General features: G+C 38.8%; 6 protein-coding genes and 1 pseudogene across 10 annotated transcripts in view; 5 read left to right on the top strand and 2 right to left on the bottom strand.

Moving 5' to 3' along the window:
• Positions 1-22770: 22770 nt before the first annotated feature.
• Positions 22771-25025, top strand: LOC125470895 (vacuolar iron transporter 1-like). The gene is made up of 2 exons (XM_048570651.1): positions 22771-22841; positions 24728-25025. Exons 1-2 carry the CDS (start codon positions 22771-22773, stop codon positions 25023-25025), a joined length of 369 nt encoding a protein of 122 aa, XP_048426608.1.
• A 32854-nt stretch (positions 25026-57879) lies between these two features.
• On the top strand, positions 57880-61539 carry LOC103958372. Its single transcript, XM_048570649.1, has 5 exons — positions 57880-58468; positions 58569-60147; positions 60233-60541; positions 60630-60735; positions 60838-61539. The coding sequence occupies exons 1-5, from the start codon at positions 57880-57882 to the stop codon at positions 61537-61539; spliced, it is 3285 nt and encodes a 1094-aa protein (XP_048426606.1).
• Positions 61540-71538: 9999 nt separating this feature from the next.
• On the top strand, positions 71539-72554 carry LOC103942046 (putative glycine-rich cell wall structural protein 1). The gene has a single exon (XM_009352238.3). It carries the CDS (start codon positions 71752-71754, stop codon positions 72274-72276), a length of 525 nt encoding a protein of 174 aa, XP_009350513.1. The 5' UTR covers positions 71539-71751; the 3' UTR covers positions 72277-72554.
• A 10890-nt stretch (positions 72555-83444) lies between these two features.
• On the bottom strand, positions 83445-89916 carry LOC125470894 (annotated as a pseudogene).
• A 14308-nt stretch (positions 89917-104224) lies between these two features.
• LOC103964531 (5'-nucleotidase domain-containing protein DDB_G0275467) lies at positions 104225-113283 on the top strand. 4 transcript variants are annotated; one of them, XM_048570667.1, is made up of 14 exons: positions 104225-104519; positions 104630-104669; positions 104878-105057; positions 105144-105280; positions 105381-105530; positions 106020-106121; positions 107130-107294; positions 107431-107541; positions 107950-108047; positions 108305-108428; positions 108568-108657; positions 111489-111533; positions 111655-111676; positions 111774-111906. In XM_048570667.1, the coding sequence occupies exons 1-14, from the start codon at positions 104463-104465 to the stop codon at positions 111806-111808; spliced, it is 1356 nt and encodes a 451-aa protein (XP_048426624.1). In that variant the 5' UTR covers positions 104225-104462; the 3' UTR covers positions 111809-111906. The 4 variants fall into 4 exon arrangements, with proteins under 4 accessions (XP_048426624.1, XP_048426623.1, XP_048426622.1 ...); XM_048570666.1 differs by lacking the exon at positions 111655-111676 and adding an exon at positions 112853-113283 and having other exon boundaries at positions 104228-104475; positions 111774-112094; XM_048570665.1 differs by lacking the exon at positions 111655-111676 and adding an exon at positions 112853-113283 and having other exon boundaries at positions 104228-104507; positions 111774-112094.
• Positions 113284-132133: 18850 nt separating this feature from the next.
• On the top strand, positions 132134-135402 carry LOC103950502 (tetratricopeptide repeat protein 1). The gene is made up of 6 exons (XM_048570704.1): positions 132134-132295; positions 132492-132802; positions 133053-133232; positions 133750-133876; positions 133984-134097; positions 134989-135402. Exons 2-6 carry the CDS (start codon positions 132578-132580, stop codon positions 135102-135104), a joined length of 762 nt encoding a protein of 253 aa, XP_048426661.1. The 5' UTR covers positions 132134-132295; positions 132492-132577; the 3' UTR covers positions 135105-135402.
• Positions 135403-140249: 4847 nt separating this feature from the next.
• LOC103950504 (AFG1-like ATPase) overlaps positions 140250-144179 on the bottom strand; it is a 5643-nt gene continuing 1713 nt past the window's right edge. For both annotated transcript variants that reach the window (XM_048570712.1, XM_009361722.3), the window contains exons 5-15: positions 144148-144179; positions 143855-143924; positions 143345-143431; positions 143192-143257; positions 142964-143056; positions 142676-142732; positions 142454-142582; positions 142267-142357; positions 141700-141788; positions 141104-141297; positions 140250-140596 (exon numbers count right to left, since the gene is read on the bottom strand). The exon at positions 144148-144179 is cut by the window's right edge and continues 91 nt beyond it. In XM_048570712.1, coding sequence (XP_048426669.1) covers positions 140491-140596; positions 141104-141297; positions 141700-141788; positions 142267-142357; positions 142454-142582; positions 142676-142732; positions 142964-143056; positions 143192-143257; positions 143345-143431; positions 143855-143924; positions 144148-144179 — 1014 coding nt within the window. In that variant the 3' untranslated portion in view covers positions 140250-140490. The remainder of the gene's footprint in view (positions 140597-141103; positions 141298-141699; positions 141789-142266; positions 142358-142453; positions 142583-142675; positions 142733-142963; positions 143057-143191; positions 143258-143344; positions 143432-143854; positions 143925-144147) is intronic.

Raw genomic sequence — 144179 nt, 5'->3', positions numbered from 1 at the left:
GCTGTGAAGCTTTCAGCTTCTGAGCCAAAAAGATTATCTTCTGCCATTATCGAAACGAATGTGCAGAAGAAGAGAAGGGACAACAATGGAGTCAGGCCGGTTAAGGTTCCGGCTCTGATACCATGTGGAAAATATGGAAGAGAATGCTTTTTCTCATTATGTTTCTCTACAAGATTACAAGGATATATATACATGAAACACTTAAGGGATACAAGTGTGTAGGTTGGACAAGGTAGGACGGCTTGGACAAGGTAGGAGACAAGGTAGGACGGCTAGGAGACAAGGTAGGACGGCTTGGACAAGGTAGGACGGCTTGGACAAGGTAGGAGACAAGGTAGGACGGCTAGGAGACAAGGTAGGACGGCTTGTTCTTCCAATACTTCATCACACTCTAACAAACAGTTTGCTTAACCACCATATAAGAGTATCTCAATGAAAAACCACCAAACGACAAACTAGGAAATTTAGAACATAATTGCTCATACAAATCTTCATAACTAATATACGGTGGCATAACCACTGCGCCATTTCCATACAAACACTTGAACAACTTAACAACAACCACAATCTACATACAATAAAAGAAAACTTAAATTAAACTAACATTGTAGTAAAATAAACAAAAGTAAAACAAACAAAAAAAACTGCTAATACAAAAAAATAGACTATAAACGTTAACAATGATAAAAATTATTGGCCAGTTTTGTTCGGGATAAACTGATTATGCAAATATATATTAAACAAATTAATTCCACGTCAACTTATTTTGCATACATTTTTTTTATGTAAAACTAATCCTATATATATAAGATTAATTATATCAATTTGTTATGTGGAATTTTTTCTTCTTAGATATAAAAATTTGTTATATAGAAAATGTATCAATTTTTTAAAATGGAAAAATGTATCCATTTTTTATGTAAAATCCTTTCGGTTTTTTTAATCTATTTTTAAACTTATATGGTACATTTTTTTTCATTGATTTGAGAATGTATTCATGTCAAGTTTACTTGAAGAAATTTACTAACATTATTAAGCTTAATATCTATTATTATTATTATTATTTTTTTTTTATGTGAGTGGTTTTGAAGAATGTACCTTGTTTTGGGTTTGATTTGAAGAATCTACGAAACATTTCAAGGTACAATATTCATATATACATACATATATATATATATATATGTATCTGTGTTTGGGCCCAAAATAATATTGTTGGGCCGAGTGTAGGTTTGTGCTTGGCCCAAAGTCGTGTCAAAAGTATTATGGGCAGCCTGATGATTCCGGGCCATTTAGCAGGGATGGTCGAGTCCTATCGCAAAAAGGAGTAGTTCAGATAAGCAAAAAGGGTCGAGGAAGTCCTCGTGCAATTAGGATTCTCGACCAACGATGAATAAAACCCCAAAAGGGGGTGAGTTCAAAATCCTAATGGGAGTAGGGTTGTTCAAAGCAAAGTTGGAACGATACAAGAACTCCCAATCCAGGTGGGAGTTTAATTTAATCTCAAGGAGTTAGTGCTATAAATACAAGAAATCATGCAACAATTGAAGACATTCAATTCAACACACAATTGCCCTGCGCAAAACCTCTCAAACAACTTGAGATTTTTATTTTCTTTTTCTCGCCGACACACCTTCAGTTTGGACAAACAGCACTGTGGAGGCAACCGGCGAACACCTTCAGTTTAGATAAACAGCAGTGTTGCCATAGAATCAGCTGACCGAGGAGCACCTTCAGTTTGGATAAATAGCACTGCGTCGAGGCCGACTGGTTACCTATCCAAGTCTCGGCCGAGAAGGGTTTTCGAATCCTTGTTGGCGGAGGTCACCTTTTCGGCGAAGTAAGGTGTTACGAGCTACGACCTTCGGCATACTGGACGCTGAGTGATTTTATGATTAGATACTCACAAGTGAGTTTCAGAGTTCGGCATTCTGACGGCCGAACCACATTTACCATCAAGACATACATCACCTTTGAATATTTGTGTCTGTATAGTCTGGTGTCAATTCAACGTGCTTATACTCTTATGAATATAATCACGGTGACTGAATTAGGCACCGACGATTTGTGAACTTCGCAGAACTAGCAGCCTTGTCTTTAGGCTCTAGAACCCAAAGACCGAGAGTGTTCCTTCCTTGGTCGCAGTTGCAAGATAAAGAAGTCAGCAACGCGCTCAGCGCAACATCAACAAATTCTACTCCTCGGCCAGGCTCGGCCGACGAGTTGGCACGCCCAGCATTCAACCGAAGGGATTAGTTAACTCTAAAAATTACAAAAACCTACGCAGCGCGCAGGCCGAGTAACTAATAAGCGTCCTCCAATGTAAGGGTCTTGACTCATTTGGGGAGTGCCTAAATGACCTTGCAAATGGCGGTTTTCTGAGCACGGAGAATATCGCTTATCTGACTGCCCTTCTGGAGCGGACTCGACAACACTTCATCATTTTTGAACTAGCTTTACGGGCCGAGGACGACTTAAAGGTGGCCAAGATTGTGCATGAGACTGGCCGGGCAGAGGTGGACAGAAGCTCCTGTAACTTAACAAAAGCTTGGGCCTCAGCCACGGCCTCCACTGGTTCGGTAGGGGCAGCAGAGGAACCGGCCGCGCCAGTTGTGCTTTGAAGAAGAGTATCAAGCTCGACCTCCCACGAAGGCTGCACGTAGAGAAAAATTCGTAAGCAGAAGGAAAATTAGATGGAATGCATAATAGAGGGAATGTGTTTATAGACCTGCCGAGAGGAGACCTCGGCCATGCCTTCTGGTTCATTGCTCGAACCTAGAGAACTTAATGGCTGAGCCCAATGCCTAAGACCGCTTCTCAATTCACGCGGCCGATGGAGGTTATCTACATTTGATGGCCACTGAGGTGGCCAAGAAATGTAGACAATACCTTTCGGCGCATAAAATTGTCGATGAAATGAACGTTCGAGCACCTGACATTTAATATTATCCTAAGTTTAGATGCATCATAATAAAATTGAGGAAGGAAGGAGAGTGAGCCTTACAAAGGCCAAGGTAACTTCTTGTGGATGAATGTTGAGGTCTTCATCTTGTTGATGAAGCGGCGTTTCGGTCGTCTCCTCAGGCTTGACCAGGGGCCTCTTCCCACGATCGGCCATAGGAGGATCCAGATGGACAGCTGCCTCGACCAGAGGAGGAGGATGGATGGAAGAAAGGTTGGCTGGTCGAGGGTGACGCTCCAGCGAAATTTCGTCGCTCTCGTCATTCTCATCGTCCTGAAATAAAAAGTTGTTACGATTTGAAAATCATATAAACAAAGATCATTAGCAATGGAATCATACCTCTTCCAGAATAATCATTGGTCGCTGGATAGGGGGTGCCTCGACGGGTGCAGCCGTCTCCTCTAAGACAGGCGTAATGACCGGCTCCGAAGCCACTGCTGGAGCAGCAGCCGGTTTGGCTAGGGGTAGTTGGTCCGCTAGGGCCTGGATAACCTGGACGGGAGGAGAGACGACAAGAGCGGTTGATCCCGTAGTCTGGCTGAAGATAACGTGAATCTCCCACTTCCCCTTTTTTGCCAATTTCTTGACGCGTTTTGAAGGGCGAGGAACGTCATCTACCGTCTCGGTGCCCTGATGAGGTTGTTTGATCGGCAGAGTTCGCTTGGTGGTTTTAACCTTCGAGGAAGGGACATATTTTTTCTTGGCTGCCGCCGCGACGACCACATTTGCTTTCTTCAACGACCTACCGTCTGAGAAAACAGGATCACATTAGAAAAGGGGTAGTGATAATTGAGGAAAGAAATAGGAGAAAAGGGTAGCTGTCTACCTCGGGTCGACTCTTTGGATTAAGAGGCAGAGATTCTCCTCGGCCGATCATCGAAAAGTCTGTCGGTGATGTTTTTTACCGCAGCCCCAAAGAAGGCTCCAGTATATTCTCCCACCAGTCACCGAAGGTGTCTGTGCCGAGAGATTCAGGGAGAGCGGGTCGGAGGCGGAATGTTTTGCACCGATCCTTAAACTCTTTCTCGGAATCTCGGCACTCCCTCTTCGATGAACCGGAAAGACGCTCTCGGTTGAGGAGGGAACAAGAAGTGAGTAGAGGGACCGGACAACCTTGAAGGTATCCAAGTTGACGGGCTGTGAAGTGGGGGTAGTAGACTTCCAAACTCGTTCGGCGAGGATCACAGCCAAGGGAAAGGTCGCGTGATAGCACGATTGACCCCCAATATTGGCGGAGGTTAGCATCAGCATCATCGGTCCAGGCTGACGATGAAAGTTTGATGGAGCAAGGGTGCTCTTGACGACGACATACTAGAAATTCGTAGTTGGAAAGGACTTCTAGGCCGAAGAGGTACTTGAAGACTTCTTTGGCCTGGTGAGGAGGAGGCGGCCGAGATGTTAGTTGAAGGCCGAACGAAGTAGTGGGTTGAAAGGCAGAGACATCCGGCCGAAGGGTGGTAAAATAGACTTATAGCCAGAGTTGGAAGACCCAAAAGGGACCATTCTGGTTTGGGTCAATTTTTCCAATGGTCGCTTCAGCCAGGCAGCAGAAAAGGTTGGGGAGAACGGCTTAGCTAAGCGCCAGGGTGTGACCACTAGCTAGGGCCTCGGTCACCTGCATGTTCTCGACCAAACATTTGTTCGACCGGGTACAACAAATGAATTTGTTGTACCTATAGAATAGGAAGGCTTCATGTTCTCCCTTTCTAAGACTCTCCTCGCCTCAGCCAGCGAAGTGGAAGATGAGGGTGTTGTAGTTGAAGAAGTTCTTGTGTAACTTCTGAAATTCTTCTTTCGAGGGCTCTCGGCCATCTCGATTTAGTGTTTCGACAGCTCGATCTTCGAAGAGCACCTTAAGGTCGAGATTCGACTGGTTCCCAAAGAGAGCTGCATCTATCAGGATCCCAGATGGAAGAGTCCCAAGAATAGCCGAGACGTCAAGGATAATGGGGCCAAGAGGGCCAAAAGGAAAGACGATGGTGTTGGTGGCCAAGCACCAGAAACTTAATGTTGTCATGAGGAGCTCTTTATCCATGGTTAGCTACATGGTCGAAAGCTTGATGGTGTTATAGATACCAAGGGCCTTCCACTCTTGGCCGAAGAAGTTTTCCATTCGGACAACCCAAGCCACCCAGTTGGCGTTGGTTGTGGGCCAGGCTCCTTGGGGCCTTGATAGGTCCCATTTTGACCAGTCGAACCCTTGCAGCAAGGGTGTCAGGCAGTGAGCCTTGAAAAGAGTAGTGCTTGACGAAGGAACCGCATCCTTAAAAAGCGGCCCTAGGATTTGGTGGGTGGTGCTCAGGGCACCCTTGAAACGTAGAGTTTTGATGGCGTTCCGATTGATGAAGCTTTTGCATTTGCTGCATTCATCGCTGAGCTTGGAAATAAAGGAGCTGGAACTCATTTTGGAATTTGGAAGAATGCTTGGAAGGATTCTTGGGGTAGAAGTTTGTTCTTTTTTTAAGCAAGCAAGAATGGCGAAAGGAAGTTTCAAAGTTTCTAAAGGCGTGGGATGCGAATGAAAGAAATTTGGGTATCTATAGGCACTTCAGAAGGAAGATCAAACGTTTGGTATTCGGAAGCACTAGATTTTTGAATTTGGGGGAAAATTAACCGGGAAATGGCCAATCATTTCGAATATCTTGGGAATCTTCAAGGTTAGGATCGAGGTTTTCGGGGATTTGAGACGCACGATTGCGTGTGGCGGCGGTTTTAATGCATTAATGAGGAAGAGACGTTTCGACGGGCGCACGTTTTCGAGGGCCATGATTGAGGGTGTTAGGTTTAGCAAGGAATCGACATGTGGCAGTACGGTGGGAGTAACGAGGACCGTGCAATCATATTCCATAAATGCACATGGTAATGGTTATCAAGAACAGTTAAGCCTACAGGCAAAAGATGTTTTCGCTTCTTCAAGGTCGAGATTCGACCAAAGGTTGGCAATCGACGACCTCAGAAGCGAGGGGGCAATGTTTGGGCCCAAAATAATATTGTTGGGCCGAGTGTAAGTTTGTGCTCGGCCCAAAGCCGTGTCAAAAATACTATGGACTGCCTGATGATTCCGGGCCATTTAGCAGGGATGGTTGAGTCATATCGCAAGAAGGAGTAGTTCAGATAAGCAAAAGAGGTTGAGGAAGTCCTGGTGCAATTAGGATTCTCGACCAACGATGAATAAAGCCCCAAAAGGGGGTGAGTTCAAAATCCTAATGGGAGTAGGGTTGTTCGAAGCAAAGTTGGAACGAAACAAGAACTCCTAATCCAGGTGGGAGTTTAATTCGATCTTAAGGAGTTAGTGCTATAAATACAAGAAATCATGCAACAATTGAGGACCTTCAATTTAACACACAATTACCCTGCGCAAAACTTCTCAAACAACTTGAGATTTTTAGTTTCGTTTTCTCGTCGACACATCTTCAGTTTGGAAAAACATTACTGTGGAGGCAACCAACGAATACCTTCAGTTTGGATAAACAACACTGCTGCCGTAGAATCAGCCGACCGAGGAACACCTTCAGTTTGGATAAACAGTACTGCGTCGAGGCCGACTGGTTACCTATCCAAGTCTCGGCCGAGAAGGGTTTTCGAATCCTTGTTGGCGGAAGTCACCTTATTAGCCGTTTCGGGGAAGTAAGGTGTTACGAGCTATGACATTCGGCGTACTGGACGCCAAGTGATTTTATGATTAGATACTCACAAGTGAGTTTTAGAGTTCGATATTCTGACGTCTGAACCACATTTACCATTAAGACATACATCACCTTTGAATATTTGTGTCCGTATAGTCTGGTGTCGATTCGACGTGCTTATACTCTTATGAATATAATCACGGTGATCGAATCAGGCACTGACGATTTGTGAACTTCGCAGAACTAGCAGCCTTGTCTTCAAGTTCTAGAACCCAAAGACCGAGAGTGTTCCTTCTTCGGTCGCAGTCGCAAGATAAAGAAGTCAGCAACGCGCTCAGCGCAACATCAACAAATTTTATTCCTCGGCCAGGCTCGGCCGACGAGTTGGCACGCCCCGCATTCAACCGAAGGACTTAGTTAGCTTATTAGTTACTCGGCCTGCATGCCGCGTAGGTTTTTGTAATTTTTAGAGTCAACAATATGTATATATATGTATGCAATATGTTTTTTTTTTTATATATGTATAGATCTACCTACTTTTCATATATACACTCATATATATATATGTATATGTATATATATATGTATACAATATGTTTTTTTATATATGTATATGTCGAACTACTTGTTATGGCAAACATAACTTTCTATTGATTTGAATTTTCTTCCACATGGTGGGAGGTATAATTTATCCTTTGATATTTTTGGTGACAATCCGTCCCTAATTTTATGATTTTATAAATTTTAAAGGAATGATTTGACGAAAATGTCCCTAGAGGCGAGATCGTTGACTTTTGTTGACCGTCATTTCGAAGTACTTGACGGTACTAACGCATAGGCACAAGCGGAACTGAATTTGTAGTTAAGATGAAGATTTTATAAACAACGAAGCGTAATGGGAGTTTTGGTAAATTCATGTTACTGGAGATATTTTTCTTTATCTCCATTGGTGACTTTGAGTTGTGTGCCATGTGGGGCCCACACCCCACTCTTTTTCCCCCACTCCCATGTCTCTCTATCTTTCAAGATAGCCTCTTATCTTTTTCAAATCTCATTTACCTCACTTCCCTACTCTTTGGCTGCCACCTCACCCTACCACACTCTCTCTTTCTAACTCTCCATGTCTTTCACTCAACTCTCTCTCACTTCTGTAACACAGAACCGGTAGCCATCACTACCTACCATCAACTCAAGCGAACTCCAACCATCACCCCCGACATCCATATTTGCAACAAGTTGAATCACATCAAGTATAGGCCTTCAACCTCACTTTCTCACCTCTCACTCCCCATTTCTTTGCAAACACCTACTGGGTGGTCCAACAACATTATGACCGCTGCTGACCTTGTTACCTTGACATGATTTACGAGCTCTTCAGCCTAGAGACTTGGATCCTAGCCTGCTCACTCAACCTAGCTATGAACCTTGCACTGTCAGTGGCCACTGCCACTGTTCATCATCTTCTCCAGCAAAACTCCTTGAATCTCTAACCAAGGTAAGCCTCGAGGTTCTATATATCACTTTCCTTTTGTTATTGGAACTAATGGTGACCTTGAATACCTGTTTTGGTGAAGCTTAGCACGAATTTGACCCGAGGTTGAATTTTCCCAAAATTCTGGAATGTTGAACCGTGGCCATCAATACACTTTCAGTCCATTTTTTCGCCCATCATTAACCATAACTTGGCCCCACTTTAGTATGGTTTTGTTCCCTACATTTCTAGCTTCACATTTGTTTTTAAATCATCGAATGTGATTGAAAATCGAGCTTGAAACGAGCTCTAGAAGTCCGCCCTACAATCTGCAAAAACTGCGGATTTCATGAGGAAGTCGCATGGGCAGCCACTGCAGGTGGCACGTGCAGTGGGTGGCTGCCAGTGCAGCCACCTTGTGGCGACACGTGGCGGTGCGTATGGCGACGCATGGAGGAACCTAAGGTCCATTCTAAGGTTTCTCGACGTGCCGGGCCCAAATCCGCCCTCCGTTTTCCGAAATTCAACCGTATTAAAATAGTTCATTTATTAGCTGTACTTTGTACGAAAACACGTTTATACATTAGTACGTTACGTCTTTACATAAATGGTTTCGTTTCTAGGCGAAACGCATCGCAAGGACTCCCGATACAACGAGGCGGGTTTGACTGGACGACATTATGTGAGTGGGTCTTTTCTTTGATATATACATATATTTGTTTAGTTTCCATATATGCCCCTAATAATGAATTTTTTATATGATTGCCGTAGTTAAATTAACATTTATAGAAAATGACGTAAAGAATTAGGAAATCACTATGAATCTTACGGGATGCCTTAATTAAATTTATGGCTATGAATAACGTTATGTGGACTAGAACTATCGAATCATTGTGGCATGACTATATTTATGTTATCTACTCATCGTTTGTTGCACCGGTGTTAGTACTCGGTTAGGCCAGTGCCAGTTTTTCACGTGTATGTGCACATCGTACCGTACGCTCACTTTGCATCCACTCTAGGTGCCAATCCTATCCTAGATTGTTATAGGCAATTAGGACTCGTATGTGTAATGTTGACGATGTCACCCGAGGGGGTAGTGCGTGTATGCGATCGAGGCATTAACCAGACGATTTATGTGTATTTCCCAATGAGGGGCAGGATGGTAATATTGCACCATCGGGAATCATTTGCTTGCTTACCGTGACAACAGTGAGTTGTCAGTATTACGGGTTGTAGAATGTAATATTGATTACTTATTAGTTGGGTTCGTTAAGCAAGTGGACAAGTAGGTCCTTTTACATTAGCATTTTTTTAGTTATTTATTTATTGTTTGGGCTTGACCCAAGGATAATACACTTACTTTCAAAGTATGTGATGCAATGAGTGTGTAGGTGAAAAATATTCTAAATTCAGTTTGAATTTCAATACAATTATTTTAACTTTACGTTATTATATATATGTATTTTGACGGGATGTTATTATACATATATAAATACTTTCAACTTTATGTTTTTATAAGAAGTATTATATTATAGTATTATGTTGAAGGAGAAGGAAAGTATGAGTTTGGAGGCTTGAAAGAGGAATCATTGCAATCTGATCGCGACGGAATGACATTCTCTTTTATGCAACCGGTGTAACTTGATATCTTCTTTACATATTTATTTTTCTGCTGTCTTTTCACTATTTTTCTATAACAAATTATTTCAAATTTTGGGGATGAAATTTTTTAAGGTGGGTAGATTGTGACAACCCGTCCCTAATTTTACAATTTTATAAATTTTAAACGAATGATTTGACAAAAATGTTACTAGAGGCGAGATCGTTGACTGTTGTTGACCGTCATTTCATGACGCGTATGGGCTATTATTTTATCGTATTTTCGAAGTACTCAATGGTACAAATGCATAGGTGCAAGCAGAACTGAATTTGAAGTTACGATGAAGATTTTACAAAACGGAGTGTAATGGGTTGTAGACACCGAAATTTCAGTGAAATAAATGTTAACCAATGCATTAAAATTACAACATTTATTCATTTCACCTACATCACATATTTATTTCACCTACTAACTCTACTTATTTCACCTACAACATCCACTCACTTCACCAAAAAAATAGATGGTGGTGATTCACTCTCAAAGCCTATAAATAGGCTTCTCTATCGAGAGAAAAAAGAGGAATGTACATCACACCAAAACCTTGAAGCTTTGAAACTTTAAAGCTCTCAAGTAAATCTCGAAGGATCAAGAAAACCCTCTTTGCTCTTCGTCAAATCCTCCTTTAAGATCAAGCCCCGATGGCCCTTGAAGAAACTTCCTTCAACCTTCGAGATCAAGCCTCGACGGCCCTTGAAGAAACTTCCCTCAACCTTCGAGATCAAGCCCTGACGCCCCTTGAAGATCAATTCATCAGCTGTTCATCCCTAGATCAAGCCCCGACGGCCCTTTAGATCAACAGCTCATCCACAAACCTACACCTTATGAAGATAAAATCAGAGGATCAAATTACAAAGAGATTGTAACCCCAAAATCATTAATATAAAATATATTTTGTACACGTATTCTTGTTTCAGGAAAATACGTGTTTACAAATTTGGCACGCCCGGTGGGACAATCTCTACCTCTCATCTCTATCCTCAAATCGTCAAAAAGCACAAATGGCATCAAGAAAAGATTAAGCTGTTCCCGAAATCAAAGCGAAGAACAAGAACATCACCACCGCAAGTGGTGATATTTCGGGCATCACAACCCTAAGTAAGGCAAGAGCTCTCTTTGCCGCGGCTTCCGCCCCTACATTAACTCTGTCAAAGGAACAAGAGCACATGAGGCACGAGCCTGTGATCACCCTAGCCTCGCTAAGGGCGCTAAGAGGGGAGAGTCTGAGGAAATACTCAGAGTCCCTACTCTTCGATGCCGACTCAAGCGGCAGTACAACCATGCAAGTCATGACCACTGGAGCAACTTCAATCGAGGAGCAGCTAGCTCAGATGAATGAAACAATCGTAAAGCTCACACGGACTATGGAAGAAAAGGACTTGCAGATCACCGCACTCGTCAACCAACTAGATGCGCGGCTCGACGTGAAAGTCGACCCAAATGTTGATTCATTAAAGAAAGAAGTCGACGAAGAAGAGGAGCCTCCAGCGGAGAAAGTCGAAGAAAAACTGAAGCTAGACCAAGCAACGGCATTCATGGGATCTCTCTCTATCCAGCAGCTACAGGAGATGATCACAAGCACCATCAAGACACAATACGAAGGAAGCTCACATGACTCCGTACTGTACTCAAAGCCTTACTCCAAGAAGATTGATGCTTTGAAGATGCCAAGGGGTTATCAGCCCTCAAAATTCATGTAGTTCAATGGAAATGGCAACCCAAAGCAACATGTCACCCATTTCATTGAAACTTGCAACAATGCTGGGACAGAGGGAGACTACCTCGCCAAACAGTTCGTGCGTTCACTAAAAAGTAACGCTTTTGATTGGTACGCTGACCTCGAACCCGAGTCTATCAACAGTTGGGATCAGCTAGAAAGGGAATTCCTCAACTGTTTCTACAGCACTCGTCGCATTGTAAGCATGCTAGAGTTGACCAGTATGAAACAGTGGAAGGATGAACCTGTCGTCGACTACATCAATAGATAACGCTCCTTAAGTTTGGATTGCAAAGATCAGCTTTCTGAAACCTCCACCATTGAGATGTGCGTTCAAGGCATGCACTAGGGGTTACATTATATCCTCTAAGGCATAAAATCGAGAACATTTGAGGAGCTGGCAACTCATTCCCACGACATGGAGCTGAGTATCGCCAAACACGGGAAGAAGGAGCCGATTACTAACTTCAAGAAGGATAAAGTGTTCGCCCCACATGTAGACAAGACTGGGAAAAGGCTCGCTAAGGGAGCTTTCACCGTCAACACTACCTCTATCAAGACCTCCTCAGCGCCCATCAAGATCTCTTCCAAGAAGAAAGCGAAGGAAATAAAGAAAGGCGAGCCTTCTCGCACCCAAGACAGGTACAAGAGCACCCTGAGGGAGCTGGAACACAAAACGTAGCCTTTTCCTGACTCTGACATGGCTGCAATGTTAGACAACTTGTTGGAAAAAAAGGTGATCGAGCTACCCGAATGCAAGGGGCCTTGAAAAGATGAATCACATAAACGATCCTAGGTACTGCAAGTACCATCGTATTGTGAGCCATCCTGTTGGCAAGTGCTTCGTTCTTAAAGAACTCATCATGAAGCTAGCACAACAGGGGTAAATTGAGCTCGACCTAGAAGACACGGCCGTAACGCATACCACTACAATTGCGTTTGGATCGTTCGATCCCATGTCTTTCCAAGCCATACCTGACCATTCCCGTGAATGCTCAAGCTGCACGGCACCTCCTGCACAACCATCATCGAGGGGAAGCGACCAAGATGCACATACTGATGATGAAGAAGGATGGACATTGGTAACTTACAAAAAGACAAGGAAGCCAAAACCACGAGTCATACAGCCAAAGGCGGAACAAAGAGGAAATCACCATTGCCGCAACAATGGGAAGCCTAAAAGAAACATAAAAGTTGATAAGACAACATATGTTGGGGAACCTATGAAGTAGGAGCCACGCATTCCCGTTTTCTTGCACAAGTATTTCCCTAAGGACTTTTTCCAATAGTGCACTACCGCCGCCTGTCACATGGTTGAAGTAGAAATAGAAAAGCCCTCAAAAGGCAAAGTTATCGCCACTGAGGTAGAAAAGACCCTCACACCCGAAGAAGGTCTGCCAACACACTTTAGCATCGAGGAAGTGCTACAATTGCCAAAAAAGATGCGAAGAGCACTAGCAGCAGTCTTGGCAAGTCCTGGCGACCACGAAGTGCAAGAAAGTAACAACGAAGGCTTGAAGCTTCAACCACATAAATGTGCCACATGTTGTGCCGCCCATGACACAATCAACTTCACTGACGAAGACCTACTGCTGGGATCAAAGCCTCATAACCGTCTTCTCTTCGTCTCGGAGTACGTAAGGGAACACAAAGTCAACCGCATACTTATGGATGGTGGGTCGACCATAAACATTATGCCAAAATCAATAATGACCACAATCGGCATCAAGGTGGATGAACTATCCCTCAACCGTCTGCTGATCCAGGGTTTTAACCAAGGAGGACAAAGGGTGATGGGCATGATCTGGGTTGAGATGACCATTGATGAGCTTAAATCAAGCACGATATTCCACGTGATTAATGCAAGAACTTCCTACAGCTTGCTCCTAGGAAGACCTTGGATCCACGCAAATGGGGTAGTACCGTCCACCCTTCACCAATGCTTAAAATTTTACCGAGAATGAGTGAAGGTGATCCAAGGCGACACCAAGCCATTCACCGAAGCTGAATCACACTTTGCAGACACCAAGTTTTACATGGACGAAGACATGGTACCCCAAACTCTTCCAAAATAGATCAAATCCAAGGGCAAAGCAGCACCTAAAAAGAAGGAGTGGCAAGCCATGCCTTAAAAGCAAAAAGAGCAAGTCGTGCCATCTTCAAGCAAAGACGATGACGAGCTTGCTAAACCTGCAACAACCAAAAGGAGTAGGATGCCTTCAAAAGGATCGAACACACCCATATTCCGTTACATCCCGATGTCAAGAAGAAAGAATGGTTAATCTCTATTCGAAACTGGAGCAAGAAAAGCCGATACACAGTGGCACAAGGATGATGTGAAGTTGCTCAAAATAAATGCAGTTTTGCCTCTAACATAGCTAGGGGGTGCTAAGGTCGCAAGACTACCACAAGGCTTCATAAAAGCTCTACCAAAGGCGGTGGAATCAAGCTTTCTTCCAACCAAGAGGACCGAGGAAGGTTTTGACCCAAACGCCTACAAACTCATGTTGAAGGCCAAGTAAGACTTTGCTTCCTCTTCTACTCCTGGAACGAAGGTCTCAAACACCGTCAACGACAAAGAACGTAACCTCACCAAGACTCAAAAGAAGTTGAAGGAGCATGGTTACGGAGTTGACAACAACAAAGCTGGACTTGGCTTCACACCAAATGCACCTGTGATGATTTCAAACGAAGCGAAAAACACTAGCGCTCATTACGTCAGCGTGAGCATTGAACAAGACCAAGAAGAGCCCAAACCCGCCCTTCTTATGTCAGTCTTCAATAGGATGAGCTGTTCAAGCCCCAGAATTTCAGTGCTTAATCGCATTGGTGGTCAAGACGGAACTTCTGTCTTCAAAAGGCTTAACGCGCCAACATCCCAAAGCTCTGTTTTCGAAAGGTTGTTAAAGCCTAAGAAACAAAGCAACACAGCTAGCTTTCCTCTGTGATGGTCAGCTTTGGAAAGATTTGAAGATAATGAGAAGCCTTCTAGAAAGAGGAAAACAACACCAAAGGAAGAAAAGCTCGACGGGTTAGCAGAAAACGGCGACGTTCGAAGCTTGATCCCTTCAAGGATGAAGCGCCATGTAATCTTAGAGGTTGACACAAATGGACCATTGAAAGTAAGAAGGCGCATTATCATCCATACCAGACAATCCTCATGCCAACAAACTCGAGAGGACAGCACTGAAGAGGAGGTCCAAGATGTCTTCCACATCACGATTCAAGAAGGCAAAGAAGATGAAATTCCCGAGGAAAATGTCACTGCTGCACCACCACAGCTCGAAGATAGGGGGCAAGCCACGGTTGATGACCTCAAGGAACTCAATTTAGGTACAAGCAAGGAACCAAAGCCTATCTTCATAAGTGCATTATTAAGTACGAACGAGATAGAGGAGTATTACCAACTGCTATTAGAGTACAAAGATGTCTTTGCTTGGACCTACAAAGAAATGCCCCGCCTGGACCCTATCATCGCTGTGCATCATCTTGCAGTTAAGCCTGGAACGCGACCAATATAGCAAACTCAAAGACGCTATCGATCCGAGCTTATCCCACAAATCGAGGTCGAGATCGACAAGTTAATCGAAGCAGGCTTTATTCGAGAAGTGCAATACCCCGAGTGGATTTCCAACATCGTCATTGTCCTTAAGAAATCAGGATAAATACGTGTTTGTGTAGACTTCCGGGACCTCAACAATGCTTGCCCGAAGGACGACTTCCCCTTGCCAATCATTGAAATCATAGTGGACGCAACCACTGGTCATGAGGCATTGTCATTCATAGATGGCTCTTCTGGGTACAATCAAATTCATATGGCCCTCGAAGTCGAGGAACTAACAGTCTTTCGCACTCCAAAAGGTATTTACTGCTACAAGGTGATGCCCTTTGGTCTAAAGAACGCTGGAGCTACGTATCAATGCGCAATACAAAAAATCTTCAATGAGATGCTACACAAAAACATAAAATGTTACGTAGATGATGTGGTGGTCAAGACAAAGAAAAGATCAGATCACTTGAAGGATTTGCGACTAGTGTTCGAAAGGCTATGAAAATACAACCTTAAGATGAACCCGTTAAAGTGTGCGTTTGGCGTCACCTCTGGAAAATTCCTTGGCTTCATCGTCAAGCATCGTCGTATTGAAGTGGACCAATCAAAGATCAAGGCCATTCAAAGCATGCCCGAGCCAAGAAACCTGCACGAGCTGAAAAGTCTACAAGGACGGCTAGCCTTCATCTCCAACCTTGCAGGGCGTTGTTAACCGTTTAGTCACCTCATGAAGCAAGATGTTCCATTCGTATGGGATGAAGCATACCGTAATGCTTTTGAAAGCATCAAGAAATATTTGTCAAGTCCACTTGTCCTGGGGGCACTTATGCCCGGGAAACCGCTCATATTGTATATTGCTGCTCAGGAAAGTTCAATTGGAGCACTCTTGGCACAAGAGAATGAATCCTAGAAAGAATGAGCGCTTTACTACCTCAGTCGAACTCTCACCAGCGCTGAGTTGAACTACTCCCCAATAGAGAAGATATGCCTCACCTTGGTGTTCTCCATTCAGAAGCTCAGACATTACATGTATGCTGACACCATTCACCTAGTTGCTAAAGCTGACCCTGTCAAATACGTCATGTCCAAGCCAGTCTTGACAGGGCGACTCACTAAATAGGCTTTGCATCTTAATCAATACGAGATCATCTACGTCCCAGCTAAAGTCGTCAAAGGACAAACGCTAGCAGACGTCTTTGTCGATCACCCAATCCCAGCTGATTGGAAAATCTCAGACGACTTGCCTGATGATGAGGTGTTCTACATCGACATCTTCCCAACATGGATGATGTTCTTCGACGGATCCGCATGAGTAGACAGAGTGGGGGCAGGAGTAGTATTCATGTCGCCACAAAGGCAAATACTACCTTACTTCTTCCAACTGAGTGAGCTATGCTCCAACAATGTCGTTGAGTACAAAGTGCTGATCATCCGGCTCTAAATGGTGATCAACATGGAAATCACAGCTCTTGAGGTATATGGCGACTCCAAGCTCATAATCAATCAACTCTTAACTAAATATGAGGTGAGGAAAGATGATCTCGTATACTTTCGACTAGTAACTCAACTGTTACAAAAGTTCGAGGCAGTGATGCTAGAACATGTGCCAAGAAAGAAAAATCAAATGGCAGACGCTCTTGCCAATCTAGCCTCGAGTATGACACTAGGAAAAGATGAAGTTGTAGACGTGCCAGTTTGCCAAAGATGAGTGATCTCGCTCGTTAATGAAATGTTACTGGATGATACAAATGTCATCTTAGTATTTCCAGTCGATGGTGAAGAGTAGAGACAGCCGCTGATCGACTACTTAGAGCACGGAAAGCTTTCAGATGATCTTAGACACCGTTATGAAATACGTCGATGAGCACCCCGCTTCCTTTACTACAAAGGAACACTTTACCGATGCTTTTTTGAAAAAGTGCTTCTGAGATGCCTAGGTGACGAAGAAGCCAATCAAGCCATGGAAAAAGAATGGGTTACTACTGGCCGAGCATGGTGAAGGACTGCCTGGAACACGCCAAAAGGTGCCAAGCCTACCAATTCCACGCCAACTTCATACATCAACCGCCTGAACCATTACACCCTACGGTTGCTTCATGGTCGTTCGATGCTTGGGGATTAGACGTCGTAGGACCAATTACGCCAAAGTCATCTGCAGGAGAAGCTTACATCCTTGCTGCAGCAGATTACTTCTCCAAGTGGGCTGAAGCCATACCCTTAAAGGAAGTAAAAAAGGAAACTGTCGTTCGTTTCATCAAGGAGCATATCATTCACCGATATGGTGTGCCTCGCTATATTATCACTGACAATGGAAAACAATTCGCCAACCGACTCGTGGACGAGCTCTGCGACAAATACAAGTTCAAGCAGCACGAGTCTTCCATGTATCATGCTCCGGTCAATGGCCTTGCGGAAGCATTCAACAAGACGTTATGTAACCTCCTAAAAAAGGTAATCGGCTGAACAAAGAGAGACTGGCATGAAAGCATAAGTGAAGCACTTTGGGCATATAGGACTACATATAGGACTCCTACCCAAGCTACGCCTTATTCTCTCGTATATGGCGTGGAAGCTGTTCTACCGCTCAAAAGTCGAATCCCCTCACTAAGGATGGCTATACAAGAAGGCTTGACTGATGAAGAAAATGCAAAGTTGTGCCTTCAAGAGTTAGAAGCACTGGATGAAAGAAGGCTCGAAGCTCAACAACACTTGGAATGCTACCAAGCACGACTATCCAAGGCATTCAACAAGAAAGTCCGCTCAAGGTCTTTCCAAGCCGAAGATCTCGTACTGGCATTGGGTAGGCCTATCATCATAACTCACAAGACAAAAAGCAAGTTCACATCAAAGTGGGATGGACCATACGTAATACAAGACGTTTACACCAACGGTGCCTACTTAATCATGGCAGAAGACGGCTTGAAGATCAGCCCCATCAACGGCAGATATTTGGAGCGTTACTACCCCTAAAACAAACGCACCACGCACCTGGCCCACAAGAGCATAAACTGTGTACAGCAAAATCATCATCAAAATCAACATTAAAATCATTGGAAAAAAAAAAAAAAAAAAAACCATCACTTATTTGAACTACGTCATTACTTGATCCCTCCTCAACCAGGGGTACGTAGGCAACTTGAAACTTCAAAACTTCAAGTACAGTCAGATCATCAACAAAAAAACACAAACACTTTGAAGAATAAAGAGGAAATTCAAGAATGCAAACACTTCATTTCTTTAAAGGAAAAAGTCGGCCCCAGAGCCTGATTACAAAAAAAAAAAAAAAACCGAAGACATTACTTGAAAATTATGTCCCTAAAACTACGGAGGCGATCTTCAAGCAAGCCTTCCAAAGTCTTCAAAGTCTCTATCTCGGTGGGAGACAAGATGGGCAATTCCATAGCCATGCCTTTCTCTTGTTCTAGGCGTGAAATCTCCTCTTGGCATTGAGAAAGTATAGCTCCCTGCTCCCCGTGAACACTTTCAAGTCGTGATGCTTTGATGCCCAGCTGTTCTTGCTCTCGCATCAACGTATCTAGATGCACCTGGATGGAAGCTAAAGAAGTTTCTGTGGCTTGATAATCTCCCGAAGCAGCTTGCTAAGAAGACCGGACTTGGGTTAGTGACAAGTTTATTGCGCTCAGTACCACCAAGGTTTGGCCCTCTTAGAGAGATCTCAGAGCTAGCTGGCAAAGGTATTGAATGCATGACGGGCTCTTGCATACCCCTACCTACACACGGTAAACTTGGGAAACTTGGCGGATTTGGAATAAGCTCTGCAGTAGGTGGATCCCTGATCTCCCCGCCTGTAGGTAGGTAGACTCCAAACAACATCTCCGTATAAGAATAAATGCATGTCGTCGCCAAGTCAAAAGAACAAGAAGGCCTAACCTAAAGAACACAAAGAAAGATGCTAGAAACAAAGGCTAAAACAATGAAAGCAGAAGAAGTCACGATTGATGAAGAAAATGCATACATCTTTCTCAAACGACACACTGCCATTGAGTTGAGGAAGCCTAAACACTTCTTTCTTCTTATGACGAAAATTGACATTGCTGTCGACCTGAGCACCTTCAAGTCATCGCTTGTTTAAAACTTGTTGACGCTGCCGCAAAACAAGTCTATCTTCGTGCGAATCAACTTCATCACCAGCCTCTTCAGAGGCATCCAGATGTTGAGAAGACAAGCGTGGGCATTGGGGGACTAAAACCACAGGTCTATCTTGCAAAGTAGCAACACTCGCACAATCAAAAGGTATCAGCTGCGTAAGAACCATAGAACAACCCCCCCTCGATACATCAGCGCGTCAATGAAAAGAATTGGTATCACTTGCCATCCCAAGTTCTCATAACGTACCTTTGACCACCAACTTACGTAAGCACGGGTCACTGGATTACTCTTGAACTCGTCTTTGGCCGGTAGGGTGATAGAAGCATTTGTACATGCACGGGTACAAGACTCATAATGCATATACACGACTTGCAAGGATTCTAATTGGTTTTTTTCCTTCAGCTTGCCTGGCACATTTTGGACAAAACCAAATTGCCTGCTGAAACGGTGAAGACCATACAGCTGAACGATGCATCGGTCTTCTTGCCACAAAGAAACATACCCCGAGCGAAAACTTATAAGGTAAGACAAGTTCGAGAAGCGAAGATGCGAATCATCCATAATGCCTTGCCGCACCGAGCCAACTCTCGCCAAGTGGTCAATCCTCAAGCCTTCACAACTTCTAAGCAGCGTTTGCACCTGGGAATCATCGAGGCTCTTCGAAGAAAGCACGCCAGAATACTTCGTCATCAAAGGCCCCAGGTTGACTGAAATCGATGAAGAATGCCCCAATTTGTCTAAAATTGATGAAGAAAAATGAGTGCCAAAGTACTCACCCAACCAACCATACACATAGTGGTAGGGAAGAACCGTAACATGATCTTCAATGCTTGCCGAGTTTGAAACAACACTCAAGCCGTTATAAATGTTGCCTAAGACCGAGATAGCAAGACGAAAAGATTCACCTGCAGCCATCTTGCTAGCAACTTTTAAAACTCCAGGATGAACAAAGTTGACGTCGCCTGTTGGAAAAACAAACTTACAAAGCCAACAAGCTAAGAAAGCAGCTAGGTAAGATTCTTCCACATGCTCTGATGCTATGCCAAGGTCTTCAAGCGCTCTCAACTCGGCAGGGAGCGGCGCCTAACTGAACCAATAGCACCAGACGGGTATGAGTCTCTCTTTAGCTTAGTGGTCTTGTTGCAACCTTTTTTCTTCAAGGACTTCTTGTACCTTATGTCCTCCTAATACCAAAATTGGATTTATTAAGAAATCTTCACACCTGATTTACCTCGAGCATCCTGGGAAAGCTTGTAATACGCCCAAAACAAATAGGGATAACTCGCAGGCAATCCTCGACTATTGTAGAGAAAAAGTTCCTCTGCACTAAGAACGACCTCGTCATAAAACTTACCTTGGATTGGCAAGCCCCCTTTCCTGTGGAGATCCCAAAGTGAAATTGACATCTTTCCTTGAGCTGTATGAAGCGTGTTAGTCGCTAAACACCAATGCTCAAAGAACGCATGAAGGATGGAAGGATGGAGATCATAACTGAACAAAGATGCGTACACTGCGTGGTAAAGGTTCACGCTAGTAAGCACATGTTTGGATCAGCCCAAGACATCTTCAAGCCACTCCCAATAACACTCAGCAAAAACAGCTTCTCCAATAGTCGACAAGGTATCATTCCAAGCTATAGCTCCGCTTCGGATGTGATCACCAATAAGCTTAAACAAAGCTGGATGATTGTTACGAACATGGTGCGAAGGGTTCAAGATAAGAATCCTCAATGTGCACGCCTCTTCTCCGTATTTGGTCGAACAAAATCTACCACCTCCCAAGATACTTCAGAAGACCACGACTTAATATGCATGGAGTTGTCTTTTACAGGAAAAGCAAGCGCCTTAGGACTAGTCAATGGTGCGTAAAGCTTCAACGTTGTTCCCCTATCTTGCGAATCATCTTCCTTTGTAAGAATGGTGATGGTGTTGCTCTTAAAACACTTGAAAAATACCATGACCGCAACTAAGCAAAATCAACCATAAAACTTGAGCACCACAGCAAAGAGGGCAACCACAGAACGGTCCTTCAAGACATGCTATAGTGGCAAAGAAAACCAAAATGCCACGCAATCGCACTACGCAACCCCGCAACGATTACGCAATCAGTTTCTTGCATCACATGGTGACGTCACCACCAAAGGAAAACTGTGACCAAAAGGCATTACACAGCAAAGCCCCACTGCAGTCTCTTGCATAGCACCACACGGCAGCGCACCACCGAGGGAAAACTGTGATCAAAAGGCACTACACAGCGGAACCCCGTTGTAGTCTTTTGCACAAACACTAAGCAGCAGAAAGCACAGGTACACCTGCAATCCTGCCCACTTCGCCACCAACTACCACATCTCTGGAAGCTTCGTGAGGTCCTGGCACCATGCTTTGTCTTCTGAAAATTAAAGATTCCAAGCATTTAAAAAAAAAAAAAAAAAAAAAAAAAAAAAAAAAAAAAGAAAACCATCAACAACAAAAGAAAAATCCATCAGTGGGGTACATGTGACATCCCACATCGCCCAGAGGAGTGATCTTTATATGTATATTCCCATCCCTACCTAGCACAAGGCCTTTAGGGAGCTCACTGGCGTCAAGTTCTGTTGGAACTCCGAAGTTAAGCGAGTAGGACGTAAGAGCATTCCCAGGATGGGTGACCCATTGGGAAGTTCTCGTGTGCGTTCCCAGAAACAAAACTGTGAGGGTGTGCTAGGGGCCCAAAGCGGACAATATCGTGCTACGGTGAAGTCGGGCCCGGGAAATGGTCCCGCCCGGGTCGGGATGTGACAGTTTGGTATCAGAGCCTTACCCTAGTCGTGGTGTGCCGACGAGGATGTCGGGCCCCTAAGGGGGGTGGATTATGACATCCCACATCGCCCAAGGGAGTAATCCTTATATGTATATTTCCATCCCTACCTAACACGAAGCCTTTTGGGAGCTCATTTGTTTCGGGTTCCGTTGGAACTTCGAAGTTAAGCGAGTAGCGCGAGAGAGCATTCCCAGGATGGGTCACCCATCGGGAAGTTCTCATGTGAGTTCCCAGAAACAAAACCATGAAGGTGTGCTGGGGACCCAAAACGGACAATATCGTGCTACGGTGGAGTCGGGCCCGAGAAGTGGTCCTGCCCTAGTCGAGATGTGACAGTACACACATAATATATAAATATATATAGTCATATTTTATTACATTATATATATATATATGAATATGCATGCGACCCCAGGACGTAAAAGATGTCCTTGGCGTAAAGCAAGAAGCCTCACCGCGTAAAGGCTTCAAAGGTTGAGCACCGAGTTCGCTTCTCCCTTCACTGCAACCTTCATACCTGCATTCGCAGCCACTCTTCTTATCCAGCACCGAGTTCAGCAAGCAGCAGACGTGGTTGTAGTCAGCAGCACACGCAATCGTGATTGCAGCAAAGAAGCAACACACGTAGTCGTGATTGTAGTCAGCAGGAACATAGGATTGCAGGGTAAGGCAGTTGGGATACAAGTCAGCAAGCAATGCAATGACTGTGCAATGGTTGTGCGGTGACGGTTCGATCCTATACATGTACATTATATATATATAGAAGAACCTGTAGAAGTAAAAGAAGTGCATACGGTGCAAATAATGGTTCAGTGACCGAGCAAACAGCAATCTGCATGCAATGAAGAATGGAATAAGGTGATTGTACAAGTAAAAAGATGGTTCACGTGCGAGAAGAATGCGGTGCAGTGAAGATGCCCATCGGGGAACCCAGCAGTGTTAGTCTACCGTACTTGTCATTAGAGCATAGACACACACACAAAAAGAAGGTGCAAGCTACTGTTAGCAAGTCAAGAAGGAAAAGGAAAAGAGGTGGTGGCGACAAAATCATTGAAAAAAAAAAAAGAAAAAAAAAAGAAAAATAAGGGAAGGATGGTACACGGCATCACCTTAGAAAAGTATGATACATATATATATATATAGATATATACACACACTCACACACTCACACACACACACACATACACACACTCACACACACACACGTACACACACTCACACACTCACGTACGCACACACACACGTACACGTACACACACACACACTCACACGTGCACGTACACACACACACACACGTACACACACTCACACACACACGTACACACACACACACGTACACACACACACACACACACGCACACATATATATCATTTAAAAATAAAATAAAAAATAAAAATAAAAAAAAGGAAGGAGCACATCTTAATATGTTTTGTTTGTACTTAACACAATACGCTGAATGAAATAAAGCATGTCTATTGATATCTCCGAGAAATTACAAATGCGTACAAAAAAAAAAAAAGAAAAAGAAAGAAAAAAAGAGGGAGCCTTCACAAAGGTTGCTCACATGAAGCCCCACTACTTGGCGAAACCCCAGGAGTGGGAGGCATTGAAGATAGATTATTCGAAGCCTCAATACTTGGTTGAACGCTAGATGACGAAGGCAAAAGGTGCCTTTGGAAGAAAGCCACAAACCTCTGATGGTCACTTTGAGGCTTGGTTTGGTACTGAGGTGATTCTGAAAAAAGCTGGTATAAAAAAAAGCTGGAAGCTATTTTTGTGTTTGTTAAACATTCAGCTTCAGCTTTTTTTCACAATTTTGGGTGAAAAAAAGCCAAAAACAAGAAGCTGCAAAACTCAGCTTTGAAAAACCGACTTTTTTTCACATCTGTTTTACATAAAAGTTTACCAAACACTATAATACTGTTTTTTTTTTTTTTCAAAAGCACTTTTACAAAAAAGTTTACCAAACACTCTACTGCTTTATTTCACAGCTGCTTATTCTCACAGCACTGCAGAAACAGTTTTTTTTCAAAGCACAGCAATACCAAACCAGCCCTAAGGCTGTTCTAAAAAAGTTGCTCTCCCAAGTGAACACCTCCATCACTACCGAATGCAATTATAAAAAGCCAATATCTTCTCATTGGAAGTGCTTAATCAAAAGTTGGGTTATCTTTTGAAATGTGGACAGAATCCATGTGGTTATGGTCCTTCATCACACCGTGAACGCATAAAAGGCACTTTTGGCCACTTCCGCTTCCACTTCCACTTCCACTTGGGGCACGTTTTTAGTATTATTATGCATTTTGTGTTACGGCTGATCATTACAAAATCTTTTACTCATTGGTTGTTGAAGATCATACACTTCACGGGGTAGGTATCTGCTATTCTGATAGGATATCAATTGTTTTGATCTTTTAACTAATTAGAATTTTCACTGATAGATTGTAAAGTGTCCTAAAATAGCCGGTTCTTTTTTTTTTTTAAATAACGCTTATATCGATAGAGTTAATAATATTGGTAAATAATACGTCAACAGTAAATATATCCACGCGTTGTAGACACAATAATATCAAGACAAAAATTAACATTATGGATACCAAATACGTCATGCATAGATTAATTCTGCAAGTGCAATTGGTGGGTTGTTGATCACAAACGATATTTGGTAGCAGGTGTTTGGTTTAATTTGCACTCCTTAATTTCTACCACAATGATGCCCGACAAGATTTCTGGTTTAATTATAATTTTAGTCTAATATTTCATCGAGTATTAAGCTTAAGCCAAATGGATTGCACGACATGGTTATAATTAAGTTAATTTGAGTGATGATTCAGGTTTGAACTGGGATTGGAAAAGCCAGATCCAAGGAGAGCCTTGCACAGCGCCCTCACCATTGTCGTTGCTTACGTTTTGGGTGGAGCAGTTCCCTTGCTTCCTTACGTCTTCTTTCCGAGGGCCAAGGAAGCTCTGGTTGCGTCAGTTGTCGTGACCTTGCAGGCGTTGCTGATCTTCGGGTACGCCAAGGGCAGCTTCACCGATAACAAACCCTTCCGGAGTGCCTTCCAGACTGCGCTCATCGGAGCCATAGCATCCGCAGCTGCGTTTGGCTTGGCAAAGGCCATCCATCCATGAGCACTCGTCCTATCATATAGTCTGTGTTAAGATTGATTTACCTTTGTGTGTTACGATTCATGTTTTGAAATTCCGATGTTGCTCATTATCTTAACAAACCCTTTCGGTAAAAGCTCATCCTGTGATCGTATATTTACTTTTTCGTCGAAAGCTATTAAGAGTCTTGTACACGAAATTGTCGTACAAATACTTTGAAAAATAAGTGTTCTTACATTTGTATTGAGAAAAATAATGTGGTATTACAAAACTATACCAAGGCTTGGTTTGGTACTGAGATGATTCTGAAAAAAACTGGAAGCTGTTTTTGTGTTTGGTAAACATTCAGCTTCAGTTTTTTTTCACAGTTTTGAATGAAAAAAAAGCCAAAAACAAGAAGCTGCAAAACCCAGCTTTGAAAAACCGGTTTTTTTTCACATCTGTTTTACATAAAAGTTTACCAAACACTATAATACTGCTTTTTTTTTCTTTTCAAAAGCACTTTTACAAAAAAGTTTACCAAACACTCTACTGCTTTATTTCACAGCTGCTTATTCTCACAGCATAGCAGAAGCAACTTTTTTTTTCAAAGCACAACAATACCAAACCTACCCTGAATCTGACCTTCAGATTCTTGCAACTGATCAAGCTTCCTCTTCATGCTCGTCGAATAATTATTTGCAAGCATGTGCAAATCTCTATTCTCGCGCTTAAGCTGTCTGATCTCTTGTCTAAGATTTTCCACCTTGACCGTCAATGATTCAACTTGATGGGTTCGAGCAAGTAGGCGTTGGCCCATGTTGGACACAAAGCCCGCACACTGAACACTGAGAGCTAGGGACTCTTGAACGGCCAACTCATCGGACCGTCTTAAGAGCAGCCTATTATCTCTAGGAGTGAGGAGATTCCTAGCTACTACCGTAGCCGTTTTTGCATCCCTCATCACAGAGTTTTCACCTGTAAGAGGGCCATTAGAAGATAAGAAAGACGGGCACCATATATTACCCTGACGCGGCGCACCTGTATCACCGTTGAGACTCAAATCTAAGCAAATGTTAGATGGGTTAGCCATTTTCAAAGATGTTAAAAGAAAAAGGTTGGATGGAGTAAAATCTCAAAAAAAAAAAAAAAAAAAATACACCAGAGATGATTTTCACGAGCAAGCAATCTTCAAAGTGTGCATGTTGGATGTGATTGATGCGAGAATTATACGCACACAAATTAAACCCTCTTTTTGACAATTGTAGTATAGATATAAGTAGGGATCGTTCTTAACCGGGGATTAGGAGGGATTGCTAAACACTTGGATTTCACTCAAAAACGTAAAAACACAATATAAAACACTCTACTTGACTCAAAGAATGCAAAATTAAAAGTTAAAACACTTAAACAAACCTAAAACCCAAAACAGCAACTAGAAGACTCCAAACTGCCTAAAAACCACTTTCTGGGCAGTTTTGAGCACCTACACTAATTTGGACGAAATTGGATGAAAACTTGAATCAAAATACTTAGAAACACAAATCAAAACACTTTCTAACTAATTTGGACAATACAAAGACTCAAAGGACTCAAAACAAGTTCAAAAGACTCAAAACTGCCTAAAAACACTAACTAGGCAGTTTCTGACCTTAAACACAAATTTGGACGAATTTAAGATTATAGGTGGATTCAAAACACTTTAAAACACAAATTAAACAGATTCTAAACACTATAGAACAAGAAAGTAAAGGGGGGTTTTGTTTTGACGAAAATTGAAATAACAAAACAAAGTAACAAACTAGACAGAATGTAAATATGAAATTGATGAAATGGAATGAATGGATGCTAGCCAAGGGGTTCATCTCCACACATGTTACATTTGCATAATAAAAAGATTTCCGATTGCATTTCAATAAATTATGAAACTCATCACCCCGGGTTAATTAGGTCCGCTTAAATTAACCTTCAAATCTTCCTAACGTTATTGAATTGGATGATTGCATACGACAACCCAAAACATTTCCCACAAGTCCCCTACATGATTGCATAATAGAGATACAAGCAAGAATCATTACGCTCTATGAAAATTATAAGTGTTGACGAGGCATTCGTTACTATGATTGCATGAAACTTATGCCAAGAATTCGTTTAACGCGATTGTTTATAAGCAACCTCCACTACTTGTGAATATAAGTTCGTAACTATTAGGTGAAACTCACTTATATTCTAGCGTCATATTCATGCATGAAAATTAAGCGTGCACTCTCAATAAACATACATAAATAAGTTATCAATCAAACAGTTAAACAAATTGAATCCAGGACTTATGAAATGCAATTAGAAGTAATCAAATCAAAACGCAAGCATAAACATATATTTCGAATCCCCCCTAGCCAAGGGGGGGTTTAGTTCCTCATGATACAAAACAAAGAGAATCAAAGAAACACCTAAACATTCCAACAACTCAAACTTGAATTGTATGAACGTTTAGGCCCTCTTCTCTTCCATTCCTCATTCGTACAAAACAAAGAGTATTGAAATTAAACATTGAAATCAAAGAAACACCTAAACATTCCAACAACTCAAACTTGAATTGTATGAACGTTTAGGCCCTCTTATCTTCCTCTTCGTTGTAGCACAAGGTCTAATGGATAGTTTGATGGTGTGAATGGTTTGGGGAGTGGTGAAAATGGAAGGAGGAGGCCACGGCAATGGGATGATTTCTGGTGTGGTGTTTGGATTATTAGGGAGAGAGCATGGCACAAGGGAATGGTTGGTGTTTGTGACTGAAAAATGAGATGAATTGAATGAATGCAATGCATGGTTTTATAGGGAGAGAAGGGATGGGAGAACATGTGAATGGCAGCTAGGAATGATTAAAGAAGGGAATGCATGTGTAATGACAACTAGATTGGTTGGTGGAAATCTGAAAATGGATGGGAGAGGGAACATGACAGCTAGGTAAAGTGAATGTGGCTGCATGTTTGAATGATTAAATGATGCATGTGGGTTGGAAATGCATGTGCAATGATTCTTTGGTGCTGAAAATGCATGTGTAAGCATGTGTTGGCTGAATTAAAGAATGTGAGGGAATGATGAAAGGGGAAACATGACAGCTAGGTTGAATTATGAAGAGTGAATGCATGTGGCTGATTTATGTGAATGATTATGGGTGATTATGATAAGTGATAAGTGGTGATGATAAGTGTATGATATGTGATTATGATAAGTGATAAGTGGTGATGATAAGTAATGATTTATGATAAGTGATAAGTGGTGATGATAAGTAATGATATGTGATTATGATAAGTGATAAGTGGTGATGATAAGTAATGATATGTGGGAGTGTGGCTGAAATGAAGGAGTGGAATGTTGGAATGTTATGCACGGCTAAGGATATAGGAAAGGTTTAAATGTCCTAAAACTAAAGGGAACAAGGTTCCAACACTTTGGTCTTCAATTAGGTCTTCAATTTCGTCCAACACTTTGGCTCCAAGCATAGGCTATCCATCCTTAGCCCAAAAGTGCTCCAAAAGTCTCCAAAATGCATCTTTTTGCTCCTTTAGCCCTTTGGACCTACAAACACACGAAAATAGCTTAAAGTACTAAAATAACTAAAGAAACATAACGTAAATGCACGAGAACAAGCCATTTAAGTCGCATGAATATGCTCCTATCAGTGATTGATACCTCTATAAAAGGAGAGGCAACACAGCCACCAATTCAAAAAAAAAATTGAAGAGACACCACTCTTCAAATTTTAAAAGCCGGATTTTCCTGCGTAAAGTTCGTCAACGCTTTTCAGACACAACCTAAACCTTCCAACAACCGTCTTAGGGATTTCCAATGCACATGACATGTTACAAATCATCATTCTCACAGATTTTAGTCATCTTCACACTTAAGTACATTCTTAATCATAGTCACCACATACTATTTCACAATTAAGCATTTAAAACCATGTTTTGAATGTAGTAACATGCCTTAGAGAATTTGCTCAATTCCTTACAAGATATGCACTCGATTTTCACTCAGATTTTCTAACTACACACCCTAATCTAGTCATATGTGAGAAGATTAATGAAAACGAACACTCACATATATATATATCACAAAGAGAGCAATTTCCGGAGTTAATAAGCATGTTTAGATATGATCTCATGAATGGAATGCTACTACTTAGATGCGAGAACCAGTGACACCATATGCTCATACCAAATTCAAACTCCACAAATTGAAACACATAACACTCAAGATAGAAGTTAAGGGTTGTAATGGGGCTTGGGGTGTTGGTTAACAAGGAAAGGATAGGGAAAACAAACGTTCTTCAAGCAATAGTGAGCAAAGCAATGAAATTGAGACTTAGAATTCACTTAGATTGCAGAAATTAACTTTAAAACACAAGGGAAAGATTTAGACAACTCCTTAGGGCCGAATTCATTATTTTGGACCCTTACTTCAACAAACAATACTTTGGAACTCTTTTTCTCAACTTTTCAACTTTTTCTTCATTTTTTTTTTCTTTTTCCACGAATTTTTTTTTTTTTTTTTTTTTTTTTCTCGTGCCTATAGCACACAATTCCTCATGAAAAACACTTCCCCCACACTTGTTTTCTGCCAACATAAATCAAAAGGACTTCAATTTGAATCATGCTTTGCTATGCTTCAAGAACAAGGGTATGGATAGTCCTAATCTAGGCTAGGTGAGGAAAACATGAGTTAACAAATAATGACGGCTAACAAGGCTCAATGGGGTTAAAAAACCTACAAAACATAATGACATAGGGCACACGGCTTTTTGGCTAAGGTGGTGGTCACTACACAACTTCATCTTGAATGTGTGTTATGCAAATCAATAACATGCTTTGAATGAAATGGATATAAGTTCTAGCATTTAGTTCTATCATGATACAATTGCATTCTAAGTAGCAACCAAGCAAGGAATAATGAGATCATGCAACAATTTTAGAAAACAAAGAATCACAGAAAATAACTCTCCAAAGAACATTTAGGCTCAAGTCTCACAAGGTTGTAGCGTTTGTTTGAGTTCCTTCCTTCAAGCATGTTACAAAAACAATTTTTTTTTTCTTTTATGATTGCATGTGAAGTCATACATTATAACCATAACCAAGCATATACCAAGAGTAAATCAAACTTTTCTCTATGTTCATAACTCTTTTTAACAGTCATGCAATTACAAACCAAATCCTTATCATTGTGTTGGAAGGTACCCTAAGACACAAAACACACAAAAACGACTCAAAACACTCTTTTTAGGCTTTTCAAAACATGTTTTTCAAATTTTTATGTGATTTTCGGAGTTATAAAAACAAAACATATTAAAACACTCTAAAACATCTTAAAAACACCTTAAAACAGCAAGGAACAACATTTGAAGTTATGGGTGATAAAATCCCACGAATTTGCATCAAATATACTTAGTTACCCCCCCACACTTAAATCAAACATTGTCCTCAATGTTTTAAGCATAGATTCACACAAAACATAAGTAAACACACAAAAAGCAACTAAACATACTAAACATGGCAGAATCTAGTTAACAAAGAGAAGAGTTTAGAGACGCAAATCTGGTTATAAAGTGTAAATTCCATCTTCTCCTTGGTAATTGCATTGAGGCTTGGATCTTTGTGATTCCACAGGCTTACTCTTGAACTGCGCTGCTCCCATCGTTGATTTTCCTTTGTACTACTCTTGAACTGGGCAGCAGGCTTCCTTTGGTCTCCCCCGAAGGTCTGAGCTTCCTCCTTTTATCTGTTTCTTTGTTCAATCTCTCCAATTCTTATTGAAGAGGGTTAGAGGATAGCTCAGCATATGCAGTTGTTGCTTGTCTCCACATGCTTCAATGTGTCATTTTCACTTGCCTTACTTGCTCCCCTTTGCAGAAGTGGTCCCTTCTCTGGAAGTGTATCAACCGTTGAAGATGACTACTCGAGAGCAACGCTAGGTAAGCAATCAGGAAAGGGATTCCCGGCCGTCGGAAGACTGACTCCAAGTGCCGGCTGATTGCTTCTTTTACTTTGCTATGCGAGTAATAACAAAGACAAAGGAAAAGAAAGGGAAAGAGCATGATATGAGATACTTTTGCTTTTGACCTTGATGATATGAGATACCTTTGCTTTTCAAGAAGCGGTGAATGAATCAGCACATGTATTTGTTGTGCTGTTTCCTCCTGGGTCATCTGTACTCCAGGCATCTGGTATCATCTTTGGGGAAGAAGAAAGAATTGAGTATTTCGAAAGGCTTTGCTGGGAGTGCGCCCTCAAAAGTGAGGAAGAGTTGGGCATTTTCTTCAGGTTTGCCTTGCCATAAAAGATGAAGGTCGACATATATAGGGATTTCCCAATAGCAAGTGGTGGTGTTGTTCTTTTACCCTTGTCGACAAACGTTTTGATCCCGCAAATCCGGCTTTTTGAAATAGTGACGCCTCTTCGATTTCTGAATGACGCCTCTTCGATTTCTGAGCAGGCACCCCTTCGATTTCTGAGCGACGCCCCTTCGCTTTCTGAACGACACGTAGTAGTGCGGATGCGGCTCTTTTGACAAAGCTGCATGCGTTTTCTGAAAAGTAGAGAAAGCGTCGTCGAACTTTGCGTTTGTCGGCTAAAGATGTGTAGTTGCGATGATGGCCTCCACGTGTTTTCACTTTGTCAGAGATCTTTTGACAAAGTGAACGCGTTTTCTGAAAAGCTGAGAGATCGTCGCCGAACTTTGCGCAGGAAATTCCGGCTTTTTGAATTGGTGGACGCGTCGCCTTGGCTTTTTATAGAGCTACCGATCACCTCAAACATACACACTCAGAAGACTGCCCATTTTTGAAAATTGTCTCCGGCCCTTTGAAATTTAACTCCATCCACCCCTTCTCTTGAACACCTTTGAAAAATGGCAAACCCATCGAACCTTAGCTTAGAATTGAGTCTCAGCAGTGATACGGGCGCATCGCGTCAAGGTAACGTATGGCGCCCTTCTTTCTTATCTTCTAACGGTCCTCTTACAGGTGAAGACTCCGTGATGCAGGATGCCACAACAGCTACAATAGTAGCTAGGAACCTCCTCACTCCCAAAGATAGTCAGCTGCTTTCAGGACGGTCCGATGAGTTGGCCGTTCAAGAATCCCTCGCACTTAGTGTTCAGTGTGCGAGCTCTGTGTCCAACATGGGCCAACGCCTGCTTGCTCGGTCCCGTCAAGTGGAATCATTGATGGCAGAGGTGGAAAATCTTAAGCAGGAGATCAAACAGCTTAAGTACGAGAATAGAAGTTTGCATGTGCTTGCAAACAACTATTCGTCGGGCATGAAGAGGAAGCTTGATGAGCTGCAAGAATCTCAAGGTCGCGTTCAAAGTGACCGTCAAAGGCTTGCGTCTTTCTTCCAAAGGCACCTTTTTCCTGGGTCATCTAGCGTTCCACCCAGTATTGAGGCCTGGAATGCTCTAGCTCCGATGCCTCCTGCTCCGATGCCTTCCGCTCCGATGCCTTCCGCTCCGATGCCTTCTGCTCCGACGCCTTCTGCTCTGACGCCTCGTAGTGGGGCTTCACGTAAACATCCTTTGTGAAGGCTCCATCTTTCTCCATGTTTAGTATCTTTTTTTTTTTTTTTTATGAACATGCTTTGTTTTATTCAGTGCATTGGGTTGCCTCCCAAGTAGCGCTTTCTTTTACGTCTTGCAGCCGGACGAAGAACCCAATCACTCCAGGATATGTTCACGAATCGGATGAGAACTCCGAGTCATGAACTAGTACCTAAAACAAGAAACAAAACAAAATTAAGAATCTGGAAAAATAAAAACAAACGAAAATAAAACAATCCAAGGGATTAGCAAAGTTATTAATCCCCGGCAACGGCGCCAAAATTTGATGCAAGAATTATACGCACACAAATTAAACCCTCTTTTTGACAATTGTAGTATGGATGCAAGTAGGGATCGTTCTTAACCGGGGATTAGGAGGGATTGCTAAACACTTGGATTTCACTCAAAAACGTAAAAACACAATATAAAACACTCTACTTGACTCAAAGAATGCAAAATTAAAAGTTAAAACACTTAAACAAACCTAAAACCCAAAACAGCAACTAGAAGACTCCAAACTGCCTAAAAACCACTTTCTGGGCAGTTTTGAGCACCTACACTAATTTGGACGAAATTGGATGAAAACTTGAATCAAAATACTTAGAAACACAAATCAAAACACTTTCTAACTAATTTGGACAATACAAAGACTCAAAGGACTCAAAACAAGTTCAAAAGACTCAAAACTGCCTAAAAACACTAACTAGGCAGTTTCTGACCTTAAACACAAATTTGGACGAATTTAAGATTATAGGTGGATTCAAAACACTTTAAAACACAAATTAAACAGATTCTAAACACTATAGAACAAGAAAGTAAAGGGGGGTTTTGTTTTGACGAAAATTGAAATAACAAAACAAAGTAACAAACTAGACAGAATGTAAATATGAAATTGATGAAATGGAATGAATGGATGCTAGCCAAGGGGTTCATCTCCACACATGTTACATTTGCATAATAAAAAGATTTCCGATTGCATTTCAATAAATTATGAAACTCATCACCCCGGGTTAATTAGGTCCGCTTAAATTAACCTTCAAATCTTCCTAACGTTATTGAATTGGATGATTGCATACGACAACCCAAAACATTTCCCACAAGTCCCCTACATGATTGCATAATAGAGATACAAGCAAGAATCATTACGCTCTATGAAAATTATAAGTGTTGACGAGGCATTCGTTACTATGATTGCATGAAACTTATGCCAAAAATTCGTTTAACGCGATTGTTTATAAGCAACCTCCACTACTTGTGAATATAAGTTCGTAACTATTAGGTGAAACTCACTTATATTCTAGCGTCATATTCATGCATGAAAATTAAGCGTGCACTCTCAATAAACATACATAAATAAGTTATCAATCAAACAGTTAAACAAATTGAATCCAGGACTTATGAAATGCAATTAGAAGTAATCAAATCAAAACGCAAGCATAAACATATATTTCGAATCCCCCCTAGCCAAGGGGGGGTTTAGTTCCTCATGATACAAAACAAAGAGAATCAAAGAAACACCTAAACATTCCAACAACTCAAACTTGAATTGTATGAACGTTTAGGCCCTCTTCTCTTCCATTCCTCATTCGTACAAAACAAAGAGTATTGAAATTAAACATTGAAATCAAAGAAACACCTAAACATTCCAACAACTCAAACTTGAATTGTATGAACGTTTAGGCCCTCTTATCTTCCTCTTCGTTGTAGCACAAGGTCTAATGGATAGTTTGATGGTGTGAATGGTTTGGGGAGTGGTGAAAATGGAAGGAGGAGGCCACGGCAATGGGATGATTTCTGGTGTGGTGTTTGGATTATTAGGGAGAGAGCATGGCACAAGGGAATGGTTGGTGTTTGTGACTGAAAAATGAGATGAATTGAATGAATGCAATGCATGGTTTTATAGGGAGAGAAGGGATGGGAGAACATGTGAATGGCAGCTAGGAATGATTAAAGAAGGGAATGCATGTGTAATGACAACTAGATTGGTTGGTGGAAATCTGAAAATGGATGGGAGAGGGAACATGACAGCTAGGTAAAGTAAATGTGGCTGCATGTTTGAATGATTAAATGATGCATGTGGGTTGGAAATGCATGTGCAATGATTCTTTGGTGCTGAAAATGCATGTGTAAGCATGTGTTGGCTGAATTAAAGAATGTGAGGGAATGATGAAAGGGGAAACATGACAGCTAGGTTGAATTATGAAGAGTGAATGCATGTGGCTGATTTATGTGAATGATTATGGGTGATTATGGTAAGTGATAAGTGGTGATGATAAGTGTATGATATGTGATTATGATAAGTGATAAGTGGTGATGATAAGTAATGATTTATGATAAGTGATAAGTGGTGATGATAAGTAATGATATGTGATTATGATAAGTGATAAGTGGTGATGATAAGTAATGATATGTGGGAGTGTGGCTGAAATGAAGGAGTGGAATGTTGGAATGTTATGCACGGCTAAGGATATAGGAAAGGTTTAAATGTCCTAAAACTAAAGGGAACAAGGTTCCAACACTTTGGTCTTCAATTAGGTCTTCAATTTCGTCCAACACTTTGGCTCCAAGCATAGGCTATCCATCCTTAGCCCAAAAGTGCTCCAAAAGTCTCCAAAATGCATCTTTTTGCTCCTTTAGCCCTTTGGACCTACAAACACACGAAAATAGCTTAAAGTACTAAAATAACTAAAGAAACATAACGTAAATGCACGAGAACAAGCCATTTAAGTCGCATGAATATGCTCCTATCAATGATTGATACCTCTATAAAAGGAGAGGCAACACAGCCACCAATTCAAAAAAAAAATTGAAGAGACACCACTCTTCAAATTTTAAAAGCCGGATTTTCCTGCGTAAAGTTCGTCAACGCTTTTCAGACGCAATCTCAGCTTTCAGATAACGCGTGCAACTTTGTCAAAGATCTCTGACAATGTTGAAAACGCGTGGAGTTCACTATTCCAACTACCACACTTTTGCCGACAAGCGCGGGTGACAAAGCCGCACCCGCACCACTACCTGCTATTAAAATCCCTATATATGTCAACATTCATCCTCCATGGCAAGGTATACATCCAAAACACATAACTCTCCTTCCTTGCCAAGAATGCAGCTGCAACCAAACGTCTCAATATGCTCAGTTTTCTTCTTCCCTGAAAACACCTATTCAACCAAGTCTTCAAGAGCAAACGTATCTCATATCATTAGGGTCGAAAGGAAGAGTATCTCATAACATGCCTTTTCCACGTCTTTTCCTTTGTTCTTGTTCTTCTCTGCAAGACAAAGAGAAAGAGAGCGATCAGTCGGCACTTGGAATCAAGTTTCTCGTCTGGAACCGACTGCCTGGAACCCCTTCCTTGATTGCTTACCCAACACTGCTCTCAAGTACTCATCTTCAACTGTTGATGTACCCCCAAAGAAGATACCAGATGCCGGGAGAACAAATAAGGCAGGAAGAAATAGTAGATCAAAGCATGTGGAGACAAGCGCAACAAATATATGTGTTGATTCATCCGCTACTTCTTCGAAAGTAAAAGTATCTCATATCATCAGGGGCAAAAGAAAAGGTATCTCATATCATGCTTTTTCCTTGTCTTTTCCTTTGCCCTTGCTCTTGCCTGCAAGACGAGGAGAAAGAAAGCAATCAATCGGAACCTAAAATCAAACTTTCGATCTGGAACTGATTGCCCAGAACCTTTGCCTAGTTGCTTACCTAGCGTTACTCTCGAGTGCTCGTCTTCAACTACTGGTGAGTCTCGAATTCCCTCAGCGAATACTTCAAGACAATGGACACGTTGTTAGCTCTTTACACTGAAGCTGCCAAGCATGGATGAATCGCTGAGAAATGTTGCTCTGAAAGACCATTTAAAGGCAAAGGTTTCCCACCACCTCGGCTATGCAAAAAGAAACAAGCAGAGAAGAATGCAGTACAAGGAGATGGAACAAATCACTGTAGCACGACGCCCTCCCCTACAGAACTGCATAATCCAGACAGAGGAGTTTAAATCAAATCCAAGCTCGACATCATTGTTCTAATCAAAGAGCTCGAGAAGCCTCAACAACTTTCCGCTGGCACCGTCGCTAAAGAGCAAAACCTCGTCGCGTGACGCCATGAAATCGCCAGTATTTCTTCAAAAGCAAAAGTATCTTATATCATCAAGGTCGAAAGCAAGAGTATCTCATATCATGCTTTCTCCATGTCATTTCCTTTGTCCTTGTTCTTACCTGTAGGGCAAGGAGAAACAGAGCAATCAGCTGGCACTTGGAATCAGCCTTCCGATCTGGAACCGACTGCCTAGAACCTACTCCCTGATTGCTTACCTAGCGTTGCTCTCGAGTAGTCGTCTTCAACGATTGATACACTTCCAGAGAAGATACCACATCTGCCTGGAGAACAGCTAAGACGAGTGATAATGAAACATCAATCTTGTGGTTCGTCAGCAAACGCAACAACTGCACGTGCTGATTCATCCCCTAACCCTCTTCAATATGAATTGGAAAGATTGAACAAAGAAACAGGCCATCACCTCCACCTTGTGCTTGCCTGCCATGTGTCCGAATCTGGAAACCGCTCGGGGTCCTATTTTCATTCAAGATCAAGCCTCGATGACCCTTGAAGAAATCACAAGTCCAATTCAAAATCAAGTGTTCACCACCCTTGAATCAAATTCAACTCCAGATAAAAGAAGTAAGTTCAGACCTTTGGAGGAGACCAAAAAACCCTCCAGCTCAGTTCAAGATTAAGCCTGTGGAAAATCAACGATTGGAGGAAACCAGAAAATCTTCCAGTCGAATTCAAGATCAAACCCCGACGGCCCTTGAAATTTCCAGCCCAATTCAAGGTCAAGCCTTGACGGCCCTTAGATCGACATCTACATTAAGGGACTTCAAAACGCATCTTCTACACGTGACAAGCACATGTATACGACGCGCCTTGAAGTGGGGGCATTTGTAGACACCAAAATTTCAATGACATAAATGTTAACCAATGCATTAAAATTACAACATTTATTCTTTTCACCTACATCACACATTCATTTCACTTACATCACATATTTACTTCACCTACCAACTCCACTTATTTCACCTACAACATCCACTCACTTCACCAAAAAAATGGATGGTGGTGATTCACTCTCAAGCCTATAAATAGGCTTCTCCATCAAGAGAAAAAGGAGGAATTTACATCACTCCAAAACCTTGAAGCTTTGAAACTCTAAAGCTCTCAAGTAAATCTCAAAGAATCAAGAAAACCCTCTTCGTTCTTCGTCAAATCCCCCTTCAAGATCAAGCCCCGACGGCCCTTGAAGAAACTTCCCTCAACCTTCGAGATCAAGCCCTGACGCCCCTTGAAGATCCATTTATCAGCTGTTCATCCCTAGATCAAGCCCCGACGGCCCTTTAGATCAACAGCTCATCCACAAACCTACACCTTACGAAGATAGAATCAGAGGATCAAATTACAAAGAGATTGTAACCCCAAAATCATTAATACAAAATATATTTTGTACACGTATTCTTGTTTTAGGAAAATATGTGTTTACATGGGCGTTTTGGTAAATTCGCATTACTGGAGATATTTTTTTGTATCTTTATTGGTGACTTTAAGCTATGTGCCACGTGGGGCCCACACCCCACTCTCGTGTCTCCCTTTCTCTCAGGATAACCTCTTATCTTTTTCAAATCTCCTTTACCTCACTTATCCACTATTTGGCTGCCACCACACTCTATCCCTTTAACTCTCCCCGTTTCTCCCACAGTTCTCTCTCACTTATGTAACACAAAACCGACAGCCATCACCACCTACCATCAACTAAGGCGAACTCCAGCCTTCACCCCCAACATCCACATCTGCAACAAGTCGAATCACATCAAGCGTAGGCCTTCAACCTTACTCTCTCATCTCTTACTCCCCATTTTTCTGCAAACACCTACTGGTGGTCTGGTAACATCATCACCATTGCCAACGTTGTTACCCCGACATGATTTACAAGCTCTTCAGCTTAGAGACTTGGATTCTAACCTGCTAACTCAACCCAGCCGGGAACCTTGCACTGTCAGTGGCCACTGCCATTGTTCATCATCTTCTCCGGCGAAACTCCTTGAATCTCTGACCAAGGTAAGCCTCGGGGTTATATAAATCACTTTCCTTTTGTTGTTGGAACTGATGGTGACCTTGAATACCTATTTTGGTGAAGCTTAGCACCAATATGACTTGGAGAAGAATTTTCCCAGAATTCTAGAAAGTTGAACTGTGGCCTTTAGGCCACTTTCAGTCTATATTTTCGGCCATCATCGACCATAACTCGGCCCCACTTTGGTATGGTTTTGTTCCCTACATTTCTAGCTTCATATTTATTTTTAAATCATGGAATTTGGTTGAAAATCAAGCTTAAAATGAGCTCTGGAAGTCAGCCCTGCAATCTGCAAAAACTGCAGATTTAGCGAGGAAGGCGCTTGGGCAGCCACTGCGAGTGGAAAGTGCAGTGCGTGGCTGCCAGTGCAGCCACCTTGTGGCGGTGCATGGAGGAACCCAAGGTCCCTGCTTAGGTTTATCAATGTGTTGGATCCGAATCCACCCTCCATTTTTTTAAATTCGACCATTCTAAAATATTTCCTTTATTAGCCATACTTTGTACAAAAACGAGTTTATACGTTAGTACGTTACGTATTTACATAAATGGTTTTGTTTCTAGGCGAAACGCATCGCAAGGGCTCTCGATACTACAAGGTGGGTTCGACTCGACGACATTATGTGAATGGGTCTTTTCTTTGTTTAGTTTCCATATATACACCTAATAATGAATTTTCTATATGATTACTACTGTTAAATTAACATTTATAGAAAATGACGTAAAGTTGAGAGTTAGGAAATCACTTTGAATCTTACGGGATGCCTTATTTAAATTTACGGCTATGAATAATGTTATGTGGACTAGAACTATCGAATCACTGTGGCATGACTATATTTATGTTATTTGCTCATCGCTTGTTGCACTGGTGCTAGTACTCACTCGGGGCAGGGCTAGTCTTTTACGTGTATGTGTACATCACACTGTACACTCACTTTGGATCCATTGTAGGTGCTAGTCCTGTCCTAGATTGCTAAAGGCAATTAGGACTCATATGTGCTGCGCATAACGCCATTCATCACATGATTGTAGTACTAGAGCGTATATTATTGTTACACCCAGTCATGTTCATGTCAAAATATCCCTGCATAAACTCGTGTGCCAACATGTGTCGATGAGCACTCGATATGATATGTTTATTTATGCGAGAATAGGTGATTACAGACATCATGTATTTATTTACAAAAGTTTGTGACGCATTGTATTCTTGAGATACTGTTGGCTCTGGTAAGTATTTTTATACTATACGTAGTATGTATATTTTGGAAACTATACTTGTTTTTAGGCCCACTCACCCTTATTTTTCGCCCCTCCAGGTTTTAGTCCTAAGCTTTGTTAGGTTTTGGCTCATCAATTAGTGTCCTTTTCTATTTAGGATTGTTTTAGGGAAAAAAAGGGTGCACCGATTCTTCTCCTAAAAGGGATAGGAAAGAATCTTAGTTTCCTTATTCAATTTAGATTAGAAATCCTAGAAGTCTATGTGGAATTGGAAAGGAAGTCTAATTTCCTATTCCACTTAGAATAGGAATTATAATCTGTAAAGGACATGTAAATTGCACTCTATGCATATAAATAGGGTGCGACAAGGCTTAAATTTCAGAGAGAAAAACTGTGACAACTGAGACAAGTGAGAGAGATTAGTTCTAGAGTTTGCAAAAGTTCTGTAATCTCTATTATTAATCAAAGGAACTGTGATTTCTTTACCTAGAGAAATCACAACTAGGCGTAGGCAAAAGTTCTGCCAAACCAGTATAAGTCTTGTGTGTTTTCTAGTTTTCTCTATTTTGCTAAGTTTTAGTTTATTGCTGTTGGTTACATTAAAGAACAAGGTCTAGTGAGCGTTTTTTCAACAATTGGAATCAAGAGCTAGGTTCAAGGTGTTCTACGATGTCAAAAAGGAAGATGAATGCAGATCTAGGACCTAGGTTAAAGCCTTTTGACGACAAGGATGACTTCACGAACTGGCAAATGATGATGAAGAACGTACTAATACATCAGGATTTGGACGATGCACTCAATGGTGAAAAGTCGATAAACATGACAGAAGTAGCATGGATTAAGGTTCTCAAGAAGGCCAAGAGTTCCATCGAAATCCATCTCATAAGATCAATTCGATCATACATGGAAGCATGGGAAATTTTGGAGAATGTTTATATGGGCAAAACCGTGTCCAATAAAATTTTTCTAAGGGATGAACTATTCGGGCTTCAACTAGAAGAAAGAGGTGATATTGAAGATTATGTATGCAGATTCCAGATTTGTGTAGTTAATCTTTAGAAGGTCGAAGAAACTTACAAAGATGATGATATGGCTATCATCTTGCTAAGGTTTCTACCTTCATCTTTTGAGCAACTCTAATGTTTAAAAAAGAGTCCCTGAAGCTTGAAGATGTAATTCAAGCTCTTCAGTCATATGCTAAATTGGATGATACAACTGAAAGCTCTCAAGGCCTTTATGTCAAAGGTAAGGAGAGGGGGCCGGAAAAGACAAAGGAAGAGAAAACCGGCAATAGAGGTAGGTCAAAATCCAAGAAGAAAAAGGAAAAGAAGGAAGGTTGCTTCGAATATGGTTCAATCGATCATTGGAAAAGGAACTGCAAGATTTGGAAAGAGAAGAAAGCTAAGATGGAAGGAAGCTCAGGTTTAGCTAGTGCAGTCACCAAGCATGAGAGTGACGGGGAGCTTCTTTCAGTAACATCAGGCTCTAAGACTTTTGCAAATTGGATTTTAGATACCAAATGCACTTTTCATATGTGCAGTAAGAGAATGGTTCGATACTTACAAAGAAGTTAGAAGCGGGGAAGTTTTAATGAAGGACGATTATTCATGTCATGTAAGAAGAATCGGCACTGTTCGAATCAAAATGTTCGATGGGATGATAAGAGTTTTAGGGAACGTTAGATATATCCCTAGACTAAGAAAGAATTTGATTTCCTTTGGTACTTTAGATGAGGCTAGCTATGGGTACAAGTCTAAAACAGGAAGACTCATGGTAACCAAAGGGTCGCTAATGGTAATGCGGGGTGACTGACAACCCAATAAGCTGTATAAGTTAATTGGGACCACTATTGTCGGGGGAGCAGCTGTTTCTGTAAATCAGAGTATAAAAGACAAGACTGAACTCTGGCTTCATAGGCTTGGGCACATAAGCCAGAAGGGGTTGCAAGAATTACACAAGCAAGACCTGTTCGAAGGCGTGTCATCTTGCAAATTGGACTTTTGTGAATAATATGTTCTTGGGAAGTAAAGAAAGGTATCATTTGCAAATAGCAGTGCAGATAACCGAAGCAAGGAGCAACTCAGCTATATTCACTCAGATGTTTAAGGCCCTGCACCAACTAAATCAAATGGTGGAGCCAGGTATTTTGTTACTTTCATGGATGATTTTTCTAGGAAGGTTTGGGTTTATTTCATGAAGCAGAAATCTGAGGTTTTTGCGAAGTTCGAAGGAATGGAAGATAGAAACCGATGATAAGTCACATTTTGCATGCATTTATATCTTCCTTATTTGGCGTCTTTGTGATTGTTTTGGATTAAACTAGTTGCATTTTACATTATTTGGTGTTAGTGTGCAGCCAAGTGTGAATTTGGATCAATGGGAAGGCAAATGAAGTAAAAACATTCCAGAAAAGATGTGAAGTGTTAAGAGATGCAATTCGGCCTTATTGGGTGATTTTAAACAAGGCAAAAAAACATTGAAGTCAGCCATGTGCTTCCAACACCATAACATGCATTCACATGCATGTTCAAAACCTTGGCCGTGCGTTTTCATGTCATCCCATCATGTTATGTACTTCTACCACCAAATCAGATTCCACACATCCATTCCGTGCTTCCCATGCCATTCCAGCTCCCTTTTGCACCAAGAACATGCACATTCCATTACTTAATTCACTCAGCCATATTGACACCAACAAACACAATCATTCCGTGCAGATTCCATGTTCTAACACCAAAACATGCATTCACATGCATGATTCACAATCTGACCTTGCATTCCATTACCTTTCTCCACTTCATCTTTGCAGAAATCCACATGCTTGCAGCGTCCCCTTTGTCCATGCCGTGTGTTCTTCTCCTTTCCAGATTTGTACAAACAATTTCAAGTGGTTCAATTCACCTTTGCAGATGTCCACTCACTTGTTGCAGCAAGGGCACATGCATCCTTGATTAAATAAACCACATACCTGCAGATCATGTCCATTCCTTGCATCCATCAGTCCAGAAATGCATTCATTCCATCATTCCATGTGATTCCAGCTCCTCCTTGTCTAGGCCGTGCAGTTTGATACCCTTTCTAGGCTGTCATTTCAGCTTTGCAGCCACTACACATGCATGATTCAACTAAAATAGCCAAATGCATGCATATTTCCCTAAGGGCCGTGCGTCCACCACTTGAGAAACCCATCATTCCAGCTGACTTATGCACTGCCATCTGATTTAAACATATTCAAGATCCAATCTGAATGTTGGCAGCTACATTTGATTCCTATAAAACTAGGCACACTTCACACATCAAGGGGTTCGGCATTTCTTCCATTCAGTCCATTATTCACACATATAGCCGCTCCATTGCCACTCTATTCTCTGCCCATTTCTATTCCATTGGCAGACATCATTCAACCATAGCCGATCTACCATCATTTGCATCACAATTGGAGCACCAACACAAAAGGCTACTCTTCAAGGAATTCGACATCAGGGTTACTTCAAGGGTTCATTCTTATCAATTCTATGTTCATTCATGTTTTATATTTTTATGTTAAATCTTTTGTAGACATGAATTGTAACTAAGCTTCCTCTAGGGATTCGATGTAACCTTGCAAAGTTTGCCATGTAATTAAGTTAGAATGCTCAGTTTGTCCATCTATTTCTTGTTTCATTCTCGGATTTAATGGTGACATAGTGTGTTGATTTTAATGTTTGATCATCATTTGAATTAATCACAAAGTTGTGTAGCCAAGATTAAAACACACATCATGCATAATCTTGGTAGATATGTGAATGAATGAAGGGAATGTTTAGCAAACATCCTGCCGAGTTATTCCCTTTGGTTTTATGAAAGTTTCTTGTGCATTACATACTCTTGATTATGAACCAAAGTTGCACATCACAATTAGGTTCATGATTAGAGACATTTGATCAAATCCACACATCATATGGTTGATCATATCCAAGTGAAACAAACTCAAGAAATAGGTAGATGAATGAGTACAAACTAACTTAACAGACATGGACTTAGTTGAACAATGGTGAAACCGAATCCCTAGCTTCATTTCCATTGGAACCATCTCATTGTATTAATTGTTGATTCATTTATTTGTGTTTACTTCATTTTCTTATACTTTCAAGTTACAACAACAAATCTGCCTATTTTGATTAGTTTGATTCATTTCGTAGAGTTCTTGCAAAACAAGTAATTGCATAGGTCCAATTAGTCCCTGTGGATTCGACACCCTTGCTTGTGCCATTATACTAAACATGTTCTAGCATTAGGAAGGAATTATACATCAACAACCGAGAATCAAACTGGAAGAAAGATCAAGTACTTGAGAAGTAACAATGGAGGTGAATATACAAGTAATGAGTTTACTGATTACTGCAAGCAGAAAGGCATTATAAGGCACTTCACAGTAAAGAAGAATCCCCAACAAAATAAAGCTGCTGAGATGATGAACCGAAGTATCATGAAGAGAGAGAGAGAAGCATATGATTTCATGCAGGATTGCCCGATAGTTTTTAGCATAGGCTGTTAATCATGCAAGTTATTTGATTAACAGATCACCATATACAGTTCTCAATATTAAGAGTGCATAAGAGGTATGGTCTGAGAAGCCCATGGACTATTCCAAGCTCAGGGTGTTCGGTTGTAGTGCCCATGCACATATTCCAAGTGATGAAAAGACCAAGCTCAAATCGAAGTCTACACATTGCATATTCTTAGGTTTTGAAAAAAAAGTTAAGGGTTTCAAGCTTTGGGATATTAACAACAAGAAAAAGGTTGTCAGCCTAGATGTCTTTGATGAGACAACCATGCGTCTGAATAAAGTCAAGAGCATTAGGGAAAAGAAGGATGATGATGAAATTGAAGCACCAAAAATTCTATTAATCAATTCAGATGAAGAATAAGCTCAGGTGGAGCAAATCAAGCAAGAGATCGAATCTAATGGTTTTGAGGAAGAAGAAGAGCATCAGCATCGTTCACTAATTAAGAATCAGGTGACGCAAAAAACAGGGCAAATTGAAGGCACTCCAATCCGCCAGACATCCCAAAAGGTTCGAACTCCAACCAACAATCGACCTGCATTCCAGAGATGCATAGCACTGGACAAACCTAATTGAAACAAGAAGAAACCTAAAAGGTTTGGGTTTGACCAAGACGTAGTTAATTATGCTCTTAACATTAGTTAAGGAGATCCGACTACTTATTGAGAAGCTATAGCAAGTGATGAGCGAGATAGTTGGATAAGTGCTATGATGAAAGAAATTGAGTCTCTTTACAAGAACTGTGTTTGGGAGTTGGTTTCTAAGCCCAAAGACAGAAAGCTAGTTGGATGCAAATGGGTATTTAGGAAAAATGAATGACTACATGAACAAGATGCCATGAGATTCAAAGCAAGGCTCGTGGCTAAGGGGTACTCACAAAAGGAAGGGGTGGATTATGCTGAGATATTTTCACCTATAGTCAAGCATACTTCTATTAGATTGCTTTTAGCAATGGCAGCTCAGCATGACATGGAGATTGAGCATATGGATGTGAAGACAACATTTCTTCATGGGGATCTAAAGGTGACGATTTTCATGGCTAAACCAGAAGGGTTTGTTAAATATGGGAAAGAAAACCTAGTATGTCAGCTAAGGAAATCCTTGTATGGCCTAAAATAGTCTCCAAGATAGTGGTACAAGAGGTTTGATTCCTTCATGCTGAAAATCAATTTTAGAAGATGTTTATATGGCTGTTACATGTACAATCATGTGTTCCAAGATAGGATGATCATATTGCTATTGCTGTATGTGGATGACATGCTAATTGCTTGTCAAGACAAGTATAGAATTCAGGACTTGAAGAAGATGTTAAGCAAGGAGTTTGACATGAAGGATCTAGGTGCTGCACAGAAGATCCTTGCCATGGAAATTTCAAGAGATAGAACCATTGGAAGGATCTGGATATCATAAGCCAAGTATATTTAGATGGTTCTTGAGAAGTTCAACATGCAAGAAGCAAATGTAGTTTCGACTCTTTTGGTGGCTCACATCAGGTTAGGTTGGCAACAGTGTCCTACGTCCAAAGAAGAGCAACAAGTAATGGAGATGGTGCCTTGTACTAATGTCGTGGGCTGCCTCATGTATGCAATAGTATGTAGACGTCCCAACATAGCTCAAGTAATCAGTGTCGTTTCTAGATACATGGCAAATCCAAGAAAGCAACATTGGGATGCAGTCAAGTGGATTTTGCATTATTTGAAGGGTTCTCGGTGACAAAGGACTATGTTTAAGAAGAAAAACAAAATGCAGCGGTGTTAGGATATGTGGATGCCGATTATGCAGAGGACTTGGACAAGAGAAAGTCAACTTCTGGTTATGTGTTTACATGCACAGGAGAACCAATCAATTGGAGGGCACCACAGAGGCAGAGTATATTGCTTTGGCTGAAGTTGGAAATGAAGCAATTTGGCTTAGTGGCTTGGTAAGTCAAATGGGAATCACTTAAGATTGTGTGAAGCTGAAGTGCAATAGTCAAAGTGCTATTCACTTGGCAAAGAATCAAGTTTTTTTCTAGAAGATCAAAGCACATTGAAGCAAGGTATCACATAATCAGAGATTGGGTAGAGTCTAAGGAAATTTGGATTGAAAAGATTCATACGGATGACAATGCTGCAGATTTCCTTACAAAGATAGTGTCGGCCAAGAAGTTTAAGCATTGCTTGAACTTGATCAATCTCGTTGATTGATTAAAGTGGAGCACCTCCTCACTTAAGGTGCAATGAGGCAAGAAGAAGATTGCCAAGGTGAAGACTCTCGAAGATTTTGGGAGCTGCTTCAAGAAGGTTCAAAGATACTTTGGGGTGCAACGATCAAGACTTGGTTTAACTCATCAAGGAGGAGATTGTTAGGTTTTGGCTCGTCAATTAGTGTCCTTTTCTATTTACGATTTTTTTAGGGAAAAAAAAAGATGCACCGATTCTTCTACTATAAGAGCTAGGAAAGAATCTTAGTTTCCTTATTCAATTTAGATTAGAAATCCTAGAAGTTTATTTGGAATTGGAAAGGAAGTCTAATTTCCTATTCCACTTAGAATAGGAATTACAATCTGTAAAGGACATGTAAATTACACCCTATGCCTATAAATAGGGTACGGCAAGGTTTACATTTCAAAGAGAAAAACTATGACAGCTGAGACAAGTGAGAGAGATTAGTTCTAGGTTTTGCAAAAGTTTTGTAATCTCTATTATTAATCAAAGTTGTGGTGATTTCTCTACCTAGAGAAATTATAACTGGACGTAGGCAAAAGTTTTGCTGAAGCAGTATAAGTCTTGTGTGTTTTCTAGTTTTCTCTATTTTGCTAAGTTTTAGTCTATTGTCGTTGGTTACATTAAAGAACAAGATCTAGTGGGTGTTTTTTCAACAAGCTTTTGTGTCGACGAGGATTCTTGGTGAACTTTGATATAGGTGATTATCTTCGACGGTATAATTCGCATCCTACCTTTACTGTACTTTACTTATACTCTAACATTACATATGAAATGGGTTCATTCTCGCTCTCAAGTGCACTCTTATATATAGGCACCTTTTAGGTTTCAATTTATTCACATTTTCCACATCACTACACTTATGGCTTCGTTACCCTTCGAGTGATGGCCAGCACAACTCAATTCGGAGTTCAGGTGGACATTCCGGGTCGGGGTGTGTCATTTTCTATCCTATAAATGTAACATCCCGCATCGACCAACAGAGAGGGGGTGATGTGCCTTTATGTACATGCCCACCTCCATAAAGCACGAGACCTTTTGGGGACTCACTAGCTTCGAATTCCATCGGAACTCCGAAGTTAAGCGAGTTTGGGCGAGAGCATTCGCAAGATGGGTGACCCTGTGTCAGAATCCTCCAGCCCAGTTCAAGAGTAGCCTGTGGAAAATCAACGATTAGAAGAAACCAGAAAATCTTCCAGTCAAACTAAAGATCAAGCCTCAATACAATCACCAAGGAGAAGAAGGAACTTTCACTCCAAACCCAGATTTGCGTCCCTAACCTATCTCTTTATTGCTATTACCTTGCCATTTGTGTTATGTTTGCTAGTTGTGTTAGTTGATTGTTTTTTGTGTCAATCTATGTTTGAAACATTGAGGACAATGTTTGGTTTAAGTGTGGGGGGGTAAACAAGCTATTTTTGCATGAAATTCGTGGGGTTTTATCACCTATCACTTCACATGTTGTTTCTCACTGTTTTAAAGTGTTTTTAGTATGTTTTGATGTGTTTTAGTGTTATATAACAGAAAACCCTAGAAAAATTCGAAAAAAGTTTGAAAAATACCAAAAAGAGTCGTTTTTGTGTGTTTGTGTCTTAGGGTACCTTCCAACACAATGATGAGGATTTGGTTTTTAATTGCATGACTGTTAAGAAAGAGTTATAAACATGGAGAAAAGTTTGATATACTCTTGGTATATGCTTGGTTATGGTTATAATATATGACTTCACATGCAATCCTAAAAGAAAAATTAGTTTTTGTAACATGCTTGAAGGAAGGAACTCAAACAAACATTACAACCCTACGAGATTTGAGCTTTAAACATTCTTTGGAGAGTATTAATCTGTGATTCTTGTTTTCAAACTCGTTGCATGATCTCATTATTCTTGCTTGGTTGCTAATTAAAAGGCGTTTCATCATTTAGTTCCAAATGCTAGAACTTGCATCCATTCCAGTCAAAGCATGATTGCATAATATATATCAAGATGAAGTGTGTAGTGAAGCCATCAACCAAACAGCCAACCCATGCACTATATATTTATTGTAGGTCATAACCCCCATTGAGCCATTGTTAGCCTTTGTTCTTTGTTTACCCATATCATCCCCACCTAGCCTAGATTAGGACCACCCATACCCTTGTTCTTGAAGCATAGTAAGCATGACTTAGAGGGAATCCTTTCGAATATGCAAAACAACAAGTGTGGGGGAATTTGTGTGTGTGTGTGTTGATATGCCACGAAAAGAAATAAGGCATAAAAAAAATAAAAATAAATAAATAAAAAAAAAAAAATATTCGTGGAAAAAGAAAAAGAAAAGAAAAAGTTGTGAAAGAGGATGAAATAAGTGAAAATAAGCTCACATGTTTGTGGTAGTTGAAGAAAGGGTCCAAAACGTTGAATATGGCCCTAAGAGTTGTGTGAATTTTCCCCTTCTGTGTCTAAGTGAGTTTCTGCAATCATAAGTGATTCTAAGTGTCAAATTTCATTACTTTGCTTGCTATTGCTTAAAGAACGTTTGTTATCCTTACCTTTCATTGTTAGCCAATCACCCTTACCCCGTTACAATCCTTATGCTTCAATCTTGATCATTATGTTTTCAATAATGTGGAGTTTGGAATTGATGTAAGCATATGGTATCCCTGGTTCTCGCATCTAATTGGTAGCATTCCTTTCATGAGATCTTATTCATATACATTCCAGAAAAGTGCTTTCCTTGTTATAAACATATGTGAGTGTTTAATTTCATATTTACATCAATCTTCTCACATATACTTAGTGTAGGGTGTGTAATCAGAAAGTCTGAGTGAAAATTGAGGGCATATCTTGTAAGGAATTGAGCAAATTCTCTAAGGCATGTTACTACATTCAAAACATGGTTTTAAATGCTTAATTGTGAACTAGTATGTGGTGACTATGATTAAGAATGTACTTAAGTGTGAAGATGACTAAAATCTGTGGAGATAATGAATTTTGAACATGTCATGTGCATGGGAAATCCCTGAAGCAACGTTGGAAGGTTTAGGTTTTGTTTTGTTTTTCTGTTTTGCTCGAGGACTAGCAAAAGCTAAGTGTTGGGGAATTTGATAGGAGCATATTTATGCGCCTTAGTTTGTTTGTTTTCTTGCATTTACGTTGCTAGTACTTAGTAATTTTAGTACTTTAAGCTATTTTCGTGTGTTTGTAGGTCCAAAGGGCTAAAGGAGCAAGAAAGTGCATTTTGGAGTAGTTTTGGGCATTAAATGGATTGCACATGCTTGAAGCCAAGTAGATGGACGAAATTGAAGACCAAAGGAGGCTAGGAATGAATAAAGAGATGAAGAAATGAAAATGAAGAACAATTACCTAATTTCAGCTTTAAAAACACATTCCTATTCCATTCACTCTTCAATCATTCACCCTAGTTGGCAGCCACATGTTTTCCCATTTCAATATCATTCTCCCATAAACCATTAGCCCATTCTAATCCCTTGCCGTGCATAACCACCCATTCCAGCTTTTCCCCCCCATGCATTTATTATTCAATCTTCATCATTAAGCCACATGCAACTCTTCATCATACACACACCAAAAACTGCCCCTTGGCCGTGACTTCTCATTCATTTCCAGCCTTCCCACTCCTTCATTTCAGCCACACTTCCACATGCATTCATTCATTTGACACCAAAACAACATCAAAAACTGCCCTTTGGCCGTGAGTTCCCTACCATTCCAGCATCCACACTTCCCTTGGCCGTGGCTTCCCATCCCTCCAAAACATTATCCTTCCATTTCTGCACCATATCTCCTCCATTGCAGCCACTCCAACCACTCCCCATCCCTCCAAACCTATCCTTAGACCTTGTGCCACAACAAAGAGGAGGAGAAGAGTGCCTAAACGTTCATACAATTCAAGTTTGAGTTGTTGGAATTTTTAGGTGTTTCTTTTCCTCGATTTCAATGTTTAATTTCAATTCTCTTTGTCTTGTACGTATGAGGAACTAAACCCCCCCTTGGCTAGGGGGGATTCGAAATACATGTTTATGCTTGCGATATGATTTGATTACTTCTAATTGCGTTTCATAAGTTGTGGATTCAATTTGTTTAACTGTCTGATTGATAACTTATTTATGTATGTTTATTGAGAGTGCACGCTTAATTTTCATGCATGAATATGACGCTAGAATATAAGTGAGTTTCACCTAATAGTTATGAACTTATATTCACAAGTAGTGGAGGTTGCTTATAAACAATCGCGTTAAGTAAATTCTTGGCATAAGTTTCATGCAATCATAGTAACAAGCGCTTCGTCAATGCTTATGGTTTTCAAATAACTTAATTTTTCTTGCTTGTATCTCTATTATGCAATCATGTAGGGGACTTGTGGGGAATGTTTTGGGTTGTCGTATGCAATCATCCAATTCAATAACGTTAGGAAAATCTGAGGGTTAATTAGTGCAATTCACGATTAATTTGGGGCGTTGAGAATTCATGGTTTATTGAAAAGCAATTAGAAATCGTTTTGTGTGCAAGTATAACATGTGTGGAGATGAACCCCTTAGCTAGCTTCCCATCCATTCAATTCCATCAAATTCGTATTTACAATTTGTTTTCTTTACAATCTGTCCATTTTAGTTTAATTTCGTCAAAACCTCAATCCCCCCCATATTTTGTTTAGTCTTAGTCTTAATCTATCTTATTTTGAGTTTTGCATTCTTTGAGTCTAGTATAGTGTTTTAAACTTGTTTTTATGTTTTTGAGTCAAATCCAAGTGATTAACAATCCCTCCTAATCCCCGGTCCAGAACGATCCCTACTTACATACTTACTACAATTGATAAAAAGAGGGTTTAATTTGTGTGCGTATAATGTTCGCATCAGAGTCAAGCCCGGGATGTGGTGAGGGCTAAGGTCGGGATGTGATAGAATGGTATCAGAGCCACTTTGCCGTGTGGTGCGAGTGCGCTGACAAGGACGTCAGGTCCCTAAGGGGGGTGTATTGTAACATCCCACATCAACCAACGGAGAGGGGGTGATGTGCCTATATGTACATGCCCACCTCCAAATAGCACGAGGCCTTTTAGGGACTCACTGGCTTCGGATTTCATCAGAACTCCAAAGTTAAGCGAGTTCGGACGAGAGCATTCACAGGATGGGTGACCCACTAGGAAGTTCTCGTGTGAGTTCCCAGAAACAAAACCGTGAGGATGTGGTTGGGGCCCAAAGCAGACAATATCGTGCTATAGTGGAGTCGTCCGAGATGTGATGGGGCCCGGATCGGGATGTGACAATAAATCATGGGTTTTATTTAAAATTTCAATTTTTATATTAAACATATAATAATCAACATGAAAATACAATAATATATTAACGTCATTGGCTTCAATCAAAGACTGAAAATTATTAAGATCTTTCAAAGAATATTAATTGTTACTTAGAGACTCCATTCAAAGTCTCTAAATAATTAATAGGCTTATTTTTAGCTATGCTCCCTAGAACTCTATTTCAATCCCACTTTGCTTCTTCTAACTCAAAAGTCACAATTTTACTCTTTGAAACTCAAAATTTGTTCCACTTTACCATGTTTCTGTTACTTCCGTTAAATTTTCATTAGAGTATCTGACGTGGATTTTAAAAATGTTAACGTGGATTAAAAAATGCTGATGTAGATTTTAAAAATGTTGACGTGGATTAAAAAATGCTGACATGGATTCTAAAAATGTTGACGTGGATTTTAAAAATACCGACGTGAATTTTTTGTTTGGTAAACTTGTCTTTTTAATTTTTTTTAATTAATTGCCCAACAACAATCTTTTTGGCTTTTTGTCCATAGTTTGAGCTTCCAATCCACCTCAAACACAATGTAGGGCATATGAGACGTCCCAACCTGGTCCAAATCATCACTAGAACTCATTCTAACATATATACATACTCAAATTACGCTGAAAATTTGAAAAATAAAATAGGCTTAAATTTTGATACCATCCAAAAATATCAATTCGTACAACAGTTCAGTAGAAATGTTAATACCAACTAACTAAATCCTAAACAAAAGAGTCTAAAATGTTCCAAAACAAAGATTTCATACTTAAATAAAGTCTTGGCTTGGTTTCCAACATCCAAAGCATAATTCCTCAAAAAAAGAAAATCGACTTATTCTTTTCACCAAGACTCCATGGTCTGTTCAATAATGCCAAGGCTGCATTGTGGCTCTCTGCTTCTGCAGCCACGTAGGTGCCTTATTCCTCTTTACAGGAGATTTTAACCTCTTTTTTGTTTGTTGTTCATCAGCAACTTGATTTAGATTAGTTTGACCACTTTGATTGTTCTCCTTAGCCACAACTTGATGCATTGCACTGGCCTTGTAGAATTTCAACAATTTGGGAGGAGTTTTGTATTGGTTGGGATTGGCATTGGCTACTCTTAGTAGCCTACAAAGTCACAAAATAATCCTTACCAACTTTATCGAAAATGAAATGAAAAAAGACATACTAAAACCCTCAAAACAGTTCACAATATATTTACCTTTGATGTAAAAGTTCCCTTGGATGTAGCAGATCACTTTGATGTAGAAGTTGCAGTTCTTGGCCTTAGAATAAGAGAGTTTCTCATCACCTAAAACAAAGGTTGACAATTACAACTTCCCGAACATAATGACAGATGCTAAAACACAAAAAATGACTCTAAAACATTGCCACTGGAAGTTTCTTCATTAAGGCTTGCTCTTGCAATTTGTTTTGCAAGCTTTTTAGCTTCCTGCCTCATCAAGTATTTTGCTTGTTTAATAGGATCCACTGGCTCCTGTAACAAAATATAAAGTTAGTTTAAGGTTGAATCAATTTAGTTCATAATTAACTCAATGAATTAAGATGTACTAACCTTGCGGTTGACTCTTGTATGCCTCTCTTGCCCACAATTTCCACATGATAAATTGGTGTGGTATCTTTGGAGTTTGTGGAGATTTGGATTTGGTTTTTTATCAGGTCCCTTCTTTTGACTTTTCTTTGGTCTCCCAGGTTGCTTATGGTAAATGAGAGGCATTAGAGGAGGGTCCCCAGTTCTTTGCCACTGGTCTTGGCTAGGCATTGGCTCAACTATGTGCCTATAGGTTCTCATGTAAGCTTATTTTTTAGAGTAATCATCAACATAGTCTGCAGGATTGCCATGGAATCTACTAACTGCAGAACAAGCATATTGGCAAGGAATCCCAGAAATATCTCATGATCCACAACCACAAGTGTGGGCATTCAAGCACTACTACAAAAGGACCTAATAGTGTCAGTTGTTGCGTCGGTTTAATATTATATAGTGGCGAAAAAGAGATTTGCGACACTCACTGAAGATGACGTCGTATTTACTGTCGCTTATAAGCGTCATAAACTTTCTCTGTCGCTTTTAAACCGACGTAAAAATTTAGTGTCGCTTATAACCGACATATATTTTAATATTTTTAAGTACTGGCGTCGCTTTAAATAAAACAATGTCGCTTTTAAGCGACATAAACTATGGGTGTCGCTTCTAGGCGACACTAATTCTTGTTTTTAATATTTTAAATCCTGCGTCGGTTTTGAGCGACATATATTTTGAAAACCAGTGTCGGTTGTAAGCGACACATTGATGGTCTTTATATCCTCTCCCCCGTGTTTTCTTTTTCTTCTCTTGCACTTTTCTTATTCGTTCTTCCAATTTTTACAAAGTCTCCCGTGTTCTCTCTCTTTCAGCTTTCTCCTTTGGTTTTCAAACTTCATTTGTTCCTCTTCACAGTAAGTTTTTCTTGCTTATAATATTTTTATTTTCTCCTCTTATGTTTAATTTTTAGTTACAATTTATTTTTGTAGGAAATTTATTTGAGTTGGTTGAGTACATAAAGAATTGTTGACGTCGAAATTCTTCAACAAATCTGACACACCCCAACCGAGATCAGGGCATGCTGGCCGTCACGTGGAAGTGACGTAGCCATGTGCACAGTGCGGAAGCTAAAAACAGTAATATAAAAGTACAAATAATTTAAAAACTAGCGAATATAGAGTGATAGAATATGTGCTAGCGTAATTAAGACACTGAATTCAGAGCCTAAGGCCTACAGCAGTCCAAAAGAAACAATACAACAAAAGTACACCCGAAGGTGACCCTACGTAGGTGAGTATCTGTCAGAATGCCGGGACGTCCTCCGGGAACACCACCAAACCCGCTAAGCTACTAGAACCTGGAGGGGCGCAAAAACAAAAGCGTGAGTGGGCAAAACAAATCTCTTAGAAAACCATTTCATAAAACATATTATAACCCCTCGCCGTAAAACCTGTATACTTCCCAGAAAATAAACATATATACGTAGGTATAAGTATGCCAAGTATACTCAAGGGTATGCCAACATGCTCAAATGTATGCCATCATGCTCAACGCCTCATAATAACATGCAAGTGCTCAGGTATGTATATCACATCAATAGCATAATAAACTGGCAGCCGGAGTCCCCTAAGTGACCTGTACGGCTGAGTCTAGAGCTCAAATCACAACTAAATCCCTAAACCTGCCCACGAGTCGGAACCATCTATAGTGGTCTGTACGACAAGCCTGGGTGTAATACATATAAACGCTCTAGTGCTACGATCACGTGAAGGCTGTGCGAATAATCGCGGGTCACCTACGAGTCGGAACCACCTATAGTGGTCTGTACGACAGGACTGTGCACCTAACTTGGATTCAAGCTGAGCGTGTGGTGCGGGAGGTGAACAACACGTGAAGGACTGTGCCCTACTCTGGGCGGGAGCACTAACACCGGGGGTGCAGGTTATGAGCTCTCTAAGCACTTCGAATTACTATTTAATGCGAATGTAAAACAACGCTTACCTGGCACTTACCTAGGCCGCCACAGCACCAACATATATGTAAATGACGTAAGAATAAATATATAAACCAAATTATATGCCACTAATCATGCATAATCATCAATCATATAAAATTAATGGCGTAAAACGAGGCATTTATACTAATTTCTGGGAAATAACATGTATATAGGTATATACGGAAAACAAAAGCCCACTCACTGGTATGTAGAAGGGTCGTAGCCCCCCTGCCTCGAATGTGCACGCTCATCCTCGGGATACGTGTCACCTATATGCGAATTAACTATAAAAACGTTAACTTTAAAGCACATAACCGTCCGTTCAAAATAACTTCTCATACATTGCTCAAAATGGACAAATGAATATACCAACGTGATCTACACAACCTCACGATCACAACCATATTTTTTAAAATAATTTTTGGACATGCCACGCGCCCCCACGCGCCAGCACAGACACGGACCCACGCGCCCCCACGCGCGGTCACGCGCCCTGCACGCTGACGGCGTCAAGTGACGCCGTCAGGAATATTCCTTGGAATCTAACGGAATATTCCGTTAACCTTGACTGACGCCGTTAACGTCCGTTAGGAATATTCCGTTAAACCCTAACGGAATATTCCCTTGTCTTCTCCGGCCATCCCCCCTCGCCGGCGCCGTCGCCGTCGCCGGAAACCTGCAACTCGCCATATCTCACTCGTTTTTCAACCGTTTTTCATGATTTTTGCACCATTTTGACCCTTAGGACTAGTAGAACACGATCCTACAAGTTTTAAGGCTTAAAACTACGAGAAAATACCTGTCCAAGTTTCCAAAACTCGGCCAACTTCGAACCAGGCTTTCCCGACGTCCAAACTTGTCCAACGAAGTACTCCGAGGCTCCTCGTGACACCACCAAGCTGCCTACGAGCTTAGAAATCCCAAAAACTCAATGAATAACCTTTGCATGAATAGTACTCAAATCGGCCATTTTCGAAACAACGTGAAAACAAAGAATTTCTCACCTGAAAAGGGTATGGCTGTGCTCGCCTCGACCTCACGAGTTCAATGGTGTAGTTGGTTTCTACGATCTGTTAGGATTTGGTGGGTTGTGTGTTTGTCCGTACGTTTACAAAGAGAAGAAGGAGGAATGGAGCTCGGGGGAGAGAGAGAGACAGTGAAGAGACAGAGGAAAAGAGAGGGTGACAGTGTCTGAGAGAGTGTGTGTGTGTGTGTGTGGCCCAACACATGCCACACCACACAAAACAATCCACAACGTGACAAAAACGAACTAGGGGCAAAGTCGTAAATTCACATGTGCGTTTCGATATTTCCGGGACGGGATGTCACAAAATCAGGTTTGTATCACTAACTTCTTTAATTTTTAAATTGTATAATACACAAGTTTATTTATTTAAAAATTATAATTTAAGCACTTAGATAAAATTCTACTATTTTTGTTAAATTAATAAAAATTTAGTCGAATTAATTAATTTTGTCACTCTAATTGTTATTTTAATTTGTTGTTATTTTGATAATTTTTTGTTGTTATTTACTAGAATGGATTAGATGAACATAATTTGAATTGTTATGAGAAAATGGAATGAATAATATTTATAAGCATTTATGTTAAATTAACAATATTAAATATAACATAAACTTATAATATTGAGTAATATAAGAATATATTATGTTAATTTTTTTTTTTTTTTGCACTCTAATTGTTATTTTAATTTGTTGTTATTTTGATAATTTTTTGTTGTTATTTACTAGAATGGATTAGATGAACATAATTTGAATTGTTATGAGAAAATGGAATGAATAATATTTATAAGCATTTATGTTAAATTAACAATATTAAATATAACATAAACTTATAATATTGAGTAATATAAGAATATATTATGTTAATTTTTTTTTTTTTTTTTTTGCACTCTAATAAGAATAAAACCTAAACTTATAATATTTAGGAATATAAGAATACAAGAATATAACCCTTCATAAGAATATAACCTAAACTTATAATATAAGAATATCCTTTCATATAAGAATATAACCTTTCATATAAGAATATAACCTAAACTTATAATATTTAGGAATATAAGAATATATTAATTAATTTTTTTTGCACTCTAATTGTTATTTGAATTATTGTTATTTTGATAAGTTTGATAACTTTTGGTTGTTATTTATTAGAATGGATTAGATGAGCATAAGTTTGATAACTTTTTGTTGTTATTTTAATTTGTTTTTACTATAATAGGTGTTGAAAATTAAAAGATTGCAATCGTGATAGAGTTCGAGGGGTGAAAGATAGAAATTGAAAATTTTGATAGTTATGCCTACATGATAGGGATTGAAAGATTGTAGGCATCTTAGTGTCAACGTAATATTTTACCTTCGTAAAGTGGTAAAATATGGACAAGAGTTGGTTGACAATACCCCGAAATTTTGAAGCGTATACAACTGGAATTAATTTGTTTTTGGATCAAGCAGTTGCAAATGGTGTTGGTCCTGATAAGTTTAGATGTCCTTGCAAAAGATGTTGTAATCGATATACTTTTGTTAGGAACACCATTGTTGAACATCTCATATTGTATGATATGGATAAAGATTATAAAAACGCTTGTTGGCGACATCATGGCGAGCAAAACATTGGAGAGCAAAATGTGGGAATTGGAGAAGAAGAAACAGGAGATGAGGTGATTGGCATGCATGATTTTCTTAATGATGTATTTGTCCAACCATTAACAGAAGAAGGTGTTGGGCCATCTACTGAACCCCTAATTGGGGAAGGGCGTCCAGAAGAGGTGCAGACTTTTTTTAAGTTGCTTGAAGAGGCGGATCAAGATTTGTGGCCAGGTTGTAAGGAGTTTAAGAAATTGGAAGCAGTTGTAAGATTGTATCAGATCAAGTGTTTAGCGGGAATGCCTGACGAGATCTTCACCACTTTACTGGAGTTAATTAAAAGAATGTTGCCTGAAGGGGATTGTTTGCCTGAATCCTGTTATAAGGCAAAAAAAACTTATAAATGACTTGGGGCTGTCGTATGTGAAAATTGATGCATGTCCCAATGATTGCATGATCTATTGGAAAGATACTTCAGATTTGACCGTGTGCTCAGTTTGTGATAAATCAAGATATAAAATTACCAATGCAGAGGATAGCTCGAGGAAAAAGGTTGCAGCTAAGGTTATGTGGTATTTTCCTTTAAAACCACGATTGCAACGATTTTTTATGTCGAAGCATATGGCTGAACATATGAGATGGCATGCAACTGAATGTCCTAAGGATGAGTTTATGAGACATCCTTCAGATTCTCCCGCATGGAAGCATTTGGATAATTTATATCCGGATTTTGCGTCAGAAATTCGAAATGTCCGATTAGGGTTAGCCAGTGATGGATTTAATCCTTTTGGGAAAATGAGGAATGATCATAGCACATGGCCTGTGGTGCTTTCTGTTTATAATTTGCCACCTTGGATGTGCATGAAGCAACCAAATTTGTTATTGTCTTTGTTAATACCAGGACCGCGCAGTCCTAGTAAAGAGATTGATGTATACATGCGTCCATTGATTGACGAGCTGAATGAGTTGTGGGAAATGGGCATTCCCACTTATGATGCGTATTCCAACCAAAGTTTTACGATGAAGGCTGCCGTGTTATGGACTATAAGTGATTTTCCGGCTTATGGAATGTTGTCAGGATGGAGTACACATGGCTATAAAGCTTGTCCACATTGCATGCATGATAAAGAATCTATTTACTTGCCAGCGAATCGCAAGATTTGTTATATGAGGCATCGACGTTTTCTTGAAGATAATCATAGGTTTCGAAGGCAAACCATCACTTTTAATGGTCGTCGAGAGCATCGTAGTGCACCAAGGCAGTGGACTGGTTTACAATGTCTCAAAGAACTTTCTACATTGAGATTTACTTTTGGAAAACCAAACAAGGATGCTTCAGTTGGGCAACGCAGAAGAAGAGCTTCGAGCAGTACAAGTAGTAACAGTCAGTGGAAGAAGAAATCGATTTTTTATGAACTACCTTATTGGAGGCATCTGTTGATTAGACACAATCTTGATGTTATGCATATCGAGAAGAATATATGTGACAGTGTGGTGGGAACATTGCTAGATATAGAAAAGTCTAAAGATGGATTGGCGGCACGTGCAGATCTTGAATTCTTGAACAGAAGACATAGTCAACACCCACGTAGAGAAGGAAATAGAACATTTCGACCTCCAGCATTGTTCACATTGAAAAGAGAAGAAAAAACTGCGTTTTGTAAAGTATTGTCTACTATTCGAGTCCCAGATGGATATTCATCAAATCAGTCGCGATATGTGCACGTGAATGAACGAAAAATACATGGGTTGAAAAGTCATGATTGCCATGTTTTAATGCAGCAGTTACTCCCGCTTGCAATACGCCCGGTTTTGCCTAAAGCTGTTACTATGGTTTTATTAGAGTTGAGTGCAATTTTCAGACAGTTATGTAGTAAGAAGGAGTCTGAGGAAGGATTTAAGCAACTGAATTCAAGAATTGCCTTGACATTATGTCAACTTGAGAAAATATTCCCTCCTGCATTTTTTGATATAATGGTGCACCTCCCAGTTCACTTGGCAGATGAAGCAGCTCTTGCAGGGCCTGTTCAATATAGATGGATGTATCCAATTGAACGGTAATGAATAATTTTTTATAATTTTTTTACAATTGTAGTCATAACTTTAATTATTAATAATTTGTAATTCGTTTTATAATTGTAGGTATTTGCAAACACTGAAGCGCTATGTTCGTAATAAGGGTCGTCCTGAAGGTTCTATTGCTGAAGCATATTTGGTGGATGAGTGCTTGTCATTTTGTTCCATGTATCTTAGAGACGTTGAGTCTCGTCGTACCCGTAGAGGCCGAAATGAAGATGGTATTGGACATGGAGTATCTGGTGGGTTATCAATTTTTGACTCGAAAGGATGTTATATGGGTTCAGGAGAAAATGTGGAGCTCGATCTAAATGTTCTTGATCAGTGCCATAGATACATTCTAAATAATTGTGATGAGGTTAGCCCATTTAGAAGGTAAGAACGTTTAATCATACGTCTTAATGTTTTATTGGTTTTCTTAACTTTGAAAAAATAATTATCTAAATTGGACATAATTGTGTAGGCAACATGAAGAATTCTTGAAAACTAAATATCGTCGAGAAAGGTTAACTATGCGACAAATTAAGGAGCTAAGCAAGAAAGAATTTCCAGAATGGTTCAAGCAACATGTGAGTTGATATAGCAATCATATTATTTATTTATTGTTTTGCATTTTAATTATAACATGTTTATAGTTATTCTGTCAATTTTTATCTTCATACTTATTACAGATGAATTCAAGATATGATGCTAATGACACATTGATATCTCAAGACTTGCATTGGCTAGCTAATTATCCTAGTAGGGTTGTGAGTAGATACAAAAGTCACATTGTTCATGGATTTAGATTTCGTATAAAATCTGTGGATGATAAGCATAAGAATCAAAATTGTGGTGTCTTTGTACCTGCAAATGTTCCTGGAGCAATTGGGCAAGTGAATTGTTATGGCAGAGTTGTAGATATGTTCGAGGTCAAATATTGTGGTCCTACTGAAGCAGGAGATAGGGGTCGAGCTGTGATGTTATTTAAGTGCAAATGGGTTAATAGTGAAAGTCCACGAGGAATGAAGACTGATCAATATGGATTTACTATGGTGAATTTCAATCAATTGGGATTTAAAGAGGATCCTTTCATACTAGCATCACAAGCATCACAAGCATTACAGGCATTTTACGTGGAGGACACGATTGAAAAAGATTGGCACGTAGTTGTTCGAACTCAGCCAAGAGATTTATTTGACGTGTTAGAGGATAGTGATGCTATTGATGATTATGCCATGCCGAACTTGGATGATCGAATTCTTGATAATGAAAATTTTCATTCAAGGGTTGGCGTGGAAGAGACTCCCTTTCTTGAATCATTAGCGTTGCCTACCGGGTTCGTTAATCATGCCAATACCGACGATGAGTTAACAGATGATGACAGGGAATAAATATATTAATTATTTTTTGTATTAATTAGACTTTGTTTCATTTTGTATGCTATGATATCGTATCATAAAATTATATTTCTGTTTTTTTTTTTTCTTGTTTCCTGTCGCTTTTAACCGACGGGATATGTCATGAAATTATAATTCTGTTTTTTTTTTTTTTTTTTCTTGTTTCCTGTCGCTTTTAACCGACGGGATATGTCATGTGTGTCAGACTTAGCGTTGGTTTTAACCGACGCAACCTTAGCCTATTCCGACGCAACCTTAGCCTATTCCGACGCAATGTTAACCTTACGTCGGTTTTATGCGACGCATTATTATCATATTTCGACGCAATGTTGTGAATCATATGTAATAATTATATATAATTTAACAGTTTTAACAGTTTTAAAAACTATAATAATTATATATATTAACTTAAAAACTATAATAATTATATATTAATTTAACACCCCTAAAGACTTGATTTGTCTCATGCATAATCCCACATATTATTTTTTATGCATGGCCATGGAATGTTCTACTGCATGCCAAGTGTGGTGTCATTATTATTATTATTTTTTATAGTTAAAACGTGTTTATATTGTTTTGCAAGTGTGAAGGGGTAGTCATGGAAGAAAATGGCTCTATCAATAGTTGTATATAACTTTGTGTCTATTTTGTCTAATCAAGCGAATTATGAGTGTTTATTTTATCGGTTTTTATATGAGAGAAAAGATTATCTATGTGAACAAATTTGTTAGTGATGAGGGGGGTCGAAGGGGATAGGGTTGTGGTGGTGGAGTTTAGAAGCGAAGGTGAAGTTAGACCAAAGCTTGAGGTGACAGTAGCTAAAAAGCCTTTAATTTATTTAATTGTTAAATTTAAGGGTATTTGTGTCTATTTAAGTGAAATTTTGGATATATTTGAAATTTTTTATAAAAAAATGACATTTTTTTAAATCAAGAATTAATTTTTAACTATATTTGATAAATACTCAATAATTTATAATGTGCAGAAGACAAAAGTATACAAAAATCATTTGCCTGAACCATTATATAGGAAGAGATGATTTCTAATAATAATAAAAATGAAATAAAGTAAAACACACGAGATCAAGAAGATTAACAACATGTAACAAGTTTTTTTTTATTTTATTTTTTTAGCAAAGTACGATATTCATTGATTATGAAATTGAATAAGTACAACATTGAGGATAGGGTGCAAGTAATGGGTCTCCATAAAAACCTTGCCGGAAATTTCAACCCGGACGAAGGAAAAGAGTGTCCCACACCAAAGAGCTTACTATGAAGGGCCATCCTCAATGAGGAGGCTAGAGATTACATCGGGTGGTTCTTCAAACCAAAATAATGGGTTTTCCACCGTTACCCCAACCCTAGCCAATTTATGTGCCACCTTGTTTACACCCCTAAAGACTATAATAATTATAATTATTATTATATATAATTATATATATTAATTTAAAAACTATAATAATTATATATAATTATATATTAATTTAACAGTTTTACACCCCTAAAAACTATAATAATTATATGAATTCTACGAAACTAATTTCAACGATCCAACCGTCAAACATGTTTATATATAATTCGAGATCGTATACGAAAAATATCGCAAAAAACAAACATTCTGGGATGAAGTAACGGGACAAAAAATTTCGACGGTTATCAACGAAAAATGACGATTTAACGGTTATTTTAAGCCCGAGTTTGATGATTTTTTACAGCTACACTCCTTGAACCTATATAAATACAATGAATGAATTCGATCTTTAAATTAAAATATTTATACTAGTGGATACCACAAAATCTTACGTTATACTTAATGAAAGTATGAATAAACTCTTAAGTCTTAGTGAATCTATCGTTTTGATGGGATACGCATTCTACGAAACTAATTTCAACGATCCAACCGTCAAACATGTTTGTATATAATTCGAGATCGTATACGAAAAAAATCGCAAAAAACAAACATTCTGGGATGAAGTAACGGGACAAAAAATTTCGACGGTTATCAACGAAAAATGACGATTTAACGGTTATTTTAAGCTCGATTTTGATGATTTTTTACAGCTACACTCCTTGAACCTATATGAATACAATGAATGAATTCGATCTTCAAATTAAAATATTTATACTAGTGGATACCACAAAATCTTACGTTATACTTAATGAAAGTATGAATAAACTCTTAAGTCTTAGTGAATCTATCGTTTTGATGGGATACGCATTCTACGAAACTAATTGCAACGATCCAACCGTCAAACATGTTTGTATATAATTCGAGATCGTATACGAAAAAAATCGCAAAAAACAAACATTCTGGGATGAAGTAACGGGACAAAAAATTTCGACGGTTATCAACTAAAAATGATGATTTAACGGTTATTGTAAGCCCGATTTTGATGATTTTTTACAGCTACACTCCTTGAACCTATATGAATACAATGGATGATGATCAATGAAAATTGATGATTTTGTAAAAATAATAAAATGCAAGCTTTGAGTTACATTGGCAATGTTTAAACTTTTGAGAAATGCTCATCTAATCCATTATAGTAAATAACAACCAAATGTTATCAAAGTCATCTAATCCATTATAGTAAATAACAACCAAATGTTATCAAAGTTAAACTTTTGAGAAATGCTCATCTAATCCATTATTGTAAATAACAACCAAATGTTATCAAAGTTATCAAAATAACAACAAATTAAATGTTATCAAAGTCATCTAATCCATTATAGTAAATAACAACCAAATGTTATCAAAGTTAAACTTTTGAGAAATGCTCATCGAATCCATAATATATACTTATATTACTAAATATTACAAGTTTATGTTATATTTAATATTGTTAATTTAACATAAATGCTTATAAATATTATTCATTCCATTTTCTCAAAACAACTCAAATTATGTTCATCTAATCCATTCTAGTAAATAACAACAAAAAATTATCAAAATAAAAACAAATTAAAATAACAATTACAGTGCAAAAAAAATTGATTCAACTTAATAAATTTATTTATTAAAATATTATATGAGATAACATAACTGATTACTTTTTAATTTTGGATTAAAATTTTTTATTTTTTTTGTTTCTATTTTTATCCTTGTTCTCTTTTTTTTGTAAGTTAAAACTTTTTTTTTATGTTGGGCAGGAATTTTCCCCGTTTTTTTGCACGGGGGAATGGGTTGGAAGACTTTGTCAGTCATTATCATGTCAAATTATGCTTATATTGGCTTTAACCGATGCAAAATTATACACTTTCGAGACTATCTGCTACAATGGATTTTCTGTCAGAGACACTACACAAATTTGTTCTTATTTCGACGCAAATTTTATCTTATTTCGACACAAACTTGTTCTTATTTCGACGTTATAAAAATCTGTCAGTCTAACGTCGGTTTTAACCGACGCAATGTGGCCTAATTTCGACGGTACTGACTAGTATGTCAGGCTATAATGATGTTGAGTCAGACGGTACTGTCAAGCTTTCAGTCAAAAGCTATAATGATGGTTGAGTCAGACATAGTGTCGGTTTTAAGCGACACAATGGGTCCTTATTTCGACGCTCTGCAAACTAACGTCGGTTTTAACCGACGCAATGGGTCCTTATTTCGACACTATGCCACATAACGTTGGTTTTAACCGACGCAAGGTCTTCCACTGAAAAGTATGTCAGGCTTTCTGCCTAAAGTATGTCAGGTTACGTGTGTAGGCTTTCTGTCAAAAGTATGTTAGGTCGAGTCAGACCTTGTGTCGGTTTTAACCGACGCAATTTCGACGCTATGCAATTATCCATATTTAATCTTCTTTATTTCCTACCTCGTCTCTATCCCCCACTTCTGTCTCTCGTCTGTATCCCCCATTTCAGCCATATTCCTTCCACTTCTGTCTCTCGTCTCTATCCCCCACTTCTGTCTCTCGTCTCTTTCCCCCATTTCAGCCATATTCCTTCTCCTTCAATTAAATTTTGCTATGGATAGTTCTCGTGAAGATCAACGTTCTGAAGAACGTCATTTGGGAGAGGACGAGGGTGATGCTGGTTCTTTTTTGAATTGTTATTAATCTCAGTTTTTATTTTTATTTTTTTTGTGTGTATTTGAACTATTATTATTGCTAAACTGAAAATATACATTTGTTTCCTGGTTTTTAATTGTGTGTTTGTATTAACAAGGTACATCTCAACGGAGGCGTGGACCCTCAATTCCTAAATGGACGAAACAGCTTTGTTCGTTTGATTCGTCCGGAAAATGCATTAGTGATAATGCTAGTGCTTTTTCAAAACATGTAGCAGCGGAGGTTAGGGACTATAGAAATCTACCGTTGGAGAAAGATTGGCATAAGGTTACAGAAGAAGATAAGGAAGCTTTCTGGAATAGAATAAAGGTATAGGTGTTTTTATTTTTAGTTGAAAATAGAAGAATAAGTCAATGATTGTAATAATAATTGACTAGCGTGATTTTTTTTGTTTTTTGTTTTTATGTATGTAGGGAAATATTTTTTTTGAAGATGCAGATATAGTCAAAATGCCTTTGATCCGTCATATGACGCTTAAGATTGTAGAGCATGCGCACAAAGAGTTTAGAAATAAGTTAAAAAAAAAGTATTATACTAAAAGAGCAGAAGAGGTGCGCAGCGAGCCTCCTCCTGATGTGATTCCTGCCCAGTGGGATGATTTGTTGGCATATTGGAATAGAGACAAAACAAAGGTAAACCTTACACGATTTATTTCGTTATAACTTTAAAGTTCCATAATATAATCTTTTTTTTTTCTTTCGTTTTTTATTCAGGAGGTTGTTGAAAAAAATAAGATTAATCGGGGATTGAAATCAATGAACCATACCACTGGTACAAAATCCTTTGCAAGAGTGCAGGAAGAATATGTATGGATTGTACATTTTGAAGAAATGATTAATTTTAAATAATTATATTTATTTTTAGTATGAGGTTTGCTTAAGTTGTTTGTATGAAATTTTATTTTTGATAAAGCGGAAGAAGCATGGGAAAGAAGCAGATCCTGTAACCTTTTTTCGTGAATGTCATACATGAAAAGATAAAACATGGATTGATGAAACATCGAAGCGTACAGGGGTAATAGATTTTTTCGTGTTAGTATTTGATTTTATTAGTATTTATTATCTATAGCTTATTTTTCTGTTTTACGATTGAATTTTTGTTTTTAAAAATTGTAATGCAAGTCAACAATGGAGAGCAATCTGCAAACATTGATTGAGTCTGGCCAGGAGGATAGTGAAGATCTTAGGACCCAAGTTTATGTTGATACTATGGGTCCTGAGAGGCATAATCGAGTCAGAGGATACGGTCATGGTGTGACTCCTGATATGGTGTCTTATGCATCTTCTTCATCTTCTACATCAATTTCCTCCAGGAGATCATCTAAGAGTTCAATGGCGTTGCTGATGACTCAAAATAATGAGTTGAAAAAGAGGGACAAAAATAATAATAAACGGATTTCGGACCTAGAGAACAAGCAAAATCAGTTGTTTGCATGGTTTTTTCAAAGATTTCAGCCACAACCACCGTATAGCCCGGGAACCCAACAATCAGGCCAGAGTCAACCTCCTCAACAGTCGGGCCAAAGTCAGCCTCCCCCTGCATATCCGTATGCTGGCCATAATCAGCAACCTCCATATCCTGTGTATCCGATGCCTGCGCAGCCCATGCCATACATGCAGCAGCAGCCCATGCCATACATGCAGCAGCCGCCCATGCCATACATGCAGCAGCCACCTTATCAAGTGCCAGTATATCGACCTGAGATGGCTGCTCCAAGTGGATCTTTTCCTGAAGTTCCAGCTAGGGGGTTTTCTAGAATGCTTGCAGGTGTTGGATTTGATGTGGACTTGTCGAGGATTTTTGGATCAGATGGAGGATCTCAAGGAGGAGGATCTCAAGGAGGAGGATCTCAAGGAGAAGGTTCTGAAGCAGAAGGATCTGGACGACGTTCAGGCGCAGATTCGGTTGGGTAGTTTAATTGGTTCTTTTTCTTGTCGGTTAAATACGACACTATAATTGTTCTATCTTTTTGTTTTTTTATGTTATGTTTGTAATGTCGGATTTAATGTTTGTTACGACGGACGACTTTTTGGATTTTATGTGAAATGTTAGATGTACAGTTTGGCACTATTGTTTTTGTTATTTATTTTCATTAATGTTTATTTAGATCTTAAAATTTATAATTTTGATTATATAATTTATTTTAGTTGGAATTAATTGAAATTGCACTGTCCATCTATTTTTATTATTATTAACAAATATAGTGTCGGTTAAGACCGTTACTAGATTTTATATTTTATTTATTTAATTGTTATCTAACGTCGGTTTAAGGGATATTTTATTTATTTAATTTTAATATAATGTCGATTAAAAGCGACAGTAGATTGCATACTTTATAATTAAATAGCTGATGCACGTGTAAGTATGCGTCGCTTTAAAGCGACGTTAAGGTTAGTGTCGCTTTAAACCGACGCTGTGTAGTGGCGGATTAAGCTCAAAAAGCGACACTGAAGCCCTTTCGCGACACTAGCAATAGTGTCGCTATTGAAATGCGACATTACATTGTTTAATGTCGGATTTGTGCCAAATTTTCGACAGAAATTTGATTTCTCGTCGGTTTTTCCTCCGCCGGTGATAGCATATATTGTAGTAGTGAAGTTAACCACAAACACCCTTCTATGTTCTTGCCGGACTTGAAACTTATTTTTCCCTGCATGCTTTGAAATGCACCACTGCCCCTTTCTTCTGTTTTCTTCCGAAACTTTGGTCACTCTTGGACCCAATTGATCATGCCACTTCTCTATAGATTCTCTCCTTGATGCCATTAATAACATGATGTACATTTTGACTCTTTCCAACATCGTTAACACAGGTTTGTCCCTAGCATTCAAAATGGACCTGTTGAATGCTTCTGATAGGTCATTTAGCAGGATATCACACTTAAACTCCGCCCTGAAGTGTGATCTAGCCCATTGACTTGGATTCCTCTTAGATGGCCATGTATGTGAAGGTTCATGTAAGTTAAGCATCCTCTTCATCTCGTCATAAAACCAGGGTAGTGTAGTAGCTCTTGCTATGAATTCCATTTGTAGCTTTAATGTCAAACCCTTATGATCCTTGTTGAAATTTGCATATAAGTGCTTAAGGCAATGCCTATGTTCTGCATTTGGAAATAATTGATCTACAACATCAATTAACCCTTTTTGCTTGTCCATCATAAAAACATAGCTATGACTGTTCTCTATCTTCAAATCTTCTCTCAAAATCTCCAAAAACCACTTCTAACTGTCATAGCACTCTGACTTAGTTATTGCATTCTCTTAAAATTGACCTACATCCCATTTGGCATTTGTGAGCTTTGATTGAAACCACTTAGCCAAGTATGGAGCATTGGCATGGCTGTTTTGGTTGCCCATCCCACAAGTATACTTGTCCACAAATGTTTTCACTTGTAAATATGTAAACTTATTTACATTAGCAGCAAGAATGAGAAAGGGTCGCCCAATAACACATATGATCTTAACTGTTGTCTTATCATTTTGCTTGAATAGGAACCGTCTACCAATAAGGACAGAATGCCTTCTTGCTGCTTCTCTAAAAACCTTAGCACTTTGAAATCTTAAACCCAATTCAAACTATGGGTTTTTCATTTCCACATCAGGTACAAAGTCTCTCCACTTGGGTAGGGCCTTGTTCTTTTCACACCCACAATGTCTGCTTCATTCTCACTTGAATTTGATGAGGTACTGATTCTTGGATCAATAGGGCCTTCTCCATCGAACTCCTTATGTGCTTCTAAGTTTTCTGCATTGTCACCTTCAACACGGTCCACGTAACCTTCAAAAACCTCTTCATCTTTCTCGTCTTCAAGTGTTATGTCATCTTTCTCATTTTGTTCATACATTGAGTCTTTAAAAACCTCTTCATAATCTTCATCACTGTCGTTGTCTTCAACATCACCATAATCATTTACTTGTTTTCCCTTGCCCTTAGGAGATTTAGGCCCATTTTTCTTGTCTTTCCCTTGCTCTCCTTTAGCGTTGTTACTCATATTTTCAGATTCACCTTCATTTGCTTCTGCACCATCCTCCTCATTATTTACTTGAATTTTTAAGTCCTAAAGAAAATCATTTTCTTCTTCATCAACAATGTTATCTTCTTTTGCAGCTTCTCGTGGCTGAGACTTCACATAAAGCTCTATGATCTTCTGCTTGCTAGGTGGATAGGAATATACAACTTGTAGCACTTTTGCATCCTCTAATAACTCAACCAATTTTTTCGTCTTGAAATTTACTGCATAAAATGAGCAGACTCCACTCTCTCCCACTTCTTAGCTAACCACTTCATTTCAACCATTGACAAAAGTCAAACAATATGTATGTACCACATCTATATTCCCACTCGAGACCGTCTTTATCTAAGTGTATAAGTTCACCACCATGCACTACCTTCAAAGTGAAGATATCAACATCATCTACAAAAGCACACAATCAAATGTAGCATAAAAGTTACAAATTAAAAATGGATTAGTGTGCTTTCACTAACATATATACAACATAATTTAACAAGGCCTAATTATAGTTTATCCTTATGTGATTGTTATAATTGTTCTTTATAGTGTAGTGGCTCTGTTTATAAGAGTGTTGCTTTGTCTCTACTTCACATGAAAATGAGAGCCTTTCAAAAGGCTGCATGCAACCACACATAGAACCGTACCTCACCAACCTCACTAAACCCTTTTAACCCAACAGTCATACAAATGCACAGGGACCACAAGCTTATTTTATATCCTGAGATCCCAAATACAACCTAAAAAAGCACTCTCAAACAACATTTTGCACAATAAAATACTCATTCAAATAAACACCAAACATACAATACGACCTCAACCAAATCACAATCCATAACCATAGTTTAATGTGAAAACATACCATAATCTGGTTGAGGAGCTCCAAGTTCTCTTGGGATTGCCATTCTCAAAACCCAAGCAAAAAAATTTCTCCAGTAAGTCCACCCAATCTCCAATCGCAAGACCTCTCCCCTCCACCAAATCTCGAGTCGTGAGACCAATCTCCACCCGGAACCAATCTCTATCCGAAAACGATCGATCTATTTGGAAGGACCCTCCAATTTTGCTTTTGAAATTGAACCTCTCCAACCCTAGTTCAATTCCAAATAAACTCTCCTAATCCTCTTATATCCAGATGGATCCCATATAATTTCCACGTCAAATGCATATTGTGAATCTAATTGCCAACTAATTATGATATTAAATTTTTTTTAATCCACGTCAACAACTTTAACGGAATTTTTACAGAAGTAACGGAAAGATGACATGCTCAAAGCCTGTCTATTTAGAAAATAAAATTATGTTTATCAATAGGCATCATATCAGCATATAGACAACTTTTCAATGTACTCGGAAAATAAGTGAAAAATCATGTGTCTTTATACAAGTGAGATATTTGTATTAAGAAATTAACAATTTAAAATATAAAACCTCTCTCCATTTACATAATTATGACACATACTATATCACCTATGTTGCAAGCAATGAAAAATTTCTCCAGTATATGCCCTTGTTTATCTTTACCAATACGCATATCAGCATATGGCCAATTTGGGGTCATAAACATCTCTCATCAAATTTGACTTGAGAATTGTGCCGTTATATCAGTTCAGAGTAGCTTTATTTGCAGACCAAGAGTGTTAGCTACTCCACGATAACCTGAGTGGGAGGATCATGGGTCGGCAACTTTAAAACTAACACTTGTCCGAACAATGTTCATCTCCAAGAGCTGAACAATCTCTCAGCCACAAAATTCTGGTCCTGCAAAATGCTACACCAGCCACTTCACCGCCTCCATTGGCCACCTCACCATAGCGCACTTCCAGATTATAAACACGTACACCAACAATAATTTTCCACTTTCACTTACTACAGTAGTACAACTCTATGGGTTTACACGTTCCTAATTCCTTCCTTGTAGTTAACTTGCTCTATAAATAGCTGATCATCTCCCATGCTAACGCTAAGCTTTCCTCAACACACATTCAAACAGCGCTCTTCCCTCAGCCATAACATTTATTATCTTCTTTCAAATATTTCCAGTTGCATTTGCGTCTGAAGCTTTTTACTTGACCTGTAGTTGTTTCTCCTCCTAATTAAGGCTTTTCCGGACCCCAAAATGGCTGCATTCAAATCGTCACTTGCTCTTGTTGTTTTGCTTATTGTTGGTTTATCATTGTCAAGTATCAACGTATCAGAGGGCAGAGTTGCAAGGAAAGATTTAGGTATCGATCTTGGAGGAATTGGGGTTGGAGGAGGAATAGGCCTGGGTTTAGGACTTGGTGTTGGAGGCGGTGGTTCCGGTTCCGGGTCCGGATCCGGAGCTGGGTCTAGTGGTTCTTCTTCAAGTTCAGCGTCATCGAGTGCTAGTTCAAGTTCTGGGTCGGGTGGTGGCGGTGCAGGCTCTGAAGCAGGTTCATCTGCTGGCTCTCGGGCCGCGTCAGGGTCAACAGGGAAAAGCGCTCAAGGAGGCGGGGGTGGTTCCGGTTCAGGACATGGAGGAGGGGGCGGGGGTGGTTCCGGTTCAGGACATGGAGGTGGGGGCGGTTCGGGTTCGGGACGTGGTGAGGGTTATGGTGAGGGTTATGGCGAGGGTTATGGCGAGGGCCGTGGCGAAGGTTATGACAGTGGAGGCGAGAACTGAGAAAATATGCATGCATGCAACCGTTAGATAATGAAGCCAAAACTAGTAAAATATATAAATAATATTTTGTCATCACCATTTTGTGTACGAGACTAGTGGTATAGGTGATGAACTTAATCGAGTCTATAGTGTGAGCCTACATGATAGTTTGTGGATTCCAGTGTTTACTCAAGCATAGCATTTGTAATGTGTGTTTTATAAATATCTTGTCAATTACATATTTCGTCTTTTTTTTCCAAGCTATATATATGTGTGCAATGAAATTGGTTTATTTTGCATTTTTTTTCTCTGGTTTGATTTTCCGATATGTATAGCCATTGATGTTTTGTTGGATAATAATTAGAAGTCTAAAAGATGTCACATGTTACATATACATTTTGGAAAATATTAAGAAAAACAAGTGAGACACATATAAATCAGGGAATTGCCTAAAAATAACAAAGAAATACGAGTAAGATAGATGAGAATCACAAATGAGATATGTAAAAGATCTCAATACCAACCATTAATAATAAATATTATACACCCAAAAATGAGAATCACATGTTACATCACGTTACAATCCCCACCCTGCATTTCTGGTGAAATGAACTCATTGACAACACGATTTCACTCTGCTAATTCTTATTCGCAACACTCGTCTCGGTTAGGTTCTTCCATTTATCCCCCGTTCCTTGCTTAATTGATAATGTGTACGATTAGTTGTGCTTATTAGTTCTAATAAAGTAAGCCGATTAACTGGTTAGACATTCTCTCTTTTTAAGCTCGCTTTCTGATTTCATTTGTGCCAAATCAGTGAAAAGAATATGAGACGTTATTATTCTCTTAAGCTCTCCTCTCTTTCCTTCGAAAATCAAGATTCTCTCTTATTCACCATGTTCGCAGTTGCTTGATCTAACCGGAATCTGAACACGTGAGAATCCAAGTGGCCGATCGAGAGGAACGAAGCAATGGCTTCCGACGCTCTTCCTTCGACGAACGTTTGCAGTCCCCTCCCTTTAATCCAACTCTACCTGGCCTCGCTACTTTGGAGTTTGCCAATTAATTCGGTATTAGGTCATGAGCTTGAATGTATATATATAAAATCAACTGAAAATATGAGCACACCCCTTAGAATTCAATTTTCTTTAACTAAAACCCATCATGGTAAGTTTCTCTAACAAAAACCCAATGACTAGGCTCCAACTAAGTAATATCCATAATTAAGTTTGACTTGGCAAAATTTGTATTTGTTGATGTCTAAATTACCCTTAATAACACTTACTTTGGGTCTCTCACTTATTATCTACATTTTATTTTACATTATTTCATTCAATTAAATGTCTTCAAATACCTTATGGAGATTTGGAAAAAAAGTTAAATGTCATGATTCATATGCATTTAATAACAAAAATTTACATGATACCAATGTTCCTTATATATTTGTTTTCACATGATGCTAACAAGTAAATTAGTATATCCTACAAATATCAAAAAGTTATTTTATTCAAAATTATCAATATTTTAAATATAAAATAGATAAATTATTTTGCACAACATATATATAATAACAATATAAGTTCCTAGTAAATTATGTAATGATACATGCAAAATAATTTACCTACAAAATAAATAAATATTTTTTATTCAAAATTAATTAAATACCAATATTTTGCAAATATATATATATATATATATATATAACAATTTACCTACATGCAAAATAATTTACCTACATGCAAAACAATTTACCTACATGCAAAACAATTTACCTACATGCAAAATAATTTACCTACAAAATAAAAGAATGTAGATTGATTGCACACTCTATATAATAATAACAAAATGTGGCTAGTATATATGTATTATCACATGAAAAATAATTTACCTACAAAATAAATAAATGTTTTTAGCCAATTGATTCAAAATTAATTAATTACATATTATTTTACATAAAAATATAGATAAATTATTTGCATGCATATATATATAATTTTAACAAAGTACCTAATACATACATGCAAAATAATTTACCTACAATGATTGTCAAACAAATAAACGAAATGAAACATATGATGGTAAGAGAAGTATAAAGTAGATGATTTTATAATAATAAGGCACTTATTTCCCACAATTATGGTGGATAATTAAATTCATTAATATAATTAGAGTGTTGTGGCACAATTGTAAATAGTTTGAAAATAATAGGTATTTAATTGTTTACATGGCAGTCTACTTCAAATTTGGGTTTTATTTGGATGTTTAAAATGATATGGGTTTTTGTCAAGGAAATAAGTGTTGCATGGACTTATATCTAAGGGACCCTAAAATCAATTAGAGGACCTTTATACATCTCATTCTTAGCCTGCAAAAGATCGAGAGAAAATGAGAATTTAATTTCATATTATTGGATTGTTTTAAGGTTGAGCGTCAGTTTGTTTACTTGGAGAATACTGCATGCGCATTTTGATCGTGGCAATTCATGAATCACAAATTTCTAATAATATAAATTTTTGCGTAGGAGCCAGTCGTTCTCCACTACCAATAGTTGTCAACTCCGCACTATGCTAAGTGGGGATGTGTGGTCTGAGTAAGTCGGCACCACCCACTTAGGCTAAGGGTAAAAGGTAACGTTAGAGAGACCATGTAGTATAAAGAACTTTTTGTACAAACGTGTAATTTAGTGTACAATTAGAAATCACTACAAACTAGAAATACAATTATAATTATATTAGAGTATTAGTTCATAAATCGGGTTCATAAATCTTAGAAGGAGAAATTAGGTTTTCATCCCTATTTTTTCTACTCCATTAATTAAAACCTTATTCATTTTCAATTTTTTTTATCAAGGTCCTTGCTTTTAATAAACGTCATTCATTATTTCAATAATAAAATATTTGCATGACACAACCCGATCCGGAAAGTCCACTAGGACTCTGAATTAAGCTGTGCTGGCCAACACACGGAATGTGACGAAACCATAGAATGTGATGATGTGTAAAGTGAATAAATTTAAACCTAAAAGTGCCTATATACACAACTACGTGGTGAGCGGGTATGGACCCATTTCACACGTGAGACAAAGCATAAAACAAGTACAGTGAACAAAGATAATAATTATACCATCAATATATGCCACCAAAACTGGAAGTGCCACATGTTCTCGTCAATATGGAACCATGCTACTAGAACCTGGAGGGGTGTAAAAATAGAAAGTGTGAGTGGTCAAAAAAAAGATTTTCAAAATCATTTCCATTATCAAAGGTAGTAACCCCTCATCGTAAAACTCGAATAGTTTCCAGCAAATCATACTACGTAGAAGTATAAAATCAAAAGTATACTAACAGTAAACTCAGAAGTATAATACTACTCAGCATCTCATTAGCAAAATAAATAATCATGTGCCTAATAAACCATATTAGCATGCAAGCTGGAGTCACCTATAGTGACCTGTACGACTTATTCATATCTCATCACATATGTCATCAATCATGGCTAGCATATAAGTCGGAGTCACCTATAGTGACCTGTAGGACTTATTCATATATCATCACATATCTCATCAATCATGGCTAGCATATAAGTCGAAGTCACCTATAGTGACATGTACAACTTATTCATATCTCATCACATATCTCATCAGTCATGGCTAGCATATAAGTCGGAGTCACCTATAGTGACCTGTACGACTTATTCATATCTTAATAATATGTCAGCCGGATCCACCTCTTGTGGCCTGTACGGCTAAACCCATAGCTCATCACATATCCCTGAACACGAGTCGGAACCACATAAAGTGGTCTGTATGACAGGCTAGGTGTAAATAAATACACTCAAGTGCTACGATCACGTGAAGGCTGTGCGAAGTATCGCAAGTCACCTACGAGTCAGAACCACTTAATGTGGTTTGTACGACAGGTTGGCACCTACCTTGGATTCAAGGTGAGCGTGTGGTGCGGGAGGTGAATGATCATGTGAAGGCTAGGCCCTGGCCACAGGCGGAAGCACTAACACCGAGGTGCAAGTTTGTGAGCTCTAATATATCTCAACACAATCGTACTCACTACCATCATTATCATCAAAGTGTACTTACCTGAATCTCACCTGAGCGTCCGCAACGTCATTTGACACTTCAAAGCATTCACAATAATTAGATTCAGGTAATATACATATAAATATGCCATGATACAATCTAAACCCAAACATTTCATAGTGTTTCCAAATATATAATATAACATAGCATGAAATGCATAATCTGTAACGCCCCACTTCCAAACTACTTAGTTTTGGGAATAATTATCGGTGATAAGCTCAACTAGACACTAGTTTAATTAACTATCACTACTTACGTTTCCTTACTTCAATTTCTCGATTCTTCATACATTGATTTATAACCAACATTTAACCACCAAGACATAGGGTTAAATCTCATGTTTTTCACCAGATTCCTTCGCATTGCTCATTTTCCCAAACAAAGCTTTTGTCTCGATTATTTAATCTCACTTATTGTATGGCTGCATCTAATGTCTCATTAAATTGCCTACATATCCTAAACAGGGATCAAGCCATTCGTAGTTCACAATAATTACTTCAAAGCATTCACAATAATCATAAGCAATAATCGATTTATAAACGTTTGTGGAATTATCAATCATACACACACACACACACACACACACACACACACACACACGATAGAAAGGAAAAGACCCACTCACTTGAGGTCCGCGCTACGACTCCCTAGGACGCGTATCGAGACATCACGAACCAATGTCGCCTAGAACAATTATCAAATCACATCTCAGAATTCTTACCAATAGAATACATAATTTACGTAAAACACATCCCTACGTAATTCACTTAGGAAGATCAGCATCACGGATTCCTAATCCGTTACTTCAAAAGATTCACATTATGGCTAAACATTTTATCATATATCTATTTAGTGTCCAAAATCGTTTCATTTGGTATATTTATTTTATGGCTAAACATTTTATCATATATCTCTATTTTTCTTTTGTCAAATGATAAATTTGTTAGATTAAACGTTAGGTTAGAAAGACGACAAGGTTCGAACCCACGCCGTGATGCAAAGGTAACACTCATCCCCACTACTGTGGTAAAGGGTCACTTGCATATATCTCTATTTGTAGTTTGTACCCATTTTTAATTTGCAACCTTTTTTTTTTTTTTTTTTTTTTTAAATTGTACCAATTTTCTTTTTAGTTTTAATTTATACCATATTTTTTAAAACTTTTATTTGTACTCATAATTTTTAAAGAGAGTTGCTAGACTCTCTCCATTGTCTTATTTTCTCACCCATGTTAGAACCCCACCCGCTATAGAAAGTTAAAAATTTGAAATGTTATTTCTCCACCACTATAATTCCTAAAATACCCCTTAATATATATATATATATATATGTTATTAGCACTCCAAAAATCTCATTCTACACTTCTCACAAGTGTATTTTTCTTTCTAACTATAAAAAGTTTGGAGTGCAAAATGAGATTTTTTTAAGTGCCAATAACAATTCCCTATATATCATGGGAACAAACGTGAACCAATCCACCACTGTAACTGCAAGTGACTTGCACTATTGACCAGAACCCTAACTAACTTTATAATATTCTAGGCAAAAGTTAAATATAAAATCATATACCAGAGAGGTATGCAACTTCAAATGAAAAACCACAAAGCTATGCAAATGTAAATGAAAGGACTTGATATAATGACAAAGGGACATAACTAGTCTGGTGGATCCAATCCCGATTGAGCAATGCATTATACTCGGCCTTTAAATCGACTATAAAAAATGTGGTCATATGATTTCGACCTGCGATATTCACCTTTAAAGAAAGCACTCCCTTAGTCTGAGATTTGTCACCGACAAAGCTACTCATGGTTACTCGTGATGGGATGAGTTCGTCATTGGAACGGCGTAGTGTTTTCATGATAGAAACAGGCATGATGTTGACCATTGCTCCACAGTCGACAAAAATCTTGGAAATCGGGTATTCTTCAATATGGGCCGTGACATACAACGGCTTTAAATTATGAAGATTAACGGATGAAGAACGGGGAAACAGTTCGGCGAAAGCTTTTTTAAGTTATCATCTTTGTTTACTTGCTCAATCTCTTCGGTAGCCACAAAATCGACTTACGTAGCCTCCTCGGCAATCACGTCGCCATCCAGGAATTTGGTTTGGAAGTGGTTGGCATGCTTTTGCCATATCAAAAGCCTCTTGGCATGCTTTTGCCAGACCGTACAAGTCATTAGCTGAATGCTTCTTGTAAAACTCCCACATGTATTCCAGAGCTTCACCTAGACATGGCGGATGGAGATTCTGTCAGACTTTAATTAGAGGCTCTTGCGCGGGTAATGGAGGAAGTTTGCTTTCGGCTTCCTTCCGGAAGTGCTCGAGGCGCGCTTTCATCTCCCCGGGCCAAAGAAAAAGTTTGATTCGCTTATCAGATTATTCAATTGTGGTTTCAAAATCATGATCGATCACCTTCTTTCCTTGAAGCAGCTCGCCATGATTGCCGAAAGTTGTTGGTCATCATCATTACCCACTGTTTCTTTCGACTGCCATTTAGTAGCCGAAGTGGCTTGGCCATTCGTCGGCGAGCCATACATTCTATTCTCTGGCGGGGCGTTTTTGCGACTTGGACAACGCAGTATATACATCGATATGGGAGCTATAGCTATACCAACGATGGTCGTATAGCTTAGGTGGCTTGAAAGTTTGCTGGTTCGCGGGTGAACTCGACTCCAAAGTTGTGCGCATAATAATCGTCATTGTAAAATGGTGTGTCTAAATCAAGTCATCGTCTAGCCGAAGGCGACCAGCTATTCTGTGTTTGAGGGTCGAGCCTATCGAAAACTTTCTGGTGTTGGCCTGCACCAAGCACTTTTTCAAATGTTGCCGCAGTTGCAGACGCCAGTTACGGTGCTTCAGCCCGAAGTGGCTATTCCTTCGGCTTAGTTATGATGATGTTTGATTTGCACCGACTATATAAAACCAACGCCCCATTAGTTTCCTCTGTGCTGGAGTCTGACATTGACTCAACATAAGCTATGTTTAAAAAGTATCTGGATGGCTCGTCCGAGGATATATCGACCTTCAATCGCGGCCGAGAATTTTGCTTAGGGACGTACTGCTTTGGGATGAACTCGGCTTTTCCCTTTCTCTTGTCCTTGGGTAGGTGAGCATCTACCATGCTTACCGTTGCCGTAGGGAAAGGATTGACGTCAATGATCATTTGAGATTTCTCAGGAAACTTGAGTTTGCCATTGTCAATCCAGCTTTGGATGGCGTTGCGAAATACGACACAATTGTTTGTCGTATGCTTGTTTAACTTGTGGTATTTGCAATACGTTTTTCCTTTCAAATCTTTAGCCTTGGGGATATTATGCCCTGGCTGAAGCTTGACGATTTTTGCGAGTAACAGCTGGTTAAAAATGGCATTAGCCTTCGTGATGTCAAATGTATTAACCTTTGACGTTTTGACGGCAACCTTCGCATAAGCCGAGAGAGTTTTGACATCTTTGGAGTTGGTGTGAGCCAACGCTTTGCATACGTATGGTTTGTCAATGACTATCTCGACCGCATCTATACTGGCATATTGGGATTCCTCACCTTCGGCCAATGCATAACTTACCGTTGGGTTCTTGTAGATTGTCCCTCGAGTTGGGGACTTCGAGATCTTCTCTTCTCGAAGCAAGTAATCATATTGCTCGACATGTTAAGCCAATTTGTACATATCTCGAAAGTTTGGCCCCAAGAATTTCTTTTTGTACTCCACATCCAGGCCATTTAGGGCAAGCCTAACAAACTCGACTTCAAGGAGGGGTACTCGGCACCAGTTTCTTACCGACTTAATCTCGTAAGATAGTCCATTGGTGACTCATCGGATGATTAAACCATCTTGGCCAAAGAAGAGATTGACATTTCCATCCCTGGCCGATAGAATTACTTATGAAATTTCTCGACTAATTCCTCCTAGCTTTGGATGGAGTTGGGTGGAAGGTTGATGTACCATGCGAATGCTGAGTTGGTCAACGAGAAATTAAACAGTCGTAGTTTATGAAAGTCACTGTTAACATCTCCACATTGAGCGGTGAATCAAGCCATGTATTCTAATGAGGATAAGGATGATTCTCTGCGAAAGGGCTAAAGTCTGGAATCTTGAATCCCTTAGGACACTCGAACCTTTCTATAAAGGCTAGATATGGGTGAATAAATTTTGGGAACTTCAACCCCTTTTTTAAGGCCGAATCAATCATTCTCTAGACTTTGACCATGTCAATAGACGCCACTTCTTCTCTTTGGTCAGTTTTGTGATGTGAAAATTAACTTGACACACAAATTAAACCCTATTGATGACAATTGTAGTATATATGCAAGTAGGGATCGTTCTAGACCGGGGATTAACTAGGGATGCTAATCAACACAAATAAGACTCAAAAACACTAAATTAGACTCTATAGACTCAAAACTGACTCAAATCATTCAAAACAGCAACAAACAATCAAAAAGACTCAATTCTTGACCTAACAAGTGATTATGACGAAAATAAAACTTAACTTGACTCAAAAGACTAAAATAAAACAGATTTTGACTCAAATAACAAGACTAAATGAAAGGGGAATTGACACACCCCGACCGAGATCAGGGCGTGCTAGCCGTCATGTGGAAGTGACGTAGCCATGTGCACAGTGCGGAAGCTAATAAAGTAATAATATAAAAGTATGAATAATTAAAAACTAGCATACAAACGATAAAAGTAATGAGTGCTAGCGTAAGTGAGACGCTAAGTTCAGAGCAATAAGTCTACAGCAGTCCAAATTAAAATGGTACGACAACAGTGCACCCGAAGGTGACCCTACATTGGTGAGTGTCTGTCAGAAATGCCTGGAAGCCCTCCGGGGAAACCACCGAACCTGCTAAGCAACTAGAACCTGGAGGGGCGCAAAACAAAAGCGTGAGTGGGCAGAAACAAAGCTTTTCAAAAACCATTTCAAAAACAATATTCTAACCCCTCGCCGTAAAACCTGTATACTTCCCAGAAAATAAACATATGTACGTAGGTATAAATATGCCAATCATGCTCAAATATATGCCATATCGGAACCTCAACCTAAAATGCAAGTGCTCAGGTAAAAATCACATCAATAACATATAATCTGGCAGCCGGAGTCACCTAACGTGACCTGTACGGCTGCATCTAGAACTCCAATCTCAAACTAAATAACTGAACCTGCCCACGAGTCGGAACCACCTAAAATGGTTTGTACGACAGGCCTGGGTGTAATACATAATAACGCTCTAGTGCTACGATCACGTGAAGGCTGTGCGAATAATCGCGGGTCACCTACGAGTCGGAACCACCTATAGTGGTCTGTACAACAGGACTGTGCACCTAACTTGGATCCAAGCTGAGCGTGTGGTGCAGGAGGTGAACGACACGTGAAGGACTGTGCCCTACTCAGGGCGGGAGCACTAACACCGGGGGTGCAGGTTATGAGCTCTCTAAGCACCTCTAACCACTATTTATTGCGAATATTAAATAACGCTTACCTGGCACTTACCTGTGCCTCCACAGCACCAATGTATATATATATATATGTATAAATGAATATATATATATATATATAATAACCATATATGCAACTAACCATGCATAATAACCAATAATAATAAAGGAATGGCATAAACTAATAAACATATACATAAATTTCTGGGAATTATAAGTATATAGGTATACACGGAAAACAAAAGCCCACTCACTGGTATGTGGAAGGGTCGTAGCCCCCCTGCCTCGAGTGACCACGCTCGTCCTCGGGATACATTTCACCTATATGCGAAAATACTATAAAAACGTTAATTTTAAAGCACATAACCTTCCTTCTCGTAACAACTTCTCATACATTGCTCAAAATGGACAAATGAATATACCAACGTGCTCTACACAACCTCAGGGACACACCAGAATTTTTAGAAAAAAATTTCACCCCCGCACGCGCCCCCACGCGCCGGCCACGCGCAGGCCCGTGCGGTGCACACGGACGGCGTCAACTGACGCCGTTAGGAATATTCCGTCAGTTTTGGCAGATTCCGTTAACGGCGTCAGGAATATTCCGTCAGAATTGACGGAATATTCCGTCACCTTCTCCGGCGACGTCGCTGGCGTCGGAAACTGGGAAACCTGCAATTCGTGTTTTCTCACTCATTTTTCAACCATTTTTCACGATTCTTGAACCAAAATGACGCCTAGAACTAGGAGAATAACGATATACTAGTTTTAAGGGTCAAAAACCACTAGAAATTACCTGTGCAAACTAACCAAAACCCCGACCACGGTGATCCCGACGTCAAAACTCTTCAAACGAAGTACTCCGAGGCTCCTTGGGACCTCACCAAACCACCTACGAGCTTCAAAAACTCAAAAACGTAAGAATTTACTTTCGCATGAATAGTACTCAAATCGGACCTTGTGAAATCGACGTGAAAACGTCGAAGTTCCTACCTGAAACTGGTACGATCGTGCTCCCCTCGACCTCACGAGCTCGAATATAGCTTTAGTTCTCTCGATCTGTGGGTGTATAGTGTGGTTGTGTGTGTGTCCGTACGTATTGTGAATGAGAAGGGGGAGAGAGACTCGGGACAGAGAGCAGGGAAAGGGACAGAGGAATAGGGAGAGTGAAGGTGTGAGTGTGTGGCCCAGAACATGCCAACACACAAACAAAACAACCCAAAACATAACAGAATCGAACTAGGGCAAAACCGTCTTTTCACGCGTACATTTTCGAAAATTTCGGGACGGGATGTCACAACCTACCCACCTTAATAGAATTTCATCCCGAAATTCAAAACAACCAAATACCATCCCTAGTGACCAAAGAATAATCTATGATACAAATCCCTCATCCGGTCTTCTGTCTCCCACGTAGCCTCCTCGACTGAATGATTCATCCACAGAACTTTCACTAAGTTCACCGTCTTGTTCCTTAGAACTTTTTCCTTCCAATCTAGTATCGTCACTGGTTCCTCGTCATACGTCAAATCTGGATTAATCTCTAACGGTTGAGGAGGTATCACGTGAGATGGATCAACAACATAATGTCGAAGCATGGACACGTGAAACACGTTATGCACTCTGGCTAGCTCCGGAGGCAACTCCAATCTGTAAGCTACCTCACCAACTGGCTCCGTGACCATGTATGGTCCGATGTACCTGGGACTCAACTTACCTTTCTTCCTAAATCTCACTACACCTCTCCACGGTGAAAGCTTCAAAAATACCCAATCTCCGACCTCGTATGCTCTGTCTGTAGCATGCCGATCCGCTAGACTTTTCTGCCTGTCCTGGGCTGCCTTCAGGTTAGACTTAATCACCCGAACGTTCTGAGTAGTCTCCTCAACAATCTCCGGACCCACTAAGACTCTTTCTCCAACCTCTGACCAACACAACGGTGTGCGACAAGTTCTACCATATAATGCCTCAAATGGTGCCATGCCAATACTCGAATAAAAGTTATTATTGTAGGCGAATTCCATCAAATCCAACCGCTGGTGCCAAGCATCACCAAACTGCAACACCGAAGTTCGCAACATATCTTCTAAAGTCTGAATAGTTCTCTCTGACTGTCCATCTGTCTGAGGATGATACGCTGTGCTGTAGAGTAGTCTCGTACCCAAAGCTTCTTGAAAAGCCACCCAGAACTTGGATGTAAATCGTGGATCACGATCTGAGACAATACTCACCCGAACACCATGATATTTCACAACCTTCGAGATGAACAGTTCCACTAATCAACTCAAGGAATACTTCTCTCTCACTGGAATAAAATGTGCCGACTTAGTGAGCCGATCGACGATTACCCAAATACCATCAAAACCATTATGTGTACGCGAAAGCTTGTACACGAAATCCATGGTAATATTTTCCCATTTCCACTCTGGAACGGGAATCGGCTGCAATAACCCAAACGGCTTCTTTCTTTCTGCCTTGACCTGCTGACAAACAGCACACCTACTCACATACTCAGCTATCTCCCTCTTCATACCCAACCAATAATAAAATGGTCGAATGGTATGATACATTTTAGTAGCTCCTGGATGCATGGCATAAGCCGAGATATGTGCTTCATTGAGAATTTCTCTCTTTAAATCCAGATTATTTGGCACGAACATTCTCCCCTCTTGCATCAACATGCCATCTGATTCACGAACTCTGAGGTCTCTCCTCCTTCCTTGTTCTCGAGCTTGAATTAGTTCTTGGGTTTGCTCATCAGCTACTGATAGGAGCATATTTAGGCGACTTACTTAGCTTGTTTTCGTGCATCTATGTTGTTAATTCATAGTTGTTTTAGTAGTTTAAGCCATTTTCGTGTGTTTTTAGGTTCATATGGCTAAGGAAGCAAAAAGATGCATTTTGGAGCATTTTGGAGCAAAATTGGGCTTGGAATGGATAGCATATGATTGGAGCCAAAGTGTTGGACGAATTTGAAGGCCTTGTATTCATTTTGGACATAAAACAAAGGGCCTAGCCCATTCTCTCTTAAACCAACCCCAAGGCCATGCATTTCCTTCCAATTCCAAAGCCCACAATCACTTCAAAAGCCATGCAAAGAACCATCCATTCCATCAAAAACAATCCATCAATTCACATGCAAAACCACCATTAACACACATGCACCCAAACAAAGCCAACCTAGCTAACCCTACATGCATTCTTTATGCAACTCTTCATCATTCCACCATTCATTCTTTATTCCACAAACAAGTCACATGCATTTCCACCTTCCTACTTCATCATTTCATCACATTCTCCCTCTTTAACTCATTTCATTATTCATTCACTTTGCATTCATTCAATTCCACCCCACATGCACCCTTTATTCTTCATCATTGCAACCATGGCACATTTACACCAACAAAACAACTCCCATGCCATGGCCTACTCATATTCCCATTTCCTTTCCAACATCTCACATGCATTTCCACCTTCCTACTTCATCATTTCACCACATTTTCCCTTTTATTTCCACATGCAATTCTTCATCATTGCAACCACAAACACCTTAAACAAATAGCCATATACATCTCCACTCCTCCTATAAATACCCTTGCATTCATTCATTCAAAAATCATCTCATTCACAACACAACAACACACCACAAACACATTCCTTTCTCCCTTAGCCGTGAGTCTCCCTTAGAATCCAAAAACCATCTTCCATTTCCACCACTCCTCATCCATTTCCATAATTTCCCAACACTTCCATCCCCCCAACCAACTATCCCTAGACCTTATGCTACAATAAAGAGGAAGATAAGAGGGCCTAAACATTCATACAATTCAAGATTGAGTTGTTGGAATGTTTAGGCGTTTCTTTGATTTCAATGTTTAATTTCAATTCTCTTTGTTTTGTACGTATGAGGAAATAAACCCCCTTTAGCTAGGGGGTGATTCGAAACTATGTTTATGTTTGTAATATGATTTGATTACTTTAAATTACGTTTCATAAGTTGTGAATTCAATTTGTTTAACTGTTTAATTGATAACCTATTTATGTATGTTTATTAAGAATGAACGCTTAATTTTCATGCATGAATTTGACGCTAGAATATAAGTGAGTTTCACGTAATAGTTATGAACTTATATTCACAAGTAGTGGAGGTTGCTTATAAACAATCGTGTTAAACATATTCTTGGCATAAGTTTCATGCAATCATAGTAACGAATGCCTCGTCAACACTTATAGTTTTCATGATGCTTAATGATTCTTGCTTGTATCTCTATTATGCAATTCATGTAGGGAACTTGTGAGGAATGCTTTGGATTGTCGTATGCAATCATCCAATTCATTAACTTAAGGAAAACTTGACGGTTAATTTAAGCGGACCTAATTAACCCGGGGCGTTGAGAATTCATGGTTTATTGAAAAGCAATTAGACATCGTTTTGTATGCAAGTATAACATATGTGGAGATGAACCCCTTAGCTAGCTTCCCATCCATTCATTTCCGTCAAATCCATATTTACAATTTGTTTTATTTCCAAGTTTCCATTTTTAGTTTAAAGTCGTCCAAATCCAATCCCCCTTTACTTTATTGTTCATTTTAGTTAGAAATCAATTTAGTTTGTGTTTTTAAAGCATTTTGAGTCTTTTGGTTTGTCTTAGTGTTTTAACGTTTAGTTTCACATTCTTTGAGTCTAGTTTAGTGTTTTATCTTGTTTTTACGTTTTTGAGTCAGTTTCCAAGAGATTAACAATCCCTCCTAATCCCCGGTCCAGAACGATCCCTACTTATACTTATACTACAATTGACAAAAAGAGGGTTTAATTTGTGTGCGTATAAATCTCGCATCAGCTACCTGAGCTGCAAGCACTCGATCAACTAAGATTGGCCTAACTTGAAAATTAGCAAGTAAAGCCGCATCTCGATCTTCTGCTTCCAATCTCACTCCCGTAGAACGCAAGTCCGCCAAAAGAGGAATGCGACTCGCATACAACGTATTAATGCGACCCTGAGACTTCTGGCTAAGTGCATCAGCAACTACATTTGCACGACCAGGGTGATAATCAATCGTACAATCATAATCGCTGAGCAACTCCATCCACCTCCGTTGACGAAGATGAAGTTCTTTCTGAGTAAAGAGATACTGGAGACTCTTATAATCTGTAAAGATCCTGCATTTCTCACCATAAAGATAGTGTCTCCACAACTTCAACGCAAAGATGATAGCAGCCAACTCCAAATCATCCGTAGGGTAATTCAACTCATGAGGTTTCAACTGACGTGAAGCATAAGCGATCACCCTACCATGCTGCATCAACACACATCCTAGACCATTCAAGGAAGCATCACTATAAACCTCAAAATCACCACTATCGTCTGGGAGTGCCAAAACAGGTGCATGAGTGAGACAATGCTTCAACTGCTGGAAACTCTGCTCACACTTAACATCCCACTCAAATTTAACATCTTTCCTCGTCAATCTCGTCAGAGGTAAGGCAATCACAGAGAAATCCTTAACAAATCTCCGATAATACCCCGCCAAACCAAGGAAACTTCTCACCTCGGTGAAGGTTCGCGGTTGCTCCCAATTCTCCACAGCTGCGACTTTCTGAGGGTCCACCAAAATACCCTGAGCAGAAATGACCTGCCCCAGAAACGCTACTTGGTCTAGCCAAAACTGGCACTTGCTAAACTTAGCATACAATTGGTGTTCCCTCAACCTCTTTAACACCAAAGTAAGATGTCGAACATGCTCCGCCTTTGATTTAGAATACACCAGAATATCGTCGATGAAAACAATAACGAACCTATCCAAGTATGACTGGAACACCTGATTCATTAAATCCATAAAAGCCGCTGGTGCATTCGTCAACCCAAATGGCATAACCAGAAACTCGTAATGACCATAACGAGTCCTGAACGTCGTCTTAGGAACGTCATCCCTATTAATCTTCAACTGATAGTATCCAGACCTCAAGTCAATCTTAGAGAACATGCAAGCACCTCGAAGTTGATCAAACAAATCATCGATACGTGGCAACGAATAACGGTTTTTAATCGTTACCCGATTCAATTGCCTGTAATCAATGCACAGCCTCAAAGTTCCGTCTTTCTTCCTCACAAACAATACTAGAGCTCCCCACGGTGAAGTACTAGGCTGAATGAAACCCTTGTCCACTAATTCCTGCAACTGAACTTTCAATTCCCTTAACTCAGCAGGTGCCATACAATATGGAGTCAAGGAAATAGGATTAGTTCCTGGAAGCAACTCAATTGTAAACTCCATGTCTCGATCTGGTGGTAACCCAGGCAAATCCTCAGGGAAAACATCGGGAAAGTGTCTAACTACCCTCATATCCTCAACTCTACTAGGAGGAGGCTCATCCAATACTACATGGGCTAAGTACCCCTGGCAGCTTTTAGACAACAACCTTTTTGCTCGCAAAGCCAAAATAACGCCGTGTCTCACCCCACTCTGCTCACCCACGAAAGTAACCACAGGTAGTCCAGGACGACGAAACGTAACTATTTTCCCGTAGCAATCAATATTGGCACGGTTGGGGTGCAACCAATCCACGCCTAAAATCACATCAAAGTCAACAATATCTAACGGGATAAGATCAGCTGGCATAACCACACCCTCAACTATCACTGGACACCCTGGGTACACACGATCTATGATACATCTCTCTCCTCTAGGCATAGCCAACTCTAACTCATACCCTAGAGGTGTGGGGCGAAGTTGTGTCACTTGAGCAAATGTATGAGAAATCACAGAATGTGTAGCTCCACAATCAACTAATACTCTAGCAAAATAACCAAGTATATTCAACGTACCTATGATCAGGTCCAGATTATTCTGAGCGTCCTGCAGCGAAATATTATGAATACGCCCCTGGGTCTGCTGTCGTCCACCGCAACCTTTGCTCGTCTGACCACCACGACTCTAAGTACCACGCCCCTGACTGGGCTGACCAGACTGCCTGGAAGACCCTGCACTACTCGACGCAATCTTACCCTGCTGAAACTGTCCTCCCTGAAACCACTGAGAACCGCCTACTGGAGCTGGAGGATATGGCATATAGCCGCTAGAGTACTGAGGATAACCACCCTGGGAATAGGGGTCCTGGGGATATTGATACTGTCCCGGGGCATAAGGAACAGCATCACCCTGATAGTGATAGGCACCACCTCGACCTGCCTGCCCATAACTACTCGGACCCTGAATCTGCTGGATAGGTGCAGGTGGCGGCAAGAAAGTCTGCTGCGGGTTCTGCTGCTGACTCTGGGGGCATTGCACAGCTCGATGTCCCATCTGCCCACAAGTAAAACAACCACTGCTGCCACGCTTACACTCACCAAAATGCCGACCATTACACCTACGGCAAAGTGGGGCCCTACCTCGGCCACCATCACCCTGTCTCTGGCCTCGAGCACCACCAGCAAATCTACCTCCACGTCCCTGACCAGTGGCACTGAAACCACCGCTAGAACAACTAGAACTAGTACCACCCCTCTTGAAATTCTGGGTCTGACGAGGCCCGAACGACGTTTGACCTTTACCCTTAACATCTTTCTTCTGATTACCGTTCTTCTCTTCTTCATCACTCTCGCTCGTCTGGTTCTCAGAATCCTCAACTCTCAGAAGAACCTCGTAGAAATCCTGGTAAGTATCACAGTGAGTAGTAGTCGCCATCGAACGCCATCTCTTCCTCGTGCCTAAGCGAAAACGACGAAGCATCTCCGTCGGATTACCAGCAATCTCCAGATGGTAGCGAGACAAGTCAGTGAACTTCCGATAATACTCATTCGCTGTCATCTTCCTCTGTTTCAACTCAGTAAATTCCTACTTCTTACGATCGATGTACTCAGGGGGCACAAACCTTCTCTTGAACAAAGCAATGAAAACATTCCAATCCGTCTTCTGAGCTGGAGTCAAACAACAAAGTTCCTGCTCCCACCAGGCTGCAGACTCCGTACCCAGAAACCATGAGGTCATCTCAACCCATTTCTCGACTGGAAGATTCCCCTGATTATTCAGAACACGAAAAGTCTTCTCGATGTGCTCTAACCATCGCTCTGCACCCTCATGCCCTTCATTACCCTGGAACTTATCCAATTTCAGATTGTACATAGTCTCCAGAGGAGTCCTCTGGGGAGGGCGAATCGCCGACTGAATGGCGGTAGCAATAGCTTCCCCCAGCTGAGCAATATCGGGGAAACTAGGCTCATCAGAGCGACGTGGTTCCCGACGAGGCGGCATAGTTCTGACAGAAGGCACCAAAAGCATTAGAATACTCACAAAAGACACAGGACTGCCAAACCTAGGCTCTGATACCAAACTGGCACACCTCAACCGAGATCAGGGCGTGCTGGCCGTCACGTGGAAGTGACGTAGCCATGTGCACAGTGCAGAAGCTAATAAAGTAATAATATAAAAGTATGAATAATTAAAAACTAGCATACAAACGATAAAAGTAATGAGTGCTAGCGTAAATGAGACGCTAAGTTCAGAGCAATAAGTCTACAGCAGTCCAAATTAAAATGGTACGACAACAGTGCACCCGAAGGTGACCCTACATTGGTGAGTGTCTGTCAGAAATGCCTGGAAGCCCTCCGGGGAAACCACCGAACCTGCTAAGCAACTAGAACCTGGAGGGGCGCAAAACAAAAGCGTGAGTGGACAGAAACAAAGCTTTTCAAAAACCATTTCAAAAACAATATTCTAACCCCTCGCCGTAAAACCTGTATACTTCCCAGAAAATAAACATATGTACGTAGGTATAAATATGCCAATCATGCTCAAATATATGCCATATCGGAACCTCAACCTGAAATGCAAGTGCTCAGGTAAAAATCACATCCATAACATATAATCTAGCAGCCGGAGTCACCTAACGTGACCTGTACGGCTGCATCTAGAGCTCCAATCTCAAACTAAATAACTGAACCTGCCCACGAGTCGGAACCACCTAAAGTGGTTTGTATGACAGGCCTGGGTGTAATACATAGTAATGCTCTAGTGCTACGATCACGTGAAGGCTGTGCGAATAATCGCGGGTCACCTACGAGTCGGAACCACCTATAGTGGTCTGTACGACAGGACTGTGCACCTAACTTGGATCCTGATGCGAAAGTTATACGCACACAAATTAAACCCTCTTTTTGTCAATTGTAGTATAAGTATAAGTAGGGATCGTTCTGGACCGGGGATTAGGAGAGATTGTTAATCACTTGGATTTGACTCAAAAACGTAAAAACGAGCTTAAAACATTATACTAACTCGAAGAATGCAAAACTAAAAGTAAGAAAGATTAAGACTAAGACTTAAACAAAATATGGGGGGGGGGGATTTAGGTTTGGACGAGATTAAACTAAAATGGATAGAGTGCAAAGAAAACAAATTGTAAATACGGATTTGACGGAAATGAATGGATGGGAAGCTAGCTAAGGGGTTCATCTCCACACATGTTATACTTGCATACAAAACGATTTCTAATTGCTTTTCAATAAACCATGAATTCTCAACGCCCCGGGTTAATTAGGTCCGCTTAAATTAACCGTCAAGTTTTCCTTAAGTTAATGAATTGGATGATTGCATACGACAACCCAAAGCATTCCTCAAGAACAAGGGTAAGCATTCCTCAACCCAAAGCATACGACAACCCACACTTATTTTCTGCAATACCTTAATCAAAAGGAATTCATTGCTTATTATGCTTCAAGAACAAGGGTAAGGATGGTCATATTCTAGGCTAGGTGAGGATAATTGCGGGTTAACAAAGAAAGTAGGCTACACAATGCTCAACGGGGTTAAATCCTACAAAACAAATAAAATTGGGAAATATGGCAATTTGGCTTTGGTGGTGGTCACTACACAACTTCTTCTTGAATATGTGTTATGCAAATCAATAACATGCTTTGAATGAAATGGGCATGAGTTCTAGCATTTGGAACTATATGATGAAACGCTTTCTAAGTAGTAACCAAGCAAAGAATAATGAGATCATGCAACGACTTTGGAAAACAATAATGCACAGATTTTAACTCTCCAAATAACTTTTAGGCTCAAGTCTCACAAGGTTGGTGCGTTTGTTTGAGTTCCTTCCTTCAAGCATGTTACAAAAACCAATTTTTCTTTTATGATTGCATGTGAAGTCATACATTATAACCATAACCAAGCATATACCAAGAGTAAATCAAACTTTTCTCCATGTTTATAACTCTTTTTAACAGTCATGCAATTAAAAACCAAATCCTTATCATTGTGTTGGAATGTGACCTACGACACAAACACACAAAAACGACTCAAAACACTCTTTTTAGGCTTTTCAAAACATGTTTTTCAAATTTTTATGTGATTTTCGGAGTTATAAAACAAAACACACTAAAACACTCCAAATCAGCTCAAAAACATTTTAAAATAGCACGGAACAACACTTGAAGTTATGGGTGATAAAATCCCACGAATTTTGCATCAAATATACTTAGTTACCAACTCCCCCACACTTAAATCAAACATTGTCCTCAATGTTTTAAGCTTAAAACACACTAAACAAAAGTAAACACATAAACAGCAACTAAACATACTAAACATGGCAGAATGTATCTAACAAAGAGAAGAGCTTAGGGATGCAAATCTGGTTATGGATTGTAAATTCCATCTTCTCCTTGGTGATTGCAGTGAGGCTTCATCTTGAGTTTTTCCACAGGCTACTCTTGAACTGAGCTGGAGATTCTGTTTGGTTTCCTCCGATCGTTGATTTTCCTTTGTGCTACTCTTGAACTGGGCAGCAGGATTCTTTTGGTCTCCCCCGAAGGTCTGAGCTTACTCCTTTTATCTATTTCTTTGTTCAATCTCTCCAATTCGTATTGAAGAGGGTTAGAGGATAGCTCAGCATATGCTTGTCTCCTCATGCTTCAATGTATCATTTTCCTTTGCCTTACTTGCTCCCCTTTGCAGAAGTGGTCCCTTCTCTGGAAGTGTATCAACCGTTGAAGATGACTACTCGAGAGCAACGCTAGGTAAGCAACCAGGGAATAGAGTCCAGGTAGACTCCAAGTGCTGGCTGATTGCTTCTTCCACTTTGCCATGCAAGTAATATCAAGGACAAAGGAAAAGACAGGGAAAGAGCATGATATGAGATACCTTTGCTTTCGCCCTTGATGATATGAGATACCTTTGCTTTCGAAGAGGCAGCGAATGAATCAGCACATATATTTGTTGCGCTTGACTCCACATGCTTCGATCCACCGTTTCCTCTTGCCTCATCTGTACTGCAGGCATTTGGTATCTTCTTTGGGGGATACATCCATGGTTAAAAATGTGTTCTCAAGAGAAGGAGAAAACTGAGCATGTTTGAGAGGGTTGGTTGCAGCTTACATTTTCGGCCGAGAAGGAAAGTTATGCTTTTGTGGGTGTATGCTTTGCCATAAATGTTGATGTATATAGGAATTGTAATGGCAAGTGGCAGTGCGGATGCGGCAATGTCCTTCACGCATCTTCTGAAAAGCTGAGAGCTTTTGACAAAGTTACACACGCTTTCTGAAAAGCCGGGATTGCGTCTGACAAAGTTGCACTTGCTTTCTGAAAAGCCGGGAGCTTTCGGCTTTGTCACCCACGTTTGTCGGCTAAAGTGTGCAGCTGATTTCTCGCCTTCCACACGTCTTCTGAAAAGCTGGGAGCTTTTGACAAAGTTACACACGCTTTCTGAAAAGCTGGGATTGCGTCTGACGAGCTGGCGATCTTTACGCCGGAAATTCCGGTTTTGAAGAGTGGTGTCTCTTCATTTCTGAATCGGTGAACGCCTCTCCTTTAATAGAGGTGATTGATCACCTCTAGCATGCATACTCTGAAAATTGCCCAGAAATCGTCTCCGGCCCGTCGAGATTTCACTCCATCCAACCCTTCTCTTTTAACTTCTTGAAAAATGGCTAGCTCATCTAACCCATCGAACATTTGCTTAGATTTGAGTCTAAGCAATGATCCGGTTGCGCCGCGTCAGGATAAGGTATGGTGCCCGTCTTTCTTATCTTCTCATGGCCCTCTTACAGGTGAGGACTCTGTGATGACGGATGCAACAACGGCTACGATAGTAGCTCGGAACCTCCTCACTCCCAAAGATAGTCAGTTGCTTTCAGGACGGTCCGATGAGTTGGCTGTTCAAGAATCCTTGGCTCTGAGTGTTCAGTGCGCTGGCTCTGTGTCCAACATGGGCCAACGCCTACTTGCTCGCTCCCGTCAAGTTGAATCATTGATGGCGGAGGTGGAGAGTCTTAAGCAAGAAATCAAACAGCTTAAGTACGAGAATCGAAGTTTGCACATGCTTGCCAACAATTATTCGACAGGCATGAAAAGGAAGCTTGATGAGCTTGATGACCGTCAAAAGCTTGCGGCTTTCTTCCAGAGGCACCTCTTTCCTAGGTCATCCAGCATTCCACCAAGGTTTGGGGCCTTGAATGATCTATCTTCAGTGCCTCCCGCTCCGATGGCTCTTTCTCCTAGAGTGTTGCCACGTAGTGGGGCCTCATGTACACAACCCTTGTGAAGGCTCCATCTTTCTGCCATGTTTTTTTTTTTTTTTTTTTTTTTTTTTTTTGTAATCACTCGGAAATCAATGAACAAGCTTTATTCACTGTATTGGGTTGCCTCCCAAGTAGCGCTTTCTTTTACGTCTTGCAGCCGGACGAGACCTTCTTAGGCTCAATTGGAATCCACGGCATGGAATATATCAGGTACCTGCACCAAAGAATCAAGAATATCAATAGAGAAACATGAGTGATTATCATTAGGAAATTTCATAGTTTCAGAAATATTGAAATCAATCACTTCCCCATCGAATTCCATCGTTAAAGTGCCTTTAAACACATCTATCTTTGTTCGTGCCGTCTTCATGAATGGCCTCCCAAGAAGAATCAGCAGGGGTGGAGCATGGGTGGTTTCCTCCATTTCAAGGACATAGAAATATGCCGGGAAGGTCAAATTATTCACCTGTACTAAGACATCTTCCAATACGCCCTTTGGATAGGCATTAGATCTATCGGCCAACTGAATAATCACACCATCATTTTTCAATTCACCAAGGTTCATTGAAGCATAAATAGAGTATGGCATGATGTTAATTAAAGCACCTAGATCTAACATGCATTGTTCAAACTTAGTATTACCAATAACGCACGGAATTGTAAAACTACCCGGATCTTTGCATTTAGGGGGTAATTTCCTTTGTAACACAGCAGAGACATTTTCACTTACTTGAACCACCTCTTTGTTCGAGATCCTGTTCCTTGTTGTACAAAGTTCTTTTAAAAACTTAGCATACCTCGGAACTTGCTTAATCGCATCAAGGAGCGGGATATTGACTTGAACTTTCCGAAAGGTCTCTAGAATGTCCTTCTCGGCTTCTTCCTTCTTTGATTGCCTAAACCTGCTAGGAAAGGGCACGTTTAGTGGAATAGAACTAGAAAAAGTCGAATTGGGACTTACCTTGGTGGTTTGGGATGGTTTAGGAGGTCTAGATGAATTTGGTAAGGTTTGGTCATCCTTGGCCGTGGGCTTTGCTCCCTGTGCTTCTTCTTGCAACAACTTGTCCTCCTCGTCTTGACTAGATTTTGGTGGTTGTGAGGTGGTTCCAACTTCCTTGCCACTTCTTAAGGTGATTGCATTGGCGGTTTCAAAGCCACCTTTTGGATTGACAATTGTTGAGCTTGGAAGCTTGCCTTGATCTCGGAATTGTCCCACAAACTCCGCAATCTGCCCTATTTGCTTCTCTAATTGGTCCACCCTTTGGTCTTGGTTTTGCATCGCCTTGTTTTGATTTTCTTGTCCCTGAGACAGACTAGTAAGTAACTTAAGAACTGTAGCGTTATCTAAAGACGTACCTTGATGGTTTTGGCTGGATTGTGGTTGGTTTTGGTCTTGGCTGTGGGTTCTGGTGTAAAACCCCGGGGGTTGTTGTCTAAAGCCTCCTTGTTGTTGAGGTTGTTGGGGCTCCCTCCACTTGAAGTTTGGATGGTCTCTCCAACCCGGATTGTATGTGTTGGAATATGGATCATTCCTTGGTTGATTGTGGCTTGGAAATCCAATGGCATTTGCACTCTCCCATCCCCCATTCTCAATCAATTGTGGGCACGTGTCTGTAGGGTGTCCTTGCATTGAACATACGCCACAAGGAGCTACGGTTTTGACTTTTGGACCTTCCACCACCTGAGAAAGCAACGTAGTAAGGTTAGCCATTTGATTTTGAAGTTCGGTTATGGCACTTACCTCGTTGACTTGTTGTTGCCGTGGGGGGTCTCTTTGTCCAACACCTTCGTATTGTTGTGCATTATGTGCTCGGTTGGCAATTAGAACTTTTACAGCCCACGGAGTTTTATCCACCAACGCACCTCCCGCCGAGGCATCAAGCATTTGGCGTTCCATTGGAAGGAGTCCTTCGTAGAAGTATTGAATGAGCAGCTCCTCCTTCATTTGATGCTGTGGACAAGAAGCAACAAGTGATTTAAAACGTTCATAATAAGAAGGAAAAGATTCACCTTGATTTTGTTGGATACCACTAATCCGTTTCCTCAAGAGAATGATTCTTGAAGTTGGGAAAAACTTCTCCAAGAAAGCTCTTTTCATACTATCCCAAGATGTAACCGTTCCGGGTGCTAATTCGAACAACCAATCCTTCGCTTTTTCCAAAAGTGAGAATGGAAAAGCCTTCATCATCAGAATGTTTCCGTCGACATTTATGGGTGTCATGCTCGAACAAACAACCTCGAACTCCTTGAGATGCTTGTTGGGATCTTCCATGGAAAGCCCATGGTATTTCGGAATGTGGTGCAACAAGCTTGACTTCAACTCGAATTCATCGGTCTTCCCTTGGGCAGCCAAGGGGTATTGAATGCATAATGGGGCGGCATTGGCCAATCCCGAAGCGGAAAGCTCCTTGATTGTTCGGTTATCTGCTGCCATGTCTTCTTTACCCACTGTTGTCTTGGGTTCTTCTTCGGATTCAGAAACGGACTTGGAACTTTCACTTGATTCGCTAGGTTCTGAGTTCTTTCTCTTTCGTCTCAATTCTCGCTCGAAGTCGGCGTTAAAGCTCGAGATATGTTCACGAATCGGATGAGAACTCCGAGTCATAAACTAGTACCTGAAACAAGAAACAAAACAAGATTAAGAATTTGGAATAAAATAAAAACAAAAGAAAATAAAACAATCCAAGAGATTAGCAAAGTTGCTAATCCCCGGCAACGGCGCCAAAAATTTGATGCGAAAGTTATACGCACACAAATGAAACCCTCTTTTTGTCAATTGTAGTATAAGTATAAGTAGGGATCGTTCTGGACCGGGGATTAGGAGGGATTGTTAATCACTTGGATTTGACTCAAAAATGTAAAAACGAGTTTAAAACATTATACTAACTCGAAGAATGCAAAACTAAAAGTAAGAAAGATTAAGACTAAGACTTAAACAAAATATGGGGGGGGGGGGGGATTTAGGTTTGGACGAGATTAAACTAAAATGGATAGAGTGCAAAGAAAACAAATTGTAAATACGGATTTGACGGAAATGAATGGATGGGAAGCTAGCTAAGGGGTTCATCTCCACACATGTTATACTTGCATACAAAACGATTTCTAATTGCTTTTCAATAAACCATGAATTCTCAACGCCCCGGGTTAATTAGGTCCGCTTAAATTAACCGTCAAGTTTTCCTTAAGTTAATGAATTGGATGATTGCATACGACAACCCAAAGCATTCCTCACAAGTTCCCTACATGAATTGCATAACAGAGATACAAGCAAGAATCATTAAGCATCATGAAAACTATAAGTGTTGACGAGGCATTCGTTACTATGATTGCATGAAACTTATGCCAAGAATTTGTTTAACGCGATTGTTTATAAGCAACCTCCACTACTTGTGAATATAAGTTCATAACTATTACGTGAAACTCACTTATATTCTAGCGTCATATTCATGCATGAAAATTAAGCGTTCATTCTCAATAAACATACATAAATAGGTTATCAATCAAACAGTTAAACAAATTGGATTCACAACTTATGAAACGTAATTAGAAGTAATCAAATCATATTGCAAGCATAAACATATATTTCGAATCACCCCCTGGCTAATGGGGGTTTAGTTCCTCATACTTACAAAACAAAGAGAATTGAAATTAAACATTGAAATCAAAGAAACACCTAAACATTCCAACAACTCAAACTTGAATTGTATGAACATTTAGGCCCTCTTCTCTTCCTCTTTATTGTGGCACAAGGTCTAAGAACAGTTGGTTTGGGATGGAATGGAAGTGTGGAATGGAGTGGAGAGGGATGGAAATGGAAGAGGATAGATAGAAAATGGAAAGAAACCCACGGCAAGGAAGGGAATTTGTTGTGTTGTGGTGTGTTGTGAATGGAATTAGATGATGTTTAATGAATGGGAATGCAAGGGTTTTTATAGGGAGAGAATGGGTGAGAATGGCTGTTTGTTTAAGCATGCAAGTGGCTAGTTAATGATGGAAAAACAGCTAGGAAAGCATGTGAAAGCTGGAATTGCATGTGAAGGTGTGTGTATGTGCTGGAAATGCAAAGAATGCCCACGACAAGGATGTTTTGGTGTTGTGTAAATGCATGTGAATGCATGGCATTTGAAATGATTGTTGTTGGAAATGAATGATTAAATGTGCATGGCTCGAATGATGAAGAATAAAGGGTGCATGTGGGTTGGAAGTGATGAAGGAAATGCATGTGAAGGGTTTGGGAATGCACGGCAAAGATGGGTTGATTGATTGAGTGTGCATGTGGCTGTTTTATGAAGGGAATGCTAGGTTGGAAAGCATGTGCAATGGCTGGAAATGAGTGTGTTTTGGACGGCACAAGGGTGGAAAATGAATGTGTGGCTGCATGGTTAAATGATTAAAGGGTGAATGCATGTGAGTGACAACTAGATTTGCTTGGTGGAAAGCTGGAAATGAATGGGAATGCACGGCATGGATGTGTTTTGGGTGCATGTGTGTGTATGTGTGGCTTAATGTTGAAGTGAATGAATATGTGGTTGCATGTGGGTTGGAAATGATGAAGGAAATGCATGAGTGACAACTAGATATGTTGATGAATGCATGTGTTGAATTGGTGGGAAATGTTGAAGAATTGCATGTGGCTAGATTGGTTGAATGATGATGATGCATGTGATTGGTGGGAACAAAGGGGGAAACAAGGCACAAGGGTGCTTGAGTGAATGATTGAATGTGCATGTGGATTAATGAATGAATGGTGGTGTAATGATGAAGTGTGATGGTTGAAAATGGCAAGGGAAGGCACGGCACAATGTTGTTTTGGTTCTTGAAATGCATGTGAATGCATGTGAGTGCAATATGAAAAGAATGACTAATTAATGTATGTAGGGTGCAGCTAGGTTGGAAAGGTGTGAATTGTGGCTGCAATTTAGGGAAAGGAAATAGGTTTAATGCATAAATAAAAGGGCAAAGTGGCTGCAATGATGAAGACAAGCTGGAATTGATGTGGAAGGCACGGCATGGATGGTTTCTTGATGGTTTTGGGTTTATGATGCATTGTTTGATTGGGCTAAAGGTTTTGCATGGCTCAAAGGTTTGTTTGATTGGGCTAGGCCCTTTGTTTTATGTCCCAAAGAGCATACAAGGCCTTCAAATTCGTCCATCCTCTTGGCTCCATGGATAAGCTATCCAATCCATGCCCAAAAATGCTCCAAATAGCCTCAAAATGCACTTTCTTGCTTCCTAAGCCCTTAGAACCTGAAAACACACAAAAGAAGCATAAAGGACTAAAATGACTAAAGAAACATAACGTAAATGCACGAGAACAAGCCATTTAAGTCGCATGAATATGCTCCTATCAGATCCAAGCTGAGCGTGTGGTGCGGGAGGTGAACGACACGTGAAGGACTGTGCCCTACTCAGGGCGGGAGCACTAACACTGGGGGTGCAGGTTATGAGCTCTCTAAGCACCTCTAACCACTATTTATTGCGAATATTAAATAACGCTTACCTGGAACTTACTTGTGCCTCCACAGCACCAATGTATATATATATATATATATGTATAAATGAATATATATATATATATATATATATATATATAATAACCATATATGCAACTAACCATGCATAATAACCAATAATAATAAAGGAATGGCATAAACTAATAAACATATACATAAATTTCTGGGAATTATAAGTATATAGGTATATACGGAAAACAAAAGCCCACTCACTGGTATATGGAAGGGTCGTAGCCCCCCTGCCTCGAGTGACCACGCTCGTCCTCGGGATACGTTTCACCTATATGCGAAAATACTATAAAAACGTTAATTTTAAAGCACATAACCTTCCTTCTCGTAATAACTTCTCATACATTGCTCAAAATGGACGAATGAATATACCAACGTGCTCTACACAACCTTAGGGACACACCAGAATTTTTAGAAAAATTTTTCACCGCCGCACGCGCCCCCACGCGCCGGCCACGCGCATGCACGTGCGGTGCACACAGACGGCGTCAACTGACGCCGTTAGGAATATTCCGTCAGTTTTGATAGATTCCGTTAACGGCGTCAGGAATATTCCGTTAGAATTGACGGAATATTCCGTCACCTTCTCCGGCGACGTCGCCGGCGCCGGAAACTGGGAAACCTGCAATTCGTGTTTTCTCACTCATTTTTCAACCATTTTTCACGATTCTTGAACCAAAATGACGCCTAGAACTAGGAGAATAACGATATACTAGTTTTAAGGGTAAAAAACCACCAGAAATTACCTGTGCAAACTAACCAAAACCGGCCAACTCCGACCACGGTGATCCCGACGTCAAAACTCTTCAAACGAAGTACTCCGAGGCTCCTTGGGACCTCACCAAACCACCTACGAGCTTCAAAAACTCAAAAACGTAAGAATTTACGTTCACATGAATAGTACTCAAATCGGACCTTGTGAAATCGATGTGAAAACGTCGAAGTTCCTACCTGAAACTGGTACGATCGTGCTCCCCTTGACCTCACGAGCTCGAATATAGCTTTAGTTCTCTCGATCTGTGGGTGTATAGTGTGGTTGTGTGTGTGTCCGTACGTATTGTGAATGAGAAGGGGGAGCGAGACTCGGGACAGAGAGCAGGGAAAGGGACAGAGGAATAGGGAGAGTGAGGGTGTGAGTGTGTGGCCCAGAACATGCCAACACACAAACAAAACAACCCAAAACATAACAGAATCGAACTAGGGCAAAACCGTCTTTTCACGCGTACATTTTCGAAAATTTCAGGACGGGATGTCACAGGATATGTTTTTGACGAATTTAAAACTTAAAATAGAAACTTTGCAAAAAAACACTTTGTAAAAACGAATTTGGGTGAATTGAATGGGTGAAAGACTAGTTAGAGGGTTCATCTCCACACATGCAATATGCACACAAACCAATTTCCAGTTATTATTCCTTTAGACTATGAATGACAATGCCCCAAATTAACCATGAAAAGCATAAATTAACTTTCAGATTTTCCTTAACTCATTGAATGGGATGGAATACGCATCGCAAGCAAATTATCTTTCTCAAGTTCTCTATATGAACCGCATAATAAAGATACATATCAAAAGTCATGAAGTTCTATGAAAATCATAAGCATTGACAAGGCATTCATCAGTATGAAACACATGAGACTCATGCTAAGGATTCACTTAACATGACTGTGACTAGCAACCTCTACTACTTGTGAATATAAGCAAATAACGATTAGGTGAAATTCCCTTATACTCTAACATCAAATTCATGCATGCAAATTAAGTGTTGACCCTCAACCAACATACATAAACAAGTTTTGATAACTCAGATAAGCAAATCACATTCAAGACTTAAGAGACAATAACTGGATGTAATCAATTCATATAAAACATATAATCATGGCTTCGAATTCTCCTCCAACTATAAGAAAATTAGTTCCACATGATTGTAGAAATTAACAATGAAATCAACATAATTGTAAAACTAAAACAAGGATAGAAGACACCCCAGAGACGCTCCAACACTCCCAAAAGCTTGGGCATAGGCACGGCACAAAGGCTTCTCTCTTCCTTCTTTCTCCTTGCTGCAGCACAAATTGAATTTTTTGATTCTCTTTAAGTTCTCCCCCCCTATTTGGGGTAGCACAAATGTATATATATGTATGATGCACGACAAAACTCTAGGGAAATCAGAATTTAGGTCTAAGGTTTGGTAGAAATTAGGTGGGAGAAGGACTAGGGTGCGGCACAAGGCTTGGGCCCTAAGAAAAGGGTCAAAACCTAACTAATTTATGAAAAGGCTTTGCAAAATCCAAATCCACAAGGAATAAGGCCAATTCAATTCAGAATCCAAGAGGAAAAAGGTTAGGGAAATTTGCCAGAAATTAGGGCTTTTAGAAACTTTGTATTTTGTGGCAGATTTTGGTACTTCTAGAAGAGATAAAGGGGAAGGGTGCGGCACATTTTTAGGAGCAGATAAGGCTTCTAGAAATCAAGTATTTAGGTCCCCTTGCAGCTAGAAATAAGGTAAAACAAGGTTAGGTTAGGATAAGATAGGATAAGGTTGTTTGGATAATGTTTTGGATAATATAGGATAAGGTTCCTTCTTTGTAGCTGATTCCTTATCTTCAAAACTTCCAATTTTGCTTCTCCCACTCTTTAGCACATTCCTAGACACCTTTGGTCTTCAAATTCGTCCAGCCATCTTGCTCCACTCACAAGTTATCCAATTGATGCCCAAAACTGCTCCAAATGGCTCCAAAATGCACTTTCTTGCCAACTTTGCCATTAAGACCTACAATCACACGAAAATAGCTTAAAACACTATAATAAGTAGTAAGTAGCTAACTAAATGCAAGGAAACAACATAACTAAGTAGCATAAATATGCTCCTATCATTCTGTTCGATCCATTGCTTGATCCACAACTTTTCTCTAAGTCAATCATTTTGAGCCAAGTGGATCCTGTCTCGGCCTGTACCGCTGGCAAGGGGTTATTCTTTAAAAGAGGTTGCCTAGCTCAATCAGCAGGTCCAACGTCATGGACTTTATTAACAAAAACCTTGAGCAATCTGTTGTGCACGACGCTATTATCATGCATCTCTCCAAGTATGCTTTTTACCTCTCGGCTGAACATTTGCTTAAACTGTCGGGATTGCTCTTCAAATCGTCACTAGAGAAAAGATCTAGATGGTGGATCAAAGGCCTTATCACCATCCTCGTCACAATCCTCCACTAGCCCTTCAACAAAAATGCCTTTTGTCATTTTGGTGGGGATTTCTGCATCGCGAGTTTGACTGCCGACATTAATTTCCTTTTCTCGGCGTGTTGTACCTGTGACTTCAGGTGTTACAACAGCAGGAGGATTCTGTGCCTGTGACAAGCCATCATGTCCTAGGCTTTGGATTGTAAATGGAAGATTAGTCATTGACTTACTTATAACTGTTTTCTTTTTTACTGAACATGTTTCAATGGTCATGAACTTTTTAGTTTTAGCACTGGGTCCCAATGGGCATGCCAAAATGTTGACCCTAAAAACTACCAAGCCTACGCGGGGCGTAGGCTTAGTAACCTGTAACACCTCACTTCACCAAAAAAGCTGATAAGATGACCTCTACGAATAAAGACTAAAAAATCCTTGTCAATTGAGACTTGGATAAATAACCAGTCGACCTCGAAGCAGTGCTGTCTATCCAAACTGAAGGTGCTCATCGGTCAGTTGATTCTACGGCTCCAGTGCTGTCTATCTAAACTGAAAATGTCGCCCGTTGCCTTCATAGTGTTGTTTATCTAAATTGAAGATGTGTTGGCAAGAAGAAAGGGGAAACAAGATAAAATCTCAAAGGTTGTTGAGAAGCTTTACGCATGGCAATTTGTGTGTTGATTTGAAAGTGTTTTGAATGATGCAGTCACTTCTCTATTTATAGCAGTGAACCCCCTCATGGCCGAACTAGAGATGTACTTGGATTAGAACTCCATGTCCAATAGGGATTCTTTAGGGTTTTTTTTTTCTTCAACCTAATGTGTTAAGAGTAATTCGCCAACGCATGTAGATTCTATCTTTATTAAAAATATGATACAAATGATAATACAAATAGATGGTAAGAGTAATATTTTTGATGTATTAATGGGTTCCATCTCTTTAGTAAAATTAGTGTAGAATATCATTTATAGTAAAACAAAAGAGTACATTTTTACTCACCGTCACTACCCTCAAGCGATAGTAATACTCAACACCTTACTTATTATCTTTAAATAATTTAAATTTTAAAATTTGGCCTAGAAATAAGTTTTGAGTTTTAACTCACATTTGCCCTAAGGATTAAAGAAAATTAGGGTAAATTTAGAAATTAAAATTTGAGTTTTATAATATTTCAAGAACAAAATCAAATTTGTAAAAATTAAAAAGTAACACAGAAAGTCAATGTTTGTACCTGAAAGTCAATGTTAAAATGGCGGCTACTGACTGGCAATCCTCGTTTTTCGCATGCCTGTTGTAATTTCATCCCGTTCATTACAATCTCGGCATCCTCCTCGCCCTTCAATTCGATTCCATTTTCCCCTACAAATTACAAATTACAAATTACAGTTCAAAGAGAAAACCCTAGCCTCCGAATGCTGCTGCAGAGCTAAAACCCCTCTTTCTTTCCCTTCCCATGGCCTGCGTTCGTAGGCTGCTTCCTCTCTGCTCTTCCATCAACGTATATATATGTGTGTATATATATATATATATATATATATATATATCTCTCTCTCTCTCTCTGTGCACATATTTTCGTACTTATAACTTCCAATCTTATTTGTTGTTTCTGTTTTGTTGCAGAGGATGAGCTTCCCATCTTCTGGTTCTGGAGCTCTGCAAGGTTCTCTCTCGTCCTCTCTGATATATATATATATATACACATATATATATATATAATAATTATATTTATACGTGCAACAATGTTTATCCGATATTTTTACAGAATATCAATTGCATTGAAGTGCCTCAAATAAAATGCTTGTTGAAAATGTATATTGATCTTTACGGCTGTTGAAACTAATTTTTTGTTTCAATTTACTTGAATATAGGTTTTCGAAGCTATGGAGCAATTGCTTCCGAGCAAACTCTTCCGAGCAATTTACCCGAAGCTGATACTTCAGTTCTTAATGATGAGATAGCACAGATTCGACGTGAATTTGATGCTGCAAAGCAGAGTTTCCTCAAGATTCCAGCCGCACTTAAAGCAATGCCTAAAATGAATCCGAAAGGTTTGACGGTGCACTCTTGTTACTCGGTTGAAGCTTCATTACTCATGTCAATTGTAATATTGATTAATGTAATGTATTGAAATTAGGGATATATGTAAATAAAAACCTGAGAATGGACAATATTCAAGTTTATGGATTCGACTATGATTACACGCTGGCACATTATTCTGACAATTTACAGAGCTTGATATATGATATGGCAAAGGAGCATATGGTAAATGAGGTTAGTTTACTCCCTTTAAGCAATGTTGATATAATATCATGGGGCTATGGTTTACATGTAAACTCTGTGTAATTAGATATGATCGTTTGTGATTTGTCAGTTTCGGTACCCTGAGGTTTGCATGGAATTTAAGTATGATTCGACTTTTCCCATTAGAGGATTGTATTATGATAAGCTAAAAGGGTGCCTATTGAAGCTGGATTTTTTTGGGTCAATTGAACCAGATGGATGCTACTATGGTCGTCGTAAGGTACTTAAGAACTAAATATATTAACTTATATGTTCTGATTATAGTCTATTGCTTTCCAGAACTCAAAGCTTTTTTATGGAGGTATTTTCTTCATACATCTGCCTAGGCCCTAGGTTACGAGCTACATTTTCGTTGGCTCCCACATATGGAAAAGGAAAAAGAACTCAGATGTGAGAATTTTAATGATATTAACAAACAACATTGGCTGTCACAATAAATCTGAATGAGTATCCAATGCTTAAGGAAAAGTACTTTTCTTCTGTCCAAATAGTACAATCTACTTTGTTGTCATGTTATATGAATAATGAATGATTGGACACTGGTTATGTTTATGTGGAAAGTACAAATTAGAGTTTAGGCTTTTGTCCTTGTGAAAATTTGACAAAATTATTATTTCATTGCTCCATGAACTTATAGACTAATAGATTTCGATACTCATAATCTGTTTATAGATTTTTTTTTTCTTCTCTTTTTGGAAATGAAATTCAGCTTAGCAGGAAGGAAATTGAAGAAATATATGGCACACGACATATTGGTCGTGATCAGGCCCAGGGACTTGTTGGGTTGATGGATTTCTTTTGCTTTAGCGAGGTTAGTTATGCAATTTTTTTTTATGAGATTCATGCATGTATGGGCTGATATTAACATTCGTCCACTAAAACATTTTTACAAATAGACATCTCCTATAGGCATCTTCTGAAAGAACAAATTTTGGGGATTTGGTAAGTTTTGTGGGTAAACTGTATTAATATTAGTAATTTCTTTGGCCCATATAGACAGACATTTGGTATGCCAGGTGAAAGGAGTTGAGTTAGGACAGGGAACTTATCACTTTATTCTTCTTTTTGGTATGAACATTGATATTAGAAGAACAAATTTAGTGGACAAGCTGTCAGTCCCCATAAGGCGTGCAGAATCCTGAACCAAACCTGCCGATAAAACTGCAATATATTCGTAACAGTTGAGTTAATCACATAGAAAAATTAAAATACCACCATATTTCAATCTGCATGATAGAAAGAATGACATATCCCTAAATGCTTACAGAATTGAAGCCCACAATGATGGCCTATTGCATTCTGTCCTACATACCTCCAGTTCCTACCTCCCCATAATCTTGAAAATTTGTTCATTCCTTTCCATCTGTAACACCCAGGCAACGACGTCACACAACACGTCCACAATAGTTTTCTCTTTTACCCCCTCCAAATGCAAAATACTTTTTGCACATGCATGTTATGCTCAATTCAGATATTTCCAGCAATACATTAGCTTCCAAAGCTGTGAAGAAATAAGTGGTCTATACTCTCATCTTCCTTTTTACAGATATTCCCTGTTTTGAAAACCGAGTCACGTTCTCCTGGTGTCTAAGGATTCATGCTTACCCACCCTTGGATTTGATATCAAGAGTTGAGACTGAAACACTAATCTATTCTCCACCCTTAATATCAAATCCAAGTTTGAGTGACCATCCATTCTTTGGTCACCAGTGACCAAGAGAACATTCCTATTTGAAAACTATCATTCTTTTTAGCAATTATCTGAATAATTTGTTTTCCTTCTAACCCATCGATGTTTGTTTCAATTGTTACTATGCAGGCATGCCTCATTTCAGATATCGTGCAATATTTTGTTGATGCTAAGCTGGAATTTGATGCTTGCTACATCTATCAAGATGTAAATCGTGCAATTCAGCATGTTCATCGCAGTGGCTTGGTTCATCGAGGAATTCTTTCTGACCCCCATAGATATCTAGTAAAAAATGTAAGCCATGCCACATTTTATGAGTATATTGTGGAAAGATGAGGTGTTCAACCCATCCTAATACTTCTGGCTGCATATACGAGGTAAAACCACTGTAGCATCTCTAAGTTTCTAGTTTGATCTTACTATTTCTTAGGGACAACTGTTACACTTTCTCAAGATGCTCAGGGAGAAGGGAAAGAAACTATTCTTGCTGACTAACTCACCATATTACTTTGTGGACGGAGGAATGACCTTTATGTTGGAGGTTAGTCAACTAACTCAAAATTCTACCACTACCACTTGTAGCATCTTACCCTGTGATGAGTAATTACTAATTTATGATCTTGTACATATGCAGCCTTTCTATTTATTGAGACCAATTTTGGAATCAACTGGATATGTGTAGATATTCCCTCTCATCATTGAACTATTATGAGATTGGGAATGTATCTTTGTATATCCAGTTAATTTGAAAATCTGTGTGTAAGATGTGCATGAATAAAGATTAGATTTAGTGGTTGGTTCTGTAAAATGGGTGCTAACTTAAGAGAGCTTGTGTGTGTGCATGCATGCGTCATGTGTGTCTGTCTAGGTTAGCTTGATCTTTTGGTTATCTGTAAGTTTGTGAGCTATCAATATTAAGTTTACTGAGTTGATTGTGACATGTTCTTAGGATTCTAAGGAATACAGAGACTCCTGGAGGGAACTTTTTGATGTTGTGATTGCTAAAGCCAATAAGCCTGATTTCTACACATCTGAGCATCCATTCCGGTTTGTATCTTCAACACTTTGTCTATCCCCATTTTATAAAGTTTAGCTTCAAAGACGTGGGATTCCTGTACCGTATGTTGTGCACCATGGAAATGCTAATTCTGTGACAAATACTTTCTTCACCCTCTTGTGTTGTGATTTTATTTCTTTGTTGTCCTTTTTACTTGAGTTTTAATATCTTAGTTACCCTAGAAAGAGCTAAGCTATCATCTTTTGTTCTTTTATCTTGCACCTTGTTTTCTGGAACTTCAATGCAGTTTCTATGACACGGAGAAGGATAATTTAGCTTTCAAGAAGGTGAACGAATTTCTTCCTAATAAAATATATTACCATGGATGCCTTAAATCCTTCCTTCATATTACCAAGTGGAAGGGACCAGAGGTACTTCTATTCATGTATTTTTTTTTCAAAGTTATTGCTTATAACTCATGATTTTGCATGTCATTATCTATTAGTATATCATGGTAGATAACTTTCTGGTTTATTCTTTAAAAATTTAAACTAACGCCCCCTTTGATAGGTGATGTACTTTGGAGACCACCTATTTAGCGACCTTAGGGGGCCTGCAAAAGCTGGCTGGCGCACTGCTGCTATAATTCATGAGCTAGAAGTATGTCTTTTCTTATGCAGTTATACTTATGACTGTTCTGTATATTCCAGGATACTTTTCTTATTTAAAAAGGTCCTCTATGGTTTCTTATTCTCTCTGGTGTGCTTAATAGCTGATACAAGGAACAATGCTTTAGAACTAATTTCGTTTACTTGTTACACTAGTGGATTGAAAAGATAACAAGAAAAACTAAGAAAACTTTACAGGTTCAAAAATTTCAAAATAGTGGCTCTAAATTGCTACAGATTAAATGATAGGTTAGGTGAGATGAATATAAATACTTTTTGAATTTTATTGGCTCATAACTGCTCGGGTTATCACTTATCGCTATATCCATAAATCAGACTTCCTTTTTGTTCCTGTAGAAGGAGAAACTTGATTATTTTCAGTTGAGCAGCTGGCCAACCTTTTCTCTCCACCCCTTCCCTACCCAATAATAAGAAAAATAAACAATAAACAGTTTTTCTTTACTTTCATTTTGATATGTGTAGTCATGGAGTGGTTTACCAATTGCTACCACAAGCTTCTGTTTAACAAAGGACAAAGAAGTTAGACCTTTTTTTCTTTTCTATTACTTTGAATTTTGGAGGTACTGGTGTTCATTAACCAATACCATTCTAAGTGTTGTGAAATGCATTGTTTTAATTTCTGGCATGGATATAAGGTTGTTGTTTGAGAGTCCGAGGCTAAGATTCAAAAGTGGGTGTAGCATATATAGTATTTTTTAAACATGGGGATATTTCTGCATACAGGTCTGATCGTTAATACTTGTGTGTATGAGAGAGAGAGAGTTCACCATTTACTAAAAAAATCAAGAGTTCTAAACAAAGACAATAACTAGTGAGCAGGTGGAATGGACGAGAATTAGAAGAGAATCAAAGTGAAGTCTGCTGAAGTCTGCCGCAAATCTGAGAGAGTGAGAGATGAGACAGAGAGAGGTGAGAGAGAGCGACCCAAAGCAAGGTCTTTGTTGGGAGAGTGAGTTATAGACACTTATCTAGAGATTTCAAGGTTAAACAAAAGGTTGTTATTGTACAAGTGGAAGATGAATCCTTTGGTGAAAGGGTGAGATTAACAGAAAGGAACAGACTCAAGGGTTACCAGATTTCTTTTGACTTGGGTTGTGCTTCATGGCTGATTATCCAGTTGAAGGCAGCGATACAAGCAAGAGGTCATAGGTTTTTCAGACAGTACAGAAGTCACAATTATCAGTTTTGGATGGAAAGTTTCTAACAAGAATGGGGTCTTCTTAGTTCTTTCCAAAAGTGAGGCAGATGGAATTTTTTGAGGGTGTCAAATGAAACACAGAGAAGGAAGTCGAGAGTTGTCCCTCAGTTTTCATACAGAGCTCGAGCTTAAAGGAATTTGAACGTGAAAGAGAAATTGTGGGTTGAGAATATCTGGAATAAGAGAGACACTTCTCTGGAAAATTATAATTGGTGTGTGTAATCGTTTGCAAGAGACAAGTGGTGCATTAGCCCTGAAAAAAGGTGGAGAAATCACTTCTAAACCTGCTAGGGAGGGAGATTCGTTTGTCTCCTTTTCAATGCCATAAAGCTCTGTTTGTTTGCCAGAATTCTGAGGAAGCAAAGAAGATTGCAGAACTGGGCTCCTTTTCCATTAGTGACTATCCAGATGTGATGTTGTCTGGCTGGTGGCAAAGCCTCAAATCAGGCGATCAAAAGGCGGTTAGTTACGGTAGTTGGATTGCTGTTGAGGGATTGCTGCCGCATCTCTGGACTAACAATTGGTTTCAGAAGATTGGTGATGCTTGCGATGGTCTGGTGGAAGTTGATCATAGAACTGCAAAATTTGAGTATTTGCTTGAAGCACTGGTTTTATTCTAGAGTTTGTTAATGTTGTTGATGGAAACACCACTTTTAGAGTTAAAATCAGACAAACTCCCGGCAGCAAGAAGACTAAATTTCTGGTATCCCATTGTGGTGGACTTCAGAATTCTGAGCCTTAGCGAAGGTTTGACAATCGTGATCGGAATTTGCAGAGGGTGATCAGACACATTTCTCCGGCAAGGCCAGCTAAAGCTACAGTTCAACAGTCAGCCTGGACTGTTGAGACACGTGACGATTCTCGGTTTGGGGAGTTTGGTATCAGTTGGGTTTTACCCGGGGATTGTTATTCTTTTATGGTAGAGAAACATAAATTATCAGTAAAGGGAGGAAAATCAAGGTCTCATGGGGATGAATAGTTTCAGCTATTTAGGGTCATTTGGATGGAAAGAGACAAGCTGATTTTTTAGGACTACGAAGTCAGTAGAAGGGAGAATCTTTGGGATTAACTTTGGTTATGGTCATCTCTGTGGGCATCGGTTACTACAGAATTTAAAGATTTGTATTTTTCAGAAATTTAATAGCCAACCCCACTTAGTGGGAAAAGACTTTGTTGTTGTTTGTCTTTTTCAGAAATTTGGCGTAATTAGAATGCTGCTATTAGTTAGTATTGTGTTGTTTTCAGAGTTTCCAAGTGTCATGGTGATGTTGCTAATTATCCTGTTTTGTTTGTGCTTTTGCGGACTTCTTGTCCGCTCTTGTATTTTTACTTTGCAATGAAAATTTGTTTCTTCTTCAAAATCAGACCTGATTGTTAATAGACTTCGGTTCAATTAAAAGGGAAAAATTTTATACTTATGGGTGTTGGTTCTTAATTACTTGATTCAAACTTAACATCTAAATTAGTCAATGTTTTGTGTATCCATGTCAATGGGTAAAAAGGATCATGCGAATTCCTTTGTTTTGCTTTTCTGGACATTTCAGTTTGAAAGTCTGAACCATTTTGTGGATTGTTTTTCCATTGATATGTTCTGTTTTTGGCAGGATGAAATACTTATTCAAAACAGGGATACTTACCGCTTGGAACAGGTATTTTCTGATAATCTTTCTCATTTTGTTTATTTATTTTTTATTTTTTGTTTTTCGTTGGTGTTGCTATTTTTATTCTTGATGTTTGTACACCCAACTACTTTGGATTGACAACGCACAGTGCTCACATATGGTGATCAAATGTACATTACCTTATCCTCTAAAGCTCATAAGAAGGGTTCCTGCTATTCAAAGTTGTCAGGTAATTTTCATGCTTCTGAAACTTCTTTCTGGGCACAGGCGAAATTTCATATAGTACAAGAATTGCTTGGTAGATTGCACGCTACTGTTGCTTTTACTCAGAAGAGGGAAGCTTACATATCACTGTTGGAGGAGTTAAATGAATGGAGGCAGGAGGCAAGTCACAAGATGAAAAGAATGTTTAATAGGTCCTTTGGAGCCACATTTCTTACGGATAAAGGTCAGGAATCTGCTTTTGCCTATAACATTCATCAGTATGCAGATGTCTATACCAGTAAGCCAGAGAATTTTTTGCTCTATCCACCTGAAGCATGGCTCCATGTGCCCTTCGATATTAAGATTATGCCACATCATGTGAAGGTATGCCTGACACTAAATTTTCAAATAATACTGGATTATAAAATAAAAACTGTAGTATCTGTTAAAAAACCACGCTCCTCGGTGAGATGCCTCCAGATGAACTTAGTAGATACAGTTTCAGAAACTTCCCATTCATTTCTGTTGTAGTGCAATCAGCCACTATAGTTTTTTCAAATTTTGATCTAATAGAAAAGAAAAATGGGTCAGAGACCCAGAAATTCCATATTATGCTGGATTGATATATATCATAGATGCGATAAAATTTGAATCACTGTACAAGTATTTTTACGGCAAATGCTTGTTCCAACTTTCATATTTTATAACCCACCATTTGCTCATGTTACCACTCTATTTGTGGTCTCCCTTTTCAAGTTTCAAACCAAATTTTGTAGAAAATCAATTCTTAGTATTGTACTTGCCTACTGCTGGGAGCTCATCTGGACTTCGTCGGTTTATCTCAAATGCGTTCTCACATTAAACACCTAAACTTAATATAACAGCACGGGGGTGGTGGGAGATTAACGTAATCTGGCTGATTTCTCAATATATAGAACATATCTTTTCTTTGTAGGTTTTGATATTCTTGTCTTCATTTCAATAAGATTGGATATTTTGGATATCTTTTGTTGATTCCTTGAGCCAATCCTTTCTTCATATGTAGAGGCTAGATTTCACCCTTGAGACTAACTATTAGATTTGAAACTATTGAGATATCTGTGCTCTGTTTTCTGAAAGTTGCGATAATATTCTCCTTTCAGGTTCCATCAAGCTTGTTCAAAAATGAATGAATATGATCCCTTGGCAGCATCAAGGTTGGTTTATCATGCAGATTCGTGTTCTTTGTAAGCGTATCAAGCTGCAGGTTCTTTCATTCTTTGAATTGCATACTGAACCCACAAAATTAGTCACTGGAAGACGGGAAAAAAAAGCAAAAACCACAGAAATTTTAACTGAATGGAAACTATAGCCTGATTTAACTTGAAGGGCAAATGTTCTCATCAGAGAAATTCTTCATTGGTGAATAACATTAACTGAAGAAATTTGTTTTAACTTTAGATACAAGATTTATAGACCATGTATAGTGATTATTATACACGATGAAGATGATTCCTTTCTAACAACAATTTAGGAGGCATTATAATTTGCAGTGTTGTATTTTCTTTCATCAATCGCATTTGAAGCCTGGTAACTGCATGAGCTACAAGAATATTTAACTTTTGTTAATCAGAAGTGTTCTAGGATACATATAGCCGACCTCACTTAAGCTTTGGTGGTGGTGGTGGTGGTGGTGGTGTTAATCACAAGCGTTATTTTTCATTTGGGGGTTATCCTAATCAGTTATATTTGTCAAAACTGGCCTAGCGGGGAAAGTTTCCACACATTTTCTCCTGGCATGAAATTGAGGGGCCCTGATGCTTGACATGCCTTTCATCAGCGGACCACAAGTTTCTGTCCCCACTCCAATTTGGATCCCACACACTCATATATGCTCTCTATCCAAATGATGGGTTGCGTTGCGTGCCGCATATTACAACGCAGCCAATCTTTTGGTACGTGTTCCCTTTTCAAACATAACAATGTCACTTGACATTTTGTATTCTTTTTCTTCATTTTTTAAGTCAGATTTCAAACTAAACTCAATCACCATCCGAATTCATGACTTCCTTGATTCCAATTCATCGTTTCGCCGCATGATATGATTGTAATGAGTGATTAGCTTAATCACTTAGTGTGGGATTAATCAGGACCTAATAGGTGATTAGTTAAGGTTGTTAGGAATTGCTAGCGGGCAGAAAATGTACACCCGAGTTTTATAAGTGCTCTTACAGTTAGTGGGAAATGCAACACTCATTTTAGTAAAAAAATAATATTCCGGAATTAGGAGCTCAGCTCCATCTTCTTCTTCCTTCCTCTCATCCCTCATCTATGAACTTGCTTAGGCGTGGGTTCAAAAAACTGAAAACCAAAAAAAAAAGGGGACCGAACACTAAATCAAAACCGGAAAAAAAAAAAAAAAAAAAAAAAAAAATTTCAATCGAAAAAGGAAAAACCGAACTGAACTGAACTTTATTGGTTTGGTTTCGGTTTTAGAGGTTTGGAAAACCGAATCAAACCAAATCAAACCGAATCCCTTTACACTTTATGAATTTATGCCAATGATGTTTCTTTTGTGAAACTTTGTTGCCAAGTTTGAAACTAAACCTAGGGCCTTTTCAAGGAACATACTTGGTTCAATTAGGGAGGATATTTCGTTGGTTATAGAGGAATGTTTTGGATGACTTCGGAACTTGGAAGAGCTTCTCTATTTGTTTGCTTTTGGAATGGATATGGTGATCATTTTCTTTGCAATTGAGGTTGTTAATAGAATAGGATTGTATATATACAACTACTTTCCCACTTTCCCCATTTTATTATTATTAGTCTACCAATCCAAGCCTGTTTTCTAAATTCCATATTAAAAAAGACCAAGTTTTATTAAATAAAAAAAAATCAAAACCAAACTGAATAAAACCAAACAGGAAAAAAAAAAACCAAACCGAAAAAACGAGAGAAAATCGAATCGAACCGAATGAAACTGAACCCACCCCTAATCTTGCTTCTACTTAAGGTTGAATCAGGAATTGGATCTTGGATCCTATCATTGGTATCATCCTTTGATTCCTAATTTCCCTTCATGTATGCCCCGCCACACAACCACGACTCGTTTCACAGGCATGGACAGTTATCTTGCTACACTCGAATCTTCCATGGAAATGGTCCCTCAATTCCGGCATGAGCTCAATTTTAAGGGGGGATGGAGTTCCTCGTCGGAGTTGGTTCCTCCAACGGATGATTCAGATCCACATAATATTGGTCATCAACATCCTAAGACTTTGAAATGGCTCCAATCAAGATCTAGGTTGCGAGATCTGTGATCCTGGAGTTCAACCAAACAATCTGCAATGGTACCACATATTAGGTTTCCCTCATTTCTTTGATGGTGATGAGCCTGTGGCATGGATCTATAAAGCGGGGCAGTACTTTTGATATTATGACACACCAAATTACCAGAAAGTGCTCACGGTTTCTTTTCATTTGGAGCATGAAGCCTTGCAGTAGTTTCGATGGAGTGATTGTTTGCAGAGCACGCCTCGTTGGGAGGAATTCACCAATGCTTTCTGTCAGGAGTTTGGGCTTTCTATGTTTGAAGATAGCACTGAGGCTTTGTTCAAACTACGCCCAACATGCACAGTGAAATAATCATGGAATTTCACAAGCCAACAGATCTTCTGATGTTGGACCAATTTTACTTAAGAGTTGTTTTTTGGGAGGTTTAAAGCATGATTTGAAGTATGATGTGAAATTATTGAAATCCTCTACTGTCCATGATGCTATAGCTATTGCTATGCAAATAGATGCTAAGCTTAGAGAGCTCAAATCTGGTACCTCTGGGTTAAGTCAGAAAGCTAAGCTTGCCCCTACTTTTCAAACCAATTTCCAAAACACCAAAATAAAAACTACTCTACTTATGAAGAAGTTGTCTCCTGATGAAGTGCAAAGAAAGAGATAAAGAGAGTAAGAGAGAGAGAGAGAGAGAGAGAAAGAGAGGTGAGTGTTGTTTCTATGATGAAAAATGGGTGAGAGGACATAAGTGCTACTGTAAGCAGTTGTTAATGATGGATGTGGTAGAGGTGGATGATGATATCTCTGTGTATGAAGATGAAATGATTCCTCAATTGCACAATATGGAGTTAAGTGAATATGCTTTTAATGGAACTATGGCCAATCAATCCATGCATACTATGAAGGTTGAGGGGTTTGTTTAAAACCATTATGTGATGATCCAATTTCTTAATTCGGAACATAATTACTATGGTAGGCCCAAAGAAATTAAACCCTAAGATGTATTTTTAAACTAACCACCCAATTTCTTTACTTAGACAAATTTTTAATTAAAGATTAATCTCAATTATTTTATGGCTACATCTAACTTCTTATTAGACTGCCTACATACCATCAATAGGGATTAAGCCATTCGTAGTTCACCTTTCATTTTTAATCCATTTCCTAAAATATTCAAGTGGAGGAAATATTCAATATCACACTTAGCAATTGAAACACATCAAATGGATACCCAAAAACAAATTTAGAATATCGAAATCTGCATAAAAGGGCAGTATCGGCCCATTGGCCATGCGTTGCTGTAGGTGGCGGTTTCTAGCGAACAAAAACCCAATTTTCTGACGAACTCCAAAAATTACCAAATTTTACAGACTTGTAGAACACAACAAAGGGGAACAACTTTCATACCTAGGCCAAAGTCCAATTCGGCTGGGAAGCACCTGAAATTGGCCTGCACCATCGGAAACCCTAGAAATGGGTGTTCTTGATTCAACGCCAAAACAAACTCTGACATACAACCAATGCTTGGGCCTTTCTCCTGGGATTGAGGGGAGTCTATTGGTGGTGGGGATCAACGGTAATCGTTGTCGGAATCACCGAAAAAGGGTGAAATCCACCGGACAAACCGGAACTTTGTGGCTTCGATTTGTAAAATTGGGTTAGAAATTTAAAAATCTAACACCACAATGACGTTGGGCTCGCCGAGAGCTTTCCATGGACACCAAGATCACCCAAAATGGAAGTCGGATGAGGGAGATACGGCCAGGTCGGGTTAGCGGGTCAAAAGGGAAGCCAGTTCCCTATTTCTCTTCTCCCTCCTTTCCCCTCCTTTCCTCCCTTCTTGGTTGGCCCTCCCTTCTCCTTTTCTCTCCCGTAACTCTCTCTTTTCCCCTCTCTCTTGCTGCCATCCGGCAGCTTCTTTTTTTTTTTTTTTTCAACTAAAACGTCTCTAATTTATTCATTATAACTCGAAATTACATTATGTTTGCACCCACGCGTTCGAATCGACGAGTACTACCCAAATATGTAAAGAAATTTGAAAAATCATGAAATGATCAAATATGTCCACGAAGAATCCTGTTTAATACAATAGGGCCATTTTCGTCTTTTCCACTTATCGATAAATTTTATGACATAAATTATAATAATTTCCCATAACAAAATTTTAAAATTTCTCGATTAAATTTTCATAACCATAAATCGATTGATTTTCGGATTTCTCCACATAATTATGAATATCTAAGTCATATATTTAAATTTTTAGGGTATTACATTCACCCCTCGTTAAAATAAATCTCGTCCCCGAGATTTCAAACATCGAGTTATGAAAAGGAATTAGAACTATTCCCACGATTCCTTTAATGGTGAATAAAATCATAATCTCAGTCTACAATTTTATTCAGTCTCCAAAAATAAGCAACCAACGATTAATAATTGTGATTCTCACCCACATTCTCAGATTCCCAGCCACATTCATTGGCAGAATAAATATCAGAATTTCTAGCCATACACATTGGCAAAAATAATATCAAACATCAAGCCATAATTCTTATCGGCTAAATAAATACCAGAATCTCAAACCACATCTACCATTGGCTAGATAAATACTAGCATAATAACCACTGTGACATCCCACATCGCCCAGGGGAGTGATCCTTATATGTATATTCTCATCCCTACCTAGCACGAAACCTTTTGGGAGCTCACTGGCTTCGGGTTCGGTAAGAACTCTGAAGTTAAGCGAGAAGAGGGCTAAAGTAATCCCATGATGGGTGACCCACTGGGAAGTTGCTCGTGAGTTCCCAAAAACAAAATCGTGAGGGAATGGTAAGCCCAAAGAGGACAATATCGTGCTACGGTGGTGGAGCGGGCCTGGGAAGTGATTCGTCCCGGGCCGAGGAAGGATGTGACAACCACAATCATTGGTAAACCACGTACTGATAGGAGCATATTTATGCGATTTATTTAGCTTGTTTTCTTGCATTTACATGGTTAGTTTCTATTTATTATAGTGATTTAAGTTATTTTCGTGTGTTTGTAGGTTTAAATGGCAAAAGAGGCAAGAAAGTGCATTTTGGAGCAATTTGGAGCATTTTTGGGCTTGAAATGGATAGCTTGCATATGGAGCAAGGTGGATGGACGAATTTGAAGTCAAAAGAGGCTAGGAACATGCTACAAATATGGAGAAACAAGTTCAAGATAAAGAAGATAAGGAAAGAGCAACAAACATGGAACATTATCCAAACAACCTTATCTTATCCAAACCTTATCCAACCTTATCTTATCTTATCCTAACCTAATCTTGTTCCACCTTAATTCTAGCTGCAAAGATGACTTAATTTTAAATTAATTCACCTAAATATCAGGTTCTAGAAGCTCTATCCTTCTCCTACATTGGTGCCGCACCCCTTAGCCCCTAAAAACCTGCCATAATACCCTTTCTAGAAGGCCTAAATCCTTGCCGCAGGTTCCTAACCTTTTCCCCCTTGGTTTCTACCAAACCCTAGTCCTTTCCCCCTAGGATTGTGCAATCCTTTTCCTTTAAGAAATTGTGCAAAACCCTAGCCTATAAATACTACATTTTGCTGCATAAATCAACCACCACCCTTATCCATCCATTCACTCATTCAAGCATTCATTCATTCAGCCATCTCACACCACAATTCACACCACTTACATATAATTCTCTCTAGTGCCGCATCAAGGAAGGAAGTGTTGGAAATGTGCCCTAAAACCAATCATATGATGATACTTTACGGACATTTCAAACTAATGTAGTTTAAAGGGCAAAGATTATTGTTTGAGCCGTCTAATATAAATGTTATATGCTTAAACGATAAGTCCAAGGAATATGTGATTGGAAGAATGCGATCTAAAGAAGTTAGATTCATGAGACCATTCTTTCGTTGACACATCCTAAACGTTCCTGATCATAGGATTGTCAATTGGGCATTGACAGTCCGTTAAGATCAGTACGTGCTATGTCTTCTCTCAGGGAGAGTGACTAGTCTCGAGTCATTGGTGTGTGTGACATCAAGACAAGTACGTAGGTGCTCAATAGAGAATGAGTTCACTGAACACGATCAACGAAGAGTTCTCATATTCATGTCACATGAGAACTCATGGTTGGGATAATGCAAATTAGTCTTTTGACCTGAGGCATCACAGTTGTCTTGTGGTTAGGTCCTTAATCTTTGATTATGTCAAAGTCACTCTATCAGGGTGTCCACGGCATCGTCGGGGTTAAGCCACTTAGCCATGGAGGCAAGTGAATGCGCAACAAGGGATCTCTAACCTTCAAACTGTTTGAGGGAGAATACTCTATGATATGATTTAGAATCTCTGGCCAGAGTATGAATGAGATGTTGGAATGCGTTCCAGATCACATTCAAGGTAATCATATAAGTACAAGATTCACATTGGATAGTAGACATGAATAAACTATCAAACCAAACAATGTGGTCAAGAGTATTGTATTAGAGAAAGACCGTATTGCATTTGTAATCCTAAACTGAATAGGTTCTCCACCTCTTCTGATTAGCTTGGATAACCATGATATGCTGCTAGGTGTCACTCATGGTTTGTGGAAGCCCTAAAAGTGTATTATCACTAACGGGAGAATTAAAAGTAAGTTTCAATTCACAATCGATTTGAAAGAGTTTGAATCGCCCACTGCCTCGCTAAAAGGAACCTAATGGATCGTACACCGTGTAAGGTAGAGATTGAAGATTCAACGGAGATGAGTAAGAATAATTAAATGGTTTAATTATTTATCTAAGGCTAGGATTAATTAATATGTTAATTAATCAAACGAATAAGTTCGTTAAAGACCTCGGGTTAGTTTTGGGCCGCAAGGCCCAATGGGATTTGAATGTCAAGCCCATTAACTCAAGTTGTATGACAACTTGAATAAAACAAAGGGCTTGAAAGCCCAATAAACCTATAGGCTAGCCATGTGTAAAAGAATAGGGCTTTTGGTCCATTAGGTCACTTATTTGAAGGGACTATATAAAGGACTTTATAGCCTAAAATTTACTAAGGGTTATTTTTTGGGGAAAGGATGAGAACACAAGCTCTCCTTTCTCTCAAAAATTTTGGCCAATCTAGAGGGGAATAGCTAGCAATCTTACTTCCTCTAGGTCACTCATTTCTTCTACAATATACCTTGGTGTGGAGACTTAGAGGTTCTCAATTTTGGGAACTTGGAGAAACCTTTTCATCCATCCAAATCCATGGATCTAAGATGCAAGGAATGAAGGCCCTCTCTTTGGGTGATTAGCCTTTGCTTATGCAAAGAGGAATCTACAAAGGTATTGATTTCTCAACTCACTTTGTTTTGAGTTGAGTCTTGGTTCACCTATCTACTAGGCTTTGAATTTCATGGGTAAATGTTTTGTTTTTAAGTGCATACAAGCATGATTCCGCCTTTAATTGTTAATTGCATGCTATTGATGTTGCTTAAATGAACATGTTTTTCACAAATCTTCCTTCAAGTGGTATCAAGAGCCTAAGTCTAGTAGTTGGTGAATCCTTTTGGGTTTTGTAGTTCATAGTTTATGATTTGAATGTTGTAATTGTTACAAGCTTTATTCTTGCTTCTTTGAATGTAAATTTTGTTAGAAAATTTGCCATCTCAAATGTTGTAGATGTAGTTCATATGAGCATGAATTTTGGAGCTAAAATTTGGTGCCATGTTTTTGGGGAAATTCGGCCAAATCCAAAGGGTGGAATTTTGGGTTCTTGTTTGACTTGTTAAAAGTGTTTTAAAGTGACTTTTGGAACCCCTATGTACCCTAGTATGGTTGTATGTTATTTCCCTTAAGTTTGAGTGGTTTTGGTATGTTTTTGGGTGAAGAATGTTCATGGAGCTCTTATGGGTTTTCATGAATGTTCTTCATTGTTCTTGATATGTTCTTGCCAAGAACAAAAGGTTTGGTGTTTTGATTCAAAGTTTTGATTTATTTCATAAAGTTTTTGTTTTGAAATATTTCTTATGTTTAAATATATTAGATATTTATTTTGAAAAATTAAAGAAATTTTAGTGGGTTTGGTGTGTAATGATTTATTCCATTACACACACCCCACTTACAAAAACTTTGAAATTTTTTTTTATTACTTTGCTTCAAAATCAGCCACCCTACTCAATTAGGGTCCTTGTGGGGCTTTCATGCAATTATATAAAGTTTTGATACTTTTGTGTATTTGCATTTTGACCCAAAAGTTTACGTTTTTACGTAAAGGTCCAAAATCACTAAAAGGACAAATTGTTTTGCTCCTTTAATGAAGTTTTATTTTTTGTGGAAAATTTTGGGTTCTAGTTGTAATTACATGAAGTAGTGGACTTTTGTGTTTTTACAAAGTGACCCCAAAAGTTTAAGTTTTTGCAAAATAGCCCAAAAGTTGAGGTTAATTGCACTATGGCCCAAACAAGTTGAGGTCATAGCATTTTGGCCCAAATTAGGTAGAGAACAAAATTGTTTTGTTTCTTTAAATGAGAATTGGATTTTCATTTCATTTAGCTCCATTTAAATCAATTCTATGGATACAAAAACCAAATGAAAATGTTGCATTCAAGTTTAATTAGTTAAAGCGTTAATTAATTAAAGAAAGGGTGATTATGAACCTTAGCCTACGATAATTGAGCTATGTGAAAGGCCGTTTCAAATTTGTTTGAACCATGGGAATGTGTAGATTAAATTTTGGTTGTAATTTGATATGATCAATTGTTGTAAAAGAGCATAAGCTCTTCTTTACTTTAAAGTAATTTGATTTGATCAATTGTTGTAAAAGAGCATAAGCTCTTATTTACTTTGAAGTACTCCTTTCTTGTTTTATTCGATATGCATGAAATTGGAGTAGTTGGGTCCAACGCCCAATAAGACAACACGCCTTAATGTGATTAAACGCGTAACTAAAATCAATCACCATCCCTAGACCGAGATTCAACACTAGGCTCGTGTTGAATCGAATCAAAGGTTCATAGTCATCCTAAGGCCCTAAGGCAACTATATAGTCCATCAATGAATGCAAACCTTATGTTAGTAGTATCATATACTCTTGCTTTAAAAACCGTTTTAAAAGCTTAGTGGGAGTATTATATACAACTAAATCAATCAAATGGACCAATAGTTGTAATAGGACCAAAATGTTTTAATTAGATTAAAATGTATGTTTATATGTGATGAGACCTAAAACCCTCAACAAATCAATATTAAGTTGATAAGCGAGAGATGCTTTGAATATCTCTTCGTGGCCTTCCACCGTGGTAGGCTCCAATCGTTTGTGACTTGTACACCGGCTTCACCCTATAATGGGGGAGTACAAAGTGCATGCTTACATTCAGGAGGAGTCTATACGCATATGATGAGGTGAGTGTAGACAACGAGTATGGCCAACATGATATAATTCTGAGGTTATGCTTGAACCTCTACATAAACTAAGCATGGTGGGAATAACTTAACTAAGTGCAATGGTGCCAACATGATATAATTCTGAGGCATTCATTCTCTAGAGGCCAAACTAGATGGGTAATTACAAGAGTTGTAAATGAGTAAAGCGTTATTCTCTCATCATTATTTTTGCTAACCAACATCGTATAATCGTGAGGTGGGCTTGGTAATGGTGAGCCTCCCATACCCTACTAAGAGTTTCCTCCAAAACTCTCGAATTCCGATGAGGGATATGGAATTTGCCAAAAATAGTGGGTGGTGCTATTTGATTTAAAGACCCGAATCAAATGGCTTAAAATCAATCAATTTATATTCGTTATGTATTTGTTTACCAATATATTTGCAAACGCTATCCAAAACTTGACAAAGAAAAACCAAACGCTTTAATTTCCGGACTTAGTTCTACAATCCCATAGATTGTCTTTAATGGCTTGTAGATGTAACTAAGTAGTCTCATCCTCACAATCTTCCTATTGATAATGTATCAATGGAAGAACATGTTAGATAAGTCTACCATGAAGAGGACAATGCAAACTCTAGTGCTTGTCTCTTTGTTACACGAACAAGGAACTTGAGAAGTAAGCACAAGGGCATGGACACTTTATGTGCCATGATTCTTCACTTACAAAATGTTGTATGAAGAAATGAGAGTTGCCTTGAACAACTCTTGAAAGTTTGTTATTATGTTTAGAACATAATGGTTGGTTGACAAAAATAGTCCATTTATATGGACTTATGATGATTTTGAATCATTGAGTGTTGAAGTGTTAAACCACTTAACGAGACGGAAACTAGGCAAGGACTTCACCTTTGTGTCCCTATCCTAATGGTTCACTAAGTTTATTGTAAACTATATAGTGAACAATAACCGCACGCTCTCCAAATCGTTTGATGTGTATAACACATTTGAAATAAGTTTCAAGAGAGATAGTGGGAGTTTAGGGACCATGACTATTGTAATCAAAAGGGAAGTCAAATGAAGAAGGCAAAATAACTCCAAAGGAACAAACTTTCTTTATGAAAGGATGGACATTGGAAGGGGTATTTGCAAGAAATGTCTTGCAAGTGTCAAGAACACACCTTTCGAAGGTGTTGTAAAACGTTCTTGAAAAGTTCATAACAGTTGGTTCTTCTACTTGAATGCATGATTCTGTATTAGTAACTATGTTTTACAATTGTTGTAAAAGTGTGCTAATAAGAAGTAGAAGATATATGAGAGAAGAGAAAGTACTTCACATTCCAAACGTGAATCGAATATAGATCTCTGCGAAAGCGGATTGTACTTACTTCCTCATATGAACTACCAAAGAAATTGGAAAATACTAAAGATTGTCTTTACATTCCAATTTTAAGGAACTTAAATCCGTCACTATAGTAGAGATGGATAAATGTTTTGTTTGACAAAAACATTGTTCTTTATTAATCAATAATTAGATTATTGTAATTGGTTGTCTCTATAGTAGAGATGATGTGGTAGTTTAACTGTTTAGAATACGATGATGCTTAAAACCCAAAAGGTTGCAAGGTAGTGACTAATCCCAACTGAGTTGTGATACCTCTAAAACATAAGTTACGAGTTGGTCATAGATGGATGCTTTGGATCGTTAGATCCGGATCCAATACCTTCTTGTTAAAATTGTATAGAGGCGAAATGTTCGAATCTTTATTCTTTTGGAAAGAAGAAAGAATCACAAAGTTGTTGAGGTTAATTCACTTAGATGTTAGTGGCACTTATCCACAACATAATACTACTCATGTTGTATGACATTCGCCGAAGATCACTCTCGGTTGGACTATAGTTTATTTTGAATAAACATAAGTCCGAATACTTTGCAAAAGGTTTCAAAGAATTCAAGAAATGTAAGTAGATGAGTAAGACGTCTAAAGTATTTACCTCCTTAGATTTGATCCAAGGAAAAAGTAACACTTTAGATTAATTTCCTTGAAAAATATCAAGGAAAGTAGCATCATAAGATAATGAATTTCTCCATTAGGAGAAGAATGAACATAAATAAGATTTAGTTCGTTGGACATTATCAATTACCCATATATATATGATATATACTTCTAAGACATGTTAGTTGTAAGAAAATCCATCCATCATGGATCTTAGCAAGCTAGTGGGAGCCATAAGCGTCTTATGAGAAAAGATCAATTGTTTGATTTCTCACAAAGATGTAAATGAATCTTTTGTTTACTAGGTTTACAAAAGATTAGTGGGAGTTGATCATATTCCTAAATTAGAATATATATATACATGATATATATTAATTTTGAAAATGAAAGGAATTCTTCATCGTTAAAGTTATGACTTTAAACATTCTATAATGATAGAATGTATATGGGAGACATAGTCTATATACATGGGATGGAAATCTATAATGATAGATTTCAAGATATAATTGGATTATATCAATCCCTAAAATAGACAAGAGATGCTAGGAAGTTTCTCATATGATGATAAACTTCAATTAGAATGACAATTCTAGTGAGACTAGGAAGTTGTTCTTCTCAAAGGGAATGTACCCTTTGACTCCCAAAGAAATAATGCGTAAATAGAATCCTTTATGCATACGCAGAAAGGTGATTTATGTATTTCATATTGTATGAAAACATTGATATAAGTCGTACCTAGAACGGTACAAGATGATATCAATGCAAGCCCAGGATCAGAACCATGGCAATTGTCAAGTGAATCCTTAGGTATTTAAGAAATACTAAGGATGGATTCCTCAAGAATGAGGAAGAATTAGAGTAACGTAATGGAAGTGTAAATGTATTAGATTATGAATCTAATCCATCATAGAATATCTCTTCATTATGAATGAAGTGATAAAGAGATATCTCTTTATTATGACTAAAGAGATATTTGGGTGGAAACGTTAAAAGTAAATGACTTTAATGTGTTCCATCATGTATGCAAAATATATTGCCATATAGAAGCTTACAACATTGTTGTTTGGATGGGAAAGTTCATTCATGAACTCTTCATTCGGTTCCAACCAGAAAGTGTATGACACTAATGGGGCGATAGCTCAAGCCAGGGAATCAAGGTCTCATCAAGGTCCGAACTCAAATGAGAGACTGAACCACATGATTGAGAATCATGTATAATGGTGACGTCGTTATTCTCAAGGTTGCTTCTATGGATAACATATAGATATCCATTGTTTAGGCCTACTACTCAGCCATTTATGAAATGAATTACAGAAGAGGTATCATCAATGATGACTAAGCTGATTGGCTCTAGTGCAAGTGGGAGATTGTTGGAAATGTGCCCTAAAACCAATCATATGATGATACTTTACGGACATTTCAAACTAATGTAGTTTAAAGGGCAAAGATTATTGTTTGAGCCGTCTAATATAAATGTTATATGCTTAAACGATAAGTCCAAGGAATATGTGATTGGAAGAATGCGATCTAAAGAAGTTAGATTCATGAGACCATTCTTTCGTTGACACATCCTAAACGTTCCTGATCATAGGATTGTCAATTGGGCATTGACAGTCCGTTAAGATCAGTACGTGCTATGTCTTCTCTCAGGGAGAGTGACTAGTCTCGAGTCATTGGTGTGTGTGACATCAAGACAAGTACGTAGGTGCTCAATAGAGAATGAGTTCACTGAACACGATCAACGAAGAGTTCTCATATTCATGTCACATGAGAACTCATGGTTGGGATAATGCAAATTAGTCTTTTGACCTGAGGCATCACAGTTGTCTTGTGGTTAGGTCCTTAATCTTTGATTATGTCAAAGTCACTCTATCAGGGTGTCCACGGCATCGTCGGGGTTAAGCCACTTAGCCATGGAGGCAAGTGAATGCGCAACAAGGGATCTCTAACCTTCAAACTGTTTGAGGGAGAATACTCTATGATATGATTTAGAATCTCTGGCCAGAGTATGAATGAGATGTTGGAATGCGTTCCAGATCACATTCAAGGTAATCATATAAGTACAAGATTCACATTGGATAGTAGACATGAATAAACTATCAAACCAAACAATGTGGTCAAGAGTATTGTATTAGAGAAAGACCGTATTGCATTTGTAATCCTAAACTGAATAGGTTCTCCACCTCTTCTGATTAGCTTGGATAACCATGATATGCTGCTAGGTGTCACTCATGGTTTGTGGAAGCCCTAAAAGTGTATTATCACTAACGGGAGAATTAAAAGTAAGTTTCAATTCACAATCGATTTGAAAGAGTTTGAATCGCCCACTGCCTCGCTAAAAGGAACCTAATGGATCGTACACCGTGTAAGGTAGAGATTGAAGATTCAACGGAGATGAGTAAGAATAATTAAATGGTTTAATTATTTATCTAAGGCTAGGATTAATTAATATGTTAATTAATCAAACGAATAAGTTCGTTAAAGACCTCGGGTTAGTTTTGGGCCGCAAGGCCCAATGGGATTTGAATGTCAAGCCCATTAACTCAAGTTGTATGACAACTTGAATAAAACAAAGGGCTTGAAAGCCCAATAAACCTATAGGCTAGCCATGTGTAAAAGAATAGGGCTTTTGGTCCATTAGGTCACTTATTTGAAGGGACTATATAAAGGACTTTATAGCCTAAAATTTACTAAGGGTTATTTTTTGGGGAAAGGATGAGAACACAAGCTCTCCTTTCTCTCAAAAATTTTGGCCAATCTAGAGGGGAATAGCTAGCAATCTTACTTCCTCTAGGTCACTCATTTCTTCTACAATATACCTTGGTGTGGAGACTTAGAGGTTCTCAATTTTGGGAACTTGGAGAAACCTTTTCATCCATCCAAATCCATGGATCTAAGATGCAAGGAATGAAGGCCCTCTCTTTGGGTGATTAGCCTTTGCTTATGCAAAGAGGAATCTACAAAGGTATTGATTTCTCAACTCACTTTGTTTTGAGTTGAGTCTTGGTTCACCTATCTACTAGGCTTTGAATTTCATGGGTAAATGTTTTGTTTTTAAGTGCATACAAGCATGATTCCGCCTTTAATTGTTAATTGCATGCTATTGATGTTGCTTAAATGAACATGTTTTTCACAAATCTTCCTTCAGCATCAAGGAAGGAAGGAGGGAAGGACTTGCGCCGTGCAATCTGCCATCCAAAGGGAGCCGTGCTTGCCATTGGAGTGTGGAGCATTTCTGGGTTCTTTCTATCCTTAATTTTAGTTTGATGTTTATTTTAATTTGGTTTTCAATTATGATGAACATGAGGAACTAATTTCTTTATAGTTGGAGGTGAATTCGAAGCCATGATTATATGTTTTATATGAATTGATTACATCCAGTTATTGTTTCTTGAGTCTTGAATGTGATTTGCTTATATGAGTTATCAAAACTTGTTTATGTATGTTGATTGAGGGTCGACACTTAATTTTCATGCATGAATTTGATGCTAGAGTATAAGGGAGTTTCACCTAATCGTTATGAACTTATATTCACAAGTAGTGGAAGTCACTAGTCATGATTGTGTTAAGTAAATCCTTGGTATGAGTATCATGCTTTTCATAGTTACGAATGCCTCGTCAATGCTTATGGTTTTCAAAGAACTTAATGACCTTTGATATGTCATTCTATCATGCTTTTCATAGTTAGGGAACTTGATAAGGATAACTTGGTTGCGATGCGTATTCCATCCAATTCAATGAGTTAAGGAAAATCTGATGGTTAATTTGTGCTATCACGGTTAACTTGGGGTGTTATCATTCATAGTCTAAAGGAATAATAACTGGAAATTGGTTTGTATGCATATGTCATGTGTGGAGAAGGACCTTCTAACTAGCCTTTCACCCTTTTCAATTCACCAAATTCGTTTTTATAAAATGTTTTATGCAAAGTTTCTGTTTTAAGTTTTAAATTCGTCAAAAACAATCCCCCTTCCATTGAGTCTTGTTATTTGAGTCAGAATCTGTTTTCTGTTAGTCTCTTGAGTCAAGTTAAGTCTTATTTTCGTAAAAATCACTTGTTAGGTCTAGAATTGAGTCTTTTTTATTGTTTGTTGTTGTTTTGAGTGTTTTGAGTCAGTTTTGAGTCTATAGAGTCTAATCTAGTGTTTTTAAGTCTTATTTGTGTTGATTAGCATCCCTAGTTAATTCCCAGTCTAGAATGATCCCTACTTACATATATACTACAATTGTTGACATTAGGGTTTAATTTGTGTGTCAAGTTAATTTTCACATCACGTACCATCATTGGCTATACATCACCGTTACAACAATTCTACCTCAAAATTTCTAACTGCACTCATGAGTGATACCAAACATCAGAATTTTTTTTTCCAAATCTTTCTTTCAATTGATTCTCTTTTAAATTGCTTTAAAGTGCGGCCAAAGATCAAATAAATGAGTGACTCGCACTTCCAAAGTACTATTCACATTTCATCAACCAAGGAAGAGAAATTTAAATATATTACAACTCCATTGGCCAACATAACTAAACCCTTATTAATCACAAAGCCACAAGAATGTGTGCTCGTCATCAGTTTTGTTCGCAGTATTAAATCTAACAATGACAACTCATAACTATGGCAACCAAAACAATCGAATTTGTAATTATAAAATTTCCCCATCAATTCTTTTCATCAAACATAAAAATTTAACTGGGAAAACGTTTATATTAAACGAACTCAAAATCTCATTCCATATTTTCATTCATGTCCACCAATAATATATGAAAAGAAATCTTCATGGTCTTTTCACCATTCCAATTATAATGGTCAAACCATAACCATAGTTTATAATTTCATTCCCATTCGATACACCACCATGACTTTCATAAATATTAAAATTTTCATCCATCATTATCATTGGCCATGCAAATATAAAGAATTCCTAAGCATAATCATCATTGGTTAAACAAAGATTTTACCACGATTTTCTTTCTGTTCCAACATGTGACTAGTAGTTTGGAACGAATCGTAATATACCCAGCAATTATACATTTCCACACATCCCATTGATAACTCATTCTCACAGCCCACACATAGAGCTTTTCTCCTGCAAACACTTTATGCCCATTCAACCACTTTTCCACTTTCTATGGGTCATTCTGCCCAAATCCACATCCACGGACCATTTTGCCCAATTAGACATTCCTCCAATTCCACGAGCTATCAAGCCCAAATCGACATCCACAGGCCTTTTTGCCCAAGTCAACATTCACGGGCCTTTTCCGCCCTAATCAACATCCATGGGCCCTTTCGCCCAATTCATCATCCTCGAGCCATTTCCGTCCAAATCAATATTTCTCAATTGCATAGGTATAATACAACCTTTCCATCTACTTGTCTCAATTTCACAATCATCCTAACATTCAAATTTTTCATAATACATAACATAATATCAACTCCATTCAAGATTAATCTGGAACTTTAAACCAAAAGCTCAATCTTAAAGCTATGCATAAAATATGACATTTTAAAATTTTCTACTCCTACTTAATTCAATTCACTTCATAGTGATTCACAATATAGGCATTTCACATAAATTCATCATTAGTCAAGAACTTTTGAAATAGTGCAATATCAATACACTTCACAATTCACATCCACAACCATCAATATTATCTCACATTGTAAGGTGGGATCATTTGCTCTAATACCATTTGTAACAACCCAATTTCTTAATTCGGAAGATAATTACTATGGTAAGCCCAAAGAAATTAAACCCTAAGATTTATTTTTAAACTAATCACCCAATTCCTTTTCTAAGACAAATTTTCAACAAAAGATTAATTTCAATTATTTTATGGCTGCATCTAACTTCTTGTTAGATTGCCTACCTACCCTAATAGGGATCAAGCCATTCGTGGTTCACCTTTCATTTTTAATCCATTTCCTAAAATATTCAAGTAGAGGAAATATTCCATACCATATTTAGCAATTGAAACACATCAATTGGATACCCAAAAATGAATTCAGAATATCAAAATCTGCGTAAAAAGGCAGCATCGTCCCACTGGCCATACGCAGTCGCAGGTGGCGGTTTTCGGCGAACTTAAACCCAATTTTCCGAAGAACTCCAAAAATTACCAAATTTTTACAGACTTATAGAACACAACAAGGGGAACAACTTTCATACCTGGGCCGAAGTCCAATTCGGCCGGGAAGCACCTGAAATTGGCCTCACACCATCGGAAACCCTAGAAATGGGTGTTCTTGATTCAACGCCAAAACAAACTCCGACACTACAACCAATGCTTGGGCCTTTCTATTGGGATTGAGGGGAGTCTATTGGTGGTGGGGATCGATGGTAATCGTTGTCGGAATCACCGAAAAAGGGTGAAATCCACCGGACAAACTAGAACTTTGTGGCTTTGATTCGTAAAATTGGATTAGAAATTTAAAAATCTAACACCACAGGGACGTTGGGCTCGCCGAGAGCTTTCCATGGACACCAATATTACCCAAAACGAAAGTCGGATGAGGGAGATACGGCTGGGTCGGCGGGTCAAAAGGAAATCTGATTCCTTATTCCTTTTCTCCCTCCTTTTCCCTCATTTCCTCCCTTCCTGATTGGCCCTCCCCTCTCCTTTTCTCTCCCACAACTCTCTCTTTTACCCTCTCTCCTGCTGCCATTTGGCAGCTTCTTTTTTTTTTTTTTTTTTCAACTAAAATGTCTCTAATTTATTCATTATAACTCCAAATTACATTAATTACATTCTGTTTGCGCCCACACGTTCATATCGACGAGTACTACTCAAATATGTAATAAAATCTGAAAAATCATGCAAAGATCAAATATGTCCACGAAGAATCCCTTTAATACTATAGGGCCAATTTTGTTTTTTCCACTTGTCGATAAATTTTACGACTTAAATTATAATAATTTCTCATAACAAAATTTTAAAATTTCTCGATTAAATTTTCATAACCATAAATCGATTGAATTTCACTTTTCTCCACATATTCATAATTATGAATATTTAATTCATATATTTAAATTTTCAGGGTATTACACATTATGTGAGAATCCTACTAGACTTAGGAAGTGCTCACAACTTCATTGATTCAGGCTATGGAATATACTTGCCGTTATCAGAATATGATGACGAAGTTAGAGAATATTCCTCACCTTGATAGACTATTCTGTCATCTGCTTCCTTTCTCCAGTCGTTAACGATGTTGTCTGCTTTGTCGAAACTTCATCGAATTATGGGTTTTTTGCTGGAATTCTTCACAGAGCTATAAGTGAGTCATTTCTCAACCAAATTTCACGATGCAAATGTCAAAATGAAGCTTGGAAGAGAGCAACAAGATTATATCTATTGGAAGTCCGAAAAGTGGCTGGAGATGGCTTGAAACTATCTGAAAAAGCTGAGCTCATTTTCAAAGTTTCAAATCTTTGTACTCCAAGGTATATTTGAGCACAGATTGCTCGAACCTTGCTCTATGGATGGTGGTGAATTGATTGGCGACTCAAATTCGCCCAGCACGACAGTATATTCCTTAGTGTAGATATATTTGAGCACAAATTTGTCTTTGGCGAGAATCGAATCTAACACCTCTCACCTACAAGTGAAAAGAAATACTACTAAACCGTAATGCTAAGTGGCCCGAGGCTTCTCTTTAGATTAATTCCTTGATTTTGCTAAAAAAAAAAATCCAAAAAATTAATACCATTCTAATCATATTGGTTGAAAAATAAATTAAAATAAAAAGAAAAAAAAAAAAAACATTCTTTTTAGGTTACAAAATTGGGTAATGAAGTGCATAACGAACCGGGATGATGGACGTTGATATCGGTACGCTACCAGTACACTCCAGAAAGACGCAGCACAAGTGAAGTGTTCTCATTTTATCACTACCTTCCTTCCTCGCTCGCTCGCTGCTCTTCGAAACCCTTATCTCACGTGAGATCTCACGGACCTCTCGCCATCCATGGGTACGCAACTCTAAACCCTAATCCCCTAATCTGATCATCTGTTTGTAGAAATCTCGCTTGCTTAATTTCTCGAATTTTCGTCTCCTTTCTCTTTAACTTTTAAGTTTTGGAGATCGTTTTTGTTCCGCGATTAAGCTCCGGTAGATCCAGGCGATTATTTGGCGATTTTATCTGAATTTTTTTTCTTGTATTCTAGTTCATATGTAAAATTTCAGTTTCTAGAAGAAAACGCAAGCGCCGGCGACACGGTCAATATCCCTAAAACCTTCTTCACCGACAGAGATGCTGATAAAGGAAGAAGAAGGAGAGAATGAATGCCATAGCGATATGAATCCCCCAAATCCCTCCTCCTCCTCTTCCACCGCCACCAACAGAGATGCCTCCGATGGCTTTGAAACTGCTAGCGAAGGCGAACTCAACGACGACGAAATCCCTCAACAACTCCATCTCCAAGACGAACAACAAGAAACTCCCTCTCCGAACGATGACGACGTTGAATCGAAGCAGGTAACTCTCAGTCGAAGCGACTGTTCATCTTCTTCTGGTAAATTCCATTGGTAATCAATATTGTAGATGATTCAATTACTTATTGATACTTGAAGAGGTCAATTTTGTTCTGAAATCTGAAAATCCAATTTGGTCATTGTCTCTTAGTTATATGTATATCTGATCGGGGAATTGATTTTATTGCCTACGACTCCTATGTTTGTGTTGAAATACATTTTTTTTCAATTTGTTGGTTTTGCATCGGAAGCAGAAAGCGTTTGAAGAAGCAAGTGATGTGAAAATTGAAGGAAATAGACTTTTTGGCAGTGGGCAATACCAGGAGGCACTAACACAGTATGAGCTTGCTTTACACCTTGCACCTGATATGCCACTGTCTGTCGAATTACGTTCCATTTGTCATTTAAACAGTGCAGTATGCTTCTCGAAATTGGTACGTTATGTGGGTTCACATCTTTGGAAACTCTTCTGGACTCTGATTCCCCTTTGATTCTCACATGTTAGACAATCCATGATTCCAAATTTCTAAATATGTAGCAAGATGTATTGGTATACATGGATGAAATTAGTTGAGGCTCTTAATATTCATAATAACTGATCAAAGTTTATAAGTGATGCTTTAAGGTTCTTAATATTTGGACTTAAGATTTATTGTGAAAGACAACGAATAATTCAAGTTTATATTAGATGGCATTGTTTATCAAAATTTCTGATCAAAGTTTTCCTGATATTTTTAAGCCATGGTTGGAATTTAGTGCGAGTGCTATTTGTTCGAATAAGCCGTTTTCACTTTCCTCACAAAAAACTAAAAGGCTGTTTTCACTTTTAGTGTTTCCATTATCTTCCCTTTTCTTATTATGTGTTTTGAAAAGGTGTCGTATTCTTTTCATTAGAATTGTACACAAATGATACGTTATGGTGCATAATTATTACACTTTTAATCTTCACAGGAAAAGTACGAGGACGCAATCAAGGAATGCACAAAAGCGCTTGAACTCAATCCTTCATATATGAAAGCTCTGCTTAGAAGAGCAGAAACTCATGAAAAGCTCGAGCATTTTGAAGAGGCTATTGTTGGTAAGTTCGAATTTAATACCAAAATTTAACCACTAGAAACAACTTGTCTTCTCATTAGGTGGACTAATACTAATTTGTATTGCTCAATTCTTGTTTATACACTACAGATATGAAAAGTGTCTTGGAACTGGATCCTTCAAATGACCAAGCCAAAATGGCCATTCGCCGTTTGGGGCCACTAGCTGAAGAAAAGAGAGAAAAGATGAAAGAGGAGATGATAGGTCAGTTTCTCTCTGTTTTTTGGTATATAAGTGGCTGGTGGGTTGATTCAATTATTTCCTTGTGCATATTGTTAACCGCTTCATGTTTCGTGGTTTTATTTTCTCTTTCTTGCCCACTCAATCAAATTATTCCCAAAAGCTATCTGTACCATGATTATATAATTTTCCAGTAAAGTACGGAAAAGAATCCCAATCCATCCCATAGACAGACCATTCTGCAAGCCTTCGCATTAAACATGACTTATTCTTTATCTTGCGAAACAAAGACCAAAGGATAGGCAAATTGGACTGTATTGCAGGGAAATAAGCAATGTGGTTTGCAAAGTCAAATAATTACATGCTGAATGGCGAAAGTAACTATTTTGTCTGATTTTGTGAAACAGTGGAAAAACTAAGTGTGGAAAGAAGGAAGTACTAATGTGCATCATACTAATCAATTCCTTAATGACATATGATCTTTGCTTATGACTCGCTAGCTTTTCATCGAAACTTGTCCATGATTTCCATAGGAGTTGCTGTGGCGGTTTAGGGAGTGGTCGGGCAATATTTTATTCTTCTTGATGCTGTCAACTAAATGAATATTTAGCACATTGGTTCTCCTTTAGAAAGTGATTATGTTATTAAAGATGTTTGTTTCAATTCTTCTGTCTCATGACTCTGGTGGTTATTCGCATATTCAGTGCTTTCTGGTGGCATCAGACATCATGTCCAAAATTGCTATGCCTGCGGGTGATATATTTATGCGGCATAATTCATTTTGAAGTCAGCCTAGGCTGTTAGTGGGCTGACATGTCGTTCTCTGTAATCTACATTTCCGTACTTCCACTTGCTAACATTAAATTTTCTCATAAGAAGGAAGACTGAGGGTTTAAAACTGTTGTGTGTGAGCAGGGAAGCTGAAAGAAATGGGCAACTCGCTTTTGGGCCGTTTTGGAATGAGCGTCGACAACTTTAAAGCAGTCAAAGATCCAAACACTGGCTCATATTCTCTTTCATTCCAACGCTAGCACAGTTGTGTCCATATCCTTTAACAATGAGGGAGGAATGGGTGTGTAGGCAGGATTGTTATTTACAAGTAAATGCTGAGCTGAGAAAATCATTTGTGGCTAGTAGTGATTGCTTTCGTGAATTTTAAGCCCGTACGGTTTCTATATATGGATGAAATCGGCACCATTGCAGTTTGTTTATGATCTTCTTTACATTTATTACCATGTAAATGAGACTTGGAATGAGATTCGTTTCAAACAATGTGGGTTCTGGGTTGAAAGTGATTGATATATAAATCCTACAATCGTAATTGGGTTACTAGTTGTCCGGTATGTTTTGCTGTAATTTTGAACTCAGAATTGCAAAGGTGATTCCTGGCTGCTCCAGTACTACTCTCTTTTCTTCTTTGTAGGGTTTTGTCCTTGGCGGTGAACAATAGTCACTTGTGGTGATAGTTGTTTCGCCGGATGCCGAGTTCAAGCCCAGAGTACGCCAGTTGGTTCCAGTCTTGCACATCGGCGAGCAGGAGCGTTTTGACACACTTGTAACATGTTGCGCGCCCGCATGCTGAAAAATTACCAAAGAATAAACTTTGGCAACTGCCGGTGCCTGCTGCCATTCCCGTCTCGTCCCGTCCCGTTCAAGAGGATATGCATATAATTCTCCAGTCCCCAAAGAATAAATTCCAACGCAGAACTTTATTTGAAGAAGAAAGTGAAGCAAAATTTGTTTCAAATTAAAGAAAAAGAAAATACATAATGATCTTTTGAACTTTTTATGTGGTGGTATTTATAATATATATAGAGTACCTTGAGGACCAAGAAATACCTTTATTAGACAGCACAATCTCTTTCTTGTTTAAAGAATTCAAACAGTTCGATTCAAAAATGATTGAAAAGAAAGAAGCCATTGTCATACAAACCCAACGCATATCATAGCAGAGGGTTTGATTGCATGCCAGAGAACGGCAGTGGTCAGAGAGAATGGCAGGATGTGGACTCGAAAATTGTAAGGATACAAACCAACGCGTGAATCATAGTTGCACCACATGCATATATGGAGGTGGCATCCACCTCTTAAAAATTAACTCCCTCCACTTCGTTCTTTTTCTTATTGAATTTTTTGTATCATTTCACAAAACTTGGCTCCAAAATTACACTTTCGGAAATTTCAGATTGTTAATTTAAACATATACACCCCCTTAAGGTCTTTTCGTATTTTCATATAACTTCCTTATGTTTTACAAAGCTTTCACGAAACTTTGTTACAACAACACAAAAAATATAATCAATTTCAAGGGATTTCACGGTAATTATTTACAAAAAATTTATACTTTTTGGGGAGCTGTTAATATTTGTATTTTGAAATAATCATTTACAAAAAATTTCGTCAATTTCATCATAATTTTATTTTTTTTTTTAATTTAAGTGCCATTTCCACATTTTTTTTTTCGTCATTGAGAGACACTTGGCTCCACAAAATTGTAGAGAAATTCGTACACTAAAATAGTTCTTGGCTGATTCAGAACTTGCTGCTTATATTTAAAATCTTTCTTATTATAAAACATTACGTAAAAAGAATATTTTCAAAATATCAATAAAAATGAAGGTAGTTTAGCCGTTGTGAATTATGGTCGTTGCATAGATTAATTACATACCATAATTATCTTTACATAGTGTTTTAATAATATCAATGATTATGATCATAAAGAGGAAGTCCCTAAATCCGTCACGAACTTTTTTTTTGTGTAAGAATTTATCACCAATACAGGTGCCCATCTTGATGCCTACATCATGCGATGAACCCATTCACCTAACTACCCCAGAAGAAGGATATATATTCAATTTTTGGGAGTTGAAGGGGTCATTTAAAAGTGCTTTTAAAATGACCAAAAATGTTTTTGATGAAAGTATTTTATAACTAATTCTTAGTAAAAATGCAAGTGAATCATGGAAAAACACTTGAAGTGTTTTATGCAAGAAGCACCATAATTGGTGCTCTCTGCAAGAAGTACATAATTTGTGCTCTTTGCATGAAACACTTCAAGCGCTTTCGAAACCAAAAATATTTTTCACAAAAAATATTTTCACTCATTTTAAAACGTTTTCAAACGAACCCAAAAACAGCGTGCAGAGCAATGGGCGAAAAAATAAATGCCCTTGGCAAGAGATTAATAGAGGATTAGGTCTTTATGACTGTACGGCTTTGACTTTTGCACTTGAGAAACTTTGCCCACAAAATATTCGTGTAGGAAAAGGTTCAGTGCTGTGATTTTTCAAGAGTGCTGCTAGACTCACCATGATGTCTTATTTTTCACTTATATTATGATCTCATCACCATAAAAAGTTAAAAAATTGAAATACTACTTTCCCACCCATTATATATATCTAAATTCTTTTTTAATTTTTCAAAAGAATAAATTTTAGGGTACTGACAAGCCCATACTAGCCTCCACTCACTTATTTTTATTCCAGCTAGAATTCCAGAATTCGGTCACTTCTTAGATTTCCATCTGATTACAAATCTCCTTCCTTCTCTCTCTCCGAACCTCCAATGCAACCCCCTTCTAAATCCCATGACCAAGCCTCATGCCACATTCTCAAAATTGTGTCCTCAAGCCCCATTTCTAAATTCGCGACAACCCGGTCTTGCCCATTCAAGCCCAATTCCTTCTTCTGGTCCATTTCATTTCCCAAAATTTTAAATAATTATTTAATTAATTAAAGTTTTTGAACAATTATTACATATGATTAAGCTAGCGTAATTAAAAATGAAGAAAATAATTATTTGAAGGAATTGAGATAATTGCAAAGAGCTGGTGAGGAAGATAATCTTGGTTGTTTTTTGTTTTTATATATATCCTTAATGTCCTTTTACAAGAGGGTAAAATTTGTATCAAAGTTTTTATTAAAAGATGGGTGAAAAAAAATAAGAGAGTGGGTGGGTTTATCAACACTTTTTTTTTTCTTCTTTTCTTTTTTTAAATATATTTCAGTGTTCAACTAAAAAACTTATGATTCATCCTCTATAAATTATAGAGAGAATTGAACAGATAAATGATTTCAAATTTAGTCATTTTAACATGCAGAATAAGGAGAAATGAAGAGGTTAAAGGAGAAGATCCAAATAAAGTCTCAACATTCTCTTTACTATTTTAACCTTGAATAGTTTTGTAAAATATAAATTGTTGAAATCCAACGACCAAGTTAAATAGCGCATACAATCAAGGATTTAGCTACACACCATCTCGATGGTCAGATGGTAGTTGTATTACATACATATACTTCACATGAATTATGTTGAAAATGTGCCATAAAACCAATAATACGATGATAGTTTATGGACATTTCACATGTTAAACTAATGTAAGAGCAAAGATTACTGTTTAAAGCCGTCTCATATAAACGTTATACGCTTGAACAATAAGTTCAAGGAATATGTAATTGAGAGAATGTGATCTAAAGAAGTTAGATTCATGAGACCATTCTTTTTCGTATACATATCCTAAAAGTTCATGATCATAAGATTGCCAAGGCATTGACAGTCCGTTAAGATTAGTACGTGTTATGTCTTCTCTCAAAGAAAGTGATTGGTCTAGAGTCATTGGTGTGACTGACACTAAGACAAGCATATAGGTGCTCAATAGAGAATGAGTCCATTGAATGTGATCAACAAGGAGTTCTCATACTCATGTCACATGAACTCAAGGTTGGGATAATGCAAAGTAGTCCTTTGACCTGAGGCATCATAGTCGTTTTGTGGTTAGGTCCTTGATCTTTGATTGTGTCAAAGGCACTCCATCAGAGAGTGTCTAAGATATAGTTGGGGTTAAGCCACTTAACTATAAAGGTAGATGAATGCACAACAAGGGATCTCTAACCTTCAAATAGTTTAGTGAGAATACTCTATGATATGATTAATAATCTCTAGCTAGAGTATAAATGACATTTAGGAAGATTTGAAGACATTCTAGGTAATCATATAAGTAAAATCACATTGGATATACATGAATAAACTATCAAACCAAACAATGTGACCAAGAGTATTGTATTAGAGAAAGACCGTATTGCATTGTAACCCCAAACTGAATAGGTTCTCCAACATCTTCTGATTATCTTGGGTAGCCATGATATACTGTTAGGTGTCACTCATGGCTTGTGTAAGCCCTAAAGGTGTATAATCACTAACGGGAGAATTGAAAGTAAGTTTCAATTCACAATCGATTAGTAAGAGTTCTAATTGCCCATTGCCTCAGTAAAAGGAACCTAATAGATCATACATTGTGTAAGATAATGATTGAAGGATATAATGAAGATGAGTAAGGACAATTAAATAGTTTAATTGTCTATGGCAAAGATTAATTAAAAGTTAATTAATCAAGAACGAAAGGCACATAAGGGATTAATTAAAACTTAAACCTTATGTGCCTTGTGGACCAAACTATTTAATAGTCCACTTTGTTTTAGTTGTCACACAACTTAAACCATAACAAACTGGACAATTAAGCCACCAACAATAGGGAGGGCGGCCGTGCTTAGAGAGAGTGTGATTTTGGACTTATTACAAGTTTGTCACTCCAATGAAGGTAGGTATAAAAGTAACTTTATAGCCTTTTCTTCATGAGGGTATTCTTTGAGGAAAGATGAGAGAACACAAGCTCTTTCTTTCTAGAGAGGCGGGGCACCATGGGAGAACATTGCTAACATTTTGTTTTTCCATGGTCACTCATCTTCTTCCTCAACCATTCCTTGGTGTCGGAGTTTAGAGGTCAATTTTAGGGACTTTTGGATAACCCATTCCTCCATCCATATCCAAGAAGTCATGGAGCCAAGAAGCAAAGTTCCTCCATCCACGTCCATGGAGCCAAGGCGCAAGGAGACAAAGAAAAGAAGGCCCTCACATGGGTAAATATCATTTGCTAAGTAAAGAGGTGCTAAAGGTATAAAAGTTTCTCAACTCCCTTCTTTTAAGATTTGGGTTGAGTCTTGGTTTACCACAACTACTAGGCTTTGAATTTCATGGTTTAAGTTTTTGTTTTAAAGTGCATATAAACATGCTTCTGCCATTTAATTGTTAAATGCATGTATTATGTGGCTTAATGAACTTAGTTTTTCACAAAATTTCCTTCGAATTATATACGACGCTCATATGGTGATTGTATTAAATACATGTAAATATTGTAGCCAATCCCATAAATCACAAGGAAGTTATCAAGCCTCAAAATTTCAGAGCATTATCATAACATTTATGTTACAATGGTGAATCTAATACGACTATGAGAGAGTACATTTATTCAACTGAAAAAAGAAAACAAATAACATTCATGTTACAATGCTGGTTCTTGATGTGCAACCACACAATTATACAACACTGGTTTACTGGAGTATGCTGGATCTGTTTACGTCATCATGCTTGCACGACCTTATTAAGATTCACACCTTCCTCTGAGTTCTTCTCAGCCAATGTTTCAGCATGGTGCTCCAAGTATTCTTTGCTATTCATCTCTGTTAATCTGCACTCGTCAGCGGTTTCACAGTCAGTACTAGCAACGTTGCAATAAATAGAGATCGAGAACAACCAGATTGACAACTTTCATATAACCAAACTACCACGTCTCAATATAGACTTGTTCTTATCGATCCTTAAGCCACTTGTTTTTAGTTACAGTTATTTGGATTTAGGGTAGTAATCGGTTAGAATAGGACAGAAGCATGGCGCAAAGATTCTAAACGAGATATTTTGGCTCCCGTTGTAACAGGTTAGAATAAAGAATGCATGCCGAGAAGAGGTGAAGGAAAGATTAACCCAAAATGAGATCTTTTGATGACCAAAATTTTCTAAAAACAAAACACCACATTTTCTTTTGCTGCCCTTCAATCCAAACCTTGCAAATTTCATCCAATCAAAGCGTGCATATTTGCGAGAAACTGTGAGAGTTGTCATGCAGTACTTGAAACGACACTTCAATGTGCAATAATAGACAAATGAGGCAGGTACAATGATCTGCAGAGGAACATACCTACTAATGGTGCGGTCTTTGGCAAAACCCAATTCATTATCCACGCACAGTCCGGCATCATCATTTTTCCTTGACCTTGAAAAGGTTCTAGGTGCGATTTGTAGGGCATCAGAGATTGTCACTACCTTTTCAAAGAGCTCAAAGGGAGTTCCCTCAGCTGTACACAACAACCTGGCCTTGTTTTCGTACATCACCTGTGACCACATTAGTGAATAGAATAATTTAAGACCCACGAGAGTGGAGAAAGCAATGGTGATTAAGCTATAACCCAAATGCAGTTACAACAGTATCCTGTGAAGGATAACCAAAGACATGAACAAAACTTATTCCCAAATATCTCGCTTCCAGAAGTATTATTTCCAAAAGTTGTAACTAATATGGCCAACCTAATTATGAAGAAACAGAGCCACTTAGTACTATGGTCTAGTGGTATTCCTCTTCACTTGTAAGTGAGGTCTTAGGTTCGATTCTCGCCAAAGGTGAGTCTGAACCACATTATTGCTAGTCCATTGTGAGGCTAAGCCCACCACCCTCCCCATTAGTGTAGATAACATCGTTTGTTAAAAAAAAACATTATGAAGAAACATAGAACATACATCAACCAGAGTGACAAACCGGTATGCAGCTGTTCTATTGTGGAGCCCAAAAACTGGGACACCCTCCAATGCCAAGGTATGGTAGTTCTCTGTAAAAAGGAAAATGAAGAATCTTTAAGAGAAGTTATTCTTGATTCTTGAAATACGAAATTCCCATATTAGGGTGTTTGGAAGCTCCTACTACTAAAAAAGAGCCAATAGTTTTAAGGTAATATGAATTTGTGCACCCAGGTAAAAATAAAATTCATAAAGGTTCACAAATATCTATATCTATCATTCATAGTCGGATAAAAGGGAAATGATTTTTGAAACTGCGCAAATATTAGTCAAGAAAAATATAGGAGGTTTTAATAAACATAAAATGAAATACAGGGAAGTACGTTCCAATGCTCAACATCCAGATTTATGTTTTGCGGTTCCCATTCTTAAGTGTAGGAGTGCACGAGTACAGAATACTAATTTGCATCCATCCCACGACTCAACACAATGATGTCATATATCACTAACTAAAAGTAAATTTAACATCCTAATTTGCATGAATTATTGACTCTGCTAGGTTTTACTTACTGCACAATCCAAAATAGTCTGCAGCTCCCAATGGTCTGTTACAGAGTTCCTCAAAAGGAAAATACGCACATCCATTAGCACCGAGTGGAACCTGATATGAATTAAAGAACATATTGTCAGATCCAAAAACACATGACCATATAATATTCTCGGCACATGCCTCGCCAAAAGGCAACCGAGAGATTACCTTTAATGTCCTTCCCATTACTACTTCTGCTTCTTGTGGAACAGCTTCGTGTTCCCCAATCAATTGTTGAAAACTTTGCTTGAGAAATCCCGACAAATCTTTGCCAACAAAGTAGAAACCCTGCTCCGCCTGTAGTTAAGGTGCAAGCATGAGATTAGATATTTATAAACATTAGGTAATATCACCTGAACACGTGGAATCTTAGTGAACTTGATATCTCACCGAAGTCAGTTTCCGGTAGTCTACTGCAGAACCAATTTCATGAACCACACATCTTTCCTACAGCCAAAATACCCCGCTGTTATGAAGTACAAACTAATTAACAGACTAGGAAAACATGATAAAATGTTATGCACAAAAAATTTCTAGCACCAAATAAAACCCAGTTAAAGGTTTGGTAACTCCACAAGTGCCTTGCAACATTTTATCGTGTTGTGGCAAACATATACTAAAATCACTGGTTTGAACCAATCTAATTGCAAGCAGATGAGATCACATCCAGATACATACCTTCAAAGTCGCAATGAACGGCAGAAAAAGATCCCTCTGCAGTCCACCTTCATACAGCTTATCTGGAGCACGATTGGAGGTGGAAACAAGGATCTAAACTTGCCTCGCACAAAAAGCAAAATAAAACACACAAATAAAAATCGAAACAAAGAAAATAATATGAATCTGCATGATTCAGTGTATAAAAGGCCATGAGCACAAGAGAGTAAATGAAAGTAAACTACTTACAATACCATTATTGAATAGATGTCTAAACAGGCGATTTAATATTAATGCATCAGCAACATCTGTCACCTACGTAAGACCACAGGACAATCAGTACAATAAAGGAACAAAGTAAGATATGATTTTGAATCATATTTTCAAATACTAGCGCTCTACCATGAATTCATCCAGACACAACAAGACTGCCTCGTCCGATATCTCTCTTGCAACAACTTCAAGTGGATCTTCTACACCCTGGTGCTTCTGAGAAAATATATATCACCCATGTTAACCTTAACCGGGTAGTTGTATAAGACCTAGTACCAAAGAACCAATGTCCAGAATGAAATGAACATTTAGTTCAAATATATGCGAATATTAACTGACTGAAAAAATGAGTTCCTAATCCTCAAGTATGAAAACCTGTTGTACTGTAAATGCACAGCTCTTATTTTGAAATAAAATCTCTCTTTTCAAAAATACTGTAAGAACAACCTGTTCGGATATCATCCATCCAAGGGCGGTGTACAAATGACTGAATGTTCTACTGTACTTCATGATACATTTTTTGCAACGGAAGCTAAACAATTAACCCTAAAAATTTTACCAAATACAGCCTACGTTCGCATAAGAAGATATTTCTCAGATACGACATAGAAAGTCCTTTTATCAAAAATTTCATCTTACTCGCAATGTTTTATGTACATTCAGCATAAAGTCATGAAAATGAATCCTCTTTTTCCTCCAACAGCATTGTCTGAGAAACGAAAATAAAAGTATTAGGAGATAAAAATGACAATATGTGATGGACAGAAAGTTGAAGAAGTTAACATTCAAGAACAGAAATAAATAAATTTTGATAAACACCAAGATCCATTGAATTTACAAGTACTGTTCCTCAACGATTATGAACAATAGCGTTGCAATATCTAGAAAATTAAACAATAACATAACAAAAAAGAACATTCATTTAAACTTACAGCTGATCAAAAAACAAGTCCATCAACATGGT

Source organism: the organism of the source record quoted next, unplaced genomic scaffold, assembly GCF_019419815.1.
Source record: "Pyrus x bretschneideri cultivar Hongxiangsu unplaced genomic scaffold, Pyrus_bretschneideri_v1 Contig54, whole genome shotgun sequence".
Classification (NCBI taxonomy): domain Eukaryota; kingdom Viridiplantae; phylum Streptophyta; class Magnoliopsida; order Rosales; family Rosaceae; genus Pyrus; species Pyrus x bretschneideri.
This window is presented reverse-complemented; position numbering and strand designations above follow the sequence as displayed.

Excerpts from the sequence above, each read along its gene's own strand:
- LOC125470895 (XM_048570651.1), top strand. The coding sequence starts at position 22,771 with ATGGTTCACGTGCGAGAAGAATGCGGTGCAGTGAAGATGCCCATCGGG. Across the intron at positions 22,842-24,727 it reads CCCAGCAGTGTTAGTCTACC|GTTTGAACTGGGATTGGAAA; the intron begins GTACTTGTCATT and ends GTGATGATTCAG.
- LOC103958372 (XM_048570649.1), top strand. The coding sequence starts at position 57,880 with ATGGACAAGAGTTGGTTGACAATACCCCGAAATTTTGAAGCGTATACA. Across the intron at positions 58,469-58,568 it reads GGATTGTTTGCCTGAATCCT|ATTTGACCGTGTGCTCAGTT; the intron begins GTTATAAGGCAA and ends AAGATACTTCAG. Across the intron at positions 60,148-60,232 it reads TGGATGTATCCAATTGAACG|GTATTTGCAAACACTGAAGC; the intron begins GTAATGAATAAT and ends TTATAATTGTAG.
- LOC103942046 (XM_009352238.3), top strand. The coding sequence starts at position 71,752 with ATGGCTGCATTCAAATCGTCACTTGCTCTTGTTGTTTTGCTTATTGTT.
- LOC103964531 (XM_048570664.1), top strand. The coding sequence starts at position 104,463 with ATGGCCTGCGTTCGTAGGCTGCTTCCTCTCTGCTCTTCCATCAACGTA. Across the intron at positions 105,531-106,019 it reads GCTACTATGGTCGTCGTAAG|CTTAGCAGGAAGGAAATTGA; the intron begins GTACTTAAGAAC and ends AATGAAATTCAG. Across the intron at positions 112,095-112,852 it reads TTATGCCACATCATGTGAAG|GTTCCATCAAGCTTGTTCAA; the intron begins GTATGCCTGACA and ends TTCTCCTTTCAG.
- LOC103950502 (XM_048570704.1), top strand. The coding sequence starts at position 132,578 with ATGCTGATAAAGGAAGAAGAAGGAGAGAATGAATGCCATAGCGATATG. Across the intron at positions 132,803-133,052 it reads ACGACGTTGAATCGAAGCAG|AAAGCGTTTGAAGAAGCAAG; the intron begins GTAACTCTCAGT and ends CATCGGAAGCAG. Across the intron at positions 133,877-133,983 it reads TTTTGAAGAGGCTATTGTTG|ATATGAAAAGTGTCTTGGAA; the intron begins GTAAGTTCGAAT and ends TATACACTACAG.